The 121,896-nt window shown below is 41.1% G+C and overlaps 4 protein-coding genes and 1 pseudogene across 7 annotated transcripts; all 5 read right to left on the bottom strand.

Moving 5' to 3' along the window:
* Positions 1–3,570: 3,570 nt before the first annotated feature.
* LOC146563199 (actin, cytoplasmic) lies at positions 3,571–8,632 on the bottom strand. Its single transcript, XM_085295655.1, has 9 exons — positions 8,487–8,632; positions 6,401–6,525; positions 6,200–6,328; positions 5,548–5,658; positions 5,292–5,376; positions 4,925–5,086; positions 4,625–4,816; positions 4,328–4,509; positions 3,571–4,043 (listed from the first exon to the last, which is right to left on the bottom strand). The coding sequence occupies exons 2-9, from the start codon at positions 6,521–6,523 to the stop codon at positions 3,900–3,902; spliced, it is 1,128 nt and encodes a 375-aa protein (XP_085151781.1). The 5' UTR covers positions 6,524–6,525; positions 8,487–8,632; the 3' UTR covers positions 3,571–3,899.
* Positions 8,633–17,787: 9,155 nt separating this feature from the next.
* On the bottom strand, positions 17,788–23,808 carry LOC146563200 (uncharacterized; annotated as a pseudogene). Its single transcript, XR_014894726.1, has 3 exons — positions 22,406–23,808; positions 19,480–22,315; positions 17,788–19,347 (listed from the first exon to the last, which is right to left on the bottom strand). The product of XR_014894726.1 is annotated as an uncharacterized LOC146563200 (transcript).
* Positions 23,809–33,519: 9,711 nt separating this feature from the next.
* Positions 33,520–84,370, bottom strand: LOC146563201 (uncharacterized). Its single transcript, XM_085295826.1, has 14 exons — positions 84,190–84,370; positions 79,175–79,247; positions 75,148–75,204; positions 73,957–74,541; positions 73,817–73,873; positions 72,860–73,012; positions 69,350–70,519; positions 64,207–65,883; positions 43,733–43,786; positions 42,050–42,109; positions 37,672–37,722; positions 36,850–37,488; positions 36,693–36,755; positions 33,520–36,233 (listed from the first exon to the last, which is right to left on the bottom strand). Exons 2-14 carry the CDS (start codon positions 79,191–79,193, stop codon positions 33,520–33,522), a joined length of 7,299 nt encoding a protein of 2,432 aa, XP_085151952.1. The 5' UTR covers positions 79,194–79,247; positions 84,190–84,370.
* On the bottom strand, positions 48,131–58,958 carry LOC146563202 (GTPase IMAP family member 5-like). Of its 3 annotated transcripts, XM_085295659.1 has the most exons (9): positions 58,731–58,958; positions 57,461–57,568; positions 56,847–57,001; positions 55,434–55,538; positions 53,874–53,928; positions 53,744–53,800; positions 52,957–53,004; positions 48,993–49,040; positions 48,131–48,849 (listed from the first exon to the last, which is right to left on the bottom strand). In XM_085295659.1, exons 4-9 carry the CDS (start codon positions 55,500–55,502, stop codon positions 48,299–48,301), a joined length of 828 nt encoding a protein of 275 aa, XP_085151785.1. In that variant the 5' UTR covers positions 55,503–55,538; positions 56,847–57,001; positions 57,461–57,568; positions 58,731–58,958; the 3' UTR covers positions 48,131–48,298. The 3 variants fall into 3 exon arrangements, with proteins under 3 accessions (XP_085151785.1, XP_085151784.1, XP_085151786.1); XM_085295658.1 differs by lacking the exon at positions 57,461–57,568; XM_085295660.1 differs by lacking the exon at positions 58,731–58,958 and having other exon boundaries at positions 57,461–57,692.
* A 15,923-nt stretch (positions 84,371–100,293) lies between the features above and the next one.
* LOC146563203 (uncharacterized) lies at positions 100,294–121,367 on the bottom strand. The gene is made up of 5 exons (XM_085295627.1): positions 121,238–121,367; positions 117,117–117,152; positions 113,917–114,546; positions 107,111–108,301; positions 100,294–103,653 (listed from the first exon to the last, which is right to left on the bottom strand). Exons 2-5 carry the CDS (start codon positions 117,133–117,135, stop codon positions 102,059–102,061), a joined length of 3,435 nt encoding a protein of 1,144 aa, XP_085151753.1. The 5' UTR covers positions 117,136–117,152; positions 121,238–121,367; the 3' UTR covers positions 100,294–102,058.
* Between the last annotated feature and the right edge of the window lie 529 nt (positions 121,368–121,896).

Genomic DNA, 121,896 nt, shown 5'->3' on the forward strand with positions numbered 1-121,896 from the left:
TTCTGTGCTAACTTTTAACATTTTTGTTACCATTTCAGTGTCGGAGACGAGGGCTGTTCTGCTGGGGAGCAGCTGGTCTGAGTGGGAAACTTCTTACTGGGAGAGACAAATTTAACAGAGTGGACGAAAAGTGGACTCAAAGCAAAGAAACAGTTCTCATCAACACAGATCTGCTTCATTCCAGCATCTCTGAAGACAAACTAAAAGGGCTCTCATGTGTTCCTGCTGGTCATACAGCCTGAGGACTTGACACAGCAACACAAACTGAGGCTCTCTGTAATTCTGAACATCTTCAGTGATTATTCTTTTGACCATTCACTGGTCCTGACATCAACACCCAGAGCTGATGGAGAGACCTTTACAGGTCTTGATCAGATTTCAGTCTCGGAGACAGAAATTCTTCAAGTTCAGGAGTTGCAGACAAAAATGGATCCAAGTGTAGAGCGTAATGATGGGAGGCATGTGATCCGTCATCCAAGCAGAGCTGGAGCTCCTGTTAACTTTGTGCTCTATGGTTACGTTTACAGGAATATTCACATTGGTTGCAAGTTTTTTTTATTTTAATACATTTGCAGGAATTTCAAGCTGTTTTTCACGTTGTCATTATGGATCATTGTGCTGAATTTTGAGAAGAAAAATGATTTTAATAAATTGTGGAATAAAGCTGTAACATGACAAAATGTGGAAGAAGTGAAGTGCTGTTAAAACCTTCAGCATGCTGTGTAGTTAGTAAATAATATAAATGTTTCATTTGGAAATCGAGTCAGTGCCAATAACTACACCACCTTCACTGTGACACGCAGGTTTCTCACTGGAAATACAGCACACACAGAGCTGTTACATACAAGACACTGTCCACAAAACATGTCCAACACCAGCTTCATCTTTTCTGAACATAAGTCAGGATATTGTCTTTTTGAATTAATGGAACTAAAACAACATTTCACCGTTATATGTATACAGTTATAATTTACTGGAAATCACTAAGTAAACCTGGACAACCTGTCAAATAACAATCAAACCTCTTCTCAAACATAATCAGTGTGGAGAACATCTGCTCTCATCACTGGTTTTGTTTTTCCATCTCATAGATTAGAAAAGCTTCATGAAGCAGAGATTAATTTAATGCTGTAATAGAAAGACATGAAAACATACAAGAGAATAAAGGAAGCAATCATAGTAAAAGTAAGTAAATGTCATGAACCGAAGCAAAAGTTTATTTATATCGCACTCTTCACAGACAGACAGGTGAAGAAACATCGAGACGCTTGGGATAAAGAAAGAACGGAGATCTGGGAGCGAATGCATGAGGAGGATAAACTGAACCAGGAGGAGGTGAAAGCAAGTAACAGAAAGCTGCAGTAGGATGAAACACTGCATCTATTCATGGATTATTCTGCTGCTGTCATTGCTTTTATTTTTATGTAACACACTGATGCAAAGACCACAGAAAAAACACACGTGAAGTATTAAAACATGCATGTGTGTTTGCAGAAAAAGGAAACAAGTGTGTATTTAGGAGGTGAAGAACAAAAATCTGAATCAAAAGGTGACGAGTCAGTAACAGCTTGGATGCAGGTGCATCACCAGGAAGGTGACCTACCCACTGAATGTAAGCTTTTAACTGTCCAAAGTTACTTTACTTACGTCTGTGGTGAAACGTCATCGTTTTATTGTTGTGATTTTCTTTTCTAATTTTAGACAAATGTCCTCCTGACATGTGTGCGTTCGTCTGAGGCCTTTTTAACTTCTCTCATCTGTGAGATTAGCTGAAACACAAACACTGAAACAACAAAGCTGCTACTGATTCCTAAGCCTGTTCCCATGTCGGCAGATCGCAATATTGACATTATTTTGAAATGTACATGTTCATTTGTGTAAGTTACTCAGATGAGGTGGAAAGTTGAGCCTTGGGGAACAGATTTAAACTCTTTTAATGATGGAGCAAAAAAAAAATTACCCTGAAAATCTGCTCAAATTAAAAACAGTCGTGCTTTTAAATGTGATGAGATTGTTTGTTAGTGATGAATGTTTCATACATTTTTTTACATTTTTAGTGTGATGGTTGATCCTTTGTTTGCTCGTGTTTTTTATTTCTTTATCTTTGTTGCAGTTTGAGTGAGTGTGTAGTTCATGTTGAAAACTAACTTCTGGCTTAGCTGCAGATGAAACGTCTACACAGAGCTGAAACATTTTGCAGCAACGTGTTCACTCTCTGTGTGAGAGACGATTTAAACCTGTGTTCACAATAAAACATCAACTGTGTCCATTGTGAGTTATTCTGTAACCAGGAGACATACAAGGCAGTCATCGCCTTCAAAGGTGGTTCAGATGCTTTTAGCAATTTTTTTATTTATTTATTTTTTTTTTTAACTTGTGCTGAAGCTCAGGAAACACAAAGAAATGCCATAAAAAAATACAGCTCACAGTACAGAGCAGTGTTCCTGTTGTGGAGCTACCGCAAGTTTGCAGAATGCAGCAGTCGCAGTTATGTACAACATGTTTAATGTTAATTATACACTAAAATGTTTGTGCAAACAGAAGCCAACAGGTGTGTTAATATATTATTAATACAAGTAATAGTCACACCCAAGATTTGCTGCCCCCTGCTGGCAAGACCTTTGTTGGTAATAATGTTAATCGACATGCGCATAAGAGAGGAAGTCACCCTACTGCCTCTCAAATATATTAAGTTCAAACATTAATATATTCGTTCCTGCAGACACAATGTTTGTCGCTCTGTACGTTCCTCAAGAGTTCCAATCACCTCTGCTCCGTTTGTATCCTACCACAATATTTTTAGTGGCTCTTATATAGCCACCACATATTGGCCCATTTTATTCACACACACACACACGAAGAAAAAAAGATAAAATGAAGGTCAAACAGGGAAAACAAGTGTCAGAATGAAGCTTATTTATATTCCTTTCCGGTACATTTGACTAAAGACCGTCATCAGGTAAAACTGTCAGCTCAGCCACAGCAGTGAGCTTCAGGTGTGCAGGTCAGGCCGGAGATGGCATTGTATCCTGGGTGAACGTCAGCTGAGCTGAGAGGACAGATCCTTCTGAAATTCTTAATGTTCAACAAATTCTGTATTCAGCAATTAAGCGGGTGACGGTGGGATGACCAACATTATGCACTCACTTGATCAGCAAATCCACAAAGTGGTGAAATGTAGTGAAACTGACAAACTGTAGCACAACACCTCAGTGTTTGCAGGTTTAACAAGACCAAATGTAAACTTACAGAAACTATTTTATAAATCAAATTTTCAAAACCATTTCCTGCATTTGCTCCAGAAGAGAAACTACAGAAATGTGCTTTTAGAGGGTTTGGGTGAGTTTAAGAATTGCAGGTACCAATACTCTACCAGATGATGGCAGCCACTAGTCATTGTTTAAAGTTAGCACAAAGCTAAACTGCATTTAGCGAGAACGGACCATTAACTTTGCTTTCTCTATGCTAATCAGCATAAAATGTGGGATTAGACCAGAGTTCAATGTTTGCATTCAACAAATGCAAACATTGGTGCGGGGCTTATAGCAATAAACTCAAACCACTCAGTGATTAAGTAAATAAATGATATTTTATTGAAAGATTTACCTGAACAGTTTGTAGTTTTATGACAGGTTATTTGACCAGAGAGATGCAGTGGAACTTGATGTCTAACAGTTTGCAACAGCTCAAACCAACTTTCCTCAAACTGGACTAGAATTGCTAAGTGTGTTTTAAATGCTGTTTAAGTGAAACTTGTACTGTAACACTAAAACCCGAGTCCTCATATTCACAGCATCTTCAGGCGTGTCCATGCGAGACAAACCAGACGCACGTCTAGCTGGGACAGTGGAAGTACGGCGAATCCTGCAAGGGCGGAGGGGGAGGAGCATGGAAGCATTTTAGAAGCACTTGCGGTGAACAATGGCGGGGCCGGACTCATCGTACTCCTGCTTGCTGATCCACATCTGCTGGAAAGTCGAGAGAGAGGCCAGGATGGAGCCGCCGATCCAGACGGAGTACTTCCTTTCGGGGGGAGCGATAATCTGGAGACGAGAACAGATTAGACACGAGGCAGGTAAGTACCTGTAGGCCAGTCTAGAGATGCACAGCAGCAGGTAGTTAAGTTTGAAAAAGTGTACACTAGAGGGCAGCAAAACTAGCTTCAGATAGATTTATGTAGTGGTGCCAAATGCCAGAGGAGGAGGAGGGTGTAAGTGGCACCGTTAAAGTGCAACACAGCCTCCCGTCATGCATGGGCAGAAGTTGATGACAGATTTAAAGTGCAACACTGCACAAGTTTACAGCTCAAGAGATCCAAGTAACAAACCTTAATTTTCATGGTGGGCGGGGCCAGGGCAGTGATCTCTTTCTGCATGCGGTCGGCGATGCCGGGGTACATGGTGGTGCCACCGGACAGCACAGTGTTGGCGTACAGGTCCTTACGGATGTCCACGTCACACTTCATGATGCTGTTGTAGGTCGTCTCGTGGATACCAGCCGACTCCATACCTGAATGAAGTTTTAGTGCAGAAGTGAGAGACCTGATGCACCAAGGCTTCAGCACCTTTCAGGAAAATTCAGACTTCAACAGGCGTCTCTGGAGGGTCATTGATGATTTACAAACCAAGGAACGAAGGCTGGAAGAGCGCCTCGGGACAGCGGAACCGCTCATTGCCGATGGTGATGACTTGTCCATCAGGAAGCTCGTAGCTCTTTTCCAGGGAGGAAGAGGAAGCTGCTGTCTGCATCTCCTGCTCAAAGTCCAGAGCCACGTAACAGAGCTTCTCCTTGATGTCACGCACGATTTCACGCTCGGCTGGAGGTCAGAGTTGACAGTTAAATGGACACTTCATGGTTTGTAACTGCAGTAGCTGCAGATTATGGCTTTACATCAGCATGCTTGAAGGTAAAACTGCACACATACCAGTGGTGGTGAAGCTGTAGCCTCGCTCTGTCAGGATCTTCATCAGGTAGTCTGTCAGATCTCTGCCGGCCAGATCCAGACGGAGGATGGCGTGAGGCAGAGCGTAGCCCTCGTAGATGGGCACAGTGTGGCTGACACCGTCACCAGAGTCCATCACAATACCTGCAGGACAGAACACTCGGGTCACTCTGGAACCACTGAGCTTTGTGCTTCCTCTAATGGTCACTAGCTGCTGCTCTGAGCAGGGCCAGAGAATACTCAGAGCCTGCTGCTGTAACCCCCAACTGAAGAAACGAGCCCCAAGCTAAACTAAGTTTATCTGAAGCAGGACTCTGCACAGCAAGATCCTGAAATGCTGGAGACCCACCTGTGGTACGGCCAGAAGCATACAGCGACAGCACGGCCTGGATGGCCACGTACATGGCAGGAGTGTTGAAGGTCTCGAACATGATCTGCACCAGAGAAAGACTTTAATGTACAAGTGCTATAATTACACCATTAGCCTGGAAATTAACTTCTTTTTCTACAAGTGCAAAATGCATCTAGGCTAGAAAACCTTCACAGGTACAGGATCAACAGGTTCAGCGTATCAGCGCTTTAATCAGAGATGGTCCTTCACACACCTGCGTCATCTTCTCCCTGTTGGCTTTGGGGTTGAGAGGAGCCTCAGTCAGCAGCACTGGATGCTCCTCAGGAGCAACACGGAGCTCGTTGTAGAAGGTGTGATGCCAGATCTGCACGACAGAGGCAGCTCGCAAGTTAAGTACAAGTGCGATTAAATCAGAAGGTATTCAGCCTGAACTCTGATTCTTCTCAGGTGATGAATTCAAAGTTGAAAAGTTGGCATCTTTCAGCAGCAAGACAAGAGCAAACCAAACAAATAACCCCCCCCCCCCAAAAAAAAAATAAAATAAAATAAAACCAGTTTAGCTTTTTGTGGTTTTCTATTGAAACTGGTCAGATTTCATTCAGGGGTTTAACCTCCTAAGACCCAAACTCTTCCACAACAGGCATTTTTAATTTCTCTTTGATATTTGAACATATTGGGGCCCCGATGAATGTGAAAATTAAGAATTGTTGTTTCTACGAAAAATGAGCCACATGAGGAAACATTTTGACAGAACAGTAGCAGTATAATGTCCTCATAACTGGATATCAGGCCGAAATTGAGTATTTTCATCTTAATAACCCAAAATGTCCACATATGGACGCCAGGTCCTAAGAGGTTAAAGACAACCTGTAGTGAGAGATGTCAGCTTTGATGAAGTCCTTCACCTTCTCCATGTCGTCCCAGTTTGTGACGATGCCGTGCTCGATGGGGTACTTCAGGGTCAGGATGCCTCTCTTGCTCTGAGCCTCGTCTCCCACGTAGCTGTCCTTCTGTCCCATTCCCACCATCACACCCTGCAGACACAGTTACACGCGTCAGGCTCATGCGCAGGGTTGCAGTCAAATTCCTGAGAGTGATGTTCGTACCTGGTGCCTCGGGCGACCGACGATAGAGGGGAAGACAGCACGGGGGGCGTCGTCTCCAGCGAAACCCGCTTTGCACATACCGGAGCCATTATCAACAACGAGGGCAGAGATTTCTTCATCCATGTCTGAAAGAACACAGTCATTCACATAATCAGAGGGTAAAACTCTTAAAGTAAATACTTTAACAATTCTGTTCTGCAGTGTTAGTCAGTGACTGGCTGCTCCCGTATGGGATCAGAACGATGCCACCTTATCCCACAGTCCAGCCAATGATGCGATTCACTCGTATATACGCAGCTAATCCACGTGGCTGACAGGCTCTGACAGCGTCCTTATGTGCCGGTGTTTTAGCAAAGAGGCTGATGTGGAGTGAAGCCACGTTAATGACAACGTGTACAACCACTGGAGATGTGAGCAGGACAGACGGAACAACTGACAGAGAAAGTGAGGACTTTATAGCAGCTTTTATAAAAGTTTGATAAAAATATCTGCAATGTTTGGTTTTCTTCCTGAATACTGTCATCGTTTATATTTACTGCAGGAAGAAACTGTAAAAAACAGTGTTTTATAAGGAAAACACTCTCCGCCTGTGAGCAAACCCCTGCCCCCAGCCTTATGGGGACCAATCAAAAAAATTATATGGGAACATGGCATTCATTGTTGTGGCACAAAATTTGTGTTGTATCAGATTTGATGCAGAACAGCTGATTGTTCTGTAAATAGTTTGAAATGTTTATTTAAAAAAAAAAAAACCCTTGGCTGCATTTTTAGGCAAACAGCTGCAAAAAACTTTGTTGATTGCAAAATTCAGTTACTTTTTTGAAGAACTAAATAATTAATTGCCCAACATTGGTCATTATTTACTGCATTTCAGTTACAGGACTCTACTTATGACTCATTGTCATAATTATGAGTCAGAGCAAAAAAAAAAAAAATACAAAGTTAGTCATTTTTACTTCCAATAGTGTTAACATACTGCACAGGTCCTGAACAAGATTTTTTAAAATTTTCATTGTAAGTGGGCTAAAGCAGTTAATTAAAAGTAGTCTAACATAAATGCTGTAATTTGATTACTTTAACCATGTAACTTGGATGATTCGATGCTGGCGTGACCACAGTGCACACGTCTGCTGTCGCTCACAGTGACCCAGGGACGCTCAGGGAGTTTGTGTGTTCGCTCAGACACGTGAAACATTAGAGGGAACATTGATGGTGGGTGGGGCTTCTGACTAAACTGAGTTGTTTTGTCACATTTTTCAGTCGAGAACATTTCAACAAGTTCAGACAGAACAAACTCTTCTGCTCTGCAAACCCAGATTCTCATCTGGCTCAGTCCATTAGGAACACGGTTTGTAGTTTCTATGCACGTGTCCAGGTCACACTAACAGTCACGGATCTTTTTAAGTTGGCTGAACAGAAAACTACAGCAGGAGGTCTGATTATGTAAGAGTTAGAAACAGGAAGCACAGAGGAGCAGCCCTTCCCTCAGGTCATCACTCATTCACTGAAGATGGATTTTGACACAGTTTTTAAACTTGAATAAATCTCATGCAGTCATGAACATTAAAGAAATCATCACATTTTTCACTTTAAGTTTCAGAAAAACATGACCTGCACATTTTACAAAACAGTGAGATGTTAGCCGACTTTGGCATTTTTTCCCTTTAACATCAGTTTGTTGTATATTTTCCTCCAGTTTTACTTAAAGATCTCAGCATCAATTCAGCTCTTATCGTGCAGGCTGGTTTAAACCAGCATCCTCCGGCCTCACAGAGGCTTTCCTCCGGCCTCACAGAGGGTCTCCTCCGGCCTCACAGAGGGTCTCCTCCGGCCTCACAGAGGGTTTCCTCCGGCCTCACAGAGGGTTTCCTCCGGCCCCTGTGAGCTCAGTCAGATCAGAGTTAGCGGTTTGAGAACCGGTTTGTTCTTTAGCGCCTCTCTAATGAAACCGCAGCTCAGAGTAACATCGTGTTTCAGCTGCGACAGCTTTAACTTTAAATCTGAGCTCTTTAATTAAACCGAGCTTCAGCCTCATTGTTCCACTTTGACCTCCGAACTACATGAGAAACTGTACTCTGAGTGTTACCTGTGCAGGTGAGTCAGGCGCGTCTGTGGTGAAGTCTCGCGGAAGCTTCTCTGGCCCAGCTGTGCGGTTACTGCAGCAACATTAGCGCGAGCGCACCGGCTTTATCCGCGCTCGCGGGACAGCTGGCGTTTCCCATAAAAGGTAACGTTCTGACAGCCGCGCTCTAATTGGTCCAGGTGACCAGGACCTCGCAGGTGCTCTCAGCTGGCGCGCTGATTGGCTGTAGGAGGCATCCGTCAAAGGGGAGGGGCCAGCACCAGAGACGGAATCCTGATTTCTCCTCCGCCACAAAAATCCTGCAAAGGTTTTAATCTAATATGGAGTCCGCCTGAGAACGAGGACGCTGATTGGCCAGGAGCACCGGAAGTAAGCTCTGGATTAAATGTAGTTTATTCTCTGCGCTGATGAATATTAAAGAAAGCCCCAGTAAACCAAAAATAGCTGAGTATACATCACACAAATCACCCAGGAGGTCAAACAGGAGGAAATAATAATACAAAAAAAACTTTATTTATTTATTCAAGTTCAAATGTTTGGTCACATGATTGCAATCAGGAACCACTGACTTGGAAAACTGTGACTGGAGTGAAGCGAGAGCACGAGGGGTGAAAGCAAACATCCCTTCATCATTCTCCTCTCTGAGACAGAAACGTGAAAGGAAACGTTTTAGTAGTTGTAGCTGCTCATGAAACAAAACTCCAGGAAGCTCTTGAGGAACTCGGTGTGACTTTGTGGCTCTGCAGAGCTGCTATCAGCCTGATGATCCACAGGTCTGTGCAGGTACAGATAAACGCTCACCTGAGGCAGAATAAGCGTTGGCGTCCTGTTCCTGCCTCTGTGAGCCGGACTGACACAGAGAGAAACAGGCTGAAACACTCAGGTCATGGTCTGAACGCAGTTTTCCTCTTCTAACACACAGAAGGTCTTTCCAAACTCAAGGTTAGTATTTTAACATTCATGGGAAAAACAGAGTTTCACAAGCCTGTGAGCTGAGTCAGATCACTGTGGGTGAGGAATTAATCTGACTCTAACGATCAGTGGCTGTTCTGGGATGTCGGCTGTGCAGCATCTGAGGTTTATAAGCTGTGAACAAATATTTAGTGACCTGAGCTTCATGAAATCACTGAGGTTCCCTCAGAGACAGAACACCTGCACAAACATCTGTAATCAGATATTTGAAATCTACATTGGATGATACAATTAAGCTGTTTCCAGCTCAGTGTTTTCTGCTGCACTCTGGACTCTATCAGATGACTCCAGGACATGCAGATTTTTATCACACAGCAGTTGGTGTCACTCCATACTGGCTATGAATCCCTGCGGCGGCACGTTTCTGTAATCGTGCTTCTCTGATGTTGTTTTGTGCGGATAAAAGCCGTTCATGCTGAAAGTCCATCCTACCATGGAGCGACCGGCCCTGCAGACTACAAGAATAACTTACTGCAGTAAGCAAACATAACAGCAAATTAAAAACCACAACAATCTGTATTTCTTCTCATTTGTTATTGACTATGTAAAAAAAATATTACATATTCATAATGTAAATAAACTCCTGAGGGTGTCCTGCTCCTACCTGACCCACCTCAGCGGCTCCTCCACCCTGTCTCTAAGGAAGAGACGGACACGGGACACAAGAAGCTCATTTCTGTTGTTTGTATCCATGATTCCACAGTGGCTCTGCAGCTCCAGACCTTCTCCACCTGAGACCACGGCCTCGATTAAGAGCAGCTGATTATTTTCTGCCTTTGATGCATGTGTACAGTCATCATGTGAGAGAGGATGAGTGGAGAGAGAATTTCATACGGATGCAGATTTCTAAAAGTTTCTGATCTGGTGTAAAAGAAAGTGAGTTTTGGTTTTGCGTTAGTTTCAGTCTGCAGCTCCGCTGGATGAGGCGGCTGTGAGTTTACAAGAACAAAGTCACGCTCGCTGTCATCTACGTCCTCTTCTGCTGCGCTTTCTTTCCCTTTGTAAATATAATGAAACTGTGCAGTGTGTTTTTTAAAAGTTATCACAGATCGAACACTTGAAAATGTTTGACTGAACATCAAAAATTTGTCGAGTTATTTTGACTAATTTTGGTGGAAAAAAATCAAATCATAAGATCAACAAATGTATTTTGTGCACAGTTTAAGGAATAGTCGTCTAAGATATGTATATTTTCATTCACACACTCTAACATTATAAATGTATTCAGCATATGAAACAAACAGAAACCTGCTGAAGCAGAAATGCTAAAAGCTGCAGTTCCTCTAACGTCCACCAGGGGCTCCAGCACAGAGTCAGTCCCCGTAGACTCCCGTGTTTAAACTTTACAGTAGAAATAAACATGTTTACATCCTGATACAAAAAATGTTTTGGTCTCTGTACCTAATGTCCCCCATCATACATCATACAACTGTATGGGAGGTTTTTATTATTATTATTAACTCATTTGTTTAAATTACCTAGCTTAAAGTTGGGGGCGTGGCCTCTTTGACTGACAGGTAGGTCTGGACTTTGCTTCTTATGTTTGTGGCTTTTGGAGAATTTGAATCCAGTTTTATGACAAATGATACGATTTCTGTGCCGTTAGCTGCTGTTAACTGTTAAATGTGCCTCGAGGTGACTGTTGCTGTGATGTGCTGTCTAAATAAAACTGAACTGAAATGCTTTGCATTATAAAAAGTTGTTTAGTAAACAAAGTATTCACTGTTTTCTCTCTCAGCCACAGCATGACATTTTTACATGGAAAACAAGCTGATTGGTTTCTGTTGTTACCAAATCTAAAGATTTATTTGCTCGATTTATGATCACAGAATAAAATGTGCAAAACTGAAATCTTTGTACGTTTGTCTTTTTCAGATCATCTCAGTCAGAAACAGAAATCCAAACTTCACTAGGATTGTGTGACGTGATGGACTATAAAATCCCACTAACTCAGCTGCTGGGCTCGTTCAGGTTTATCATGCTGAGTCCTTTTCTGTTTGAATGTGCGCACATTCATAGACCATCACAGTGCAGTGAAGCAGTTTTAGAGCAGCTGATGCGGCTGAGTCAGATCACTGGTTCAAAAATCAATCAAACAAGCATGGATGTGCATCTTTCCTGCACTGAACAGAGTTGATTATCACACACAGTCATACAGCTTTCAGATGAATTTGTCCTTATCTGCAGCTTCCAGTTTCACAGCAGCACAATGAGTCAAACTGTGAAGGTGGATCTGTGACTGATGCACCGCAGCAGAATCACACTGAGTCAAAGTCAGGCCTTATCTGTGTTCACAGCCTCACATGCTCTCATTTTTTAACTAGACAAACTTTCTTTGTTCTGATATGACACGCTGTCAGTTTCCTGGTACAGAGGTGAAACGTCTCTGCAGCTGCATCACAGACGCTGAACTGTCAGCTGTTGTTAGTTGGTTGTAAATTCAGATCTCAGATGATTTTTCACAGAAAGGTGAAGTTTTTGTGGTTTCAGTGTTGTCGTCATGCCTCTGAGACACGTTTTAATGTTCAGCCTTCATCCTCTTCCTCTCAGTCCTCTGACTCAGTGACATGTCCATTAGAACGACACACTGCACCTGTGCTCTCGTGGTGCACACGGGTCAACATCTCCACTGAAGTCAGTTTATTACTGTTTTTTTGCCTCTGTTATTTTTTTACATTTGATTTCAATCTTGATTTGTTTCTGGTTTCCTCGTGTCGTACTCATTTTCACAGTTCAGTAAAACTGCTGTTGTGTTGTGTTCATCATTTATTGTCTTTCACTGTGTGAGGAAGCACCCGCCTGTGCTCCTATCCCCTTTTAATGCAGTCAAAACAAAGGATGAACCTTCCTGCTTCACAGTTGCTGCACATTTGTATGTTTTAGCTGCGCAGACGTGTTCCTGCTTCTGTGACGCGCCCTGAACCTGCACAGACGTGTTTGTGCGTTCAACCACAAAATACAACAATTAAAAGGCTTCATGTATTTATTTATGTACGTGAGAAACTCTGAGACTCTTCTTGTTTTACATTTCAGGATGTGATTTACAGGATTCCTGGGTGATACCTGAGAGTCTGTCCTCCCCCCAACCCACCCCATCTGTCACTCAGTCTGTCCTTGTACGGACTTCACTACAGCTGCATCCTCCAGCTGACACACCTACTGCAGAGAGGAGGGAGGACGTTTTACAACATGTGGCGTTTCATACTTTCACAGATTTATCTGAACGCTGCAGAAACTTTATTTAAACACATGCAGGACTCACAGCAGAGATTCAGAACCTGAGGTTCAAATATTGAAATATTTAGAGATGGAAGCAGATTTCAAAGCTTTATTGATCATTGAACACAGTTGTACACATCTGTTAACTCTGAGGTTTGCTGCTTCCTTATATGGACGTACCTGACAGCAGAGCAGCCCGACTCTGCTGTCAGGTACGTCACTGTGCAGCAACACGGGACAGAGTCTAAGTTTCACTGAGAAAATCAATGTGAAGCTGACAGCCTGTGAAGCTGAGAGATCATCTGTGGTGAAAATCAAAAATACCTGTTTTTGTTGTTTCACACACAAACTGCCCAGAAATGTTCACACACATCATTCTGACTGTAGCTAGTTTGTAGAGTCAGTCACACTTAAATGAACACATCTTTTTATCACCGTGGATGTTACACCATAACCAGATCATCCAATGTCAAGAGACTGCACGAGATTTGGGGAGACCTAAAAGGAAGTGAACCACGTTGCATTAAAATAAGGGGAAACGTTGAGTTCTTCCTCCCTGTTACTGTTCGGATCGTGTCGCCTGGCTGCAGAGCACCGACCTGTCTGCAGAGAGGCGGCGCACCGGTCTGCCTTGGCACGCTGATTTAGATCTCCTGTTTGTCGCCCTGCAGTCAGGCAGAGCCGACATTGTCCACATTCTCCGGCTGGTTCGGGCCTGTTCAGGGAGACGGAGGCGTGTCGGCCCGTCTGTGAAACCAGGCAGGCTCCTCCCTCTCAAACTGATTAACATGGAACCACACAGAGACCAAAAAAGGCCTGAAAGCTGCAGCAGAAACTTCCTGGACTGGTCGGAAAACGCAGTCTCCCTGAGAGTCATGCGTGTTCTTCATGAAGCCAAACTGCTTTTCATGAAACTCGACATGCAGAGACTTGAAGATCGTTCCACACAGTGTCTGTGTGTCTGTCAGAGATGCAGCTCCGTCCTGTGCATCGAAGAATTAGCCGTCAGGAAACGAAGACTTGCTGACTGACACAGATTATTACTTCAGTGCTCTGCAGGCTGATTGCAGTTAAGTCTCAAGTGTTGACAAGAGTGCATCTATAAAGATTGTTAGTGAATAAGTACAGAAGATCGTTATATTCTCATTGTTTGATGTTTTTAATATTGGGAAATAGTACAATTGCACAGTTTTCTGCAGACTGAGAAGATATTTTTGCACCAGCCATCAAAACATATTCTCATGATTTATATTCAAATAAAGCAAATAGGAAATCAGAGACTTTGACTGTAAACCTATTGTTTGTTTATTTTCTGTTGCGCTTTTTGTTTTTTTATTGTTCTTCATTTTGTCATTGTTCCATTATGTTTTTGATTCTATTGTTAAGTGTCCTTGGATGTCTTGAAAGGGTCTTTTAAATAACATTTATTGTCATTATTATTATTATTATTATTATTATTATTATTATTATTATCACAGTCATGAGAAAACTGCAAACACTGTGTGAAAATTAATTAAATGATTAATGAATATTTGTGAATAACAGTGGGAGTTCTGTGATGTTCTGTAGGATTGGGATTGCACTTGTAGAACAAACTTCTCAAAGGCTACAGTGTCACATCGCTGAATGTCAAGCAAATCCATAACACTGGTAATCCTGTTCTGGTGTGGCTGACTGAATTTCTCATTTAGTACCTCTAAGGTGTTAAAATATTAAGTAGCTTATTTAGGGTACGACTCAGCAACAAGTCTAGCCTCGTCCACTTTGAAATGGTCAACCAAGATCTAGTATTTGAACAGTTGAGCTGTGTCTGGAGGTAGTAGTTTGGTCAAGCCTATCTTTAGCTTTAGCTAACTCAATAGTATCCAATGAGTAAAGTAGGGCATGCTTGGCCTTTGACCTCTATAAGCTGCCTCTGCAACTGTAATAGGGTTATAGTAGGGTTCTGACACTGGTGATGACTCTTTCCACCTAGTCCCTCATAGTGGTAAAGTGTCAGTATAGGGGATACTGCAACTGCTCTTGCTCTTGACGAAGGCGGTCGCACTTTTCTCCTCCTCTCCCTTAGCTTCCCTGCTTAGCCTCTTGTGTCCTTGTCTAGTCTCGTGGTTTTTGTATTACTTTTCCCTGAACACTCTCTCACAGTCTGTTCTCTAAAACCTAAAAGAGAATTATGGATTTGATCAACTGGTCCCTAAATGCAATCGACACCTCTTTCTCAACGAGAAGTCTGGGCTCGGGTGAGCCTGAGTGCTGAAGATATCTACCTATTCGGAACCATGGTAACAGGGTTCTGGCTGATCGGAGCTGGCTTGGCCCTGACTTATCGCAGAATTAAGAAAGCGGAACCGGCTGTTCAAACCCCCACAAGGCTGCCCGCTGGGATTGAAACGGTGGGAGAGGAGTGAGTTTCTCAAAATGGGCTCATTGAGTCAGCACGGATAAGATCTTGGAGAGGCTACGGCTGCTGTGAATACTCAGAATAAGATCTCTGACTGCAGACTGGATACATCTCGGGGCGGCACACTGCCGTGAGTTCTCAGAATCGGCTCCTTGAGCACAAGAAATGACAACATCACAGAACGCAAGTATGGCGAAGCTCGCGGCTCTCCAACGGGAGATTGAGAGACCAGTGTTGGACTGTAGAACTGCTTTGAAATTCATATGAGCTGTTCGCACTAAAGTAAAAACCACCATCACTTCATGCGGATACCCTCTCTACACGCACACATACATATACACTGATATGCACACACTCATCCCCCCCGCCATTGCGTGCAATAGGTCGGCAGCCTTATGAAATTTCCCCTTGTGGGACTAATAAAGGTATATCAAATCAAATCAACTCTGTTCAGCTGGTTCTACCTTTTGAGGATTAAACTGCAACTGCTGTCTGTCATTAACGTGCTCCAAACTGCTGATGCTGCACTATTAAATCTCCACCATATTGTGGAGCTGAATTCTTTGCTGTTGAGATCAGTGGGGTTTGGTGACCAGTGGCTTGGTCCTTTATGACCTGAAGGTCAGCCATCATCTTCTCTAATATGCTCAGGACAGGCTTGGTGACCATAGAATTGTTAGTTTCTTTTTCAATTCCCGTCCATGGAGGAGGATCAGGCCAATTGTCATCACTGTCCTGTTTCTCCTCAGCAGGAGAAGGCGGTGGTGCATACATGCTCTGGTCTGCATGATGAATCAGAGGTAAACATCCTTATCCAGCTTGAAGGACCAAGTTTTGTAGGTGAGGCTTAAGAACTGTGGTTTACACTGGTGGCTGGTTGACGCTTGCCCCTGAGTGTTGGTCAAGACACACGAATAGAGACTTGCTGTCCCTCAGTGGTCATTTATTGCAGGACTGTAAGCAGATAGGTGTAGGTGTATGTGGTCCTATAAATCAACCAAAGAACTTTACAATGGTGTCAGTTCACTGATTAAGGTATCTGTAATTTCCCTACGAGCAATACAGCAAAGTGGAGCAAATATACATACATATAACAATATTTGTCACATAGATACACCACAGAAAAGCTTGTATATAAAGAAGTAACCTAAAGCACTCATCTTAGGACAAGCTTATTAATAACAGGTCATTTGGTGCCACCTAGTGGCATTAACTGAACATGGACTCTATATGGCGCTAATGTAGCAAGTAAATTATTTCACAAATAACCAACTGCTCACAAACATTACTCGGTGTGTTTCGCTAGCTATTGGGAACTGACAAAGTGTATGGTGAATCATGCTATCATGCAACAATAGTAACTTATGCCTAAACTATGAACTAATTGCCAATGAGGTTATGGACAAAGTCAAACAAGCTAAGTGGTAGCTAATTAACATGTTGTTGTGCATAAGTCAGTAATAACAGCTCATTCAGAGTAACAATGATACCTATATATTAGTACACATGAAACATCAGTAACCACTTGAGAGTCAGAGAATGCACAACGCCATGGACTGCAGTGCTTTGCTTGGTAGCCACAATCCAACTACCTGACCCATGCTGGCGGTGAGGCATGTTATTTTGCTTCCTAGTCCAGTTGCTGGCGTATCACAGGGCATCTTTTAAAGTCCCAAATGCAACAAAAATACTAAATATCTCCAAGCCTTTCTAACATGCTGGCTGCTGAAAGTACGTGAAACATCATCTCTCTGGTGCGGAGTCTGAGTTGGTGTGTGAGGTTGAGACATCAAAAAAAGAAAAGAAAAAAAAAAAAAAGGAAAAAGGATGGATATAAATATATGTAATATTTTTAGTTGTAAAAGTACAAATTACTTATTGCTTATATAACCTCTTAACACACAATGACCCACCCCCAGCTCACTAGCAGGAAGGTTAGCAACATAACATTAACAGCAAGATGGAAATACCTGCAAGCAAATATGTCTGAATAGACTTATTCAGTAAGCATTATTGTCTGCCACTTAAAAATTTAAATAAGCAGTAGGAATGCCTTCTCTGATACGCCAGTGCTGAATAACCAGAGTTAAAATAATGAGAAATGCTCCTAAACTTAAGTGTCTCTTTAAATAAAGTCTGCTGTGTGTGTGCTTCATATAATGAAAAGGCTCTTTACAAGTAAGCACTGCTCAATGCCTGCAGAAACTAGCACACAGAAATTGCATGTGTCCCAGAATAAGTTAGGAGTGCACACGGAAACAGAGTAATGGTACAACAAATATAGAAAAAACTAACAATCACTGACAAATGATGAGAAAAGCAGTTCAGCTGCTCTTTAAAGCAAGTGGTTGCTCGCAAATGGAATTTAACTGTAACTGTAACTTGTAACAAAGATGCAGTTCCAAACAGGCACATTACCAGACAAAGGTTTAGGTTTGGAAAGAACCAGCAGACTGGGAGCTGTGATGCCAAGTCAAAAAAAAGGCTAATATTCAATCATTTGTATGCTGTAAGGAAACAGGGTGAAAAACTCAGTGTCAGTCTGAAAGAGAGAGAGGGGAATATTGCATAAAATTCACTCTAAGATGTAAAACCCAACAACTCATCCAAGCCTTTGATATATCAGTGATACCTGTTTTACCTTATGCCTGTTCTGCACTGTGATTGGTTGGTTGTGTCCTGTGAAAAAAACCAGCGGACATCTAAGGGCTCAAACCATTTATTGAGGTCCGTGGTTACAGGAAGCAGGATGTATGATCTCAACATGTCCAGCAGGCGGAGCTGCAACATCAAAATGCGTATTGTGTTGTTTTCCTATCATCTAATGGCTTGTGTCATTATTAAGTTTTCCTTATTGGTATTGTTGTGTGACATTATACAAGGTTTTAAACTGAAACGAGACTTAACTAAATTTGAAGCATTTTTGTATTTACAGTTTTTTTCAATCGCTAACAAGCGCCTACCCATACTTCAGATACTTTTTCTAAACTCTTAACAAAGACTCACACCTACAAAAACACAATTGGCCAAATGGATAATTTCCTTCTCAAAAATACATTTTGTTAAATATATACTAACTCTTCATTTCAAAATAGAACACATCTTTCTCTGCACACACTAACTGTACAAAAACACTATAAATCTGACTCAAAATGAAATTAGTCTGTCAAAGAATAACACTTGTTTTCACTCCACAAGGTACATGCAGTCAATCAAAGTACACCAGGTTTCAAAATACTGGCTATTATTGACATTACAAAAACTGCATAGACTTTTATGTTTCAGTTTTACAGGTATTTGCATGCGAAACATGCAATCCACCATATTGACACCAGAAATGTCTTGGTTGGTAACTGTATGTCCACATGTACAGTAATGTTCACATTCAAAAGCATTCCAGTAAAAAGCAAACAAGTTTTTGTTTCTTTACTGTTTACCACAGGAGGTACAGTAGAAACACAGTATGATAGGACAGAGAAAGTTTTACAGTATTGCTTACAGTGAACAAAATATCCATGAAACACACAAGAGCATTCTGAACAAAAAAACAACAGCAAAAAGCCAAGATAAAAAGGGGGGGAGGGGGAGGGGGGCTAAAAAAAGGCAAAAAATTTGCATCTAATCTCTGCGATCTTCAGGGTTAGGCCACATGTTTTCATCAACATCACATCTGATGTTATCCAAGTCGATACACCTGGGATAAAACCGCCTGGTATGTCGGATCCACCCTTGGCAATCGTCAACTGTGATGTCCCTGGAGCCAGCATCCATGGCTTCGAGGAGGGACATCTGGTCATGTGGCTGATGGTCATAAACCTTCCACCTCCATGCAGAAAAGAACTCCTCTATGGGGTTGAGGAAAGGTGAATAGGGTGGAAGGAAGAGACTTACCAGTCTTGGGTGGACTTCAAACCATGTTGTTATTGCTTGCGAGTGATGGAAAGCCACATTGTCCCAGGTAATTACAAAGGTCCTCATGTTTTCACCCTCCTGACCCTGCTCTGGAACCAGGCGCTGGTGGAGATCATTGAGAAAGGCAAGCAAGCGCTCTGTATTATAGGGTCCAACCTGACATCTGTGAAGGAGTAATCCTGCATTTGCAATTGCTGCACACATGGTAATGTTTGCCCCTCTCTGTCCTGGCACATCAACTGTGGCCCTTTTTCCAATTACATTCCGTCCACGTCGACGCCTTTTGGCCAGATTGAATCCTGCCTCATCGATGTATATGAATTCATGAGGGGCCTGGTTGGCCTCCAATTCCATAACTCTCTGAAACAAAGTTTATGTAAGTCATGTTATTACTGTATACCATACTGTACTGTAACCTAGTATTGTGTAGGTTACCTACTTGCAAAGTGCAAAGCTTATAGAACTGGACATTGGATTGAATATACACTATACCTGGACATATTGTCGTCGTAGCTCCTTGACCCTTTCACTGTTCCTCTCAAAGGGAACAGTGTAGAGCTGCTTCATCCGCACTCTGTGTTTGGACAATGTCCGCGTAATGGTTGTGAGGCTGATTCTATCGATATTGTCAAATATCTCATGGTCCGCCACAATTCTAGTTTGAATTTCACGCAGTTTTATTGCATTATTTGCAGTAACCATTTCTACAATGGCAAGCTCCTGATCATTACTGAGGAGCTTTCCTCTTCCCCCAGAGGGTGGAAGACGTTGCATTCTTTAGAAAGACAAAAAATTCAACATATGCATTACTGTATGACCATATTGACATGTCAAGTGAGAATAGGAACAATCCATGTAAAATGCAATACTTACCTGTTGGTTTGTTGAAAGATGCGTTTAATGGAGGCAACCGTTGACCGCCTCAAATTGGGCTGCACTCTTTCACCAGCCTCTCTTAGTGAAAGACCATGGTTGATTACATGGTCAATGATAGTGGCACGAATTTCATCACTGACTACTGTTCTTGCAGCCCTTGGAATGCCACCACCACGCATTCTTACACCTCTACCTTGCCCTCTCCTTGGGCCTGCTCTTCTCCCTGGGCCCCTTGCTCTTACTCTTCCTCGACCAGACATTACAGTGTTTGTCTTTTTTTTTGTTTCCAAAAACATCACTCCTCAAGGTCTTGCCTTATGAACCCCACTGAGTCTAAGCCAGAATGGAAGAAGCTGTGGTTGGCCCAATTTACCCAACATAAATAAGCTGTGTCTCAATTATTCAGTTGTTTGTTTATTATCAGCTGAGATATATTTTTGATATTGATATTGTTTTTGTACTGATATCATTGCAGAAGCAGAGGCTTTTATACTGTATCTAAGGTTTGGAATATTGTTTTTGCTATTGTGGGATGTTGTGTGTTAACATTCGTAGATACTACAAAAACAGTCCATAATTTTGTTGGGAGGTATAGCTTGTCTGTTAAGAAAATGTAAGCATTGTGGAAATGTGTTCACTGACTGCATATTGGGTGAACACGACATGAAATGTGTGAATGGTATGGCCACAACAGACCGATGCTGTGCTAATTGTGTTTAGAGTTTTGCAAATGTGACAACTGTTTGGACAAACGCTTGTTAGCGACTGAAAAAAACTGTAATACAATATCAGCATTTTCACTTTTTTTGCTGTGCGACTTTATAAAGGTCTTTAAGTTCTCTTGGTTTATCAAAGTAAGTCTACAAAATACAATTTGTTAAATATTTGTTTCTAAAAAGAGTTACAGTTTTGTCTGATTGCTTAAGCCCTTTTTTTGCAACTATTGGCTAATTTTGCAAAACTCTTCACACAAATAAGAAAACCTGTCACCCAATCATCAAAACATTGTAGTTCTCTTGCAAAAGCAAACACAGCTAGATTAACTCTTCACACCTTCGTAAAAATGGTGTTTCCGTATCAAACAGTACACACAAGCCATCATCTACTAAGCACACAATGTATAATATATGTATAATGTATTTCCAAGTATAGGATTCTTTGCAATCGCCATAATGACTATATGGGTTACGTGGTCTGCAGTGAACATGCTTCCTCTCCCCCCTCCTCGTCTTCCTCTTGCTCCTCCTCGTCTTCCTCTTGCTCCTCCTTGTCCTTGTCGTCCTCTTCATCCTACTTCTTCACCTCCACGTCCTCTTCCTCGGCCTCCTCTACTTCTCACTCTTTCTGCTCCCTCCATTGTACTCCGCACACACAGCTTACCTGTATTATAGTGCTTAGGCTGATTGCAAAGTGAACTAATTATCTAAGAAAGTTTTCACATGTGAAAGTGTGCCAGACAGTTGGCAAATTAGTGTTAATGATAGCCATACATGTGTATGCTTTTGCTAGGAGTGTGTTGGAAATTTGGAAATTGAGTGTTGTGCAGTGAATTGTGCCTACAGTTTTGCAAAGTGTGTGTTACAAAATTGCAAACTGAGTGCAAAGCAGTTTTTGTGCTTTTAGTTTTGCAAACTCAGTGAGTGGTTTTGCTATAAGTCTGAATAGTTTTAGAGATTGTGCTACAGGAATCACAGTTAGGGTTTAAGCATTCAGAAAAAACTGTAAGCAGGATTAACATCAGCAAAACTGTAATCTAGCTGTGTTTGCTTTTGCAAGAGAACTACAATGTTTTGATGATTGGGTGACAGGTTTTCTTATTTGTGTGAAGAGTTTTGCAAAATTAGCCAATAGTTGCAAAAAAAGGGCTTAAGCAATCAGAAAAAACTGTAATCGCAGATGTCACACTTACTTTAATTTTTTCATCACTTTTCACCGCATCCACCACGACCAGCATGCAGTATTTCGCTGTTTCAGAATCTGTGAAAGGCCTTTTCTTCTTCGCCAAGAAGCAAACACGAAGGGAAGCTGCTGCCGCTCTCTCTTGGGCTGTACAGGACCCTCACCATGGTAGTACAACTCCGGTTGTAAGATTATTAAACTCGGTAAAATGAATAAGTATTTGTCAGTCCAGGCAGGGTTAAACCGACAGTTTTCATTGTCAATTTTGCGCTTTTGGAGTGAGAAAGACATGCTGTTGTCGCATCATATATTACGATGATTGTTTAATATGTTTACATCACGGTGCATTGTGGGTTAAATATTGCTAGGCTACTAGGAGTGTTGCATTCACAGTCTACACTACGCTGTAGGAATTTTTACATTTTTAAAAATTAATTAATGAATTAATTTTTTGCGTTTTCTCTGTGTTTCTGCCAGGACCACAGGCAGGGCCACTCGCAGGTTGCTTCTGGGCCACATCTGGCCCGCGGGCCACCATTTGAATAGGCTTGGCCTATGAGAAAAAAGTACATCAGACACTTCACATAAGAGCATGATAAATAAAACAAAAATTTATTTTAGGGTAAGGCTATAAATAGATTACCTTAACAATGATATCAGGGAGGGATGCTGTCAGCTTAAGCTCGTCCTGCAGTGCCAGCGTCCTGGACATTAGAATCTCCAGAGTTGGAAGAAGGATTCCAAAATAGCAGTTCTCTTCTCCTTGCAATATGTCTAGTGCAATAGTGAGTGGCTTCAACACGATACAATACTCCTTTAGGAACAGATACTCCCGATCAGTGAAGCATTTGATTCCAAACTGAGTGCAGACAGTATTTAATTCAGCGAGGGGAATGTCAGTGATCCTGGACAGAGCGTCGTGAAATGAATTCCATCGTGTTGAAACAGGTACTGTGAGTTTTTTCTTGAAAAAATGATCTACCACTTCTGAAGCAACAGAAGAACGGTTTGCTTTTGTCCACATTGCAGAACACTTTGAAGTTGGACTTCTGTAGATAAATTTTGCCTCATTTGCTTGAAGCCATTTCTCAACATCATGAAAAATTAAGTTCAGTGTGTGTGATGCACACCTTAAGTGTGGAGGGAGAGAAAACTGTCCTTCAGATTCTGTGGAGAGGGTCTGCTCAACAGCTCAACATCAGTAAATGTCACCTCTTCATCTTCTTCCGATTCCTCATCAGAGTCTGATTTTTGGAATATTCTAAAAGCTTTGATAAAATTGGACCCGCTGTCTGTCATGGTGGCTGTCACTTTAGAGTTCAGTCCATAAGCTGAATGTACTTGCTTGATTTCATTGCCGATGACATCATATGTGTGTCTCCCTCGAACTCTTTTACATGCTAGCGCTGCATGTCCTCGTACAAAAGTAGAAGGATCAATCCAGTGTGCCGTCGTTCCGAGAAAACTTTTGTTATGGCTGGTCCAAATGTCAGCAGTCGTGGAAATATATTCCAAACTCTCGAATGTCTCTTTAAGCTCCATTTCCATGTCAGCATAACACTTATCTAAGTAAGTAGAAAACGTTTTTCGATCGGGCAGTGCTGCTTTTTTGCCACACACAGGTATTTTGTTTAATACGCACCTAAAAGACGGAGACTCTACAGTACGCAGCGGTAGCATCTCTTCCACAACGTAGCCTGCAATCATTTTCTTAAGCTCACCTTCAGACACTTTCTGTGTTGCTGAAGTGAAATCAAGTTTCGTCTGCCTAGCAGGAGTTGCCGCGGTGTTATCCATGGATGATGAAGATGGCTCACTCAGAAGGCTTTGTCTGTGCTGCCGTGTCAGGTGCTTCAGCAGATTACTCGTGCTATTGACAGCGGCCGATAATTTTTTCTCCCCAGGACATAGCTTACATATTACCGTAATGTTCTTGTCTGCTTGTTTTAGAAAAGTGAAGTGACGGGAATATTTCCATTTCATAAAACAGGCCCTCGCTTCAGCCGAGTCCGACATCTTCCGCTGTAGAATACGACTATGCGGCAAACTGGCGCGAAATGACGCACAGCTGCACTACAGCGACGTTAAAGCGGCAGAGTTTATTTTTACCTTTAGAAGATAAATTATTGAAATTAAATAATGATTTTCAGCGAGTTTAGTTATTTTACAATGTAACGCAAGTACATTGTAAGTAACTGTATTTAAAATACCTAAAAATGAACAGTAATTAGTTACTCTACTTTTTCAGTGGAAAAGTAATTTAAATACAGTAACGCATTACTTAGTAACGCGTTACACCCAACACTGATTGTATGTAATGTCAGTAGACTGAGTAAAACCTGAGGTATCGTAAAAAGCACTATAATACAGGTAAGCTGTGTGTGCGGAGTACAATGGAGGGAGCAGGAAGAGTGAGAAGTAGAGGAGGCCGAGGAAGAGGACGTGGAGGTGAAGAAGTAGGATGAAGAGGACGACAAGGACAAGGAGGAGCAAGAGGAAGACGAGGACGGGGCAGAGGAAGCATGTTCACTGCAGACCAAGTAACCCATATAGTCATTATGGCGATTGCAAATAATCCTATACTTGGAAATAAACACTTGTGTTTGTTTTGATGTGTTTGAATAAACAGCAGTACTTGAAGTTTGGATCCCTCTATGCTTATGGATCTATGACAGAAGTATGAGCTCACACTGACATAGCCTACCTTGTGCACAGAGGAAGCAAACGCCAGATGTGTTTTATATTCATACCATCAGTGTGCAGTTGGCGCATTGTGTGCTTAGTAGATGATGGCTTGTGTGTACTGTTTGATACGGAAACACCATTTTTACGAAGGTGTGGAGAGTTAATCTAGCTGTGTTTGCTTTTGCAAGAGAACTACAATGTTTTGATGATTGGGTGACAGGTTTTCTTATTTGTGTGAAGAGTTTTGCAAAATTAGCCAATAGTTACAAAAAAAGGGCTTAAGCAATCAGAAAAAACTGTAAATCCAAGGTGCTGTGGTAGAGGCCCCTAGAAGAAGGGGAAGTTTTGTTTTTCCATTTTACCACAAAGATTTCAACATATTCTGTGGGCACATCAAAGTCAGCAGCTTCAAGTAGAGAAACTGTGGTTACATGTAATTTGTACCACTTGGTTCTGATCACAATACATCTTTATAAATACTTTAGACTTTGGAACAGTGAAATTATTGATCATATCAAACTGATTCATTAGTAGGTCATTAGCAAGACTCTGTAGAACTTGTCTGCATGCTGAGGTGGGAACCCCTAACCCTACTCAAGTAAATTTAAATAAATGTGAGAGTTTGGAAAAAAGTACTTCCAAAAGTACTTTTATTGCACCATATTCACTCACGAGCTGCTGTAACATGAATCAAATGGTTGAACTGCCACCTCAGCATGCAGTCAAGTTCTATAGAGTCTTGCTAATGACCTACTGATGTTATTCAGGTGTGCTGCAGCAGGGACTAGAGATGGCACGATACCACTTTTTTATGTCCGATACCGATATCATAAATTTGGATATCTGCCGATACCGATATGAATCCGATATAGTGTTTTTTAATCAACAAAACTGTTTTTTAAAATATCTTGCTGCATTTTGCAAGTCTGCAAGTTCATACTCAAGTTTAAAACAACAACTACACTAAAGCTATTCTGTTATACCTGTATACAAAAAAATATTTCATAGTTCAGCAATACTGATCAATCTAATAAACTTAGACCTGCACCATCCTCCCTATTCTGGTATTTTAAAGAGTACTTAGCGTAAATATTAAGCAACCTAACTAATAGGGTTCCAACTCCCAGCAACAACAAAAATAAATAAATAAAAAATAGGGAACCACCCCTCACGCGCCACCTCATGATGCTTAATCGACGTAATCAACCTTAATTTGATGCAGTGTGAAAAAAAATGCACAGAAATCAATTATTTTTCAAGAAATATTAAATAGATTCAACATCTTTCTTCAACAAAATTGCAGACTGCACAGATGGTACCTTCCCAAAGGAAAAAGTACTATAGCTTACTAGGGTATATATATTAGACTTAATAGTCACTATATACAGTAATGGACTTCTATTCATTTTACATCAAATTAAAACTTTGGGTGTCAGATAATTATTTATAAAAAGCTCGACATTTTAAATGAGAATAAGAAAGAAAAGTATGTCTTTGTGCCCCCTTTTCCCTGTTCATGCCCTATCGGCCCCCCTGGCTAAACTTTGCTAGATCCGCCCCTGCACAGTTACAGCCGTCAGCTACGTAGAAAAAGATCCTGGTGTAGAAAGTAATATTAAATAAATTCTAACAACAGCTTATCAAGCTTAAACGTGCTGCTGTTGTTCAGCCGCTGGTTTCCTCTTTCTGGTGCAAAGTGGGCCAAAAACAAACAAGAGAGACGATCAGCTGATCATTGATCAGTTTCACATTGAAGTAGCAGCCGGAGAGCGAGAGGCAGTCGTTTGTTAAGCTTAACGCAGGAATGCTTTACAAACATTCAGAGATGGACTTACACACTTGCTTTACTTCTCTCGGGATAACTTTGTCGGAGATGAAATGCCGAGTTGCTAGCGAAGCTCCACATGCTATCCAGACCACCGACAGGTCCCGCATGCCACAGCCGCTCTATCACGTGATGCATACTGCTCCGACGTGCTAACGTTCTGAGGTGAGTTACGGCGTGTTGCAAGTTTTGTGAGGTGCTTTCGTGATATTTAATGGATCGGATTACATTTTTTATTTTTCTCCGATATCCGATCCAGTAATTTAGGTCAGTATCGGACCGATACGTAATATCGGATCGGTCCATCTCTAGCAGGGACACATGGAAAAGTTTAGGACACCGCCCATCGAGGACTGGAGTTTGACCCCATGCACTAGAGGATTGAAGGGTTGAAGCTTTCAGAATAATATAACATAATCATAGTTTAAATATGTAGCACAATAATCACAATAAAACTTTCCCTTATAAACCTACAAATCCGTTTCTTTTGTGTTAGACTTTGTGGTTTTGTCCTTACAACTGAGCAATATTTTCTGTTATATATTATGAAAATATTTGAAACACCGCTGATAGCACAAACACAGAATTATGTAAGCAAACAAAATCATCAAAAACTTAACATTAAAGAAGGGATCATGACTGTCATGTCATTCTGACAAAGTCATTTTTCTTTCAATGCATTTTCGGTTGAGTCTGCCTACCTGACATTGGGCGACCGTGGCTCAGGGGGTTGGGAAGCGCATCTGTAACCGGAAGGTCGCCGGTTTGATCCCTGGGCTCTCTGTCTTACACCTCTTTCCGGGATGCGTACAAAGCCCTCCCCCGCGCCCCATTCGGCCAATCAGATCACTGCTCCATCCTGCTCCTGCCCGCCTACAGGCAGAAGCTGAAACAGGAAGCTCCAACCCGGAGGGCGGTGCACTGTTGGACGGACCAATCGGAGTCTGCGCTGCGGGACTGTTTTGATCACGCGGACTGGGAAATGTTTCACGTGGCCGCCAGAGACATTGATGAGTACACAGACTCAGTCTGTGGATTTATCAGGAAATGCGTGGAAGATGTCGTCCCATCCAGAACAGTTAAATCCTTCCCAAATCAAAAACCCTGGATTAACGGAGATGTTCGCGCGGCACTGGCGGCACGGAGCACCGCCTTTGCCTCCGCGAACACATCGGACTACAAACACGCACATTACCAACTCCGGAAGACGATCAAAGCAGCCAAACATGAGTACAGGGACAGGGTGGAGCAACAGTTTGACAACCCTCGGAGTATGTGGCAGGGACTAAACACGATCACAGACTTTAGAGGGAAAACCAGCACACCGCAGACCACGGCCTCTCTGTGTGAGGATCTAAACGTATTCTACGCTAGATTCGACACAGCGAACACCATGAGACCGGACAGTGTGCGCACCGCGGATGACGTCAGTGCGCACACTGTGTCTGAGGAGGATGTGCGGAAGTGCTTCAGGAAGGTGAACGCGCGCAAAGCTACTGGTCCGGACGGGATTCCCGGCCGCGTCCTCAAGTCATGCGCGGCTCAGCTGGCTGGAGTGTTCACGCACATCTTCAACCTTTCCCTCTCTCTGTCTGTAGTCCCAGCCTGCTTCAAAATGGCCACCATCGTCCCTGTACCCAAATCCTCCACCATCTCCTCATTGAACGACTGGCGACCTGTAGCCCTGACCCCCATCGTGAGCAAATGCTTCGAGAAGCTGGTCAGGGACTTCATCTGCTCTGCACTACCCGACTCACTGGACCCTCTACAGTCCGCATACCGCCACAACAGGTCCACTGATGATGCCATAGCCCTGACACTACACACTGCCCTGTCACACCTGGAGAAGAGAGACACGTATGTGAGGATGCTGTTTGTAGATTACAGCTCAGCATTCAATACCATCGTTCCCTCGAAGCTGGACAGGAAACTGCAGGATCTAGGACTGAGCAGCTCCCTCTGCAGCTGGATCCTTAGCTTCCTGTCTGACAGACGCCAGGTGGTCAGACTGGGCAGCATCACCTCATCCCCCATCACACTGAACACTGGTGCTCCACAGGGGTGTGTACTGAGCCCTCTCCTATACTCACTCTACACCTACGACTGCACAGCCACTAACAACTCCAACATCATTGTGAAGTTTGCAGACGACACTACAGTGGTGGGTCTTATCACCAACGGTGATGAGACGGCTTACAGGGAGGAGGTCAGCGCCCTGACCCACTGGTGTCAAGATAACCATCTCACCCTCAACGTCGCAAAGACAAAGGAGTTGATAGTGGACTTCCGGAGGTGCAGAGAAGTACACACCCCCATCACCATCAACGGCGCTGCTGTGGAGAGAGTGAGCAGCTTCCGGTTCCTTGGAGTACATCTGGCTGAGGATCTTACGTGGTCAGTACACACAAACAAAACAGTGAAGAAGGCGCAGCAGCGCCTCTTCTTTCTCAGGAGACTGAAAAGATTCGGCATGAGCCCCCGCATCCTCAGGACCTTCTATCACTGTGCCATTGAGAGCATCCTCACTGGATGCATCACCACCTGGTATGGCAACAGCACCGCCTACAACCGCAAAGCTCTCCAGCGAGTAGTGCGGTGCTCTGAACGGATAATTGGAGGTGAGCTTCCCTCCCTCCAAGACATCTACAGGAAGCGGTGCCTGAGGAAAGCGGGGAGGATCATCAAGGACTCCAGTCACCCCAGCCATAAACTGTTCAGACTGCTTCCATCAGGAAGGAGGTTCTGCAGCATCCGGTCCCGAACCAGCAGACTGAGAGACAGCTTCTTCCATCAGGCCATCAGACTGCTGAACACGTCATAGACACCTCAGCTTCACTACTGGAACTTCAACATTATGCACTCCACACTGTATATAAATGCCACTTGTTTTGCACATATTCAACTCTGTATATTTTATATATTTTATTATTATTATTATTTTTTATTTTTTTTTTTTTTTTTTTACTATTTAATTTGTAAAAATGTGTATACACACACACACACACACACACACACACGTAGGAAAATATTTAGTATACACATCCAGAAATGCATACACTATTATATATTGTACATATATTTATTAGTTTCAGGTTGGCCATTCTTGTATTTTGCTCGTTTGTGTTGTTGTGTTTGCACATCTCTGTTGCTTGTGGGGCTCGCACACAAGAATTTCACTCGCATGTGCTGTGCCAGTGTGCCTGCACATGTGATGTGACAATAAAAGTGATTTGATTTGATTTGATTTGTATTGTCTGTCTTGTTAAAGTTGGTTTATGTGGGTTTATAATGGAGCACTGTAACAAAAAAATAATTTACCCCAGGGATCAATAAAGTATTCTGATTTTGAAAATACAATTTGATATTTAAGGCAGTAAAAATTTTTTTTAATTTTTCCCCTTGATAAGGTGGCGGTTATGGCTGCTTGGAGAGGGGATCAGATTTAAGATCACACACTAGATAAGGGATAGTATTTTCCATTTTTGCCAGGTTTTTTGTAATTCTTAACAAAGATGTGATAAAAACATGTACCATATGTTACCAAGCTCTAAGTTCTAAGTTCATTGAACTCAGAGATGACTTGGAACCTCGAATTGAAAATAAAATTTTTGATTACAATTAACAACTAACAAGTTACTCACAACACTTTTAGTTTGCAACCTTGCATTGAATTGCTCGGCTCTTGGCATAATGTCACATTGAAATGAGCTGGCTGCACATTGTGTTTAGAAAGCTGTGCAACGTTTGTAAATCCTCATTAAAGTAACCACACCTATGAACGCTATTTGGGCATTGAGCTCACACAGTATTATGAGTAAATCTGACCCTTTTTGTTATAAGTGTTGTGTGTTACCTCTCTGGAGTGTGTTCCGTGGGTCAGCCTCGTGAATTGATCCTGACATCAGCCAGGCACCTGCCCAGCAGGGACATCATTCTCATCATGCTCTAGCCTTCATCCAATTTAAATGAAGTTTGGTCCAGAGAAGATGGCAGCATGTCTGTTGATCGGTTTGTAGCTTGAACCTATTCGCTGGAACGTTGAAGACAATATAATTACACAGCAAGCAAGACACGAGTAGGCAAAGTTCTTCATGTTTCTCGTGCACGGGAGAGAACCGGACAAACGCCGTTCCTTCGCTTGACCCCAGTCGCTCTCGTCCGCTCCCCCGTAACACTGCTCTTTTATTGAGGTTACATGAATATGCATAGGTTCATTAACATATGACGTCTACATACAAACAAAGAGTACCATGCCTGTGTGTGTGTGTGTGTGTGTGTGTGTGTGTGTGTGTGTGTGTGTGGGGTCAGAGTGTGGCCCCATAAACGACTTCCCTTAACCTGCTGGTCTGGAAAATCCAACAGTTCATCTATATGTAAAAAAGCACTTAGACTAAAACTGACACAGCTACGTTTATCCTACCGTAAAACAATAAAAGAAGGTACGACCTCTTCCCATGCTCCCAGGATGTAGGTGTTCATTCCTGGAATGCACACCAAGCCTTTGTAGCCTGCTAAAAATCACACATCCTATCACTACACAATTGATTATACACCTCTAAGCATATATGGTTAAATATTTCTAAGCATAAATGACAATCAACAATACAAAACCTAACATCTGTGTCATATTCTCTTATGACCTCTGCTTGGTGGAGCTTTAACCTGCATGTGTGGATGCAGGCAGTGATTTATAGACGTATTCCTGAGCCTCTGCACTGATCTCCATCCCAGAGTTGTGTTTGTAATGCAACGCTGCCTGATGGCCTGAAGATCAAAAACATCCAGTGTTTTCCACCTTATCACAGAGATTTCTCAAGATTTGCTTCCACAGACATGCTCTAGTTACTATTCGCCCCTCATCCGGCTCCTTACCCCCGCCTCCCCCTCCACTAGTCCTTTTAAAAATCGCAATGCTCAGTTTTCTGATCACACAATACTCACCCAGGACAGCTTCGGAGCCCCTGCCACTGCGACTCATGCATGGGTCGATGTTCCATTGTTAATTAACTTTTGCACCGTTTTTGTAGCAATGCACTACTTTTTGCAGTATAATAGTGTCTACTGATGCCTATGAGGGGTATTATTTTTCAGTTTTGGGTAACCAGCTTTGACTTTAAAGGACAATTCAAACTTCACAACAGGAACACTTTAATCTGTTTCATTCATTCCAAAGAGCTCTGATACTGTTCAGTATAAATCTTCCATTTAAATGTTTTTATTTTGTTTTGTTTTACCTGTATTCGCCTTTAAAATGCACTACTAGTGTGCAATTTGGGTTATTGCGTTGTGTATGTATATAAATGGTACTGAGGCAATAAAGGTCCCAGTTATTCACTTCCAAGCCAACTCCTTTTGTGAGTCTCCAAAACAAAACCTCCTCCTGAACCTAGTAAGATGTCTAGGGCCTCTATTTGAAGTGAGAGTGTACTGGTCCTGAGTAGAGGCGCTACACTTACTTTTCTTTTAAACCTCTGTCACCACTTTTGTACCATTTCAAGTTACTCATTGGACTTGAATGACTTGAACTGCAAGAAATAACTGGAGAAATGAGGGTGTTCTAAAACCTTTGAGAGGTAGTATATGTGCAGATGCTCTGTGTGTCATCTTGGATTGTGAAATGAAAATAAGAACAGCAGGTATTGGTGAAGGGGGGCTTTTATAGCCTGAGGCCACAGGGGGCGTGAAGGAGGAGTGGTCCCGCTCCTGAAATTCAGATGATATCTCCACTAAATAAATAAATAAATAAAATATTGGGGCCACTGACAAAAGGAGAAACTGGCATACACTAGCTTGGAAAGACAAACTCAGAGGACACATGATGAAGGAGATGTTGTTGAAGCCGTCATTCAAGCAGGAACACAACATACCTTGAAAGTAGGGTTCATTTGACTTTACGAGCTCTCAGACAAATATTACGGACTTATTACATTGAGAAAGATCTCACTCAGTTGTATCACTGCCTTACATGCTGTACAGGAGCCAAAACATACTCCAACAACTTGATCTTGAGCTAGTCTAGTTTCAAGTAGAGTCCCAAGCTAATCCAAAATTAGTTTTGTCATGAGACCTGGGGTAGAAAGAGAAAGTCCCCTCCTGGCTGCCTGTACATGAAAGCTAAGAGAGGTTAAAAGGTCTTATTATCAGCTAATAATAAAGCATTTTTATTCTTAATCAAAGATAAATTGAAATATAACGTCCTATCTCACATATTACATATTCTTTCTTCTCAAGAAAAAACCCCCACTTCATATAAACAAGCAAAGTGTCTCTGAAGTTTTTTGTATTCTTTAATGAATTGTTGTCTGCAAATATTCTAGGAAAACAGTAACAATGAAAACAGAATGAAGATTTCCATAGACTGAAAAGTGGGAGAATAGTCTGACAGACTTGAAGTACTAATGTTTGGTAAAGTGAGTAGATTTGCAAAAGCTATAACAGAGCAATGATGTACTGTACTCGAACATATAGAAAGACTTGGATGTAGAAATTGTACTTGGGGAAGAATATTCTGTTAAAAAAAAATTTCACTGCAAGAAAAACTTCTATTAAAGTAGGAGAGGGAAGCAAACCATAAAAACATGTACAATATAAAAAGTAAGCAAAGTTTAAAAAATACAAACATTGATTATATCAAGGTATTACATCAAATATTTTATAAGACACATTTGATGACGATGTTTGAACATTAATCATACATTACAGGATAGAAATAAATGCAAATTCCAGAAACAATCCTATTTTTGTGCTTTGAATTTTCCACTTTAAAAAAAAAATAGAAAAAATATTAAAGAAACACAATTCATCATTTAAAAAGGAAGCCAGTGAAAGTTGGAATATAGAATATCTACATATACAACATACAAATACAATTAAATGGTATAAATGTACATAGAAAATTCAGGTCTAGATATTTTCCCAGTGTGACATTTGATATGACATAAAGAACATATGGAGAATTTATTTCTGTTGTTATTTCAGTCCCCAAATGACAAGAAAATTGATTATGAAAGAGAGAGAGACAATTTAACTGCATGTTAAGTATCTTACATCAAAGAATTTACTCAACATCCTACATTCCAATGTCACACATACTAAAGATATGTATATTCTTATTAGTCTTGATAAACTATGCATAATCTAAATATTTATCCAGACTTGTCAAGAATATGGGGTCCTGTAAATCTCAACTTTGGAAAAAAGTTGGAAAATTTTTAAGAAAAAGGACTGAAGGTCTATCGTGTTCATAATCAGAGGATAATACATCTGCTTACATAATTCTTTTTGAGAGCTTTTGCTTCTTCCTCATACTTTTTCTTCAAGACCTCAATTTGTTCTTTGAGAGATTTTTCCTTGTGACTGGAGAGTTCACCCAACTGTTTGTAATCTTTACTGCGTCTGTCCTCTGTCTGCTGCATTTCTCTCTCATGTTGTTGTTTCAGTTCTTGTATTTCCTCCATGTGTTTTTCTACCAGAGCTGTAAAGTCTTTGGTGTATTTCTGTCTGAACTCATTGAACACTTCAGCCTGTTTTCTGGCTTCTTCTTCATATTTCTTCTTCATTTCTTCCAGTTTTTTCTTATATTTTTCCTCCAGTTCTTCCCGCTCCTTCTCCTCTTGCTCTCTTCTCATTCGATCCTCATCTTTTCTCTTCTTTTCATATTTTTCTCTTTCCTGGTCGTATTCTTCTTGCAGTTTTCTAAGTTTTTCTTGTTTCTGTTCATTTTCTTGATGTCGCTTGTCCCACCACTCACTCCTTTCCTTTTCCCACTTCTCTCGTTCTTTTCTCATCTCTTCTCTGCTTTGTTCCAGCTGTCGGTCAGTTATTTCCTTTTCCTTTGATTCTGCCTTTAATTTTTTCTCCAGATTTATACGCTTTTGTTCCAACTCTTGTTGTTGAAGCTCATCTTGCATTTTTCTTTGGTGGTCCTCTGCTTCTCGCCTTTCCTGTTCTCTTTTTCTCTGTTCACGTTCATCCTTTATGTTATCCTCCATTTCTTTAAGTTGTTTTTCTATCACTTTTCTCTCCTGTTCAGTTTCCGCTAATTGTTCTTCCATTCTTTTTTCCATTGCTTTTATTTGTTCCTCATGTTTTTGTTCAAGCTCTTCTTTCTGTCTCTTCATCTCCTCTTCCTTCTCTTTTAGGATCCTCTCCACTTCCTTCTTTATTGCCACCTCAGCCTCTTGGAACATCTCACTGGTGTAGCAGCTGCCTCCATTTCGGTGCACCATTAAATCAATTTTTTCCAGCAGCTCACTGACCTGAGCCCGATTGTTTGGATCTTTATTATTAAAGACATGATATCTGTCTCCACAATCGTGAATCAGTTTTTGTACAAATTCATCACAATCTTCTTCTAAGTAACTCTTAAATGTTTGATCGCCCAGGTCATCTTTCTTGGTAAATGTAACGATGATGAAATGTTGTGAATTTTTCCCAAAGTATTTCTTGATCAGTTCAACTGTATCTTTTTCCTCCTGTGTAAACCGACCAATCGACAGCACCAGTAAGATCACGTGAGGTCCAGGAGACAACATGGTGATGCATTTCACAAGCTCCTGTCCAACTTCATCATTGGACAGAGTCGTGTCAAATAGACCAGGGGTGTCGACCACAACAACAAGACGTCCATCGACCTCTCCTTCTGCTTTCTCACAGACCTTTGTTACAGACCTCCCGCTGGATTTAGATTTAAAATGTTTTTTACCCAGAATGGTGTTTCCAGTTGCGCTCTTCCCACTGCCAGTCTTTCCAATCAGAACCATCCTGAGACATTCATTGTTCTGATTTCTGTCATCAACAATCATGTCCTTTTTTTTTCTTAAATCCATCATTTCAGCTTTAAGTCTTGTGTTAATGTTTTTCTGTTCTACCACTCTCTTCATCTGCTCTAATATCAACATGTCTTTTGTGAAGGATTTGGCTCCTTTATTTCTCACCTTTTCCACAGCCTGGACCACTTCTGGGATCTGCTGTTTGTCACTAATGTTGAGAACAACAGATCTTCCTCCACAGCTCTCACAGAGCTGCTGGATGTCCTGGTTTCCATTTAGAAAGTTAACAAAAGCTGGATCTGTAGGATCTGAGTCCACAGTGAACAGAATCATGGTGAAGTCATTGACTCGAGAGCTGAATGCGTCCTGGATGATCTCTAACTCTCCCTTGTCTTCATCAGTGAGGGGAGCCACAGGTAGGACCAGGATGAAGGCATGGACACCCTCAGGATCACAGAGGGAGATACACCTGAGTGATTCCTCCATCACTGCCTCCTGAGGTTTTCCATACAAGGCAGGCAGCTCCACCAGGGAAACCCAACGTCCACACACCTCTCCCTGGTGTTTAACACACTCTGATGAGTTGGAGACTGAATGAAGCTCAGTCTGACCTAAAATGGCCTTGGCTGCTGACGTCTTCTCTGCTCCTCTCCTCCCAAACAGAACCAGGTTTAACGATGGTTTGATGCTGTGATCATATTGGTTTGTCATTTCCTGAATCTTCGCCATTAACGATCCATAGTTGTCTTCAAACATGTTGTAGTACCTTCCTCCACATTCTCTGAGGACTTCATTCACAGTGGAACTCATTTCATTCTCATGTGTGATGACGACCATCGAGTGTTTAAAGGCATTGTGACCAAACAGACTCAGGATGAACTTCAGAGTTTTTCTGTTCTCCTCAGTGAAATCAGAAGGTTTCACCAACAGCAGCAGAACATTTGGTCCAAGATGACAGAGACTCACACTCCTCTTCACTTCTCTTCTCATGTCCTCCTCAGACAGACTGAACATGTCTGGAGTTTTGACCACTGTCAGTAGTTTTCCTCTCCACTGTCCACAGGAGGCCACGCAGTGCCTGATGGGTGATTGTCTTTGGCAGTGAAATCCTTGGTACCCAATGATCAAGTTACCAAGTTTTGTCTTCTTATCTTCACTTTTGCCCAGCAGCACAATCCTGAACACAGACACTGTGATACAACAGACAGGACACAATAACACAAATTAATCTAAAATCACAACACTTGGCTTGTACGAGGAGATCTCTTCAGTCCTCGGTATGCTCAGAGAACCTTTAGTGTTACTCATCGATTGTCTTGGTCAAATGTGATGTGATGTGAGTCACACTTAAAGATTAAAATCCAAACACCAACACAGTTCGTCATTGTGTGTGAATGTGTTAAACATTTGAGCTTTTTGCACAACTGTTTGTTTAATGTCAAAGTTTAATGTTAAATTATTAAGTTAAGTTTAAACAACCTCAGCTCACCGAAGTTCTGCACAAGCCTACTTAAATATATTATTCATCCATTTTCTTCTTCTTATCCTTTTCAGCCGCACAGGGGCACTGGAGCCTATCCTAGCATAATTCAGACCAAAAAAGGACAAAAGAATGATAACAGGATGAGCCCTGACATCATTTTACTTACTGTTGGTCAAAGGTGTTTTTCCAGACACTTGAGGATTGATTAGTTTTGATTTATTGGGCAATCCTGTGAAAATAAGAAATTGTTATGCTGATTATTGAATCATAGATGTTGTATATTCTGTGTATTTCATTTTTGTCAGAAGAGTTTCTCATCTTACCTGCAGCTTTAACAGCATCAATGATAGGAGTCTTCGTCTCCTGTTTTGGGGGGGGTTGTTGATCTTTTGATAAATTCTGTTCTGTGTCCTCAAAAGCTTCATAGCTGACATGCTCTCCATTGTTGTCCTTTGTAATTTCCCCCAAATGTGTTAACAGCTCTGGAAGTTCAACGTTGATCCTCTTCAAGTATCTGCATTTACATTTTTTTATCATTTCATTTAATGCTGGACTTTTCATGAAGTCTTCAACAGAACCTGAGCTCTCCTCTCTGGGTGCTGAGATCAGTATCAGTGAATGATCAAATGATCGATCATTGTAACCTTGAAGGACTCTGCAGAGTCTCAGTTTGTGTTCTTCTGTAAAGTTTTCAGGCTGTACAAGCAGCAGGAACACATGAGGTCCAGGATCAGAGCATTTTGCACAGTCTTTTATAAACTCTGTCAGATCATGGTGGGAGGTGTCGAGAGGAGGCAGGTAGGGGGTGTTGATGACAGCAATTTTTTTGTCCTCCAGTGTACCACTAATTCTCACACACAATTTAGTTTTACTGGTGAACACAGTCTCTCCCAGTAACAGATTTCCTACTTCTTTTTTCTCAGTCCAGTTGCTCCCCAGCAGAACAACCCTCAGCTCAGACACTACGGGAAACACAGATTTAGAAAAGGCCGTGAAACACAGACATGGAGCATACTGAAGAGTGACTCCTTTTGTTTCAGTGAGGCTTAAATCCAGATGTTTCAGTTCTAACAGAGTGCACAAACATACTATTGTAAATTTACATATATTTTAAGTTCAGGCTGACACAGTTCAGTGTGACTCACTGTTTTGTGGTAGGACTTCAAAGCTGCTTCCTGTCTGGTGACGCAGATCTTCTGTGCAATGGATGGATTGAAATTATTTTTGGAACAGGACTAAAAACAATGTTAATAAAGCACATGATACAGTTCTTTAAGTAGTTTTTTAAAAAATGACAAAAATTGTCCAGCCAAACAAGTGTTGTGAATGTAAAAAAAAGATTGTAAAATGCCTGTAAAAAGGAAATAGATTGTATAGAAACTTTCCAAGATATCAAAATAAAAATTTGAAAATAGATATAAGAAATATGAAAATAATTTAACAATTATGAGAATACCAGGGATACCAGGATACCCACCCCAGCCCACCACCTCTAACGAGGGGAAACTCCAGCCCAAGCCTTGCGTTGAGGTGAGCCCGACTATATCTAGCCGGTACCTCTCAACCTCACGCACTAACTCAGGCTCCTTCCCTACCAGAGAGGTGACATTCCATGACCAATTGTCAGTCTTGGTAGCTGGGGATCAGTCTGCCAGGACCTCCGCTCCTGGCCACCGCCCAGCTCACAATGCACCTAACCTATGGTGCCTCTTGCGGGTGGTGGACCTGCAGGAAGATGGGCCCATGTCCCTTCGTCTGGGTGTGCCTGGCTGGGCCCCATGGACTAAGGCCCGGCCACCAGACGCTCGCCCTTGGCCACCCTCCCCAGGCCTGGCTCCAAAGCAGGGCCCCGGTAACCCTATCCCGGTCAGGGTGAACATATGTATATGCATACCCCTGACACATACGGGATCACTACAGGTTTTCCCTTAGGCAGCAGTTTTCCTTCTCTCCTGGATCGGCTGGAGCTTTCCTTAGGTGCCTTTGACAAAAGTCCAGCTGGGATAACCACATTTACTCAGGGACTTCTTGATGTGATGTTCTTCTGCCTCCCTGGCCGCTGTGTCTGTGGGGATGATGTTCACTCTGTGTTGTAGGATCCTGATGACACCCAGTTTGTACCCCAGAGGATGATGAGAGTCAAACCTTAAATACTGATCTGTATCCGTAGGTTTACTGTAACCTTTCTGGGATTTCCTTACCTAGATGATTAAGCATGTATCAAGACGTTTTAAGTTCAGGTTTTGTTCCTTTGCAGCTCTTTTGTTATGTATTATTATGTAAGATATAACCTTTCAGGCTGGAGTTTGCTTATTCATTGAAGTTCTACCTTTTAGGTTATCCTTACAGTTGAGTTTCTGTATTTCTTTGCTAACCGCCCAGTAGCACTCACCCCCATCATCACTAAGTGCTTAGAGCAGCTGGTCCTAGCACACTTCAAATCCTGTCTCCCCCCCACCCTGGACCCTCACCAATTCGCATACCGCCAGAACAGGAGCACAGAGGATGCAGTCTCCATTGCACTGCACTCTGTCCTCTCACACCTGGACAACAACAACACCTACGCCAGAATGCTGTTTATAGACTTCAGTTCAGCGTTCAATACAATCCACCCCTCACAACTCATCAGGAAACTGACAGACCTGGGCATCAGTTCCCTCATCTGCAAATGGTTACTGGACTTCCTGACCAACCGCCCCCAACATGTCCGGCTGGATAACCGCTGCTCATCTACAATCACAATGAACACCGGTGTACCACAAGGCTGTGTGATGAGCCCTTTCCTCTACTCCCTCTTCACTCACGACTGCAGACCTGCTGATGGTTCCAACACCATCATTAAGTTTGCAGATGACACCACGGTGATTGGCCTCATCGGTGACAACGATGAGGCCGCCTACAGGGAGGAGGTGGATCGTCTGGCTGAGTGGTGCGACAGAAACAACCTGCTGCTTAACACCGAGAAGACCAAGGAGCTCATCGTGGACTACAGGAGGAATGCTGACCCACATCCACCCATCCACATTAAGGGGACGGCTGTGGAGCGTGTGAGCAGCTTCAAGTTCCTGGGAGTCCACATCTCCGAGGATCTCACCTGGACGACCAACTGCTCCAAGCTGGTCAAGAAGGCTCACCAGCGCCTCTTCTTCTTGAGGACTCTGAGGAAGAACCACCTGTCCTCAGACATCCTGGTGAACTTCTATCGTTGCACCATCGAGAGCATCCTGACCAACTGTATAACAGTCTGGTACGGGAACTGCTCTGCCTCGGACCGGAAGGCGTTGCAGAGGGTCGTGAAAACTGCCCAGCGCATCGCCGGAGCACCACTTCCTGTCATAAAAGACATCTACAGGAAGCGGTGTCTGAAAAGGGCTGGGAAAATCATCAGAGACCCCAGTCACCCATCACATGGACTCTTCACCCTCCTGCCCTCTGGGAGGCGCCACAGGAGCCTCCGGACTAAGACCACCAGGTACCGGAACAGCTTCTTCCCCACAGCTGTCAGACTCCTGAACTCTGCCTCCTGACATCTGACCCACGTTAAACTCATGGACTGAACATACACACACCCACAATGGACAACTGTACCCTCAAACACAATAATAACATGGACTGAACCACCACTCACAACCACTAGCACTTTATATAGCCTCTGTAGAAACTATCTACACCCTCACTTATCTTAACTGCACTACTGTATAGCTCTGTGTAAATAATCATTCTGTACATTCAATAATCTTTAATCCTACAACTGTTTACAACTTGCATAGTTCCCATTTCTGTATAGCTGTATATCTCAGATTTCTGTAAAGTTATTTATTTCATATTCTGTATAGTTTTTCATATTTATATCCTGTTCATATCCTGTACATAGCTTGTACTCACTACAGCCTGTACATACTTATAGTTATAGAATATTCACAACATACTTCATACCGTGTACATTATAACATAATAGACCCATTTCTGTAATATACTCACATATCTATATTATTGCTAATATATATTGTAATATATCTATATCACTAAGCACTTCTGGATGGGTGCAAACTGCATTTCGTTGCCCTGTACCTGTGCATGTGCAATGACAATAAAGTTGAATTCTATTCTATTCTATTCTATTCTATTCTATTTAGTTTATAGGTTATTGACTGTGTTCTGCATTTTCAAATTTTGTTACTGTCTAGTGTTTTATAAGTTATTTTGCTTAATTGTATAGACTTGTTATTAGACTCTGATCTTTTGTGATCTTTTGTATATTCCATTTTGTGTAGACTCTTCATTTGTTGTAGATTTTAGTAGTCATTATGGTTTGATTTAGTTAGTTCTGTGTTGTATTACTTTGTGTTGAGAGATGAATCAAACAAATAGAAACAAATAGTTTTATATAAATAAATTAGTCAAGTTGAACATGACAAAATACATGGAATTTGGTAATGGTAAGATATCTAGAAATCTAGCACAGATACAAATATGCACCAGGTTGCACTTCAACAGGAAGAGGAAGTGAAATGAGTGCACTGAGAGCACCACCAATCAGAAAAATGAGGATGGAACTGAAAGAAAACCTCAAACTAGAAAGAAAAACCCACAAACAGACTTAATTTCAACACCGTATGCAGTTTTTATCCATTGATGGATAAACTAGATTAAAAAAAATCTATAAGCTATCATGTTACAAACAAGTTGTACTCTTCATTCTATAAAAAGATAAATTAACCCTTTTACGCATAGTGGTCACTACAGTGGACAGCTATTCAAAGGCTGATTTCTTGTATTTGTGTCAGTGTTGATGGTATATTTGCACATAAACCACTACAATGGACACTGATGTTCCATTGTAGTGTTCCAACACTCACTCACTGTGTGTTAATAGACCTCTCTGCATTGAATCATATCTGTTATTAACCTCTGTCTCTCTTCCACAGCATGTCTTTATCCTGTCTTCCTTCTCTCACCCCAACCAATCACAGCAGATGGCCCCGCCCCTCCCTGAGCCTGGTTCTGCTGGAGGTTTCTTCCTGTTAAAAGGGAGTTTTTCCTTCCCACTGTCGCCAAAGTGCTGCTCATAGGGGGTCATATGATTGTTGGGTTTTTCTCTGTATCTATGAAGCACCTTGAGGCGACTTTTTGTTGTGATTTGGCGCTATATAAATAAAATTGAATTGAATTGAATTGAATTGAATTGAATTGAATTGATGTGTCACTCTACACCCTGCCACCCACTGGTGAGCCAGTTTTGTCCACCTAAGTGGACATGTAAAAAACTCTTTGAAAAGTACATGTTTAAAAAACTGAAGTTCAAAAATGTCTTGCCTAAAGATGAATAAAAATACTTCAGAAAAATCTCTGGATTGAGGTTGTCATAATTCATGCATGAAAGGGATAAGTGGCGTATTATGATGCTGCAGATTATTTTCTTTCACAAAAACAGAAAGCTATTACAACAACACACACTTTTGTCTACAGAAAGGGAGATGCAGTCATTTTTTAGCATTAGTTATAAAATCTGATTGAACTCACCAGTTACTGTAGTTGCCATCAGGTCACACTGTGGGAAATATGAGTTATTAGACAAACAACCTAAAAAAGATAAAATCAGAGAAAATAATGCACCAGTTCATAATATAGGTAGCAAACCAGCTGGTACAGTAGAACAAAGAAAATAACAGAAGAAAAAATATTATCACTGTGCCTTCCTGATGATTTTATTTGATAATTCACTGTTCTAGGGAGCAGGCTACAACATGCTTCAGTTATTGTGCTTTTAGTGCATAGTGCTGAATGGAGAATTGGTCAACAGACAACTGTGTAAACATCTGCGAAAGACCTTTAATTATTGCAAAATAAATAAATAAATAAAATTAGTAAAAATAAAATGCACATCAAAACGTGCTCCATAATCTAAGTTATAGTCATTTTTATCCCATAGTTTCATTGATTAGTGTGCAATTAAGTCTTCCAATACTGATAATCGTACAATTTATAAATTAAAAACACAGCAGGTAGTTATTTGTGGAAGTTGCTGCAACTGCTGTCTTAAATATGGTAGCCAAGAAGAACACAGTTCTGCCTAATTCCGTTTCATTTATGCGACTAGAGACCAGCTGCATATCTATTACATCTGTAAGAATTTATATTAATTTGTGGGCAATAGAAGCAAATTTTCATTCACATCTGCACCTTCAGACTCAAGATATGAAGGAACATGTCTATATTTTATCACCTGAGAAGGAGCTCCTTCATGAAAGAACAGAAAATGCAAAGGAAAGAGATGCCACCAGCATCTTAATAAAACCTCATCCTCATCCTTCTGACCTGAAGGTTCATCTCCTGAACTGAAGTCAGGGCTCTACCACATGAAAACATGTGTAAACAGACTTGGTTGGATTTCTAACCTCAATCATATCTGGAAAAATAAACTCCTGCTGTCTGCTGAGGTCTGCAATCACAACAACACCACGCTTCCAAGGCACGGACCCTACAATAATATGGCCATTCAGGAGGGGCTCAGACAAGCCGCTGCTCCTTCACATTGGAGCCAGTTGAGGTGGTTCGGGCATCTGACAAGGATGCCTGCTGGGTAGTGATGTGTCTGTCGCGAACAAAACGGCTCTTTGACGTGAACGACGCGAGGAAAAAGCTGAAAATTTAAATAGTTAAAAGTTGAAATGTGAATAGTTGATTTTTGTATTATATGATTTTTTTTTTATTATATTTTATGTGGAGTGAATAAATAAAAGTATATTTATGGTGGCCCCTACAGACAAAGCAGTAAAAACTTCAAAACACGTACAAAACACAACAGAAGCGCTCCAGGATGCTAGGGGGCAGTGTTGAGCTTTAGTGGCTACACAAGCCAGCAAGTACCAACGACCGGATTTGGTGTGTGGTAGTAACAGGTAAATGAACCTTTTTTTAATTATTTGAATATATATGAGTGCTTGTGTATAAATACACAACAATACACACATGCTTTCATGCTTTCAATTGTGTAATTTAAGTGATCTAGTAGCTCTGCTTTGGAAGTTCAGTTAACGCTAGAAATGTGTTTGGAGTTTGTGTGTGCTTTGTCTGTAGGGGCCACCGTATATATTTATATATAGAAAATATATAAATATAACCACTTTTTTTACATTAGTAATTCCTTTTGTGCATAATTTTATATAATTGTTATTAATAAATTAATTAAAGCAACAAAGCAACCTGAAGAGCCGATTGGGAGCCGAAAGAGCCGGTTCTCTAAAAAGAGCCCAAAATCCCATCACTACTGGGCGCTTCCTGGGCGAGGTTTCCGGGGCAGACCCAGGACACGCTGGAGAGATTATATCTGGCCTCCTCCGGACAGGCGATCCAGCCCCAGATAAGCGGAAGAAAATGGATGGACAGTCTGTTACTGTTCTTATTATCTTGGAACAACTGTAACTACATAATTAGGGATTCTGATTCTTCTTCCTGGTTGTGTTTCACATTTGAAATCTAAAACGCTGCATTTACCATTTGCATGCATTCTGATCATTTTAAATTAAAAAAAAACTTTCTTAGTGTTGCAGAAAAGAAACCGGAGGGTCTCAGTTTAACACAAACTGACAATCAGAGGATCAAATTCCACATTAAACTGTACAAATCGCGTCGTTGTTCTCGGGCTTTTTTCTGTATTTCCGTTTCAAACACTCGTACTGTAACTCCGAAATGACAACACAGGCACGGCTTCTTCAAGACAGGCGCTTCGCTGCATTTATTGAACGCCGTGAAAACTACAAACATAAAACACAAAGGCTTTAAGCGCTTCAGTCTATCAAAAGTAACACTTGTGCTTTAACAACGAAAATTACCTCGTGGCCGCCTGCCACTTCGGAGGTCCTAGAAGAATAGCTTTACAGTCTTGCGCATTCTAAATTAAAACATAAAATAATTAGAACACCATATATTACAAATATTCACAATATTACAATACAGATAGCAAATACCTTATACAGCTGGTAGACTAACCCGGCCTTTGCAGATAGATCTATTAAACTTCTTTATATATAAGCCTATAAGTAACGATATATTTCTGTGACACTTACACATACTTTGACCGAGTTATTTGAAAATCACGCTGTGTGTGCAGTCTGAGTGATCAGCAAGCTGTTTCCAGGTCGTCAGACAAATTGCCGAGATATCATTATGTCGATATAAATCTGACTAACCTAACAGGAATAGATTAGTGATTGATGATCAGTCAGTAATATCAACACTGAAGCTTCGTCTGGTTTAATGAGCAGCTCAGCAGCAGATTATTACAAGATCTTAAAGTATTTCATTGTCGGTTGAGTTACTCACCGGTTTAACCGTTTTGCAGCAAAACGTCCATCCGAATGAAAACGAAAGTGTTTAAGATGTTCCACCCTAAAAAAGGTGGAGACTCCCCCCCCCCACCCCCCCACCCAAGACGTAGCCGTGTGAATGAGGAAGTTTCGATTTCACAACGAAACTTGTGTGACTTTTTTACTTAAATTTGTGATCTAATTAAATTTAAGTGTGATCACTGGTCGAGACTTCACAGTCTGATCCAGAGGCGGTCCTAGCCTGTTTGGCGCTCTGGGCGAACACTCCCTCTGATGCTCCAAAAACCACCACTGGTCTGACCTGGTGAGCAGCCCCCCGCACACTCAATCTCAGAGTGAATCTGTATCCATGTGGTGTTTACAGAGAATATTTACATTATGTTCACATTCAATAATAAAACATATACTGGAGTCAAATTTCTGCCTTTTCTATCTGCTGCTCTCTACAAAGGACATGAACTTTTATCAAAACCATTTTCTTACATCGTCTGTCTGTAATGGGCAGACAAATAATAATGAAAATATAAAATAATTAGTTGATCAATTTCCCATTAAATATTTGAGTCAAAACAAATTGAAAAGGCTGTACATGAAAACGTTTTCAATTTAGAATCAATATTAAAGAAGATGACTACTCTCTGAAAACATAACTGTCTTTATGCATGTTTATAATAATAATAATGATAATAATACATTTTATTTACATGCACCTTTGAAGACCCTCAAGGTCACATTAGTACAGCAAACTATAAACATAAGGTAAATGAAAAAACAAACAGAACAGGACAGAGGACGAGTGATGTGATCTCACAAAGAGTTAGATTGAAATGTAAACATTACCTTCAGATAACATCTATATTTAGTTGAGATGACATTTGTAACTAACATGTTCTAATAATTTATCAGATATTTATCACCGTGTCAATTTATTGTTGTGAGTTTTTTATTGGTTGTCAATTTGCATCTACCAGCACAAGAACTGATTTTGTGATGATTCATAAAATACCAACTTTGGATGATGGTAAATAAAACAATCAAGTCATAAAATCAGAAACATTTCTTCTCTCTTTTTTTTTTTTACAGAAATATGGAGAGGGTGTCCTCCTTTAAGTTCGTCGCCCCCACATATCTGAGAACCTATCCTGGACTACAAACACATCAGCCCCGGCGAAGAAAGCCCAGCAGCGCCTCCATTTCGTGAGGGTCCTGAGATGGAACAGGCTGCAGACTGACCTCCTAGTGTCCTTCTATCGAGGCACAGTCGAGAGCGTGCTGGTGCACGCCATCCCTGTGTGGTACGCTGGCTGCACAACCGCTGACAAGACGAGACTACAGAGGGTCATTAGAACTGCAGAGAAGGTGACCGGCTGTCCACTCCCCTCCCTGGACTCCATTGCCAGCTCTAGATGTCTCTCCAGAGCCAGGGCGATTATAAAAGACCACCTCCACCCTAACCTCCACCTCTTCAACATCCTGCCCTCTGGGAAAGGTTCAGATCCATCAGGTGCAAAAGCAACAGACTAAAGAACAGCTTGATCCCCTGGGCTGTCAGAACTGTTAATCCAAACTAAGAGTGTGAACAGACTTCTCCAACACATCCAACCTGACACTGCTGTTGATCATCTACAGTGTTGGGAAGGTTACTTTTAAAATGTATTCCATTACAGAATACATGCCCCAAAATGTATTCTGTAACGTATTCCATTACGTTACTCAATGACAGTAACGTATTCTGAATACTTTGGATTACTTAATATATTATCGTGCTTTTTACAACAACGTGAATGTACTGTTGCTGTGTGATTTATTACTATTACTGAAGGTCCGCGACTCCGAACTGTAGTAAAGGGACCTCTGACTAATACGGCGGGGTCCCTGTCGGCTCGTAGCCGAAAAATAGCTTTACTTTGTTGTGTGGGTCAACTTTTCTTGCGACAGACAGAGAGAGGCGTTGAAAGGCTGCTCCAACGGAACTTATTGTTTTCGGAGGAAAACACGAACACGGTGTACAGTCGAGTCTTAATAGCTTACTTACAACTGGGCTCGTCAGGCTCTCTTCTTGGCTGCATTGGTTATTATTATATTTACATGCTTCCAGCTCCCGTTTTTCCTCGATGACTGCTCGTACCTTTCCACTCCCCTTTTTCTCCCTCCTCGCGCGCACAGACCCATAACGTGTATGGCAGTCCATTCTCCCTGCAACACGGACTACACTGCCCATGATGCTACATTCTTTAGAGCTATGCTTGTAGCATTCTGCCTGTTAGCTTAGCACAACAACAACAACAACGAAAAGGCCTCTCTCACCCAGGAAACACACAGTCGCAGAGAGAGAGAGAGCGTCGCCCTGTAACCATGGCAACCGTAACGCTGCCGCCTGGAACAACAGAACGTAGCTGTCAAACAAAACCCAAACAGTCCTGACCCGCGACAATATGAAACAGGAAAGTACCGCAGTGTAATCCATTTATTTCAACAAAGTAACTGTATTCTGAATACCACCTTTTTAAACGGTAACTGTAACGGAATACAGTTACTCATATTTTGTATTTTAAATTCCCCCAAAGATCTTGACAACCATGAATTCACCTATCAGGAGAACAGATCTTTGAAGGATGAAGTCTTACCTGCACTTCACACACCCCAGTCCCTGCAGGAGCATCCAAACACATTTAAGGAAGCTTTTTGTTCATTTCAGCTGCATCTTTATCACTATGATCACTCACAAACTGGGACACAAACTTAGGACCCTGGGACTATCCAGTGCCCACAGACCATCACCCGTCAGAACCGGCACCAAAATCTCGTGAACCCTGGTCCTGAGGACAGCCCTGCAGGGATTTGGGATACAGTGAAGTTTGCTGATGACACCACTACAGTGGGACTGATCACCAGTGATGATAAAAATCCTCACTTCCCATAAATGGTGAAGAGGTGGAGACTATGAAGAACATCAAATATCTGGGTGTTCACATTACCAACAATCTCACATGGTCAGTGAACATATCACAGCTGGTGAGGAAGCACAGCAGCGACTGTTCTTCCTGAGGAAGCTGAAGCTGGCCCGACTGTGCTCTCAGCTCCAGGCGAAGCACAATAGCGAGCATCCTGTCAGTGAGTCACTGTGTGTGCTGACGCCTCAAACGGAAACAGAGACAACGCACGCTTCAGGGAAGAGAGACCGAACCAACAACACCCGGACAAACAGGCTAAAGAACAACAAACACACACATCCAGATAACCAAGAATTCTTATACATCTTTTATTTCTACTATTTTGGTGCCTTTAAAAAACAAAAAGCTACTTTTACCCCTTGCTGTTGGTTGACACTCACCAAACAAACTTTTGGTCTGGTTTTAAAAGGCATGCAGTCCTCTGTGACTTAAACAGTGCAGTTATACTCTGCATTTTGAGATCGGACGCTTCAGTAAACGTTTCCTAGCTATGCTTTATATCTCACACACTCTCCATTATTCTCCTTAAAAATCTGAACCAGGCGTGTGAAGAGCTCTCGAGGTTCGAGGTTTTTCCTCCACAAATATCTGTAGCTGCACATTTTGATCAAATCTTTTAAGGGACGATGGAGCCCGAGCTCTTCCATGAAACTCGAGCCCCTCTCTTTGGATGCTGACAGCAGAAGCAGCGAATGATCAAACACTCGTTTTTCGAAGAGTTTCAGGACTTTGCAGAGTCTCTGCTTGTGATCCTCTGTGAAGGTTTCAGGCTGCAGGACCAGAAGGAACACATGAGGTCCAGGAGCTGTGAGCCTCACACAGTTTTCTACATGTTCTCTCAGATCATCTTCAGAGATGTTTGGAAGCAGCAGATCTGGAGTGTTGATTAGGATGATTTCTTTGTCCCTCAGAAGTCCTCTGACCGGCTGATAGTCTGGCTCTTCCTCGGGGCTAAACACAGGAACCTCTAGTATGAAGTTCACCACAGCGGTCCTCTCAGACTGGCTGTTCCCCAGCAGAACGACCCTGATCTCAGACACTGCAAAGAAAACCGTAAAGAAAGCAATGAATACAACGAAGTGTAGAAGATTCAGGTAAAGATTTATTGTCTATTTGTCTGTGACTGTTGCAGCTGACTGCACTGATCGTTCTTATAGAAACTCAGACTTCAGTCTGACTCACTGTCTGGTGGCTGCAGATCGTCGCTGCTGTTCAGCAGCTGCAGATCATCTGTGAAAACACAAAGATCACCTCAGAGCGTCATCATCAGAAAACATGTTCGTCCTGGATGTGCTCACATTCACCGGGTAGACACACACACACACACACAACAGGAGTTATAAGGTTAATGGGCATCCAGTCACTTAGCTAGTTAGTACTTTGGGTTTAATATCGATGTGATGGTCTTGATGCATCTCAATCATCCAGGTAAGTAAATCTCCAAAAGTTGATTCTGTTCATCTGGACGTAGCGTTTTGTGGGAGAAACGTTTCGTCACTCATCCAAGTGACGTCTTCAGTCTCAGCTGACTGCAGGTTTCCCCAAATCTTATAAACAGGACCCGATCCTTGGGGTGGACCAATTTTTGGCGCAGCGTGTTTTGGGGTTTAAAAGCCACAGAGACAGCGCGATGGTACGCTCTGTGTTAACACAGAGCGAACACCATCCCCACAGACACAGCAGCCAGGGAGGCAGAAGAACATCAAGAAGGCCCTGAGTAAATGTGGTTATCACAGCTGGACTTTTGTCAAAGCTGGAAAGGCTCTTAAAGAAAGCTCCAGCCGATCCAGGAGAGAAGGACGACCGCTGCCCAAGCAAGACCTGTAGTGATCCCATACGTGTCAGGAGTATCAGAGCAGTTGAGATGCATTTTTTCTAAACACCGGGTCTCTGTGGCTTTTAAATCCCAAAACACGCTGCGCCAAAAATTGTTCCACCCCAAGGATCGGGTCCCCCGACACAAACACAGTAACATAGTGTACGCTGTTAAGTGCAGGAGGATTGGCAGGATTTATACATCGGGGAAACCAAACAACCTCTGGCTACAACACAGCAGAGCCACCTCGTCAGGCCAGGACTCTGCAGTCTATCTACAGTGGACACTCTTTCAATGATGAGGATGTAACATCCTGGACAGGGAGGAACGCTGGTTTGAGGGCGGAGTCAAGGAGTCCATTTACATGAAAAGGGAAAGACCATCTCTGAATTGAGGAGGGGCCTAAGGGTCCATCTGTCACCATCTTACATGCTGTGATTGCAGCCATTCCCCAACTCTCTGTGAATGGGACTCATGGACGGCTTTGATCAGTGGGTTTTGGTCAGTGGTTGTTGATCAATGGTCATGAGAATTTGCATAATTAAGATTAAGGAATTAACCTCCCAGCCCATTGTTCCTTCAGTGGGCTGGTTTCAGTCATTATGTAAATGTATTGTTTATAAGATTGAAACCTGCAGTCAGCTGAGACTGAAGACGTCAGCTGGATGATGATGAAACGTTTCTCCCACAAAACGCTACGTCCAGACGAACAGAATCAACTTTTGGAGATTGGTGTGGTGGATCATCAAATTAGTTTTGAAGTTGTACATCTCTGTTCCTTACTTTTCGTGTGATTCCTTTATTATTGTGTTATTTGTTGTTTTGACTGTGTTTGTGAATAGAACATGCAGGGGGAATATAGAGGGAGATTAGTAGTGAAAGTTTTGTCTGGGTTGATTGTGCGTTGATCTATTGGTAATGCCTCAGGGCTCCAGTAGGTGGGTTCGCGCGCCTCCTCCTTCACTCAATACAGATGAGTGAGAGTGGGAGCTGCGTGTCTGTGCCGTTCTTATGTTCTTATTTCACCTCTCCTCACTATTTCCCGTTTAAGGGCACAACATCGGCACATGCACCTATGACAAAATAAGCAGCTTCTCCCGTTCCATTTCAAACAGGACAGTGGTAACAACAGTAGGCTAAAACAATTTTAAGTTTTAGATTTTAAATAGGCTGTATACATTTCAATGGGAGCAACAGGACAGTGAAATGTCGCTGGTTTTACTACAGACTAGGACGGATTGTAGGGCAGCAAACATTGTCGGAAAACACGTTTTCAACACTGCAGGTTACCTGGTGTGATGTTTTTCAGCTAAATAGAAACATGGTCTGACTCCTACCAACTATATAAAGAGTAACTGAAGGTTAAATGCAGCTAATATGTCCTGTTTTAAGCCAGGCACTTCCACCTCCGCTCCGCTGCGTCTCAGCCACCATCGCTCTGGCAGAAAGGGCGATGGAGCCAGAGCAGGGGAGAGCTGGAACAAACCATTTTGTGGTGGGGGATATCTATACTTTTGTTGTTAAAATATTACGTCTCAACCAAGTGCTGTATGCTTTTTATATTTTAAATAATGTGTCATACAAACAGCAAATAATGTCAAAACAGGAAGAAATCTTTGGGGGTGCTTTGATTCTAAAAACGCCCCTGATTATCAGTCTGAGTCTGTGGTCTGGGAGAGAGTCTGTAACTCTCTGTCTGCAAAATACTGTATATAATGACCAATGCTGGTCAATTAATTATATAGTTACTTCTTCAAAAAAGTAACTGAGTTTTGCCTCAGTCTTTACCTAAAAATGCAGCCAAAGCGTTTTTAAATAAACATTTCAAACTATTTACAGAACAATCAGCTGTTCTGCATCAACTCTGATGCCACACAAATTATTTGTGCCGCTCCAAAAAATAATTTCTGTCCACTATGAGATGAAGGAGAACAACAGCCTGATACCTGCAGGCCTGACAGCAGCAGATGTGTCACTGCTGTAACACCTGTAACACTCAGCAGTCGCCTCATTGTTCTGACACACACAACAACACTATTGACTACACTACACACTAACTACACACTAACTACACACTAACTACACTCTAACTACACACTGACTACACACTAACTACACACTAACTACACCCTAACTACACACTAACTACACACTAACTACACACTAACTACACAAGATTTGTGCTAAACGTCTCAAATCTCTCACATCTCAAACACGCCGTCACTCCTAAAACTTCATCCCTTCCTATACAACTAAATGCCATGTTGCCATATCATTTTTTGATTGGTCCACATTGTACATGTTTCCACCAATAGCAAAGGCAAGAGGCACGGGGAGGGAGGGGGGGAGGGTGTGTTGTTTTCGCTCACAGGCGGAGAGTGCTTTGTAGTGATGGTAAATTCGATTCTTTTTACCAAATCGAGTTTTAATGAGTCACTCACCAAAGTGAATCGGGTGTCTTGAGTCATTTGAGTCACTGAGTCAGTTGACCAGAGAGTGCAAAAAATGTACATTTTCACTCAAACTTAAATTGTTTCTCTTTTCATGTATATCCTGCTGCTAGGATGAGTGATTGAAAAAGAAAAACAACTATTTTACAGAGCAAAAAAGAGCAAAAAAAATTCTAAAGGGAACATTTATTTTATTTATTTTTATTTTATTTTATTAGTATTTTCCTTAAATGTGTCAAATATATATTTTCTCATCTAAATGTCCACTGAGCTGTGAGCCAGGGGGCGGTAATGCGCCTTAACATCGGTTGCCAACCAAGAAGAAGAAGAAGAAGCTATTGTCTGTCCTGCTCACATCTCCAGTGGTTGTACACATTGTCATTAACGTGGCTTCACTCCACATCAGCCGCTTTGCTCGCTAAAACACCGGCACATAAGGACGCTGTCATAGCCTGTCAGCCACGTTGATTAGCTGCGTATATACGAGTGTGAATCACGTGATTGGCTGGAATATGAGATAAGGCGCCATCGTTCTAATCCCATACGGGAGCAGCCAGTCACTGACTCACACTGCAGAACAGAATTGTTAACGTTGTTTATTTTAATTTCAATTCAGGTTTGTTTGTTTTTTGTGCGTAATTGCGCACGCGTGCAGCTTAGAGGGAACGTTGTTTATAAGTATTTATTACAGAATATACAGCACATAAAATTTACTTTAATTTGACCCAAAACTAAAGTGATTTTTTCACTATGCAGAACTTTAGAGCTGAGTTCGTGTAAGTACAGTGTTTGGATTTGTGTTTGTAGTTCAGCAGATTCACTGTGCAGCTATGAATAAACTGCAACAATGAAAGAAAAAGAAAAATTCAGTTTTACTCACTGTGATGCGGCATCACTTCATATCTGTGGCTGCAGTGACGCTCGTCATCTGCAAACAGACAGAAATTCATTTACTTCATTTGTTCATGAATTCTGTGATTTGACGCTGCACCAAAGAGTAGAGATGATAACTCTGAGTGTTTAATGTAACACTGAGATATGAGCCACAGAAGGACAGACATGGTTTACTGACATGTTTTAATGTAAAGATCCTGGATAATATTACTGATGTCCCACAGAAACTTCTTACATAGAATTTCTCCCACATAAAACACAAAAATAAGCATAAACCAACATGTTTGATACTCATCGTTGCACTCAGCAGGAAAACAATATGTTCAGATTTCAGATAAGAAACATAAAGCTGACAAGCTTCAACCAGCCTGAACATAACAGCTAAAACACATGAAGGAAAAGAAAATGATGAATCATTCATTTTTGTTCTTGAATACTTTTCGGTTTCATTTCAACTTCAATTTGAAAAATAAACAAAAACCTGATTTATTTATTCTGTGATGATGAAGTCGTCTTAGCTGCTTCAGCACAGAATCATTGTGTGTTTGTCTCAGTCTCCCTGTTGCTGCGTTGCTTTAAAGTTTAAACTATATCAGATTGTCTTGTTGGAAATGCGTACGTGAGCCTCTGAGTGCTGAGGCTAACACTCTCTGTTTGCCTCCAGTATCATTTTTCCTTTATCATCATCATCCTGCAGGTTGAAACTCGTGTCGCAGAAAGACGACTCCACACTTTTTCTCACATGAACTTTCACTCAAATTAGTCAAACTCACTGTCAGGAAGCCTTTGATCATAGCTGCTGCTGTTTGGAGGTTCAGCATCACATGTGTCTGTGAAACAGACAGAAATATAACTGCAGTAATTTGTATTTAACATCTGTGACATGAAGCTTGATGGACTCACCAGATGTTTCAGCTGCACTGTCGCTCAGCGGGAGACATAACAGAGGAATTTCTGGCTGTTTAGAAAATACAGATCAAATTAATAAAACCAGCTGATGGTTATTAATTTAATTGAGACAAACATTACAGAGTAACAGAGTCACTGCAGGTAAAAGTAAAGAAATAAAGAGCTGGGCAGCTGGGTTTTAAAGATGTAATTTATTACATTTAATTACATGAATTATATTTTAATTAATTAATTATAAAAAAAAAACTCAGATTTATGCAAAAACTTTTGAATCAGTCACAAATTTGATGTTCTGCTTCGTTTTGCATAGAAGTATCTGTGAATCTATTTTTGTTTGACCTTGGAAAGTCAGAAGTTTATGGCTGAATTTTTAATGAGCTTTCTGTCTTAAATGTATCTCATTTCCATCTGGAGATATTTCCGTGGTCACACAGTTTCCACAGTTGAAACAGGTGCTGCAGAAACAGATGCCCTTTAAACCACCGCCATCTGGTGGTCAACAAGCAGTACTACAGAAATACGGAGCAATACTGCCACTGCTGATCTAAAAATAATTTTTAATTTTTAAAAGTGCAAACAAGTCGAACCAATAAATTTTACAATACCCAGAAAGCTCTGTGACAGAAGATTTTCACATCACTGAGTATAATTTTTAATGTTTTTTATTTCAATTTGTGAAAATTGCAGCATTTTTGAGATGACAGAGTTTAAAATGTTGTATAAGATGTTAACGTGTGTGTGTTTTTAAAAAAGAATCACAAGTAAATAAATGAAAGTTTATCTGAATTATTGATCTGATGTTCTTCTTTCCTCATCACAGGAGTGTTTCACACAGGTTATTTCTCCTGTAGCAAACACACAAGGTGCCGTAATATTAGGTCTGCAGATGAGTCATCCTGACCCTGACAGATTTCACTGAGTATGTCAATGCATGAAAAACACAGTCACTAAATGTTGATGTGCAGGAAAAAAAGACTTAAAAACATTTGTCTGATCTTCTCGATGGTTCTGTGATTTCTGCTGACTGTACACATTGTCCCAAACATGTGTTCTTTCCTGATGTTTCATCGTTAATTTAAAAAAAGAAAAAAAAAGTACAAATTTGTTTTAAACACTCTCACCATAAACAGATATTCTTTACAGTGATTTTATAAAAATGTGGAGAAAACAGATATAAACTTAGCTCAGCATCAAGTACAACTTCTACTGAAACAAGAAAGTAAAAAGATGATAAAAGATAAAAATGATATAACAAAAATAAATGTGGCATTAACATCCTATGAGCTTCTGTTTTGTCCTGCATCACATTCAGCATCACACTGTGGTGCAGGTGTAGTGGGCAGAGGGTGCAGCAGTTAATGCATGGCCCTGTTTCCTGCCTGGATTCTTCATCACTGGAGTGTTTTTTTCCTCATATGCTCACTTTCATCTTGGACTCTGGAGTTCTGATTCGCTGAGGCATTAACCACAAGGAAAGGTTTCCAAACAGGAAGTGCTTAAACATGAGCACGTCCAAACCAAGAGTCTGTTCCCGTACTGGGCGGCAGCACTCACCAGAGGTCGGTGTGTCATCACTGTTGTGTGTTTCTTCTGTGTGAGGCTCTCGCGTGTCTCCTGAAACATGACGTGTCGGTGTGTAGTTCAAGGACACGATCACACCTGAGCATTCAGCACACACGAGGATATTAATGTGTGGTTAGTACTTAAAGTTAGAAACACCACACCCAACACACACACACACACACACACACACACACACACACACACACACACACACACACACACACACACACACACACACACACACACACACACACACACACACACACAGGTTTTTAGGACTCCAAGTTTAAGCTCTTCACAGGTGTTTGTTCCACTTCCTGACTCACCTGTGCAAAGGTGACCTTACAGCAAACATTGTGAGTCGTTGTTCTTCAGCTGACATGAAAAGCATGACCTGCATGCTGGTTAAGTTACAGCCCTCAGTAATAACTCATGCTGAGGGAGGCAGGAAGTGGGTTTACTCAGCGCAACGTTATCGGTGCCGTTTTTTCTATTGTCTTACAAATAATAATGAAATGATGTTTCGTGTTTTCAGTAGTTAATGCTGAACAGACGTCCTCAGTTATAACTCCCAAATTTATCTCTAAACGTGGACACAGACTTTACCATGTACGGTGTTTCTTTAACCTGAACTTAAGCACAGAAGGAACAGCTTCACGCGCATCTTCTGCTTTAAATGATCTCCTCTAAATAATCAAATGATGTGCGTGGTTGGTGGTTTTAATGTTTTTTAATGTATTAATTGTTTGATTATGTTATTCATTTAGTCTGGATCTTAACCAGCTGTTGGTGTATGCATGTACTCAAAATTAATTCTGTTTCTGTTTCTAATATTCTGACCTCTCTTTGCATAAAAACCCAAAAAACAGCAAAATAAAAAACTCTAATGATGTCAGTAATAAACATTATATATACAGCAATGTTACATATTTCCAAAGCTACAAAAACTGAACATTATAAAGTTAACACTGTATTATTTACACCAAATAATAAAAGAAACATCAAATAACGAACAAAAAAACCTCATTTTTGAAGGTTTCCTGGGGAAGAGGGCAGCAGACACTGTGTGCACGAAGGAGCAACGCCAACATGGATGATAAGTTAGGAAAATAAATTATGGAAACATGGTGAGATTATTAAATATTAAATATTGATGAAGATTCTCCTAAAGTCGACGGCTTCATTTGCAAAAACAAATAAATCTAATCATTGATTAATTCATCACCACTTTTGCTGTTTATTCCAGCCAAGAATAAAGAAAGACTGTAAATTTATCTGGTGACCATTTGCAGGACTCGGACTCATTATGAACATTATAAAGTTCATAATGCAGAATTTGTGCCAGAGCAGGAATATTGAATCATGAGTTTGTAACACAGTGGTGCTGAGCGTTGGTTTACTCACCTGAGATTGTTGCTGCTCAATTTTCTTTCCAGGTTGAAGAAGGAGAGTCGAGTCAGAGTGAAGCCGAGTTACAGCAGAGACGATCAGAGGCGATGACAGGAGGAAGAAGTGCTGCAGTCGGTCTGCAGTCTGCTGGAAACAGCCGTCACTGTTTCCTGTAACCAATAATATGATCAGATTTTCCCGTGATGGTGGATTTGTTAGTAAGAACTTATTAAACTGAATCAAACATTAACCAAACAAGGAGGATGCTCACAGGGTTTCTGTGAAACTCCGTGTCTGTCAGTCTGTATTATACAAAGAATCCTGTTAAACATTTATATTATTTGCATTAAAAGCCGTGGCTGATAAATGTAACTAACTACCAGGTGGATCATTTTCTCAGAGGTTTACAGTTTCTCCTTGTGTAGGATTACATTTGCACATAAAGTCATGTAATATGTAAGTTAATTAAATCCCACACTCTTCTCAGTATATCTTATAAAAATAAACCTCTGAAGTTTACAGGAAAGCAAAGAGCTGAATCATAATGAGTGGAACAGAAGAGCATTATCAGAGCATCGAGCATTTGTTTTTGTATTCATCTGATTTTAATTAAAGTAGTTCAATCTTACTTTTTTTTCCAGTTTCTTTCTGAGTTAGGGCTGGACTGGGACAAAAAATTGGCCCGGGCATTTTGACGAGAGACCGGCCCCCCAGGTATTACAGGAAAACCATAAAGCCTTTGAATGAAAACAAACACTGTTGTGACAGTGATGTGCAGTCTTGTTGGTATATGTATGATTTCTATACATTTTACATCAGATGACCACTTTGGTTGTAAGATTCAGATAATTATTTAATAAAAGCTCGAAATTTTAAATGAGAATAAGAAAGAAAAGTATTTCTTTGTGCCCCCCTCTCCCTGTTAATGCCCTACCTGCCCCCCTGGCAAAACTTTCCTAGATCCACCCCTGCACAGTTACCAGCTGTCAGCTACATAAAAAAGGATCCTGGTGTTATTTGTCTCTCAGAAACAGTTCATAACTTCAACTCATTCATGTCACCTAAAAGGTAAACCTGTTTCTCCATCACAGCTCTGATGATCCAGTAAGGACATCTCCTGGTTTCATCTTCATGTTTCCCTCTCACCACATATCCAAACCGACATCATGACCAGCAGCTTTACAGCTGTGGCTCCAGCAAACATCAGCTGATACTAGAAAGTAATATTAAATCAATTCTAACAACAGCTGATCAAACGTGCTGCTGTTGTTTAGCGCGACATCCGATGGTTTCCTGTTTCTGGCACAAAGTGGGCGATAAACAAGAGAGAAAAGCCGATCAGCTGATCATTGATCAGTTTCATGATTGAAGTAGAAACAGGAGAGAGAGGGGGGAGGATGAGAGAATTGTTCTCTCATTCTCTCCCCCCCCCCTCTCCTTCTGTTTAACTTATTTCAGATATTCATCTTAAGAAACTGTTAGTATTAAATATTAGTATTAACTTTGATAAATGTAAATACCAAAGACATAATAGTAATGTGAAGAAAATTTGGTAACTAAGCTTGTTGATTTTGTTTGTTTGTTTTGTTTTGTTTTGTTTTAGAACCGCACTCATATGAATATGATGTGTAAACTCATTTATTCTTGTACCTCCACGCGGTAGCGGCCCAATTCTTCACCCCAGTGAAGAGGTGATCGTTTTCTCCTCGTTTTAATTCGAAAAAAATCAAAATTAGCTGTATGTAAGCGGCAATACATAAAAACTACGGGACCCGCGATACAAGCTGGTTTACGGTTATTTAAATACAGAAGAAACATGTCTATGCAGATGCCCAAAGCTTAACAACACGACCGCTATAACAATTTAACTTTTGTACAACCAGATTTTCATATACTTACATTTGAAAGTGTTTTCCTCTCCTGCTTCGACCACCATCGTTATCAGAAACAAATCTCGTCTATGACCCGCAATGAATCCTGGGATATAGTAGGACACGAAGGATACATCGGACCCATCCTTAAAATTCGGGGCAAAGTAGGACGCATATGTCGCCACATTTTGAGCACTCTTTGAATTCGGACAGCCTTCGTTGCGTCGCCGTGACGTAATTGCCTCCAAATATGGCATTGAAGCATCCTTCCCCTGAATTCGGACACAGCTAGTGAGTGATTCATTTATGCTACGATTCAGCACGGGAAGGGAGGGGGTGAGTAACTCAAATGTGGTGTTAGCATGTTAGCAGAGCGATGCTACTGTGAACTGAGGAACTGTTGTCTTGATGTGAGCTTCTACTCAGGGTTTTCTCTTTCAGTTCAGAGCAGAAATGTTTCTGTTAAGAAACTGGCTGTTGTTTTTTCCCTCACAATTTTAATTATAAGCTGGATATATTTCTACTAATGAAATTAGTTTGCTAACAGCAACAGGGATGAGTCAGTGAGTCAGTTGGGCTTGTGATGCATGATTCACGAGTCAGTAAAGTGATTCTCGAGTATTGAAAGATTCGTTCATGATTCGCACATCACTAGGCTCTGAATACTTTTTAGAATTGTTGAACCACATATCTGTACTGAGTATAACGAACCTAAGTACCTTCTTGATGATTAGTATCCTCTCGATCCAGTATTCTCTGGGTGAAATTCCCAGGGTGGCATTTTAAATTGTGAAGAATATTTATTCCATTCCCACCTCGTGCTGCCACACAAGGAAGAAACATTACTGACAACATATATGAGATTAATGGGGGAGGGTTGGAAAGTGGTTTGTGATGTGCAGCAGTTATTAGAAGGCAAAGGTTGCTTAACTTACACTAACTATATGAGACAATCCCAATTTCAAAAAACTTAAAACAATGAGTAGAATGTGAATAAAAACTCAATGCAATGATCTGCAAATATCACAGACCTATATTTTGTTATCAAATGTTTAAAGTTGGGATTTTACGATTTCAAGAAAATTTGACTAATATTGATGCAGCAAATGTCTAAAAGGGAAATTGGGATGAGTATCTGTGTCTGAAAGTATACATTTCCATTTGCTGCAAGTACACCTTGGGCAGTGTGTTACTGCTATTGCTCTTCTCTTTCAAACTTTTTCCAAACCAATGTTGTCTTGGCCAATACTTTTTTTTATTTTAAAAGTGTTGTTTACATATCAATAATAACTAATAACTTTCCTGTGCGATTATTCTGTCTGTATAGAAGAGGTCAGTTCCTTGCTCATTAATAAGCAAATTGTCATGACCACTGATCAGTGGTCTTTATTCAAGTATATTAATGAGTGTTGTTTGTTTGTTTATTTTGAGTTGTTTTTTTTCCTGTTGCCAGCAACAGTTATAGAAGATAATTGTAAAACACTTTATTGTCCTATTGGCATTAAGATGTGATCCTAAAAGCTAACCTTATATGAAGTTTGTATTTAGACCATTTTGTTTATTTAAATGCTGGGCAATCAAGAGTAGCGAGTTCACCTTGTAATGGGAAGGTTGCCGGTTCGAGCCCCGGCTCCGGCAGTCTCGGTCGTTGTGTCCTTGGGAAGGATACTTCACCTGTTGCCTACTGGTGGTGGTCAGAGGGCCCGGTGGCGCCAGTGTCCGGCAGCCTCGCCTCTGTCAGTGCGCCCCAGGGTGGCTGTGGCTACGATGTAGCTGCCATCACCAGTGTGTGAATGTGTGTGTGGATGCAGTGGCGGTCCTAGCCTGTTTGGCGCCCGGGTGAACACTCCCTCTGGCGCCCACCCACCCACATAAAACATATTAATCAGAATCAGTCAGAATCAGAATACTTTATTGATCCCTGGGGGAAATTATTTTTTGTTACAGTGCTCCATTTTAAACCAACATTAAGACAAGACAGACAATACGCTAACTAAGAATAGTACAATATATACATATATATACATACATACATACATAAGTCACTTATAAATAAATATTTGGAAAAGAAACATGTGTAGTTGTAGCAGCAAACAGTGTGTTAAGTGGATGCGTTGTACAGGGAGATGGCCACAGGCAGGAATGATTTCCTGTGTCGTTCAGTGGTGCATTATGGGTAATCTCAGTCTCTCACTGAACGAGCTCCTGTGACTGACCAACATGTCATGGAGTGGGTGGGAGGTGTTATCCAACATTGTCTTTATCTTGGACAGCATCCGCCTCTCCGACACCACCTTGAGGGAGTCCAGCTCCATCCCCACAACATTGCTGGCCTTACGGATCAGTTTATTAAGTCTGTTGGCATCTGCGACCCTCAGCCTGGATTGTACATTAACATAAAACTGTTGTCGGAACCACACTGAATTTCAGCAGAGAAACACACACACATATGAAGAGAGAGAGTATGCATTGTATGCAAACAGCTACCAGACAGCCATCATAATTCGTCACACAATGAGAACAGGACAAATTGACAAAGACTAATTAATATTAAAATCTGTAACATAATGTGTTGTTTGGAGTTTAGTCTGTTACTGTTGCTATTTTTACCATTTCTTCTTGGAGCAACTGTAACCCACATAATTTCCTCAGGGATTAATAAAGTATTCTGACTCTGATTGGTTCAGGATGACCTGCCATCATCCAATCACACGTCTGCTTACCTGCATCTGTTGCTCGTTTCTCTTCTTTTCTTTTTTTTCTAAACTGAGCACCTGATGGCTTTGAACTTTTCTTGTCCATCTTCCATTGGTTTTAATTTTGCACTCCAGTATGAACACAAATCCCCCAACTCAAGGGTCACCACAACATAACCTAACACACCTACACCTTAGTTCACAGATTCACTTTGTCTAGGGTTTATTTCTGGGATTTCACACAACCCAGGATTCAAATCATGAATACATGATGGGCTTGGATTTACATCATTATGAATGAAATGTGCTCTATTTGGAAGCAGCTGGCCCCTCCCCTTTCGACGGGTTGTGAGACTTTAAATCATCAAACTGTAAATTAGAAATTTTAAATTGTTATTGATCCTTTACTCCGAGTCCTGAAGTGTATATTTATTTTCTTACTCTTCTTATATTTATTGTTTGTTTACTCTCACTGCTGTAACTGCAGCCTCGTCGTCTCTCTACATGCTGGACTGTCTGCAGCGGAGATGACAATAAAGTTTACTTTGATTTCAGCAGCGAGCAGGCGCACCGAGGGCTCTCGCGCTCACTTTATAGAATTAAAATCAAGAAAAAAAAACATCAGTGCAAATTGTCTGTGAAGGTTCTCAGTCATCCAGGTCATCGTAGCCAAAGGAGCTTGCAAAGAAAAGCGTCTGGACTCAGTGCAAATTATACATCTGTATCATGATGTCTGGTGTTTTCGTGTTTGTTGGTTTGTTTTTATTTTGTTTTATTTTGTGAGTTGGTTATTAGATGCTGCTCCAGCCAGCAAGCAGCAGGCGCACCTCGCAAACGGAGGGCGCCCTTACTCCCAGCAAATGGGCGATAGAAAACTGATCGGTGCCTCTGCCATTCCCAATATGCGCTGGCTGATGTCGGGGCAGCATGAGTACAAGCAATTGTTTTTTTGGGGCTTTTTTTTTTTGGGCGGGGGGGTTGCCGATGCCCGTGATGCCGCCCCAGACAACCACCCGTGTCGCCTGTATCAAAAACCGCTACTGTGTGAATGACTGAATGTAGTGTAAAACGCTTTGGGGTCCATAGGGACTAAGTAAAGCGCAGCTACAGACCATTTATCACATTTAATCATTATTCTCAAATTCTTCAAATAACAACAAGTCTGCAACTGAAGGAATAAAAACTAAAACTGTCAGGAGTCATTTTGGACATTTGGTCTAAAATAGTCTGGAAGCGTCACAGTTTCACTGATTAACAAAATTAACTCGCTGATTTCAAATCTGAAAATTTCTTTTTTTTCTTTGCTTGACTAAAAGCAAGTCCTGCTTTTAGTCAAGATGTTCCAAATATTGAACAACTAGAATGACTGGAAAAAAGCAGTTATGAATTTCAGCACTTAAGAAATAAGTCTGATGTCTAGAAAAGTGAAACCAAAATATAAGAAAATGTGTTAATTTGTTTTTGTTGAAATCCATTAACTGACACTTGGTAAGTTCAAAAAGAAATTGAAGAAAACTGAATAAGCAGCATTTTTTGGAAGCATTGTGTAGGTTTTCCAGAATTTTCTTGGAAATCACACAGCAGAAAATTATGTTGAGCTTGTGGATAACATGCTGAAATCATTATCAGCTAAAGAGGATGAGAATGTCAAAGAATCAATCAAATCAATCAAAATTTATTTATATAGCACATTTTTAAGACCGAAGTACACCAAAGTGCTTTCCAGTAAAATCATGATACAGATAAAATCACAATATAAAATATAAAATAATTACATAATCTAAATGCAAAGCCAGATGTAAATGACCCTAATTCGCCTTGAATGCCAAGTTAAACAGATACGTTTTTAAACGTGATTTAAAAGACTGAGTGGAATCTGATGCGCGAATATGAAGAGGAAGAGTATTCCATAACCTGGGTGCAGCAACGGCAAAGGCACGGTCTCCTCTGGTCTTCAGCCGAGACCTAAGTTGCACTAAGAGCAGTTGGCCCGAAGACGCACTTTTTACATTCTCATAACTGACAGAGTAAAATTCATTCTTCTACTCTAGTTTTTCACATGACAGGTCTGAGAGCGCTTCACTCAGACTGCAGGCTTACTTGTTGATCCTAGAGGATTCCTAGATTAGGCTTCAAACTTTCCTTTTTGCCAAAGCATATAGTTAGGGCTGTACCAGGTGACCCTGAATCCTCCCTTAGTTATGCTGCAATAGGTGTAGGCTGCTGCGGGAGTCCCATGATGCAATGAGAATTTCTTCTTCTGTCATCTTTTTCTCTCACTATGGATTTAATTATCAGTTCTTATTAACGTATTATTATTACTACTATCATTATTATTATCATCATCATTACTACAACTACAAAATATCACTAATCTCTGGTTCTCTTCCACAAAATGTCTTTTGTCCCATCCGGTCGAGGCAGCTTGCCTCACAAACTTTGTTTAAATTTCCCTAAAACAAATTAAAAAAAGAAAAAGGTCATGTGACTGTTAATGTTAGTTCATATAGTTTCTCCAATAACTAAAAAAAAGTAACGTTTTTAAAAGACACTTAAAACTGTAACATTAAAGTGGTATACAATGAAAGACAAATGTTATATACAAAGCTTTCTTTTAATTAAAGTTATTTTTTTTAGTTACTCCAATAAACAAAAATTTCCAAATACACTGGAGAAAAAAGGATGTAAATACAACTACATGACTTACTGTTACTGAGTTACAGAGAGTTATAGATACTGGTGGGTGCTAACCAGCTGTAACACGGGTGAATAAAATATTTGTTGTTAACATTAGGATGGACGATCAACAGATTGTGCACTTCTTGATCTTCATGACATTTAGGTTATAAAAATCATCTATTTCTTTTTGTTGTTGTTCCTTCAGTTTTTTTATTTCTTCTTCTCTTGCCTTTTTATCATCTACAATTTTCTTTTTGTCATCCTTTTCTTCTTTTAGTTCTTCATCTTTTTTCTCCAAATCATCTCTGAGTGTGGTTTCTTTGTGTTTTGACAGTTCTTCTAAGAGCCTGTACTGTTCGCTGTGTTCTTTCTCTTTCTGCTGCATTTCTGTTTCTTTCTGTTGTACCTCTGTTTCATGCTGTTGCATTAAATCCTTCAGTTCTGTCGCATGTTTTAACATCAGAGCTTGAAGGTCTTTGGTGTATTTTTCTTTGAACTCATTGAACTCTTCAGCTTGTTTTCTTGCCTCCTCCTCATAACTCTTTTTCATGTCTTCCATTTTTTGCTCATAGTTATCCTCCAGTTCTTTTCGTTCCTTCTCTTCTTGTGCACTTCTCTTTCGGTCTTCTTCCTTTCGTTGATGGTCATATTTTCTTTTTTCCTCTTCATACTCTTCCTGGAGCTTTTTTAGTTTTTCTCGCTCCTCCTGACGTCTCTTGTCGTCTTCTTGGTGTCGCTTTTCCCACCATTTGTTTTTTTCCTTCTCCCAGGCCTCTCGTTTTTCTTCCATCTCTTTTCTACTCTGTTCCAGTTTTCTGTCAATTGTTTCCTTTTCCTCTGATTCTGACTTGATCTTTTTCTCCAAAGCTTCTCGTTCTTTTTCCCACTCCTGTTGTTGACGTTCTTCCTGCATTTTTCTTTTCTTTTCTTCATCATTTCTAATTTCTTGTTCTCTCTTCCTCTGCTTTCGCTCCTTTCGTATGTTTTCCTCCTTTTCATTAAGCTGTCTGACCCTGAGTTCTCTCTCTTGTTCAATTTCTGCTCTCTGTTCTTCCATTCTTTTTTTCATAGACTGAATTTTCTCCTCATATGTTTTTTCAAGCTCCTCCTTCTGTTTCTTCATCTCTTCTTCCTTCTCTTTCAGGATTCTCTTCATTTCTTTCTGTATTGCAGCTTCAGCCTCTTGCAGCATCTCATTGGTGAAGTAGCTGTCTCTGTTGTGCTTCACCATGGCGTCAATCTTTGTTATCAGGTCTCTGACTTGTTTTTTATTTTGTTTATCATAGTTATTAAACACATGGTATCTTCCTCCACAGTCAGAAATAATTTTTCTAAAGGAAGCATTAGATCCCTTTTCAATGTACTCTTCAATGGACGTTTCATCATTTTGCAGTGCATCTCCTCTTGTAAAAAGAACAATGGTGAACATTTCTGAATTCTTGCCAAAGACTTCCTTGATGAGCCTTAAAGTCTCTTTCTCCTCTTCTGTGAGTCGACCAATCTGTAACACCAACAGGAAGACATGTGGACCTGGAGCCAGAAGACTGATGCATTTTACCAACTCCTCTTGAACGTTCTCGTTTGACAGAGTTGTGTCAAACAGTCCAGGAGTGTCGACCACAGCAACAGGACGACCGTCCACCTCACCATGTGCTTTTTGACAACACTGTGTGACTGATGTGTGACTTGATGCAGCTTTAAATTCTTTTTTTCCTAGTATTGTGTTTCCTGAAGAGCTCTTTCCACTGCCAGTCTTCCCAATCAGCACAATCCTGAGAGACTGTATATTCTGCTCCTCAGGATCACCTGTAAAAGAAGCATGTAGAGAATTAAATAATGCCAAATTTACTTGATAACAATTACGCACTGTGAGAGAACACTATACAGGTGAGACTCAAAAAAATAGAATATTGTGCAAAAGTTCATTTATTTTATATCAGTTAATTACTGCCTCAATGCGGCGTGGCATGGATCAGCCTGTGGCACTGCTGAGGTGTTGTGGAAGATCAGGATACTTCAGTAGCAACCTTCAGCTCTTCTGCATTGTTCTGTCTCATGAGAGGACTCTTACAGAGGACTTTGGACCACTGAGCAAGAGACCAGTTCTTTTCTTTCCTTCAGCCCAGGTAACAAGCTTCTCACACTGTTTGTGCTTGACAAGAGGAATACGATGATTTGACGCCCGTGTCCAGGATCCACCTGTGTGTGGTGTCTCTTGATGCACTAACTCCAGCCTCAGTCCACTCTTTGTGAAGGTCCCCACACTTTTGAATGGCCTTTTCCCGATAATCCTCTCTAGGATGCAGTCATCCCTGCTGCTTGTGCATCTTTTTCTTCCACATAACTTTCTATTAATGTGCTTTGATACAGCACTTTGGGAACATCCAAACCCTTTTGCAATTAACTTTCGAGGCTTTCCCTCATGGAGGGTGTCTCTGATGGTTTTCCCCATGATCGTGATTCCTACTGAACCAGACTGAGAGACCATTTAAAGGCTCAGGAACCCTTTGCAGGTGTTTTGGATTAATTTGCTGATTATAGCAATTATAGATTATTTAAATATGAAAAGAAAGAAAGAAGCTAGTTTTGTGAGTTATAGAAGGTTAAGAAATGATGAAGCAATTAATAGGTTTAGACAAGATCTCATGGAAACGGACTGGAAGGAGGTTTATGTTAATGAGGTCAACATTGCATACGGAGTATTTCTAAATATATATTTGGCCTTGTATGATAAACATTGTCCATTGATATCATTTAAGCATAAGAAAAAGAATATAAATAGGAAACCTTGGATAACTAAGGGTCTTGCAAATGCGTGTAAAAAGAAAAATAATTTATATAGGGAGTATATAATATATAGAACTAAAAATGCGGAAATGAAATATAAACTATATAAAAATAAGTTGGTATTAATATTGAGGAAAGCTAAGAAAGATTACTATAATAAAGTTTTTCAGGAAAACAAAAATAATATTAAGGGCATTTGGAATATTTTTAAAGAGGTATTGGGTAATAAGAACACACCCAAAGTTCGGCCTAATTATTTTATTAATAATAATCAAGTTGTTAAAGATAAGACCGAAGTAGCAAATGAATTCAATTCTTTTTTTGTAAATGTTGGACCTACTTTAGCAAATCTAATCAGGAAAAATGATGATTCAGGAGATGAGGAAGCCTGGATAGGTGATAATAGAATGGTTAATTCCATATTCTTAGCCGATACTACCATAAAAGAAATAGTAGCAATCGTAAAAAATTGTAAAAATAAAAAATCTACTGATTGTGATGGTATAGATATGGTCATAATTAAAAAGACAATAGATTGTATAAGTACTCCTCTTTGTTATATTTTTAATCTTTCGCTACAGTCAGGAGTATTCCCTGACAGAATGAAAGTGGCAAAAGTAATACCATTATATAAATCAGGAGATAAGCATAGTTTTAACAATTATAGGCCAGTGTCTCTTTTATCACAGTTTTCAAAATTGCTAGAAAAACTCTTTGCACAAAGACTTGATAGTTTTATTGAAAAATATCAACTAATACATGAAAACCAATTTGGATTTCGTAAAAATAGGTCAACGGCATTAGCGTTGTTGACTTTTATTGAAGATATTTCATCTGCAACACATAATAATAAATACACAGCTGTGTGTATTTGTTGATTTAAAAAAAGCTTTTGATACGATACAACATTCTATTTTGATTTCTAAATTGTATAACTATGGAGTGAGAGGAGTAGCATTGAATTGGTTAATGAGTTATTTAGAGAATAGGTTGCAATATGTTTATTATTTTGGCAATACTTCTGAAAGACTGAAGATTGTATGTGGTGTTCCTCAAGGTTCTATTTTGGGACCTAAACTCTTTAATTTATATATTAATGATATTTGTGACGTATCTAAAAGGTTAAATTCGATTTTATTTGCAGATGACACAAATTTTTATTGCTCTGGAGAGAATTTGAAAGACTTGGTTGAAATTATGACTTCTGAGATGTTAAGAATAAAAAAATGGTTTGATGTAAATAAATTATCTTTGAATCTGACAAAAACGAAATATATGATATTTGGCAATCGTGTAAAGGAGGATAAAGTCATTATGTTTATAGAGGAAGAATTGATTGAAAGAGTTACTGAATTTCGTTTTTTGGGTGTAATAGTGGATGAGAATTTGACATGGAAATCTCATATTGAACATATTAGAAAGAAAATGGTCAAAAGTATTTATATTTTGGGTAGTATAAGAGATTTATTAAATTATAAAACAATGCGTATTTTATATTTTTCTTTGTTTTTTTCATATATCAATTATTGTGTTGAAGTTTGGGGGAATACATATGAGAATACCATAAAACCTTTAAACCTATTACAGAAGAAAGTTATACGAATAATTCATAATGTTAAATATAGAGAACATACAAACAAATTATTTATAGAATCAAAATTATTAAAATTAGGAGATTTAGTGAAATTACGGACATTATTAATTATGTTTAAGGCTAAAAATAATATTTTGCCTTTTAAGTTACAAAGAGTATTTTTGATGTGTTCAAGGGGAGAAGAGAATAGAAGGAAATTTTATTTTAAACATCAGTTAGCCAGGACTACACAAAGATTAATGAGCACAACGGTTAGGGGTATAAGACTGTGGAATTCACTTCATTATAATTTAAAGAATTGTATAAATTTACAATGTTTTAAAAAGTGTTATATGTTTAAAACGATAACTCAGTATGAAGAATGCGAATGAATGTGATGTTGGTTTGGGATTCGACCGGAGAGAAATGTCAATATTAGTTTGTTCCTGATTTTTGGTGCCCACCGGTGATATAAGTTCGATGGTAGATAGGGGGCAGGGTTTAATAAGAATATTTTCTTCTTCCTGCTCCTTTTCACACATGGTTGTTGTGTTTTGTTGACAGAAGATGTGGTTGTTTTGTTTGATTTGTAGTACCAAGTGTGAAATAAATAAAAATGAAATGAAATGAAAATAGTGTGACACTTTAAACCTAAAATATTGGACCTTTAACAATATTCTAATTTTCTGAGCTTTTGAATTTGGGCTTTTTCATAAGCTGAAAGCCATGATCAACAAAATTATAGCAAATAAAGGCTTGAAATATCTCGTGTTGCATGTAATGAGTCAATATATATTTGTTTCACCTTTTAAGTTAAATTACTGAAATAAATGAACTTTTCCACGATATTCTAATTTTTTGAGTTTCACCTGTATAGTAGTCAAACTTAAATGAAATCACAGATGTGCTTACCAGTTACTGTGAGCTTTGTCTCCATCACATGAAGCTGTTCCTGTAGAGTAGTTATTTTTTTCTGCTGACATGATGTCTCATCCATTTTGCCATATATCAATGTGTCTTTTGTGTAGCAGCAGTTTCTTTCCTTGTCTGTTCTATTTTTTTCCACAGTATCTAACAGCTGTGGGATCTGCTGTTTGTCCTTAATGTTGAGAACAACTGATCTTCCTCCAAATCTCTCACAGAGCTCCTGGATGTCCTTGTTTCGCTTTATAAAGTTAACAACAGCTGTATCTGTAGGATCTGAGTCCACAGTGAACAGAATCATGGTGAAGTCATTGACTCGGGAGCTGAATGCGTCCTGGATGGTCTCTAACTCTGCCTTGTCTTCATCAGTGAGGGGAGCCACAGGTAGGACCAGGATGAAGGCATGGACACCCTCAGGATCACAGAGGGAGATACACCTGAGTGATTCCTCCATCACTGCCTCCTGAGGTTTTCCATACAAGGCAGGCAGCTCCATCAGGGAAACCCAACGTCCACACACCTCTCCCTGATGTTTAACACACTCTGATGAGTTGGAGGCTGAATGAAGCTCAGTCTGACCTAAAATGGCCTTGGCTGCTGACGTCTTCCCTGCTCCTCTCCTCCCAAACAGAACCAGGTTTAAAGATGGTTTGATCAGGTGATTGTATTGATTTGTCATTTCCTGAATCTTCTCCATTAACGATCCATAGTTATCGTCAAACATGTTGTAGTGCCTTCCTCCACATTCTCTGAGGACTTCATTCACAGAGAAACTCATTTCATTCTCACGTGTGATGACGACCATCGAGTGTTTAAAGGCATTGTGACCAAACAGACTCAGGATGAACTTCAGAGTTTTTCTGTTCTCCTCAGTGAATTTTGATGGTTTCAGCAACAGCAGCAGAACGTTTGGTCCAGGATGACAGAGACTCACACTCTTCTTTACTTCTCTTCTCATGTCCTCCTCAGACAGACTGAACATGTCTGGAGTTTTCACCACTGTCAGTAGTTTTCCTCTCCACTCTCCACAGGAGGCCACGCAGTGCGTGATGGGTGATTGTTTTTGGCAGTGAAATCCTTGGTGCTCAATGATCAAGTTACCAAGTTTTGTCTTCTTATCTTCACTTTTGCCCAGCAGCACAATCCTGAACGCAGAGACTGATACAACAGAGAGAAATGCAATGTTACAAGCACATGGTTAAATTAAGTGTGATGTATTTGTACGTACACAACCACAAACACACGGTACAGAAAATATTGTCTACCCTTTCAATTTGTTCAGTTTTGGTACATTGCAGCCTGATGATTCAGTCGTTATAATAATGAGAAACTGATGACAAACAAAGGGAATTTTAGTCTTATCTTTTTGTGGCTTCTTATTTGGTCATTGCAGTATGTATAACCTTCTGTTCATATTACTAACCACACTGATTTTTTTGTATAATTTAACCTATATAGCTTGTGTAATTATTGTGTAATCTAAAATCAGGCAGAGAAGTATGGCGTTATTTTTGTGCCACTATTCTGAGCGCACGTAAAAAAACGTTTTCAGGTGCAAGTGTTGCATTTTGAGGAGAAATTTATTTTAAGCAAAGAAAAGCTGAATTTGAGTGAACAAAATTCATTGCTGCGTGCAAAAACTCTATTTCAGTGTTTGCTATTATCCACACACACACACACACACACACACACACACACACACACACACACACCAGCAGCCCCTCTCACTCAGTTTTTGCACTTGCTCTTGCTCGCAATGTGTTGCTCGCGATCTCAACATTTCTGTACACCGTTATATTTGTGCCACAAAACCCGCCAATCACAGACTTGGATGCAAAAAAAATCTGATTGGCTGTTTTGGTCTCCAATCAGCTCGAAATGACGAAATGCAACATCCCAGAATGCATTTCGTCCAAAACTCAAACAAGGCAGTGGCGGAGGAACACAGAGTGATGGAGTTTGAAATATTACTAAACATACACTGAATATACACAAATATAACGGTGTACAGAAATGTTGAGAGCGCGAGCAACACATTGCGAGCAAGAGCAAGTGCAAAAACTGAGCGAGAGGGGCTGCTGGTGTGTGTGTGTGTGTGTGTGTGTGTGTGTGTGTGTGTGTGTGTGTGGATAATAGCAATAGGTAGACTGTTCCACAGCCTTGGTGCCACAGACTGAAAGGCTCCGCCCCCTTTCGTCTTCAGTCGTGTTTGGGGAGCAACCAACAAACTCTGAGTCTGTGAGTGGAAACGGCGAGCAGCAGTGTATTTTGTGAGAAGCTTGGATAAATAATCTGGGGCCATTTAGTGCTCTGTACGTTAAAACAATAATTTTAAAACGAATTCTAAAATCTATTGGGAGCCAATGTAAAGAACATAAAATAGGAGTGATGTGAGCTCGCTTGCTGGAGCGAGTTAATAGTCTGGCTGCTGCGTTTTGTGTAGCTAGGAGGCGAGAAAGAGATAATTTATCCAAGCTGGTAAACAGGGAATTACAATAATCTAAACGCGATGGCACAAATGCATGGACAAGTTTTTCCAGTTCAGCTGAGGAGACCATATGTCGCAGTTTAGAAATATTCCTTAAATGAAAGAAACAGGAACGAGACAGAGATTTTACGTGTGAGTCAAGGCCCAAAGAAGAGTCAAATATTACTCCGAGATTTCGAATATTTGGCTCAGCAGAAGAACAGAAAGGGGCAAGAACCTGACTGATTTTAGAATATAGATCAGGAGGAGCTATGATCATGGTCTCTATATATAGCAGCTAGCCCAACTTCAGTAACCCTACAAACGTCACTGCTGTTTAGCTTTCTGTCTTCATTTATGTTGGAAGTGATAGAAGAGCTGTACGTTTGAATTATTTCATTAATCTCTCAGTCAGAACATGCTACATCATGTTTAGGTGGAAGCTAGCGAGCTAACTTCCTGCTAACTTCTAACTCTGTTAAATGTAATAAATCCTGTTTTCATGGATGCTAAACTTCATTGTTACACCTGGTAAAGCAGCAACACTGATCATTTGATTAAAGATGAAAGAATTTAGACAGTTTAACTCTCAGTCATGCTGCAGTGTTGTTTGACTGAGTAAATTTAATTTTACAAATAATGAACAAATATAAAGCATGCTTATGTTGCTGCCAGTAAGTGTGCATCACTCAGTAAAACACAGCTGTACATATCTGGCTGCAGAGCTCCACTCACTGTGGGTTCAGGCTCCACTGTTATAGTTCATTCAGATAATATTACAGGTTCTCTGAGCAGACCATCTGTGTAGTGGACAGGACAGGTGGATATGGCTGTCTTTGGTAAGTAGCTCATCTGTCTGAACTAGTGTCTGATAAACAGTTCAGGTTGTTGTCATCATTTAGTGCAAATCTATTTATAGCTGCTGCGTGCTTACAGAAATGGGAAAAGTATTGAACACACATCATTTAACACTGAATTCAGTGTTAAATGATGATGACAGCTTGTTTTAAAAAAAAAAAAAAAAATTGTACCTGTTGATTCCGGGTCTTTCTGTAGCAAGGGGTCACTGGCTCCTGGACAACTCCTCATATAATTCTTTTCCCTCTGTCTGAAATCTTGTGCGGATGTTGATGATGATTTTCTTTCCACTTGCAGATAATTGCCGAAATAGTGCTTGGTGGAACCTTCAGAAGTTTAGAAAATCTTCTGTAACCAGTGCCATCAGTATGTTTTGCAAGAATACAGTTTTGGTCTTGACAGAGCTCATTGGTTTTACCCATTATGAGGTGTTTCTTGTGTGACACCTTGGTGATGACACACCTTTTTACAGGTCAGCATTTGGTCAGATAATATTAATTTGCACAAGTGGCCGGAGGGTTTCTAATTACTGATAGATTTCAGCTGTTGTCATGACTTCCACTGCCCTCTTGCACCTCCCTGTCTTGCACCTTTCCTTTGTGTCATTTCATAATATTACATATACATTAATTTATAGATATCTATGTTTTGATTTCTTTGCGTGTGTGAATTGGCAACACGTTCTCATCCCAACATGTAACATACCAATGCTATGTGACCAATCATCTGTATATTATGCATTTGGAGGCATGAGAGCCAGCTGGAATTAATCTATACATGTAAATGTGTTTCATGTCCTGATCATGAATCACTCTGAAAAACACTATGTGATAGGGTTAAGGTTATGGTTGGGGCTGGAATGGATGGCTGGAGCCTCGGCTCTAAGCGTGTCTTACCGCCACAAGTGGAATTCTATTAGATTCAATTGACAGTCCGGAGCGTCTCAGGCCATGAAAAATTGTCGCTATGTTATGTGTTGGGAATGACAATGCTCTTGAATTTAATGGGTTCCTGCCAATTCGGTGTACATAGCACCTTTAGGAATGTATTTACTAAGAAATGTGGTGACATGTTCAATGCTTATGTTACCTGCTGTATATGTATATATCATCTCAGTTGCATTTACTTACTCTGATGAGAAGAGATTGTCCCGGAGAGATGGAATCTTGAAGCCAGTCCATGAGTCCCTGCGAAATTAATTTACAGCTCATTATTTCAGTTCAATAAAAGGTGATCTTGAGTGAAGTTTTTTTTTTCTTTATCCACTTACAAGTTTTTTTAAGTTTTCCTGGCAAAGTCTGTGTTGTTTCTTCAAATGGTTCATGGATAACATGCTCTCCATTGTGCTCCTTTACAATTTGACCCAAACGTGTTAATAGCTCTCTACTCCCAAGGTTGCTCTGCCATAAGTATCTATACCTACATTTCTTGATCAGGCTTTTTATTGGTTCAGTTTGTATACAACTGTCCGACCAGGTTGAGCTTTCCTCTTTTGGTGTTGATATGACTATCAATGAATGATCAAATGATCGTTCGCTGTAGTTTTCAAGGACTTTGCAGAGTATCTGTTTTTGTTCTTCATTGAAGTCTTCAGGTTGTAGAACTAACAGGAACACATGAGGTCCAGGATCTGAGTTTTTTGCACAGTTTTGTACAAATGCTGTCAGTTGGTCCATTTTGGGAAAGTCCAGATCTGTAGTGTTGATAACAGCAATTTTCTTGCCTTCCACTGTTCCACTCATTCTGAGATGGTAATAGTTAGATTGACTGAACACATCCTCGCACAGTATTAAGTCTCCCAGTGACTCTCTGTCACGCCATCTGCCCCCCAGCAGGATAACCCTCAGCTCAGACACTGAAATGGCAAAATAAAACACATGTCAATTGATATGCTGTACATGTAATTGAGGAAAGTGACCACAGATTAAATATTATTGATTATTAAACATTAGATAATGCTTAAATAATGCACAATCTGGGTGTTGGACTGAGATTTTTAGCTTTGTATTTTTCTTACTACAAAAGACAATCCACCCCCAGACCCAGGAGATGGTTCCCTTTACTCTAGGGTGGAAACAAGCAGACCGCCCCTGGTCCTGCAGCAGCAGGGAAGCCCAACAAACAGATGGCCAGCTCCTCCTCCTGGCCCCCAGTCCCAGATGGTGAACAGAGACCAGCGGTGTGAAGACCCCATACCTAACTCTGCTCGCTCATATGTGGTGTTGCTGCGTGCTGTTCTAAAGTGCATTTAAAACTTGGGAGGGGCATAGTACCAACGACTCTCTGCCAGACAGCAGCTGTGTCAGCACGGCCCCTCCCGAGAACTTCAATGTCTACATGTACTTATATTGAGACGTGGGCCCCGGTACCAGAGGTGAGGCTGAGTAAACCGAAAATATAAAAATAAAATACATAACAAAGTTCTCTTGCTGCATAACTACAGTATGTTCAACATTCTTACTGTGTGGTGGCAGGAATTCATAGCTCCAACTGCGCGTCAGTGGCTGCACATCTGTGCCTGAAAAAAATACAGACACCATTTTAGTCACATTATCCTGTATTTTTCCAGCCTTATTGAGATTAACATGTCTTTTTCAGGAGAACAGGGCCCTATTTCAGGAAGCCGGTTTAGAAAACTCAGAGTGAAAAACGATACTCAGGGTTGAGTAACCCCGAACCGTCCAACTCGGAATATTCGGTTTCAGAAAGGCTGATAACAATTAGTTCAATCAACGCGGAGTTGCTTTAACCCCAAGTTAAGCGCGCGCACGAGGATACATAAAGCCCTGATTAGTGGAGCACAGATTAAGCGAGTCACCATGGAGACGGAGGGAAAGAAGGCGCGGTCAATGTATTTTACAGCGCTTGAGGCCGAAATTCTGATGGCAGCATATGCCGATAACATGCAAATTTTGCAGAAAAAAAAAGTAACACAGCCTCAGCTGCCAAAGAAAGGGAGCATGCATGGCAAAACATAGCCGACAGAGTCAATGCGTGAGTGTTAATTTAAACATTGATCTAGGGATTTCCACCCATTTAACACGTTATTTATTATATTTTATTTTTTATTTTGTGATGTGATGTGAGCGCAGGTGCAACCCAACAGGCCCCAAATGTTCCTGGCAGCAAGTAAAAATGAAATATAAAAATATAGTCCAAACAGGTAAGGTGTAATTGTATTATGAGCCATAGTGCTTGGTCTGTTTGTCCCATGTAAATCAATTGCAGTTAGAGGCTACATTAATTTCCCCTCTGTAAGCACTTATTGAAATTATCTGAGCACATTACAAGTACATATTTGCTTACTCTGTATGCTCAAATGTGACCCGTTATAGCCAACAGAAAAAAAAGCGGAGGCCCGAAAAACAGGTGGGGGCCCTCTACCACCACCACTCACAGAGGCTGAGCAGTTGGCTTCCACATTTGTGATAATGTTGGCAGCATCACATATGATCTTCACAGTGCAGAGAACACAAATTAGCATCCATTACTATAATGAAATAATTTGTTAGTTTGAAATGCTACAGGGAACTATGTACCTGTACATTAATGCTGTGGAAAGACTTCCTGTTCACATAGTCTCCTTCATTTACTGAAGGAGCAATGATTGGAATGTGAGTGCCATCTGTACAGCCAATCACGCCTGGGAACCGTGAAAATAAATGTAAAATTTAAGTAGTAGTCCAAGTATCACCACATCATGAATTAAGTTTTGGTCATCCTGATACCTGCAATTTTGTGGCATCCCTCTTTGATGAATCTTGTGGGTCTATGACCGGGGAACACCACAGACGAGTACAGGAGACGTTTCAGTGCAACTGTAACAACCTGACTGCCCGACAGACGGTAGCCTTGGAAACGTGCTCAGCGTCACCAATATTATACAGAAAGCTCCCGTTTGCAAAAAACCGAAGTGCAATACAAATAATATGTACAGAACTGAGAGGATGTCCGCGATGTGTCACATGCGTAATATATGGCCTGAGGATGTTATTCAAATAAATTATAGATTGTGCTGAGAAACGGTAACGTTCACACAGGAAATCATCAGGAAATGATAAAACGCGCTCTGATCACTCTCTCCCGGCGGAGAGCTCTGCGGAGAATTTGGGCTTCAACATCTACTGGCTCTTCAAGGAAGGGACACGCCATGTCCGACACTTCCTACGGTCAGGTTTCTGACAAAGAGGCGGAGAAAGTCAGGGTTAGTTGAAGTAAACCTGCTAGGGGGCAGGTTAGCTTCACGGAGTGTGTCGTCATAGTGACTCACTCAGAATTAATCTAAACTCGCTTTGTGAAACCGAAAACCCAGAGTTTTCGTTAACTCAGGGTATACTTACTCAGAGTTTGCACTAAACCGGCTTCCTGAAATAGGGCCCTGTAGACATGCAAGTAAACACAAACATCCAAATCATGTGCAATAACAGATGACTGCAAGAGTGGCAGAGCAGTCACACAGACCAAAAGAGTTATTCTCTTGTTCCTTTAAAACGCACATTTTCCTGTTATAACCAGTTCTGATAATTTCAGCTCCTTCTGCAGGTCTTTAGTACTCTTTGGGGGGCTAACAGCTGAGGTGTGATTGGTTGATAATACTTTACTCATCCCGAGGGAAATTGGGTTAAGTCTGCCAGCCGTGCCAACGCCATCTGACCCTTCCGACCATACATACATTACACAAAAATCACATGGGGAAGACAGGTCAGAGAGGTATAACATGGAAAATGCACAACATGAGGAAAGATAAGGAGAAAAAAAGAACTCCCCCCAGACTGAGCTCCAACAGGGAGATCAGTCTGAGAACAGAAAAAAACCACCTCAGCACATGAATCATCACATCTCACAACACAGAAGACCTAACCTTCGAAGGCGTTTGGAGGGGTTAGTGCAGGTCTGTGTGAGTGTACATGCGTATGTGTGCGTGTGTGTGTTTCGTGTCAACCGAGAGAAAGTGTCCCGTCACCCGGTTAAGCAAAAGTCAACAATCTTCGATCAACGCGGATGGTCTTGAAGGAGGAACAAAGAGTTCTGACAACAATCCTGTTGCAAAATTAGCAATAGCTATAAACTCATGTGCCTTACATCAGTTTCATGTTTTGTACTTGAACTATGTTAAACTGCACTGTCCCTTTTAAATAAATACATTCAAATCATGAAGATTTTTGTTATTCCAATTCTCTCAATTCCCGTTGCTCTTCTCCAAGATCCATATTGCTTTCAAAACACAGTATGAGTACTCACAGCCCTGCCCATCGTCTATCATGTCAGCCTTGTGGGATTTTGAACAGCTGTAGCCGCTTCTTATACTTCGATAAGCAGGAAAGATAAGGGAGAGGAAGAAAAGTGCGACCGCCTCCGTCCTGGGCCTTCCTATGTTTTCTACTGGCTCCCAGGGGTGTTGTTGCGGCTTTTCAGTCCATATCAAGTATGTTTCATGACACGCATACGCACAGCAAAAATTTATGTTTGTCTTTTCTCTTTCTTACTTTATTTTATTACAGATGCAACAGTTGGAGACCAATTGTGCTCATCCTCTATTTTAAATCGCGTTTCCATCTCCTTTCTTATCTCTGTTGGTCAACTCTCACTTTGCTACACAGGGGATTGGGAAGCTCATCTGCAACCAGAAGGTCGCCGGTTCGATCCCCCTGCTCTCTCTGTCCTGGTCATTGTGTCCTTGGGCAAGACACTTCACCCTACCACCTACAAGACACTTCACCTACCACCTACTGGTGTTGGTCACAGGGGCCGATGACGCGATATGGCAGCCTCGCTTCTGTCAGTCTGCCCCAGGGCAGCTGTGGCTACAACTGTAGCTGCCGCCACCAGTGTGTGAATGTGAGAGTGAATGAATAGTGGTATTGTAAATCGCTTTGAGGGTCTCGAAAAGCGCTTTATAAATGCAATCCATTATTATTATTATTATTATTATCATCATAATTATTATTTTTATCATTATTATTTTTATTATCATTAATAATAATAATAATAATAATAATAATAATAATAATAATAATAAATACTCAATGTGAAAAATAAAAAACAAAAAACCCAACATAAACAAATGTGTTTGACACAACAGGGAACACAGATTACGATTCCGCTTCAAAAAGCTGAAATGAACAAAAACAGAAATGACACTTTAAAAAAGTCTTTGTTTATGATTGCATTTGCAGGCTAGTAAGTATTGCAAGTGTGATTTTATTTATGAATGCAGTGCATTACATTGCAAAGGACTTTACAAGCAACCTGTCCGCTATGTGTGTCTTCCTCCTGTTTTGTACATATTTCTGTAGTTTGTATATCATCTGTTATTTCCTCTTGCTGTCCTATTTAAATTTTTAATTCCATACACAGTTTGTGTGGAGCACAATTTGCAATTTGCGATGACAATAAAAGGCTATTCTAATCTATTCACCACCAGAATGAGCAAAAAAAACCAAAAACCAAAAAAAAGATCTAGATGATTACGGCCTCCTTTAACTCACCAGGTGTTGCAGCTTCCATAATATCAACTGTCACATCAGAGTAATTCAACTGAAGAACAGCTGCCTCTAACACCTAGATGAAGAATGCAGATTTAGGTGAGAGAAAAACATCATCAGTCAGGTTTATAGAAATTAAAATTTTTTGTCAAAGCAAAACAACACAAAAGTGAGTTACCGGTTGACAGATTATTTAAACACAGTTGCAAAGCTTCAGCTTGGATTACTGCAACTAAAATATTTCCAGCACACAGACACATACAAACAGTCTTACATTCATTCTAACATGCACTCATTAGATGAAAATTTACAGCCAAAAAGAATAGGAGAGAGATTACGAGAAAGCTAATTTTTAAAAATTACTTTTCTATAGTTTTTTTTTTTTAACAAACAAAGATTCAGCCAATCTGAGGAAGGCTGTTCCAGAGTTTAGCTGCTATAATCAAACGTGGGAAGCACCAAATGCTTTGTTGCTGTGCTTCAGTAGAATTTTCAGGTATTTGTACTCTACTCGAGTAGGTTTTTTTTTTCTGAAAACAAGTACAGAGTGTCCTGTGCAGTGTGCTCCGGGAGTTTGGGGTGTCTGGCCCACTGCTTACGGCCCAATCAATCCTTATAGTACAGTTGCAAGCGCTTGGTCCGCAAAGCCAGCAATAATTCGAACTTGTTCGCAATGGATGTCGGACTCTGCAGGGCTGGAATTTGTCACAGATTCTCTGTATAGTTCCTATGAACAGAATTTCTAAGCGTAGCCTCGAAGGCCTCCAATTTGGTGGTTTCAGAATCTCGTCTCTAGTCAGATGATGTGTTTCTGTTGGCTTCATCGGGTGAGGAGGAGGTGGAGGAGTTTAAGTATTTCAGGGTCTAGTTCACAAGTGATGGGAGGAGGGAGCGGGAGATCGATACACGGATTGGTGCTACAGCTACAGTGATGCAGATACTGCACTGCTCCATTGTGGTAAAAAGACAGCAAAGCTCTCGGTTTACCGGCTGATCTACGTCCCTACCCTCACCTGTGGTCATGAGCTGTGGTTAAAAATCAAAGAAAGATCGCGGACACAAGCAGCAGAAATGAGGTTTTGGGTCCAGTCTGCTCCATACAGCTCAGGCCGTAACAGAAACATAAAAACAAAAATATCTTCTATGATCTCATAAAACCAGAGACAGAAATAAAACAGGCTGCTGTCTTTCATTGTTTGTTCTACAACGCTTTCAAAATGTCGTCTTCTTTATGTTTTTATGGCATTTAGTATACATCATGAACATCTCCAAAAGTTGATTCTGTTCATCTGGACATTTTCAGTGGGAGAAACGTTTCGTCGCTCATCCAGGTGACGTCTTCAGTCTAAGCTGACTGCAGGTTTCAATCTTATAAACAAGACATTTGCATAATGACTGAAACCAGCCCACTGAAGGAACAATGGGCTGGGAGGTCAGTTCCTTAATCTTAATTATGCAAATTCTCATGACCATTGATCAAAAATCATGAACATTTTACTTTCATGACCCTGGCCTCACTGTGGCACAGGCAGTCAGTTTTCAGAATTCACCACTAGGTGGGGCTCTTTACTATAATTTTTCGGTACCAGTGACTTAAACACAGTTCACAGCAATGTTGGTAAAACCAGAAGATTAATGATAATAAAAACAACAACAACGAAGACGTGAAAGGAGGACCTGATTTATACAAACCTAAAGGGCAGTACAATAGTCAGGTTGTGATTAAAAACATGAGTAAAAAAAAAAAAGTAAAATATAAGAACTTTGTTGGGTCGGGGATGAGTTCCTGCCCCACGTGGAGGAGGTCAAGTATCTCGGGGTCTTGTTTGCGAGTGATGGGAGAAGGGAGCCGGAGATCGACAGACTGATTGGGGCTGCAGCTGCAGTAATGTGGACGCTGCACCGGTCCGTCGTGGTGAAGAGGGAGCTGAGCGTAAAAGCGAAGCTCTCTATTTACCGGTCGATCTACGTCCCTACCCCCACCTATGGCCACGAGCTGTGGGTAGTGACCGAAAGAACGAGATCGCGGATACAAGCGGCGGAAATGAGCTTCCTCCGAAGGGTGGCTGGTCTCTCCCTTAGAGACAGGGTGAGAAGTTCGGCCATCCGGGAGGGGCTCAGAGTAGAGCAGCTGCTGCTCCACATCGAAAGGAGCCAGCTGAGGTGGTTCGGGCATCTGACAAGGATGTCATCTTTCCCTCTTTCTTTCTCCCCTTCTTTCCCCCAGTCGAGTCTGTCCCGTATTCAGCAAGTGAAAATAAAATAAACAATAAAAGGTGAATCAAATGGACCATTATGGCAAAGCACTAATCATGGCAGCACAAGAACAAGCTCTGAGTACAAGAGCCATAGAGGCTGGGGTCTATCACACCAGGCAAGACCCCAGGTGCAGGCTGTGTAAAGATGCCCCAGAGACAATCCAGCACATAACAGCAGGGTGCAAGATGCTAGCAGGCAAGGCATACATGGAACGCCATAACCAGGTGGCCGGCATAGTGTACAGGAACATCTGTGCCAAGTATAACCTAGAAGTCCCGAGGTCAAAATGGGAGATGCCCCCAAGGGTGGTGGAGAATGACCGAGCTAAGATCCTGTGGGACTTCCAGATACAGACGGACAAAATGGTGGTGGCTAACCAACCGGACATAGTGGTGGTAGACAAACAGAAGAAGACGGCCGTAGTGATCGATGTAGCGGTTCCGAATGACAGCAATATCAGGAAGAAGGAACACGAGAAGCTGGAGAAATACCAAGGGCTCAGAGAAGAGCTCGAGAGGATGTGGAGGGTGAAGGTAATGGTGGTCCCCGTGGTAATCGGAGCACTAGGTGCGGTGACTCCCAAGCTAGGCGAGTGGCTCCAGCAGATCCCGGGAACAACATCGGAGATCTCTGTCCAGAAGAGCGCAGTCCTGGGAACAGCTAAGATACTGCGCAGGACCCTCAAGCTCCCAGGCCTCTGGTAGAGGACCCGAGCTTGAAGGATAAACCGCCCGCAGGGGCATGCTGGGTGTGTGTGATATATATATATATATATATATATAAATAAACCAATTTCAAAGTACATAGCTTTAAGGATTTTGTAAGTTATATTATTGCACAAAGTTGAGATAGTTTTGACATGCAAAGCAGGCATAGTGGATATACTGGACAAAGCACACTGAAGATGGAGCTGCCAGGCAAGAAAAGAAGAGGAAGACTACAAAGGAGCAGTGAGTGAAGGAGGACAAAGGGTTGGTGTGACAGAAGGAGGATTCTGGCAGCGGGATGAGATAGAGATGATCTGCTGTAAGTGAAGAGCTGTAAATAGATTCTATATGCACTTTAACTATATTATTCAAAAACAGTTTCTAACCTAATTTATCTTAATATAAACAATCAATGTTGAGCAGCGTTAACATATATACAGCTAACAGATATAACAGATCTGTACAGAATAATGCAGTAAAATTATGCCAAGACCATATTTATATACATTTGTGACAGTGCTAGAAGTTATCTGTATAATATAATTCATTATAAATCCATGCAAACTGACATTCCTTTAATCAATATTGGATAATATTACTTTAAAACATATAAAGCACTATTTTATATAAGATGTATTTACATTAGATTTTACATTTAATTCTGGTAAAATATCCCAATTTTCTACCATGTCATTACCTTAAACAAACAATTCTGTTATAACTGGTCTCCTTGCTGTAAAACATCTCAAGTATGCTACAATCTTGTCTTCTAGCTGTAACCATAGTTAATTTATTTATATTAATTTTTAACAAATATCTTACAAATAAAACTGAGTATGCTTTAAATGACGTTTTTCTCAAATTGGCGCAGCAGAAGGAAAGGACTGTAGTTCCACAAACATTCTCTCAAATAAAGTTTTGTCAGTTTTCGTCGGAATTTCTGTACAAATGAAGTCACTCTACTTTTTCAGAAAGAGCGTCTTAATTAACATGGACAGAGTAAGTATAGTTATCTACCTTCTGTTTGCTTTGAGTAACTGAGTGTTACAACTGCCTGCTGCTCCACCCCCACCCCCCCTTACTTTTGAAATGTCCTCTCTGCACTCTGCTAACGCCAAATCGGGTGTGGTCACCGACTACAAACAGGAACAGACGTTTTTGCATACAAATGAATAGGCCTAAATAAATCTCTGAAACAAAAGACCTAATAAATAATTTCTGAATTCTATAGCTATACGCAGCTAGGTAGATCTTTACTGAGTATCTCTTGTTGAAAGGGTAAATTTACCAGCAGCTTCGTGTTACGTAAGCTCTTCTTCCTGAATGTACCAAACCCGAATCTGAAATGGCGGAAATCAATCTTTTTACTCAAACTTTACAATTTCAGATCTGATCCTTCAAAATGCTGTCAGTGTCACAGTGTCACCTTAAATTTACTCAATTTAAACACGAAATGAACATTAGATCACACATTAAACCGCAGACATCGCGTCTGTTTGAGAAGTGATGTCCTTGTTTCCTTTTAAACACTTTTTGAAGTAAAAATACTTTTTAATTTCACCCATGTATCTGAAGTCGCGTCAGTTGTTACGTGATATGACAGTTTGTGCAGAGCAGAAGTGAGTTTCAGCTCAGTCAGAGTCGTTACTGTGACAAATAAGAAACTTTCGATTTAATCTGAGCAGACTCGAGCTGTACAATCAGTGATGGATTTTCAGTTAGTGAGGTCAATAAAGAAGCTTGTGTGGTTCAATGATCGGTTTATCAGCATGTTTCTCCCTTTGTTTTTATATTTTAATGTTATGTTGAGTTACTCACCTTGAGTGTTCGCCACTAACCTTCTCCGCAAGAAAAGTGAAAGTATTCAACAAGCTTAACGTTTGACAAGTACGAGCTTGCGCTGCAATCATGCTTTTCTGTTTTTTTACCGTAACTGGTAAAGCAGCAAATAAACACTGAACATTTCAACTGTGACATTTGTGAGGTTGATTTAAACCCGTCATTCTTGTTACTCTTGACCAATAAAATCTTAAAAACTGTCTAAAAGTTTACCTGCACGAGACGACCGCGAAAATGGCAAAACAAATTTACGTCACCACACCGATGCTGTTTACAGGACAAGTCGGCGATCTGGAGAATCTCGTCTTCGTTATCGTTCCTCGCTTTTTATTACTCCGATTTCAGCTTTTTCGCCCCACAACTACAGTATGCAATTTACTTTGTGTGCATTGAAATTGAGTCGAGTCAACTAGCGCCCCCTGTGGCTAAATGCCATAGCCAGATTATTCCTCATTCATCTCCAAGAATGAGGGGAGCCCAGCTGGTGCTCCGTATGTAAGGAGAACTATCCTGGATCCAGGTGCGGATCTAGAGAAATTTTCTTAGGGTGGGATGGAAATCAAGTGGGCTGTCAAAATGAAAGCCTTTTCTAAAAAATAAAGAAAAACACATATGCAGGTGTTACATATGGTTAAAATGATTCAAATGCAATAAGTATACACGTTCTATATATTCTGTAACTTCATTTTCCGTAGCCCACATAATTAAACATTTCAGTTACATTAAAGATGTGAATTTTGATGTTATATACTGCATGACCTGTATAATAAATAAACATGTAGTCCAATAAACATAAAATCCAGAAAGCTACACAACATGGAGTGGTTAATTTACAAACAAGTGTAATTTAAGTTTCACACTTTTTTGCCCCCAAAAACTCAAACGCTCACATGCTTACAGTGGGCCAAAAAGTATTTATTCAGCCACCAATTTTGCAAGTTCTCCCACTAACAAGATGAAGGAGGCCTGTAATTTTACCCATAGGTATACCTAAAAACAAAATCCAGAAAATCACATTGTTTGATTTTTAAACAATTTCTTTGCAAATTATGTTAGAAATTTTGGTCAATAACAAATGTTCATCTCAATACTTTGTTAAAAACCCTTTGGTGGCAATAACAGAAGTCAAACATTTTCTGAAAATCTTCACGAGGTTTGCACACACAGTAGCTGGTATTTTGGCCCATTCCTCCATGCAGATCTCCTCTAGAGCAGTGATGTTTCGGGGCTGTCACTGGGCAACACGGACTTTCAACTCCCGCCACAGATTTTCTATGGGGTTGAGGTCTGGAGACTGGCTAGGCCACTCCACGACCTTAAAATGCTTCTTACGGAGCCACTCCTTTGTTGCCCGGGCGGTGTGTTTTGGATCATTGTCATGTTGGAAGACCCAGCCTCGTTTCATCTTCAAAGTTCTCACTGATGGAAGGAGGTTTTGGCTCAAAATCTCACGATACATGGCCCCATTCATTCTGTCCTTAACACGGATCAGTCGTCCTGTCCCCTTGGCAGGAAAACAGCCCCATAGCATGATGTTTCCACCCCCATGCTTCACAGTAGGTATGGTGTTCTTGGGATGCAACTCAGTATTCTTCTTCCTCCAAACACGACGAGTTGAGTTTATACCAAAAAGTTCTACTTTGGTTTCATCTGACCACATGACATTCTCCCAATCCTCTGCTGTATCATCCATGTGCTCTCTGGCAAACTTCAGACGGGCCTGGACATGCACTGGCTTCAGCAGCGGAACACGTCTGGCACTGCGGGATTTGATTCCCTGCCGTTGTAGTGTGTTACTGATGGTGACCTTTGTTACTTTGGTCCCAGCTCTCTGCAGGTCATTCACCAGGTCCCCCCGTGTGGTTCTGGGATCTTTGCTCACCGTTCTCATGATCATTTTGACCCCACGGGATGAGATCTTGCGTGGAGCCCCAGATCGAGGGAGATTATCAGTGGTCTTGTATGTCTTCCATTTTCTGATGATTGCTCCCACAGTTGATTTTTTCACACCAAGCTGCTTGCCTATTGTAGATTCACTCTTCCCAGTCTGGTGCAGGTCTACAATACTTTTCCTGGTGTCCTTCCAAAGCTCTTTGGTCTTGGCCATGGCGGAGTTTGGAGTCTGACTGTTTGAGGCTGTGGACAGGTGTCTTTTATACAGATGATGAGTTCAAACAGGTGCCATTCATACAGGTAACGAGTGGGGGACAGAAAAGCTTCTTACAGAAGACGTTACAGGTCTGTGAGAGCCAGAGATTTTCCTTGTTTGAGGTGACCAAATACTTATTTTCCACCCTGATTTACGAATAAATTCTTTACAAATCCTACCATGTGAATTCATGGATTTTTTTTCACATTCTGTCTCTCACAGTTGAAGTGTACCTCTGGTGCAAATTACTGACCTCTGTCATCATTTTAAGTGGGGGAACTTGCACAATCGGTGGCTGACTAAATACTTTTTTGCTCCACTGTAACAACAACACCTCATCCATTCTTAGGCACTACAGAGCTTTGCATGAGAATAAGGGGAACACCGATTGTGCAGCAAGACCAGGTGAGCCATCAAATGCCATGATAATACAGCATGCAGTAATGTTACTAAATGATATAACAATATTATACAGCTGTAATAAGTTACGTGTGTGATATTTATATTTGTGCTTTGTCTTTATTGTCTTTCCTCAGGAGAACAATCTCAAATAGATGAAGACCTGGTTAGCATGGTGTTTGAGGACTCCCAGCCATTTAGCATTGTGGAGGACAAAGGATTCAAAAGATTTGTTAAATCATTAAATCCTAGCTATGTTCTCCCCACTAAAGGTTATAAAAGCAGTGAAAATTTAGTTTTTACAGAATAAAATGTGAACAGGCAGGACTGAGTGTGTAGCTGTCCATACCTCAACGTTACAAAAGCACAACTACTGTCCACACCCCAACCACACCTCACCTCACAGTAAATGATCATTTCCATTTTAAGCATTTCCAAATGATCATTTTCCATACTGCCACTATAAATATACACAGTATACTGCATCACTACAATATAGATGTTTTACACACTCCTTTTGTTGTTGACATTTACAGGCTGTGTGCAAAAGGCCACACTCTTCAAATTCATGCCAGCTAATATTTTTACGTCCAGTAGGTGTCCTGCTAGAGCAAATGAAGCTTCATGAAGCTTTGCGCTGGGGTGAACCAATTGGATGAAAAGCTTCAGTGCTTCATGAAGCTTCATCTGCCCATCACTAGTGATGGGACGTTCTGTATCGAGGCTTCGGAGCGTGTGTCGAGTAATGGAGGGGGCGTTTCCGCGAAGCGCGTATCGAGGCTTGCTTCATTTATGGGAGGAGCTGAAAATGATGACGTCCGAAGCCTCGCTGCCCGGCTGTACCACGTGACTGGTTCATGAAGTGGTTCGAACTTTGCCGCGAGATATGACAGCGATATAAACCCCTCAGACTTCATTCAAAAATGTGGGTGTTTGATGGAGAGTTGCGGTTAGTGAGAGTTTGGAGACCGTATGGAGGTTTATGAGAGTGAGGAAAGTCAGGAGAGAATGGAGCCAGCTAAGAAGAGGAGGATGTCCTCCCCTGTGTGGGAACATTTTGATCTTATTCCTCCCAACAAGGTATTTCTACAGAAGATGTATTTTCATGATACTGATGGTGCAATACAATTTATGTTGAGCTGTCTGTACTTTTGTACAAGGTGAAGTGTTTGCTATGTGCCAGGGAGCTGGGATATAACAGCAACACCTCATCCATGCTTAGGCACTACAGAGCTTTGCATGAGAATAAGGGGAACACCGATCGTGGAGCAAGACCAGGTGAGCCATCAAATGCAATGATAATATAGGATGCAGTAATGTTACTAAATGATATAACAATATTATACAACTGTTATAAGTTACGTGTGTGATATTTATATTTGTGCTTTGTTCTCCTGAGGAAAGACAATAAAGATAATCTCAAATAGATGAAGACCTGGTTAGCATGGTGATTGAGGACTCCCAGCCATTTAGCATTGTGGAGGACAAAGGATTCAAAAGATTTGTTAAATCATTAAATCCTAGCTATGTTCTCCCCACTAAAAAGGTCATAAAAGCGGTGAAAATTTAGTTTTTACAGAATAAAATGTGAACAGGCAGGCCTCAGTGTGTAGCTGTCCATACCTCAACGTTACAAAAGCACAACTACTGTCCACACCCCAACCACACCTCACCTCACAGTAAATGATCATTTCCATTTCAAGCATTTCCAAATAATCATTTCCCATACTGCCACTATAAATATACACAGTATACTGCCATCACTACAATATACATGTTTTACACACTCCTTTTGTTGTTGACATTTACAGGCTGTGTGCAAAATGCCACACTCTTCAAATTCATGCCAGCTATTATTTTTACGTCCAGTAGGTGTCCTGCTAGAGCAAATGAAGCTTCATGAAGCTTCGCGTTGGGGTGAACCAATTGGATGAAAAGCTTCAGTGCTTCATGGGGCTTCATCTGCCCATCACTACCCATCACTACCGCTCAGTTAAGAACTACTCACAAAGAGCCACGCACGGTGGGGCTAGTCACACACAGCAGGCCTTTTCCACACTTAGACCAGACTCACACACTGACCATCACAGAGGAAATCCACCAGAAGCCTCTCCCACATCCACACTGCTCTTCTCAAGCTTATATCACCTCTGAGGGTAATTGGTGGTAAACGAGGGCAGATGAGCAACAGGTGTGTCCTAAAAGGAGAAGGCAGGGGCAGAGAGAGACAGGGGAGGGGCAATAAAGAAGGAGGAGGAGAGGGAGAGGACAACACCACGCCCACAGCCTCACAGGATGTAACATCCCCCCCCCTTACATTCACACTATACAAAAGACAGAACAAACGCATCATTATGTGCTGCGCGAGAGGGCATCAGCCACCAGATTTTCAGTCCCTTTCTTGTGTTGGATAACCAGATCATAATCCTGCACCAGCAATGCCAAGCGCATTAGTCGCTGGTTGTGGTTGTACATGCGTTGGAGGAAAGTAAGGGGATTGTATACATATGTATCTGTATACACCGTTACTGGAAAGGAGCTAGAGCCCACATACACAGTGAAGTGCTGCAAGACTGGGTGACACATACCCTCTGCGTCGTCCTGCAACAGCAGTTCCGGTGGCACTGGCGTCGACTTCCAGTTTGAAAAGCTGAGAGAAGTTGGGGGCAGCCAGCACTGGGGCGCTGCAAAGGAGGGATTTTGCAGACTCAAATGCATGCTGGCATTCCCCTGACCACTCAAAAGGGATTTTGGGGCTACATAGCTTTGTCAAAGGGGCCACAACTACCGCAAAGTTCTTGCAAAAACAGCGATAGTATCCAGTCATGCCCAGGAACCACTTTAACTCCCGCCTAGTGGCTGGGGCCGGGTAGCTGAGGACAGCCTCGACTTTTGCCTCTACCGGGCGAACCTGCCCGAAACCCACCTGCTTTCCCAGGTAGGTGACTGCTGCTTTGGCAAACTCGCACTTAGCGAGATTTAGAGTTAACGAGGCTTTGGCCAACCGCTGGAACGCTCTTCCCACGTGTCTGTGTATATCGCTACATCATCCAAGTACACATTACACTGAGGCACATCCCCCAACACCAGCTGCATTAAACGCTGAAATGTGGCCGGAGCGTTTTTCATGCCAAACGCCATCACGGTGTATTGCATGAAATGGTCGGGTGTGACAAATGCAGAAATGTCGGAGACTCTGGGGGTCAAAGGCTCCTGCCAATACCCTTTAAGAAGGTCCAGTTTGGAAATGAATGTGGCAGGACCTATATTATTAATGCAATCCTCCATACGAGGAAGTGGAAAAGAATCAGAGACAGTCACTGCATTTACCTTCCGGTAGTCGTGCAGAAACGTGGGGTGCCATCAGACTTGGGCGTAAGCAAACATGGGGAGCTCCAAGGGCTGTGGCTCGGTTGTGCCAAACCATTCTCTACTAAATAACTGACTTCCTTCTTCATCACCTTGCGCTTTCCCATGGGGCAGCGGTACGCGTGCTGTTTGATTGGGGTTGCGTCACCAACATTGATATCATGTTCACAAACACTAGTATGTGAGGGCACATCACCAAAGAGAGAAGGGTAAGAGTGCAGTAGGCTAAGCACATCTTTGCATTGTGAAGGGGACAGATGAGAAAAGTGGGCCGTTACCTCGGCTAAGTAAGCTGAATTCGCCAACCGCCCACACTGTTGTCCCTCAGAAAGCATATGCAGATCGTCGTCAGCACTGGCCTCTACGCTCAGCACGGTGGCAGAGACAGAGCTGGAGGTTGCTGCGCTGGCAACAGTCTCATGGGTTTCCCTATCATGGTAGGGTTTTAACATGTGGCACAGGCGTGTTTTCCTCCTGCGTTCTGGAGTACTGAGGACATAATCTGTCTCAGACACCTTCCTCACTATAACATACGGTCCCGCAAAACGGGCCGAAAGAGCAGAACCAGGCACCAGTAGCAACACTAAAACTTTATCTCCATCCTGAAAATGTCTTTTCACAGTCTTTCTGTTGTTCCACTTCTTCATGCTTGCCTGGGAAGTACACAGGGCCTCTTTTGCTAATGAGGTAGCACGTTGCCAGCGATCCCTACACGTCTTCACAAAATCTGCCACGTTAGTTTTTGGAACACCCTCACTAAGGAACCTCTCTTTCAACATCTTTAGTGGGCCCCGCACCTCGCGGCCAAACACAAGGGTAGCTGGGCTGAACCCTAAGGACTCCTGCTTAACATTGCGTATCGCCAACAGTACAAAGGGGACACCACCATCCCAGCTTCTGCCTGTGTCATGGCAGTACTTTTTCAGCATGGCCTTAAGTGTGTGGTGCCAACGCTCAAGTGCACCCTGCGACTCTGGGTGATAAGCACTGGACACAGAATGAGAAATGCCAAGGGAGATTAAAGTCTGTTTAAATGCTCGGGATAAGAAGTTAGTTCCCTGGTCTGGTTGCACTGTTTTTGGGAGACCAAAGGTGGTAAAAAATTAGATTAGCGCCTTAGTAATGTTTGCAGTGGTGATCCTCCGCAGAGGAATTGCTTCGGGGAACTGCGTGGACAAGCACATTATGGTCAATAAAAACTGATTACCTGCCCGTGTTCTTGGCAACGGACCAACACAATCGACCAAAACATGCTCAAATGGCTCACCAACAGCAGGTATTGGACATAGTGGGGCGGGGGGCACAGTTTGGTTTGGTTTGCCCACCAGTTGACACGTGTGACAAGTATTACAATACCTTGCAACATCTGCCTTCATTGCCGGCCAGAAGAAGTGCTGCAGAACACGGTCATATGTTTTAGTTATCCCCAAATGTTATATATATGTTGTTTTATATATTTTATTTTATTATTTTTTACTATTTAATTTGTAAAAATGTGTATACACACACACACACACACACACACACACACACACACACACACACACACACACACACACGTAGAAAAACATTTAGTATACACATCCAGAAATGCATACACTATTATATATTGTACATATATTTATTAGTTTCAGGTTGGCCATTCTTGTATTTTGCTGTTGTGTTTTGCACACCTCTGTTGCTTGTGGGGCTCGCACACAAGAATTTCACTCGCATGTGCTGTGCCAGTGTGCCTGCACATGTGATGTGACAATAAAAGTGATTTGATTTGATTTGATTTGAAATGTCCTGACCATGAATGGTCATGGGCTAATTGTAGCACGTGCTGACACAAACTAGCCGGGACTACTATCTGTTGGACTACACTCCAGTCCTCCCCTGGCTTTGAGGTCCACCTGCGCATTAACAATCCATCACAAACAGAAAATCTGCAAAGATCTGCAAAGAGTGGTGCGCTCAGCCGAACGCATCATTCAATCACAGCTCCTTGACCTGCTGTCCATCTACACCAAGCAGTGTAAGTCCAAAGCTAGGAAGACTATGATGGACCTCTCCCATCCCAACAATGGACTCTTCTCACTGTTGAGGTCTGAGAAGCGCTTCCGCTCCCTTAAGGCCAAAACAGAGAGAATGAGGAGGAGCTTCTTCCCACAGGCTATTCGGGCCCTGAACCAGGTGTAGGACTGGACTCTCACACACGTCACCACACGCACCACCACACATTTCCTATAATCCTATAATTTATAATCTTTATAATCTCTTCTGCTATTTGCACATTCTTTACTGTAAATTCCTAAGTTAATTTGTAAATTCTGTAGTAAACTGTAAATTGTAAATATTGTAAAACTTTTCTTCTGTCATTTAATGGTCGGGCATTGTACAGCTACAAGCATTTCACCCCCATGTCATACTGTGTATGGTTGTGTGTGTGTGACAAATAAAATTTGAATTTGAATTTGAAAATGTCTGCTTCCTGTCTCCTGTCGGACCATCACTCTCATCTACGGCGGCAAAACATTTGGCTAACGACGGGTCCTCTTTCTGAGCTATAATAAGGGCCTCCCGTGGGAGGAGAGGGGGGGCTGCGGGTTCAGGAGCAGGCTACTTCTTGAGCCACTTCCTTGGCATCAGGACCCACCTCCTCCTCAGAGGGCATCACATCCTTTTCCAAAATAGAGCCGACCACTGACTCTGACATGTCAACCACTTCTCCCTACCGATGGGCGTGTGACCAGGTAAGAACACCTACAGGAAATACATCCGGGTGCTGCCGGCTTAAAACATCTGATAAAGGACTTGGGTCAGGAGTCTTTGTGACCTCTGGGGTAGGATAAACCTTCCCGCCTGCAATGTCATTGCCCATTATGAAATCCACGCCTTCAATTGGGAAGCAAGGACACACAGCTACAGGAAAAATACCACTTACTAGGTCACTCTGCACCCAGACTCGATGGAGGGGGGCGGGCACATAAGTCATTCCAACGCCTCTAACAATAACATCAGTGCCGCTGGCAGTCTTTTCATCAAAGGCAAGTGCACTGGCCAGTATGGGGGACTATGAGCCACCTGTGCCACGTAAAATGGTCACAGTACGCCCATCTTCAGGCTCACTTGAGAGTGACACCGCTCCTTTGAAAATGAAGGGTTTAAAACATTCACCAGGAGTCTCAGTGCTAAGGGGTCTGTTAATAGGGGAAGCGATTTTAATCAGCCCTATCCCTTTTGGCTTACGTGGTGTTGAAGCTGGCTGTCTTCGCTTTTAGGCCTTGCAGTCCGCTATTACAGTTTTTTCTGAATGCTTAAACCCTAACTGTGATTCCTGTAGCACAATCTCTAAAACTATTCAGACTTATAGCAAAACCACTCACTGAGTTTGCAAAACTAAAAGCACAAAAACTGCTTTGCACTCAGTTTGCAATTTCGTAACACACACTCTGCAAAACTGTAGGCACAATTCACTGCACAACACTCAATTTCCAAATTTCCAACACACTCCTAGCAAAAGTATACACATGTATGGCTATCATTAACACTAATTTGCCAACTGTCTGGCACACTTTCACATGTGAAAACTGTTTTAGATAATTAGTTCACTTTGCAGTCAGCCTAAGCACTATAATACAGGTAAGCTGTGTGTGCGGAGTACAATGGAGGGAGCAGAAAGAGTGAGAAGTAGAGGAGGCCGAGGAAGAGGACGTGGAGGTGAAGAAGTAGGATGAAGAGGACGACAAGGACAAGGAGGAGCAAGAGGAAGACGAGGAGGAGGGAGAGGAAGCATGTTCACTGCAGACCACGTAACCCATATAGTCATTATGGCGGTTGCAAATAATCCTATACTTGGAAATAAACACTTCTGTTTGTTTTGATGTGTTTGAATAAACACCAGGGCCCTATTTCAGGAAGCCGGTTTAGTGGAAAAACTGAGTAAGTATACCCTGAGTTAACGAAAACTCTGGGTTTTCGGTTTCACAAAGCGAGTTCAGCTGCAGCCTGAGTGAGTCACTATGACGACACACGCCGTGAAGCTAACCTGCCCCCTAGCAGGTTTACTACAACTAACCCTGACTGTCTCCGCCCCTTTGTCGGAAACCTGACAGTAGGAAGTGTCGGACATGGCGTGCCACTTCCTTGAAGAGCCAGTAGATGTTGAAGCCCAAATTCTCCGCAGAGCTCTCCGCCGGGAGAGAGTGATCAGAGCGCGTCTGGACATTTTATCATTTCCTGATGATTTCCTGTGCGAACGTTACCGTTTCTCAGCACAATCTATAATTTATTTGGATAACATCCTCAGGCCATATATTACGCATGTGACACATCGCGGACATGCTCTCAGTTCTGTACATATTATTTGTATTGCACTTCGGTTTTTTGCAAACGGGAGCTTTCTGTATAATATTGGTGACGCTGAGCACGTTTCCAAGGCTACCGTCTGTCGGGCAGTCAGGAATGTTACAGTTGCACTGAAACGTCTCCTGCACTCGTTTGTGGTGTTCCCCGGTCATAGACCCACAAGATTTATCAAAGAGGGATGCCACAAAATTGCAGGTATCAGGATGAACAAAACTTAATATATGATGTGGTGATACTTGGACTACTACTTAAATTGCACATTTATTTTCAGGGTTCCCAGGCGTGATTGGCTGTATAGATGGCACTCACATTCCAATCATTGCTCCTTTAGTAAATGAAGGAGACTATGTGAACAGGAAGTCTTTCCACAGCATTAATGTACAGGTACATAGTTCCCTGTAGCATGTCAAACTAACAAATTATTTCATTATAGTAATGGATGCTAATTTGTGTTCTCTGCACTGTGAAGATCATATGTGATGCTGCCAACATTATCACAAATGTGGAAGCCAAGTGGCCAGGCTCTGTTCATGACTCACAAATATTCCGTGAATGTACACTGAGCACAAAATTTGGACATGGTGAGTTGAGAATACTTTAAAATATATAAAGACCAATTGCTTCAGGGACATTTGAACTGAAGTGTATCCTTCTGTCTTAGGAGAGTTCACTGGCTACTTGCTTGGTGATAGGGGGTATCCATGTTTACCCTATTTGCTTACCCCTTACCCTGACCCTGAACCGGGCCCACAGCAGCGATATAATCTGGCTAATTGCAGGACAAGAGCCAGAATTGAAATGACTATCGGAATGCTTAAGGCCCGGTTCCAGTGCCTGCAAAGACTCAGGGTCACCCCAGAAAGGGCATGTGACATTATTGTGGCATGTGTGATTCTTCACAACATTGCCACAATTAGAGGAGAACACTGTCCTTCTGAACCAAACATCAGCAGTGATCCAAACCATGAACATCCTGACCCTCCCACGGACATACAAGATGGAAGCGCAGTCAGAGACACCATATGTCACAATCATTTCTTTTGACCCATCACCTCAACATGTTGAAAGAAGAATAAACAGATTTTTTGTTCAACTGGCTTTATTGGTCGCCTGTGTTTCCTGTACACAAAGTATTAAAAGATGTAAACCTCATAAAGTGTCTCTGTTGCTTCCTCCTCTGTAACAGCTGTCAATGTTTCTTCATTATTTTCCTGTAGTAAAGAAATAAACAACATTGCTGTTCTACTGTAAACTCATATAATCTGTGGAGTATTACTCACAACTGCATGTTGGTCTGGCTCAACAGGAGGCTGCACCAGATGCAGTACACCATCACCATCAACTGATAGAATATGAGGTTTATACAGGTCACTTATAACTTACAAGGGACCAAATGGCAATTAACAAACATACCAATCACCTTACACTTCATTATCATTATGCTCTCAAAGACAACCAAGACTGAGGGAAGGCAAAATCAGTAGGAAAATAACTTCACTACAAAATAATCCATTATGGTAAAGAGTTTATCAAATGAATGAGCAGCACTGCAAAGGTGACTGTGAAGAAAGGGTGTATGCACATCATGTATTATTTTGAATTTACCCCCTATGTAGGCACTTGTGTCTTGCGGGGTTATTGCCTCAGAGGATGTCCCCGCAGAGATGCCTTCGGCCACAGGGCGCCCACTGTTTTGGCTGAGGGCCAACTGCTCAGCCTCTGTGAGCGGTGGTGGTGGAGGACCCCCACCTGTTTTTCGGGCCTCCGCTTTTTTTCTGTTGGCTATAACGGGCCACATTTGAGCATACAGAGTAAGCAAATATGTACTTGTAATGTGCTCAGATAATTTCAATAAGTGCTTACAGAAAGAAAATTAATGTAGCCTCTAACTGCAATTGATTTACATGGGACAAACAGACCAAGCACTATGGCTCATAATACAATTACACCTTACCTGTTTGGACTATATTTTTATATTTCATTTTTACTTGCTGCCAGGCACGTTTGGGGCCTGTTGGGTTGCACCTGCGCTCACATCACGTCACAAAATAAAATGTATAAAATAACAAATAAAATAACATATGATAAAATAACGTGTTAAATGGGTGGAAATCCCTCGATCAATGTTTAAATTAACACTCACGCATTGACTCTGTCGGCTATGTTTTGCCATGCATGTGTAACACTTCCAGCTCTTCAAGAATCACAGACGCTCAGAAGGGTTGGCTTTTCACAGTTTACTTCTGCAGAAGACATAAAACACATTCAACAGGTGTCTTCTGGTGGTACCGGCAATTGTAGCTCCCTCACAGTGCAAGCGCGCGCTGTCTTAACAGACTTACAATTAACTTTTTAATAAAGAAAAGGTGAAAAATAATAATTTCTCCCATTTTACAGTCTGTCATACTGAGCTTGTATACAAAAGAAATCTTATGACTAATAAAATACATTCCACAATCGTATAAAACAAAATAACAGGATAAACATAAATACCACCGACTAAACATTTCCCTCTAGTGGACAAATTAACAATAGCGCATTACATCTTCACTTGCTTGTGCTTTACAGACAAAATGGCTGTTAACAAGCTCACATACCTGCAGAAGACATAAAACACATTCAACAGGTGTCTTCTGGTGGTACCGGCAATTGTAGCTCCTACAATGTAAAGCAACATCACAAAAAGCACAGAAAAACGGTAAATCCAAACACATTTCCTGCTATGCGCAGCAACCACTAGGGGGCTGACAAAGACTAACTGCCAAAGAGCATAAATACGGCAGAAACACTATTTAACAGCAACCCGCCTTTGTTTCAGTTACACAGAAACTTTCTAATATCAATATGAACCTATATACATCGACATATATAACTTATGTAACAACATTCACACCAGAAACCATAAAAATGCCAGAGCCTTTCATTACCGGACTTACCCTCACAGTGCAAGCGCGCGCTGTGAGGAGCGGAAGCCTTAGCAGCTTCTAAACGTTAGGGTGAGATCTGGTTTCTGGGTTTTCAAAATAAAATACAATTTAAAAAAAAATGATAAAATTCACACTTAAAATGATAATTAAGAACAGGTAAATGCATGTTTTTCATATGTATTATTAACTCTGTTACACATGCTCCCTTTCTTTTGCAGCTGAGGCTGTGTTACTTTTTTCCGCGGAATTTGCATGTTATCGGCATATGCTGCCATCAGAATTTCAGCCTCAAGCGCTGTGAAATACATTGACCGCGCCTTCTTTCCCTCCGTCTCCATGGTGACTCGCTTAATCTGTGCTCCGCTTATCAGGGCTTTATGTATCCTCGTCCGCGCGCTTCACTTGGGGTTAAAGCAACTCCGCGTTGACTGAACTAATTGTTATCAGCCTTTCTGAAACCGAATATTCCGAGTTGGACAGTTCGGGGTTACTCAACCGTGAGTGTCGTTTTTCACTCTGAGTTTTCTAAACCGGCTTCCTGAAACAGGGCCCTGTACTTGAAGTTTGGATCCCTCTATGCTTATGGATCTATGACAGGAGTATGAGCTCAAACTGACATGGCCTACCTTGTGCACAGGGAAAGCAAACGCCAGATGTGTTTTGTATTCATACCATCAGTGTGCAGTTGGCGCATTGTGTGCTTAGTAGATGATGGCTTGTGTGTACTGTTTGATACGGAAACACCATTTTTACGAAGGTGTGGAGAGTTAATATAGCTGTGTTTGCTTTTGCAAGAGAACTACAATGTTTTGATGATTGGGTGACAGGTTTTCTTATTTGTGTGAAGAGTTTTGCAAAATTAGCCAATAGTTGCAAAAAAAGGGCTTAAGCAATCAGAAAAAACTGTAAATCCAAGGTGCTGTGGTAGAGGCCCCTAGAAGAAGGGGAAGTTTTTTTTTCCATTTTACCACAAAGATTTCAACATATTCTGTGGGCCCATCAAAGTCAGCAGCTTCAAGTAGAGAAACTGTGGTTACATGTAATTTGTACCACTTGGTCCTGATCACAATACATCTTTATAAATACTTTAGACTTTGGAACAGTGAAATTATTGATCATATCAAACTGATTCATTAGTAGGTCATTAGCAAGACTCTGTAGAACTTGTCTGCATGCTGAGGTGGGAACGCCTAACCCTACTCAAGTAAATTTAAATAAATGTGAGTGTTTGGAAAAAAGTACTTCCAAAAGTACTTTTATTGCACCATGTTCATTCACTCACGAGCTGCTGTAACATGAATCAAATGGTTGAACTGCCACCTCAGCATGCAGTCAAGTTCTATAGAGTCTTGCTAATGACCTACTGATGTTATTCAGGTGTGCTGCAGCAGGGACACATGGAAAAGTTTAGGACACCGCCCATCGAGGACTGGAGTTTGACCCCATGCACTAGAGCATAGGTGTCAAACTCTGGCCCGCGGGCCAAATTTGGCCTGCAGCCTAATTTAATTTGGCCCGCAAAGCCATACCAAATTATTATTGGAGCTGGCCAACTGGTATTATACAGCTAATATATATATTGTTTAGTATTAAGCTTTGCTTGTTCCATATTCAGTTTTTCAGCAAAACTTGTTTGAGTCCATAAGAAAAGATTCATTCTTAAATCTGGAGGAAGATTTTTTTTCAATAAATATTAATGTTAGCCCGCGACTTTGTTCCAGTTTTGAATTTTGGCCCACTGTGTATTTGAGTTTGACACCCCTGCACTAGAGGATTGAAGGGTTGAAGCTTTCAGAATAATATAAAATAATCATAGTTTAAATATGTCCTGGGTGCTACACACTACAGTGTACGCTGTACACCTACTTACTGGTTGTGTCGCATCAGTCTGTGTCTCTGAGTTAACTTGTGTTTCTCCTACAGCTCCGGACCGCTAAAAATGGGCGTGCTCTTTGTGAGCTCGTTCCCGGCTCGTAACCAGCGCGTTCTGCCGTCAAGGGCGATCATTGGTTAATAGTGATCATGTGACTGATGCAAGCCAGATCCTTTTATTTAGCAAAACTGTGATTAATAGTTAAATATTATTGTTGAGGGGCACAGACAGGACTCCGCACGCACACACACATTAAAAAAATAAAAAAAAATTTTTTTTAAAAAGTTGCCTCAACAAAAGGGCACTTTGGGCACCCATCAGGAAAGGGGCGGGTGCTCAAGCCCCTCTAGTCCCCCCCTCTGCACGTGCCTGCTGCAGAGAGAAGTGCTGTGAGTCCTCAGAGTGAAGCGCTATATATACCCGTGGCCCAGCCCATCCTCACAGTCGGTGTAAAAGTGAAAATAAAAGTGTGCAGCAGAACGAACTGAAAGACATACCTGTGTACTTAATGTGTTTCTCATGTTTTCCTGATGAGCAACTCATGCAGCACATCATCCACACAGTGAACCTTTATTTTTGTTATGCATCGTTGTTAACTTAAAACATACAAAAACATCTTTTATCAATCACTATTTTTTTATTTCTAATGTGAATTTCTACTCACATTAATCCAACATTCCTTACTTTTAACTGCTGGACTGGTTTTTGCTTGGATCCAGGGAACACTCATGTTCATTCACCAGATGTGATATTTTGGGTGATTTTCATACTTAAAGAAATCTTCTCATGTTTCAGTAATGGGATTTATATCAATGGTTATTTGCTAGTCACTTGCTGTGAGTCTTTAGTTTATTGTGTTTGGTGATGTAAATGTTTGTATAGGTGGATGAAATACTGGTTTACTGTGGCCAAAGAACAGATATTGTTATAATGGTGACTGTGAACATTCATGGCCATGAGATTCACTCTGTGGTGCTTCAGTTGTCATGTTACTGAGGTTGTTCATGCCCTTTGTGACAGTGTATCAACATCTAGCTGATACAAAAAGCTGTTATTTTCTATATTTGAACATATTAATTAAAAAAAACAAACAGTCATTTGGTCTTTTTTCTACCCTTTATTATCTTTCATATTATACATAATGTATAAATATTTGGGACAATATTATACATTGAACCAAAAACCAAAGACAAAAACAATGTTTAAATGCAAAGAAAAGAATATTCACATAAGTAAATAAGTGTCTAAGATATTAAAAAGATCAATGATTGAACAAATGTAGGTAACATGAAAAACAAAAAACATGTTTTAACAGCTTTTGATTAAATTCTTAAAGTTCAAAATCAAACGAACAAATGGGGGAAAAGAAATTCGATGATGACTCAGTCAAGTGAATCATCAAACACCAAATGTAAAATTGAATTGTAACCCAACAATAGGCATATGTTTAAAATTTCAAATAAAAAAATGATTCCCTGTTTTCCATTCATCTTTTTGGCCATCTACAATGAACCAAAGAAAGGTTTGGTCTCTCTTTTGGTCAGGATACAGTGCATGAGGACCCAAGATGGAGGGTAACTAAAGACAAGCTCTTTATTGAGCTGATGAAGCTAAACATAAAACTAAGCAGTGCAAAGTAATTCAACTCACTGGTGAACAGAGACACTAGGGCACAATAAAGGTGCGCTCTGACAAAGAGACAAAGGAAGACACTTTAAATACACAGAGGAAAGAGAGGAAACACCTGGGAATGAAACAAGACCCAGGTGAGCAGAATCTAACTGATGAAACGGAGGGAAGCAAAGCACAATGCACACAGGACAAGGGGTTAACAACATAAAACATAAATACATTAAGAGGGACCACAGACAATAAACGTGACATGAACCTTTAAACTCGACAGACCAAAGGTAAACAAGCTGACTACACACAGAGACAAAACATGGAGCGAGTGGAAATGAAAGGGAACTAACACAACTTAATGAAGAACTAAGAAACTGAAATAACAAACCTCAAAACACATGGTCCAAAAACCCAGGATCATGCATATATTTTAACCTGACAGGTCTGAGACACGTGTTGAAAACGTCATCATACACTAATGTTTCATTCTGATTTTTATATATGATTGCATTTGCATCTCTTTACATAAAAAACAAATATAAGTTTAATAAGCCCTCATAAATCAGCTGCACAGATAGCTAAAACTATTGTTTCTCCCACTGTAACTTTCAGTTCTTCAGAGATTTCATCTGAATTTTTTTCTTCATAACGTTTCAATACTACATTCAGCTCTGCTCATAACTAAAGGGTATTAATTAACCTAATCACATTTGACATTAAAATAGTCAAATGTGAACATGATTTTTGCCATTTTATGTTGCTTAACCAAACCATGCGAGCTGTTATGTTCGAGTGTAGGGAAGTAAGACACGGTAAAACAATATAACCTTTAGGAGGTGTTATATTCCAGACACTTTGGAACTCAGATTCCAAAAAAGTGAGCAAAAACAAGATGTTTTGGTTCTTAGCAAGGTAGAGCTATTCAGGCATCACTAGCAGCATGATACTTGGTTTGTTGCTCTTAAAAAAACACGATCATGGATTGAGCCTTATCAGTACTCTGCATATGATTTATTCATCGAGTAACAAATACACAACAGCGGTAGTACAGATTACAAATCTACAGTTTTAATACAGTTTGCGTTTAATGCTGTCACATTGGATTCTTAACATAGGGTAGCTGAGTTAAAAAAAAAAGATCCAGTTCTACTTTCACTGTCCAAGTGGGAAATCTGAGTTGAGGGGGTGTTACAGATTCAAATTCTGACCAGGAACTTGGAAATTCCGACTTCCATCTCATTTCAGGAATGCACCATTAAGCTACTGTAAACTAACCTCCATCTATCCCTATCCTATCTGTTGCATGTTTATTCATTTTTATTCTCTATTAAAATAAATAGGAGGCAGAAACTCTGGACAGAGAAATATGAGTTGTAGCGTTGGAAAAGAACATCAGGACATAGTGCACTTATTTTTGTACTTCTCATTCAGATCATTTATCTCTTGTTCTTGTTTTTTGTTCAGTTCCTCCAGTTTTTGTTGATTGTCTTCCTTCTTCTTCAGTTCTTCTTTGAGTTTCTTTTCTGTGTCTCTTGAGCGTTGTTGTAGCTGATCAAACTGTGCGTTGTGTTCTTGGTTTTTCTGTTGCATTTCTGTTTCATGCTCTTGCATCAGTTTCTTTAGTTCTTCAGCATGTTTTTTCACCAAAGCTTCGACATCTTTGGTGTATTTTCTTCTGAAGTCATTGAACTCTTCAGCTTGTTTTCTGGCATTCTCTTCAGATTTCTTTTTCATGTCATCTATCTTTCTTTTGCAGCTTTCCTCTAAGTCTTTTCTCTCTTTTTCTTCACGTAGTCTTCTGATTCGGTCAGCTTCTTTTCTTTTTTCATATGTTTCTCTTTCCAGGTCAAATTCTTTTTGGATCTTTTCCATTCTTTCTAGCTCCTTAATGCGAGACTGTCGAGCTTCACGATATCGTTTCTCCCACCAGTCTTTTCTTTCCTTCTCCCAGTCCTCTTTTTGTTTTCTCATTTCCATTCTGTTCTCTATCAACTTTTTATCTATGGTTTCTTTTTCTTCAGATTCTGATTTTATTTTTTTCTCTAAAGCTTCAAGTTTTTGTTTCCACTCTTTTCTTTTAAGTTCTTCCTCTTTTTTCTTTATGCTGTCTTCCTCCTCTCTCTCCTCCTGTTCTTTCTTTCTCTGCTCGCGCTCTTTGTTGATGTGTTCTTCCTTTTCTTTAAGTTGTTGTTCTCTCAGTTTTCTCTCTTGTTCAATTTTCTCTTCCTGTTCAACCATTCTTCTTTTCATTGTTTCTTTTTCTTCCTCATGTTTTCTTTCAAGTTCTCTTATCTGTTTCTTCATCGCTTCTTCCTTCTCCTTTAGGATCCTCTGCATTTCCTTCTTTATCGCTGCTTCAGCCTCTTGCAACATCTCATTGGTGAAACAGTTTCCTCCATTGTCCTTCACCACGGTGTCAATCTTTGTTATCAGCTCACTGACTTGTGTGCGGCTTTTTTTCTCACGGTTATTGAACACATGGTATCTTCCTGCACAGTCAGCAATCAGCTTCTTAAAAGAGTCATCACTTTTGTTTTGGATGTACTCTTCAACAGACACCTCTTCATCCTCCAGTGAATCTCCTCCAGTTAAAAGAATGATGGTGAACTTTCCAGAACTTTTCCCAAAACCTTCCTTGATTAAATCGAGTGTTTGTTTATCCTCTGGTGTGAATCTGCCAGTTTTTAACACCAACAGGAAGACATGTGGTCCTGGAGCCAGAAGACTGACACATTTCATCATCTCCTCATGAACTTCTTCATGTGATAGAGTTGAGTCAAACAGACCAGGAGTGTCGACCACAGCAACAGGACGACCGTCCACTTCACCCTGTGCTTTCTGACACTGTTTGGTGACGGATGTTTGGCTCAATTCTGCTTTGAACTCCTTTCTTCCTAGGATGGTGTTTCCTGTAGAGCTCTTTCCATTGCCGGTCTTTCCTATCAGCACAATCCTGAGACTTTTGGTGCTCTGCTTCTCCTCATCACCTGTAACATTTCATAAAGGCTTGATTTATTTTCTTTTAAGAAATGCAAAAGTAAGAAGAGATCTGCATGTGAAAATAACTGAACAGTGACAAATATGCCATCATAAAAGATCTGAAATTAAAACATCCCTATGCATTGAACCCATATTAAAGCTTTTACTCTTGAGTAATTGGAATGTCATATTTGATTGTTTTCAGGAATCCTTTGTAAGCAATGACTAACTAATTTCTGAAACCCATCAACAGTTGATGGTGGCCTGTGGCTCAGTGACCTTTCAACTACTCAGTGGTAAGAACCCAATCTTAGCATGTCGAAACACCCGATGATAGCTGGACACCACCTGATGACATCTTCTTCTGCCAGGTCTCTCTTGGAAATTAGATTTTTAATCTCAATGAAATTTTTTACCTGGATAAATAAAGGACTAATAAAAATCTCGTACATGTAAATGCAAGTATGTGTACGTGTATATATTGGTTTGTTGTATATGTCTGAATAATAATAATAATAATAATAATAATAATAATAATAATAATAATAATAATAATAAAAGCTGCAGTTGCTTACAACACAACTTAACGTGGAAGCACTTTCGGGTGTATTTTATTATTTATTATCATTGGGCTCTTGGCGAAGGCGGCCGCACTTTTCTCTCTCTCCCTCTCCCTTATCTTTTCTGCTTGGATTCTGCTGCTCATGTACTTGTCTAGTCTGGTCTACTTTTCTACTTTTACCCTGGAAGACTCTCACGGTCTGTTCTCCTAAACCTAAAAGAGAAATTAGAAATTATGGATTTGATCAACTGGTTCCTGAATGCAATTGACACCCTCATCTCAACGAGAAGCCTGGGTTCGGGTGAGCCCGAGTGTCCTGGAGGGATGTTCCCTGCCGGATACACGATGGACGGGTGGAGGAACTGGAGGGTGCCTGGCGGGACTGTCGATCGAGGACATTGAAGACGTAACTTTTCTGAACCATGATAACGGGGTTCTTGCTGATCAGAGCAGACTGTGTTTAGACTCTTCGTCCCCATCCCACACACCCCCATCCTGTATTCCAAACACTTTCGAACGCTTATCTCCAAGGCCGAGGTCAAATGGCAGGTCTGGGTCCAGTGCTGAAGAATAGCTGCAGGGCAGGATGGCCATGTCTACATCGGTTCGCCTCTCACCCCCCTACCTACCCCCCATGCTTGCCATGTGCTTTTATGGTGTTGTGATGTGGAGACTTATGTGCTTTCTATACTGAGGAGTTATTTTTTGGTTTTCTGTTCTCACACTGACCTCCCACAAGGAGCCCAGTGTGAGTAGAGGTCTCCTTTTCCCCCCTCCTCCACTTGCCCTTTGTATTGTACACTTCATTGTTTTTCTGATTACAAACTGTCTCCGACCTGTCTTCCCATGTGATGTCTGTGCTAGTATGTGTGGTCGGTGGAGTCCAGTGATCTCTGCATTGGATCGGACTTGTTATAATTCTCTGTCTCTCTCCCGCTGCATGTCTTCAAACAACACAAAGCCCCAAGGGTCTTTCTGAGCGTCCTGCTCAAAACTGACATGCCCAAAATGAATAGAGTATTTCTCTGCAAATACAAACTCCGTGTAAACAATCTTGGTATCAAAATAAAGCCAACACTTGTGAGATTTTTTTTAAATTTTAATTTAATTAATTTAGGGTGCCATCCAAGTCTTCTCTGGTTGTCTTCACACAAGTATCCTCAGCCAGTTGATCCGAAAGACCAAGAAGAATATTCATCTGGCTTGACTTGACCAGTGCATTGTTGCTTTGGAACATTACCATATACCCTACAAAATCAGGGGATTGGTTTTTTGTAGAGGAGGGAGGAGTCTTTCCACATCTCAGTCTCACTCCGCTCAATTTATGACACCTTTCCATCACTAACAAACCTGTACAGGTGGGGAATGAGGGAGGACCCACAGTGCAGGTTATATGTGGGGAGACAGGAACAATGATGCATATTCTGGCAAGACTGCTCTCAGCCAGGGAAGATACAGATGAAGCCATGATGAGATCCTTAGAGTACTGCCCAACATTTTTGATAGCAGAGACAGAGAAGAAATCAAGTTCAAACAAGACCAATGCTTTTCCTATAGGAAGGGATGAAACCTCCATTCTCCAAGAAGACCAGGAAGCGTCTTCTGTGGTTATCATGGGAGATGAGGGTGGATGTGGGAAGGAAACTTCATTTTTCTTAGGTTGTGAAAACCTCCCTGAGACCTGACAGGGTTAACTGGTTATAGGAGGCTAAGAAGATCATCCTGCTAGAACAGACTGTCCATTGGAGGATGAATGGGCTGAAGATGCAGTGATGAAAACCAATAAACACCATGAAATAGTCCAAGACAGCAAAGACAGAAGGTGGCAGGCCTGGCTATTCCCAGTTGAAGTAAGATGCAGGGGTTTCCAGCACACACTCACAGCCCTTGGAGTAACAGCTTCCTGTTGCTCCAAGGCCTGTGAGTGTGTGCCACCAGTCCACTTTCCAGATAGGAAGGCAGCCGTCCTTAGGTAGGCCACTGAGAGAGCCTCTTGTTGGCTCTGAAGCAGGAGGGGGCAGGGTAGCTGGGGACTAAGAGAAGATGGGCAGTAACTGGCTATCACTGCGGACCCACCAAGCTGAGGGTGTTGTGGTTCAGGGTCAAAACACTCAATGATACTTGGACATGAACTGACGTACATCTCCTCCTGGTCGAAAGCTGTAGTCACTTACAAAGCAACGTAAGGTTGATGCACTTCAGGGTGTATTTTACAAGTCTATGATTTATTATAGTGTTCATTATTAAAATGCAAGGTGAGATCCACCATGACCATATACAGCAAATATGTCTTAACTTTAAAATGTCTGGGTTGCAGTTGCAGTGTGTTTTGTGTAATTGTCCATCTGTATTGTAAAGCACTGTCCCTGAAACTCTGCTGCATTTGAACATACAATATGTCCATGTACATTTCAGCTGATTCTAGAATCTCTCACATCAGCTCCTGTGACCCAGTGCCACTGGAAGTCACACATGTCCTTGCATCACATTGCCCTCCACTATGTTTTAGAGAGAATTTTTTTAAGATAAATATCACAAGGTGACATGATTTCAATTCCTCAGTTTGGGATGATTTTGTTTTTGCAATAAAAATACTGCCCGTTCCATTTTTCCAGATTTTCTGGGGTAAAAATAACAGCTTCCAAATTCCACAGTCAAGGATTTCTTAACGTTCAACTTTTTAACTGATGGAGAAATAAGAAATAGTCTACTCTGCATGTATCTACACAATGGATGGAGATTTAGCTCATACAATACTGTGGATTATCAACCCAAATTAAGCACTTCAGCAGCACCTTGATTACTTCCTCTCAGATCTATTACAGAGGTGCATCGATGTGTAATTTAACAAAGATTGTTATTCATGACATACAACACAGAATATAAATAATTAACAGACTTACAGGTGCTGTGCATCTTGTTTTTAAATTTTTCAAGTTCAGCTTTCTGCAAAGTGATGTTTCTCTCTTGTTGTAGAATCTTTTGTATTTGAGCATGTGCAAAGGCTACAGTTGTATAACTGCATTGTTTGTCCTTTCCCATTATCATTTTTTCCATGTTATCTAACATCTCTGGGATCTGCTGTTTGTCCTTAATGTTGAGAACAACAGATCTTCCTCCACAGCTCTCACAGAGCTCCTGGATGTCCTTGTCTTCCATTATAAAGTTACCAACAGCTGGATCTGTAAGATCTGAGTCCACAGTGAACAGAATCATGGTGAAGTCATTGACTCGAGAGCTGAATGTGTCCTGGATGGTCTCTAACTCTCCCTTGTCTTTATCAGTGAGGGGAGCCACAGGTAGGACCAGGATGAAAGCATGGACACCCTCAGGATCACAGAGGGAGATACACCTGAGTGATTCCTCCATCACTGCCTCCTGAGGTTTTCCATACAAGGCAGGCAGCTCCACCAGGGAAACCCAACGTCCACACACCTCTCCCTGATGTTTAACACACTCTGATGAGTTGGAGGCTGAATGAAGCTCAGTCTGACCTAAAATGGCCTTGGCTGCTGACGTCTTCCCTGCTGCTCTCCTCCCACACAGAACCAGGTTTAACGGTGGTTTGATGAGTTCTTTCTTTAACAGGAGTGGTTCATTGGATTCATTTACAATTTTCTGAATCTTCTCCATTAATGATTCACAATTATCTTCAAACATGTTGTAATGTTGTCCTCCACATTTTCTAACAAGGTCATTTAAAGAGGAACTCATTTCATCCTCATCTGTGATGATGACCATCAAGTGTTTATAGAAGTCTTCACCAAACAAACTCAGTATGGACTTCAGAGTGTTTGTGTCTTCGTTAGTGAACTCAGAAGGTTTCACCAACAGCAGTAGAACATTAGGTCCAGGAGGACAGAGACTCACACAGCTCTTCACTGTTTTTCTCATGTCCTCCACAGGCAGACTGAACAAGTCTGGAGTTTTCACCACTGTTAATGGCTTTCCTCTCCACTCTCTACAGCAGGCCACACAGTGCATTATTGGTGACTGTTTTTGGCAGTGAAAACCTTGGTACCCATTGATCAGGTTACCAAGTTTGATCTTCTTTTCCTCACATTTCCCCAACAGTGCAATCCTGTATGATGACGCTGTGAAAGAACAGAGAGAAGAACAATATCACAAACACAAGTTAACCTGAAATCCCAACCCTTGCCTCATGTTAGGAGATTTCTTCAGTCCTCTGGCTGCACGGATAGTTTCTAGTGTTTTTCAGCATTTGTCCATTGGTCATCTGTCCTATTCACGGTCATATTCACAGTTAAAGATTGAATATTAACCCAATCAGCAAATTGTGCCAATATACAACTGTATGCGAGAATACAGTTTTCTAAGTTCAAAGCAGTGAGTGTGAAGATTAATTACATTCAAGTACAATGTAAGTATGTGACGTGCTGCAGAAATATAACCGGGCTGGCTCCTGCTGCGCCAGACTTGAGCAGGTGTCTCTGTGCTCAGTCTCCATTTTCCGGAAAATGTAAAATTAAAGATCATTTTTTGAGTTAGACCACTTTGAGCTTGAGTCTTTCTTCGCCGCCAAAAGAATGCAAAGAACAGAGAGTGACTAGAGAGTGTGTCCAACTGTAGCGGGATCACACCCCCTGTCACGTCTGCCGGAGCAGACATAATGGAGTGAGGTGGATGCAGACCCAAAAGCAGGCACACGGAGATGAGGGTGGAGATTAACAAAAGATGAGCCTTTGGCCTGTTGGCTGCAATAACACCATGAACAAAAGGAGACAGGAGGAATAGAGAAAAACTAGGAAAACCTAAACTGGGAGAAGCTGAACCAAAGGACATGTGGGACATAGTAAGTAAGTAAGTAAGTAAGTAAGTAAGTAAAATTTTATTTATATAGCACATTTCTAGATAAAAGATCACAAAGTGCTTTATAAGGTATAAAACAAAAACAGTCAAAAGTTAACAAAATGCAATTTTAAAAAGATGTTTTTAGCTGTTTTTTAAAAGTAATCACTGAGTCTGCAGATCTTAAGTTCTGAGGAAGAGAATTCCACAGTCTGGCAGCCACAGTGGCAAAAGCTCTGTCTCCCTTGGTTTTCAGTCTTGTATACTGAATAACAAATAGGCCCTGATCACAAGACCTCAGGGACCTTACGTCTTACGTCTACTAGGGGCATAGGGCTGTAAAAGTTCAATGATGTAGGCTGGTGCTTGTTCTTGAAGAGCCTTAAATGTCAGAACCAGACTCTTAAAATGGACTCTGAATTCAACGGGGAGCCAGTGCAGCTGTATAAGCAGCGGTGTTACATGAGAGTATTTCGATGTTTTTGTCAGAAGCCTTGCTGCAGCATTTTGGACAATCTGCAGACGCTCCAGGGAGCTTTTGTTTAGACATGTAAACAGTGAATTACAGTAGTCCAATCGTGATGAAATGAATGCATGAATAACAATCTCCAGTTCAGTATGAGATACTATGGGGCTCAGTTTAGAAGTGTTTCTTAATAAATGATAGAAGCAGGACCGAACCAGAGATTTGACGTGAACATCCAGGGTAAGAGCAGATTCAAAGGTTACCCCGAGGTTCCTGATAGATGATTTCACAAATGTTGAAAGAGGACCAAGAGCATTCATTATGTTAGGTACATGTCTGTCTGGAGCACATACAAGGACTTCAGTCTTTTCTTCATTAAGTTGGAGGAAGCTGTCAGCCATCCAATCTTTGATGGTTTCTAAGCACACATTTAGAATCTGCAGCTTAGAAACATCTTCAGGTTTAAAAGATATATATAGCTGGATGTCGTCTGCGTAGCAGTGGTAGCAAATGTCCTCAAAGGGGCTCAAAATGTGCTGGAGAGGAAGTAGATATATTAAAAACAATAACGGCCCCAGCACAGAACCTTGTGGCACACCATAGGACAGGGACGTGGAAGATGACCTGTACTTAGAGACCGCCTCAGAAAAGTATCGTTCATAGAGATACGAGGAGAACCACTCTAAGGCAGACCCAGATACACCAACCCAGTATTTTAGCCTTTCAAGCAAAATATAATAGTCAACAGTGTCAAAGGCTGACGTGAGGTCCAAGATTAGGAGTACAGAACACTTTGCTGCATCGTTTTGCATCAGAATGTCTTTGGAAACTCTAAGAAGGGCTGTCTCAGTAGAATGAGCTCTACGACAGCCAGACTGAAATTTGTCAAAGATATTATGTTTGTCTAAGACTGCTGTAAGCTGCTTAGCCACAACCTTCTCTAGTATCTTAGCAATTAACGGTATTTTTGAGATTGGTCTGTAATTGCTAGTGAGAGATGGGTCCAGCGTAGGCTTTTTTAACTGGGGGTGTATAACAGCAGTTTTAAAATAAGCAGGGACTTTACCAGATCCCAGTGAGGTGTTAACTATGGTGAGCACACAGGGACCAATAGAGTGGAAGACATTTTTGAATAACGATGCGGGTAAAATGTCGAGTGAACAGGAGGATGCTTTTGTTGCATTAACTATTTTTTCCAGCTCTGATAGTAAGACGGGTAAAAAGCTTTCTAAAACAACAACTGACATAGGAACCGACAATGCAGATGCTGATGGGGACAATTTTTTCCTTACATTACTAATTTTTTCTAGAAAGAAAGAAAGAAATGTTTCACAGTCTTCATTAGAAGAAATAATGGCAGCAGGTGGAGCAGGAGTAATAATATCAGTAGTAGTGTCAAATAATACCTTAGGATTACCTCGGCTCTTTGCAACCAGATGAGAAAAATAAGCAGCTCTCGCATCTCTAATTGCATTGTTAAAAGAGGCTAAAAGATCCTTTAAGTAAAGGAGATGAACATTTAAATGAGTTTTCCTCCATAAGCGCTCAGCTTTATGACAATCACGTTTTATGGAGCAGATGTTGTCATTTAGCCAGGGTAAGGACTTGGAAACAGAAATGGGTCTCATTTTAACCGGACAGATTTCATCTAAAATCGAAAAACAATGGTTAATAAATAGATCTGTTAAGAAATCAAAGCCGTTTTGCGGGGATAGTGTTAAATTAAAAGCATCCAAGAAATTCTCCGCTGTGGAGGAATTTATAATCCATCCATCCATCCATTTGCTTCCGCTTATCCTTTTCAGGGTCGCTGGAGCCTATCCCAGCTGTCATAGGGCGAGAGGCGGGGTACAGCCTGGACAGGTCGCCAGTCTGTCGCAGGGCCGACACACAGGGACAGACAACCAGTCGCGCTCACATTCACTCGCACATTCACTCCTAGTGGCAATTTGGATTATCCAATTAACCTATCCCCACAAGCTGCATGTCTTTGGACGGTGGGAGGAAGCCGGAGTACCCGGAGAGAACCCACGCAAACACGGGGAGAACATGCAAACTCCACACAGAAAGACCCCGGCCTGATGGTGGAATTGAACTCAGGACCTTCTTGCTGTGCGGCAACAGTGCTAACCACCGTGCTGCCCTTCTCTTTATGGAATTTATGATGCGCGAGATAATTGTCCGGTTAACAGGAGACAAAGGCTCATGAAAAGACATGTTAAAAAGAATACAGTGATGATCAGAGATAAAAAATGTCCTCAGAACAAATAAAATCAATATTCAAACCCAAAGTAAAAACAATGTCCAGCGTGTGTCCTTTGTTATGTGTGGGGCCAGACACATGCTGGGTAAAATGAAAAGAATCCATAATGTTGATAAAACCTCTGGCAAAGAGGTCGGAGTCATCATCAACATGTATGTTAAAATAGGAGACAATACAAAAACCTCAAACCGGGAACAAGCAACCAGAGACTTGGGAACACCTGGTAAGTAACGCAGAGGAAATACAGAGGAATGACAAGCAGACGATCTGATCAGGAACAGAGGGAAAGACACACTATACACACACACAGATACACACAGAGGGTAATGAGGAAAACAGGAAACATGAGGGGAACACAGGTCGGACTAATCAGATGTGATGAGGCGGGGAGGAGAGCAAAACTGAAAACACTAATACAGGACACAGACTGTCAAAGTAAAACAGGAAATACATAAATATAGAGACAAGGATGACTAGTTAACAAAAAGTAGACACAGTAACAAAACCTAAAGACTAGAAATCACCAAAACACTAAAGAATAACTAACAGAACTAGAAATACAAAAACTAAACCATGAAAATCCACAAAATTGCAGAATGCAAATAATTACAGCACAAAACACTGGGTCACAAGACCCAGGACCATGAGACTCAGCCTACCCAGGAAAGTCTGTACCAGGGTGCTGGAAAGGAGAGTTCGTCTGTTAGTAGAACTGTGGATACAGAAAGAACAATGCGATTTTTGTCTTATTCACAGATCACTGGACCAGCTACTGGACCATTGCCATTTGATCCTTATACGATTATTGCAAGATGTTGGTCGGTATAGGCGGCAATAAGTTGAACTTATTTCCGGTGGGTGTTGGACTTCGCCAAGGCTCCCCTTTGTCACAGATTCTATTCATCTTTTTATGGACAAAATTTCTAGGAATAGCCAAGTGGCGGAAGGCTTCCACCTGGCGGTCTCAAAATGGTATCTCTGCTTTTCACAGATAATGTAGTTCTGTTGGTTTCATCAGTTGACGGTTTCCAGCTTGCACTGGAACAGTTCGCAGCCAAGTGTGAAGCAGCAGCACCTCCACATTTGAGGCCATGGTCCTCAGTGGGAAAGAGTGGAGTGCCCATTCCGGCCCAGGGACAAGTTCCTGCCCCAAGTGGAGTAATTTAAGTATCTCAGGGTTCATGAGTGAGGGGAGACAGGACCAAGAGATCAACAGACGGACTGGTGCTGTGGCTACAGTGATGTGGACACTGTACCGATTGTCACGGTGAAGAGAGAGATTAGCGTAAAACGTCGCTCTCAATTTACCAGTTGATCTACATTCCTCCCCTCACCTTTGGTCATTACATAATGACCGAATTACATAACGACAGAAAGAACAAGACTGTGGATCCCCATCCTTCACATTGAACGGAGCCAGCTGAGGTGGTTCAGGCAACTGACAACCACCTCATCCTGGGTGATGTGTTCCAGGCATGTCCCACTGGGAAGAGGCCCCGGGGCAGACCCAGGACACATTGGAGAGATTATATCTCTTGACTGGCCTGGGTATACCTGGGTGTTCCCCTGGACAAACTGGAGGAGGTGGCTGGGGAGAGGGAGGTCTGGGCTTCTCTGCTTAGACTGCTGCCTCTGCATCTTTTCCCCGGATAAGTGGAAGAAAATGGATGGATGGATGGATGGATGGAATTTCAAACAAAATCCACTGAAATGACGTTTAATTAAAGGGGAATTACACCATTGTATTATAAATTGTATTATAAATAAATTGTATTATAAATTTGTATTTATAATACAAATATGGGTTGTATTATAAATTGTTACCAAATACGTTAACTTTTTAAACTGTTTACTCATAATGCAAGTTTTATTACCAAGTTTAGTTAAAAAAAATGACATTACACAAAACAAAACATTTTAGTTGTTTAAAAGTAAAATTATTTTACTGAAGGTTTTAGCTGTAAAGAATTGTGGGGTGTTTGAGTTAATCACTGAGAAATTTAATACCAAATTTCAAATACATGATTAATCCCAGATAATTTTATTTGCTGTCAGAAAAAAAATTCAGAGAGAGATTAAAGGAGGGATTTGATTTGATTATTGTGAAAATATAAATATTTTTGCATGTATAAGCTGGTCAGAGCCTATACATACAAACCTTCTCCACTTACCCACATTATCGGTGATAGGAGTCTTTGTCTCCTTTTGTTTTGGGTTTTGCTCTCCTGCTATTGTTTGTGTTGTGTCCTCAAAAGCTTCATAGCTGACATGCTCTCCATTGTTGTCCTTCATAATTTCACCCAAATGTGTTAACAGCTTTGAATGTTCAATGTCGCTCCTCTTCAAGTATCTGAGGTTACATTTTTTGATCATTTCATTTAATGCTGGACTTTTCATGAAATCTTCTGAAGAACCTGAGCTCTCCTCTCTGGGTGCTGAGGTCAGTATCAGTGAATGATCAAATGATCGATCACTGTAACCTTGAAGGACTCTGCAGAGTCTCAGTTTGTGTTTTTCTGTAAAGTTTTCAGGCTGTACAAGCAGCAGGAACACATGAGGTCCAGGAGAAGAGTGTTTTGCAAAGTCTTTTATAAACTCTGTCAGATCATGGTGGGAGGTGTCGAGAGGAGGCAGGTAGGGGGTGTTGATGACAACTAATTTTTTGTCATCCAGTGTCCCACCAATTCTCACACAGCCTTTAGGTTTATTATTATTAAAGACATTATTTCTCAGTAACAGATTTCCCACTTCCTTTTTCTCACTCCAGCTGCTTCCCAGTAGAGCAACCCTCAGCTCAGACACTGTGGAAAAACAGAATAGAAAAGCAAAAAGAGACAAGCATCGATTCATTATATTTCATTTGTGTAAGCAGTATACACTAACATGAGACACAGACGTTCAAAGTAAAATAGGAAATACGCAGAGACAGCCTGGAGGGAGAAAGAGAACATGTAGGAGCTCATGACAGGATGAGGAAACACAGAACACAAGGAGAACATAACACCAGAACTAACATCACAATATAAACACAGACACACAGAGGGCAACTACACGAGGGGAACCTATTAAATACTCAGGGAACTAAACAGAGAATACAGGAAACCTAAACTAGAACCCTGAGCACTATGGAATAAACTAAGATTAACAAAGAGAACCTTAACCTCCTAGGACCTGCCGTCCACATACAGGGAGTGCAGAATTATTAGGCAAATGAGTATTTTGTCCACATCATCCTCTTCATGCATGTTGTCTTACTCCAAGCTGTATAGGCTCGAAAGCCTACTACCAATTAAGCATATTAGGTGATGTGCATCTCTGTAATGAGAAGGGGTGTGGTCTAATGACATCAACACCCTATATCAGGTGTGCATAATTATTAGGCAACGTCCTTTCCTTTGGCAAAATGGGTCAAAAGAAGGACTTGACAGGCTCAGAAAAGTCAAAAATAGTGAGATATCTTGCAGAGGGATGCAGCAGTCTCAAAATTGCAAAGCTTCTGAAGCGTGATCATCGAACAATCAAGCGTTTCATTCAAAATAGTCAACAGGGTCGCAAGAAGCGTGTGGAAAAACCAAGGCGCAAAATAACTGCCCATGAACTGAGAAAAGTCAAGCGTGCAGCTGCCAAGATGCCACTTGCCACCAGTTTGGCCATATTTCAGAGCTGCAACATCACTGGAGTGCCCAAAAGCACAAGGTGTGCAATACTCAGAGACATGGCCAAGGTAAGAAAGGCTGAAAGACGACCACCACTGAACAAGACACACAAGCTGAAACGTCAAGACTGGGCCAAGAAATATCTCAAGACTGGTTTTTCTAAGGTTTTATGGACTGATGAAATGAGAGTGAGTCTTGATGGGCCAGATGGATGGGCCCGTGGCTGGATTGGTAAAGGGCAGAGAGCTCCAGTCCGACTCAGACGCCAGCAAGGTGGAGGTGGAGTACTGGTTTGGGCTGGTATCATCAAAGATGAGCTTGTGGGGCCTTTTCGGGTTGAGGATGGAGTCAAGCTCAACTCCCAGTCCTACTGCCAGTTTCTGGAAGACACCTTCTTCAAGCAGTGGTACAGGAAGAAGTCTGCATCCTTCAAGAAAAACATGATTTTCATGCAGGACAATGCTCCATCACACGCGTCCAAGTACTCCACAGCGTGGCTGGCAAGAAAGGGTATAAAAGAAGAAAAACTAATGACATGGCCTCCTTGTTCACCTGATCTGAACCCCATTGAGAACCTGTGGTCCATCATCAAATGTGAGATTTACAAGGAGGGAGAACAGTACACCTCTCTGAACAGTGTCTGGGAGGCTGTGGTTGCTGCTGCACACAATGTTGATGGTGAACAGATCAAAACACTGACAGAATCCATGGATGGCAGGCTTTTGAGTGTCCTTGCAAAGAAAGGTGGCTATATTGGTCGCTGATTTGTTTTTGTTTTGTTTTTGAATGTCAGAAATGTATATTTGTGAATGTGGAGATGTTATATTGGTTTCACTGGTAAAAATAAATCATTGAAATGGGTATATATTTGTTTTTTGTTAAGTTGCCTAATAATTATGCACAGTAATAGTCACCTGCACACACAGATATCCCCCTAAAATAGCTAAAACTAAAAACAAACTAAAAACTACTTCCACAAACATTCAGCTTTGATATTAATGAGTTTTTTGGGTTCATTGAGAACATGGTTGTTGTTCAATAATAAAATTATTCCTCAAAAATACAACTTGCCTAATTGCCTAATTGTGCACTCCCTGTATGTGGACATCACATTTTGGGTTATTTAGACCAAAATACTCAATTTTGCTCTACATGGGCCTGATATCCACTTACGAGGACATTATATGCTACTGTTCCATTGAAATTTTAAACAAATATCCTCATATCCTCTTATTTTTCTTAAAAACAAAAATAAGGTAAAAAATATAATATGGTAATTCTTTGTTTTTACATTCATCGGGCCCCAATATGCCCAAATATCAAAGAGAAGTTAAAAATGCTGCTGTGGAAGAGTCCGGATCTTAGGAGGTTAAACATCAATCAAAATACAAAATCACAAAGATACAAGGAACTCAAAACGGTGGGTCGAGAGACCCAGGATCCTGAGAGTTTACCTGTTAAAATATTTTCAAGAACAACTTTAAAGCAGTTAGGGTTACGGCCAGTTTGTTGATGTTATCTCTGTGGTTTCTCTGTGTGGTTGATTTGATTGTGCAGAGAAGAGTAAAGCTGGTGTGTAGGTTATCCTTCTCTATTTGCTCTATCTTGTCACTAATGCTGAATATATTTTATTTAGTTGTTGATTTCTTCCTATAAGATTGTGTTTTATTATGTTGCAGAGTCTCAGTCTAGTTATAAATTCTTATTGGACTCACCAGGTGCTGCAGTCGCCATGATGGAGGAAAGAGTCACTAGAGAAACAAAAGTAATAAGATAGGATTAGAAAAAAACAAGATAGAAGTTCATAAAGTAATGCACTCTGCACAACCATTCCATTCAATTACATGATAAGCTCAAGTTTAAACATTATGTTGGAGCTGGTAACGTGGTGGAGTAATATTGTCTATATTAATTCATCTCCATAATGCTGTGGGAAATAAGCACTGGTTTGGGAGTAGTTTTGTGTAACACATTTGCTGTGACTGTTTTTGCAGCGGCTATGATGGAGTTGCATTCTGTATTTGATTGCACTGATACTCTGGTTTACTTATACAGTGGGGCAAAAAAGTATTTAGTCAGCCACCGATTGTGCAAGTTCCCCCACTTAAAATGATGACAGAGGTCAGTAATTTGCACCAGAGGTACACTTCAACTGTGAGAGACAGAATGTGAAAAAAAAATCCATGAATCCACATGGTAGGATTTGTAAAGAATTTATTGGTAAATCAGGGTGGAAAATAAGTATTTGGTCACCTCAAACAAGGAAAATCTCTGGCTCTCACAGACCTGTAACGTCTTCTGTAAGAAGCTTTTCTGTCCCCCACTCGTTACCTGTATGAATGGCACCTGTTTGAACTCATCATCTGTATAAAAGACACCTGTCCACAGCCTCAAACAGTCAGACTCCAAACTCCGCCATGGCCAAGACCAAAGAGCTTTCGAAGGACACCAGGAAAAGTATTGTAGACCTGCACCAGACTGGGAAGAGTGAATCTACAATAGGCAAGCAGCTTGGTGTGAAAAAATCAACTGTGGGAGCAATCATCAGAAAATGGAAGACATACAAGACCACTGATAATCTCCCTCCATCTGGGGCTCCACGCAAGATCTCATCCCGTGGGGTCAAAATGATCATGAGAACGGTGAGCAAAGATCCCAGAACCACACGGGGGGACCTGGTGAATGACCTGCAGAGAGCTGGGACCAAAGTAACAAAGGTCACCATCAGTAACACACTACAACGGCAGGGAATCAAATCCCGCAGTGCCAGACGTGTTCCGCTGCTGAAGCCAGTGCATGTCCAGGCCCGTCTGAAGTTTGCCAGAGAGCACATGGATGATACAGCAGAGGATTGGGAGAATGTCATGTGGTCAGATGAAACCAAAGTAGAACTTTTTGGTATAAACTCAACTCGTCGTGTTTGGAGGAAGAAGAATACTGAGTTGCATCCCAAGAACACCATACCTACTGTGAAGCATGGGGGTGGAAACATCATGCTATGGGGCTGTTTTTCTGCCAAGGGGACAGGACGACTGATCCGTGTTAAGGACAGAATGAATGGGGCCATGTATCGTGAGATTTTGAGCCAAAACCTCCTTCCATCAGTGAGAACTTTGAAGATGAAACGAGGCTGGGTCTTCCAACATGACAATGATCCAAAACACACAGCCCCAAAACATCACTGCTCTCGAGAAGATCTGCATGGAGGAATGGGCCAAAATACCAGCTACTGTGTGTGCAAACCTGGTAAAGACCTATAGTAAACGTTTGACCTCTGTTATTGCCAACAAAGGTTATGTTACAAAGTATTGAGTTGTATTTTTGTTATTGACCAAATACTTATTTTCCACCCTGATTTACCAATAAATTCTTTACAAATCCTACCATGTGGATTCATGGATTTTTTTTTCACATTCTGTCTCTCACAGTTGAAGTGTACCTCTGGTGCAAATTACTGACCTCTGTCATCATTTTAGGTGGGGGAACTTGCACAATCGGTGGCTGACTAAATACTTTTTTGCCCCACTGTAGATCACACTACAAACACTGCTCTGATATTATGCCTGTCTGTATAGGTATGTCACATGGCCATATTTAAGATGAGATATTTTTCCCTGTTGCAAGTGGGACACTGAACTGCTTATCCCTTCATTTTTTCAAATCATTGTACTAATAAACTATGCTTTAGAATTTTACTGGTTGTCATCTTTTGCCCACAGCTGAGACAGTTGGTCAGACCTAAAATCTGTGTGTGTGTGTTACAGTAAGTATTGAAATGTAAACAACTGGAAATGAAAGTTGAGCTTAAAGAGAAAACAGATTCTTTTATGACTGTGTTTGACCTCAGAGTGATCAGAGGTCCCTACAATAATACAGATTTAAACCAAGTGAGTTTGAAATATTTTAAACAAACAGTTGTGACAGTGGAAGAAAAATGTAGTTGATGGGTAGCATTGTTTTTTAAACCTGTTTTTGTGCAGCATGAACGAGCAGCTGATTTGCATGGAACAAAATGTCAGAGATCATTTCAGGATCAGAGGCTTAGAAAGCAGAGGGCGGCTTCAAAACAAGCTTTGAGACCTTTCAGTGCCCAACAGTCTGATACAGACATGCTCCTCTATAGAAGCTTGCTCAGAGGCTCAACAGTGACTGATGATGTTTTTCAGTTTTGGAAACACCTGCAAATTTCTATACAAACATATTTTCTCAATATTTAAGACTATATTATAATAGCTGTATATAAGACTAATGGAGCAACTGTTATCTATTAACAAGCTACATCAAGACTTTGCAAACGTCAGAGGTTAAAATAGGGGATTAGATGTGGAAATGAGTTCCAACTGATTAATTGTAATACAGAGAAAATGTTGATTTATTCTGTTACAAAGATGATCTCTTACTGACATTTAGGTTTAGGAGGGTTTAGGTGGGTTGGTGGCAGTTGGCTTTTTTTGGTCCCTTTTTTGGGAGGCGGGGGGCAGAGGCCACAGTGGTCAAGACCATTCACTACTGTATTATTTCAGGGTCTACCTTACAGAATAAAGTGCCTTGAGACAACTGCTGTTGTGCTTTGCTGCTGTATAAATTTGGACACGCCGGTCCACGGTGTCCATACCGCGCTTGCAGAAGTTGCAGTAAGCTGCAGTACCAGCAGGGGGAGATATTGTTATTTCAAGCCAACATGAAAGTTAAACAGACATTATCAACACATTTACATGTAAACACATATTAGCCGCCTAGCTTAATCGTTCCTGGTGATGATGGACTCTGGGATGTATTTCTTGGTTAATACAGACTTCTTGACTTTAAATGTCTAATCTCTGGTGGTAATACAGCCTCTGCATGTGTGATATCTGGTTGGTCTGAGTCTCACTGCAGAGGCTCTGTGTATTCAGACTGTAACTGTTTAAATCAAAGTTTTAGTGTTTAAAAAAATGCTCATCAGTATGTGGATGAACATACCCAAAACCATACAAAGTATATTAACAGTCTTTTAAACACTTTCAAACAGATGGGGAGCTGCAGTGATGCCTGCACAGAGATCCTGAGTGGATAAAGACGGGCAGAGCTTAGAAAGACACACAAACTCAGTGCGGCTTTAACACCACAGAAGAACAAGACGGACTAAACAGAATTTCACTGCATGCAACCTATGTACATATTTTTATTCCACTGGTAATTTTTATCGAACAAACACAATAAAAAATAACAAAAATGAGCTGAGGGGGCTTCCTCAACTTATCAGTTTGTGCTGAGCAGAGCGAGCTTTTTTTTTTACGTCATCTTACAATGTTAAAAACAACATATTGTACTTCCGTAAGTAGGAAACCTATAGAATCGGGTGTGTCCACTGACTACACACAGGAACTCTGATAAATAGACCTGAAATCAGAGATTTGATAATTTATGAACTATCAGGCATCAACAGTATAACTTGCAAAGACATGTTTGTTGATGCTTAACAACATACGGATGATATGCAACTTTTACTTATGTGCGTTTTTCTTCCTGGTAGTATTAAAGATTTAAAATCATGCATTTATTACACGATCTGATGATTTCAGCCTCAAAAATAAATGAAAAAATCTACAACGAAACCGGAAACGTCTCATTTTTCCAAACAAACTGATAATCAGAGAATCGAATTCCACATTAGAAATTACGTTTTAGTTTCGGGCTGTTTTCTGTATTTCCGCCTCAAATATTCTGATTAATTTTCTGGATGTGTTTGAAGTGAAGTTTTTACCTGAGCTGAGTCTGTGAGCAGTCTCAGGGATCAGGACAATGGTTCAGTCAAAGAAATTACCGAGAGAACAACAAATGTGATCAGACTCACCTAACGACGATCAGTGATCGATTATCAGTCAGTGACGTCAATACTGAAGCTTGGCGTGGTTTAATGATCAGCTGTTTAGTGTATCTGCAGTACTTCGGTTGAATTACCCACCACATTAACACTAAACAGTTTTCCTGAAAAATATCCACCCGAGTGAAAGTGAAAGTATTTAAAGAGATTTAAAGGTGTGTCCTAACTTTGCCATGGGCAGACGAGCCTTAAGGCTTAGTACACAAAGTAAGAGCTGATTCGTTTCCACTCGAGACTGAAACAATAATCTCACGCCACTCCTTACAATCAAAACTGATGACGTTGGATACTTCTTGCATTTATATATTTCTAACTAATAATAAATACATTGCTTGTTTAAATCGATTAAGTCACTGAACTTTCCAAAACGATTCCAAAAACGCTCTCTGTTGACCCTGTCACTGCTCACCGGTTGTGCCAGATGGTTTATTTTATATCTGCATTAGAAGCCTTTACAGAACAGCTCATTTATTCTATCTGGGTAACAGCTGAGCTGAACTGAAAGTCACGTGTTTCTCCAAGGAAGTAAAAATCATGGTATTAAAAAAGAAGAAGAAGAGAGAGGAAGTGAATGGAGAGAAGTCACCCAGTCAGCCATCAAATTTCTTTCAAAACAAAGGTCAACAGAC

Source organism: Mchenga conophoros, linkage group LG12, assembly GCF_057382185.1.
Source record: "Mchenga conophoros isolate Kocher_MC1m ecotype Shallow Benthic linkage group LG12, M_conophoros_male_GT1.1, whole genome shotgun sequence".
In the NCBI taxonomy this organism is placed as follows: Eukaryota; Metazoa; Chordata; class Actinopteri; order Cichliformes; family Cichlidae; genus Mchenga; species Mchenga conophoros.

What these genes read in the sequence shown, in the direction of transcription:
- LOC146563203 (XM_085295627.1), bottom strand. An exon ending in TCCTATCACCGATAATGTGG is followed by an intron (nt 108,302 to 113,916) that starts GTAAGTGGAGAA and finishes GTTCTTTCACAG; the next exon opens with CGTCATCATACAGGATTGCA. An exon ending in AAACAAGATGCACAGCACCT is followed by an intron (nt 103,654 to 107,110) that starts GTAAGTCTGTTA and finishes GAAATGTTACAG; the next exon opens with GTGATGAGGAGAAGCAGAGC.
- LOC146563199 (XM_085295655.1), bottom strand. Translation starts at nt 6,523, where the DNA reads ATGGATGAAGAAATCTCTGCCCTCGTTGTTGATAATGGCTCCGGTATG. An exon ending in TCGGTCGCCCGAGGCACCAG is followed by an intron (nt 6,329 to 6,400) that starts GTACGAACATCA and finishes CTGTGTCTGCAG; the next exon opens with GGTGTGATGGTGGGAATGGG. An exon ending in CTACAGCTTCACCACCACTG is followed by an intron (nt 4,817 to 4,924) that starts GTATGTGTGCAG and finishes TCTGACCTCCAG; the next exon opens with CCGAGCGTGAAATCGTGCGT.
- LOC146563202 (XM_085295658.1), bottom strand. Translation starts at nt 55,502, where the DNA reads ATGTTTCAGGAGACACGCGAGAGCCTCACACAGAAGAAACACACAACA. An exon ending in TGATGACACACCGACCTCTG is followed by an intron (nt 53,929 to 55,433) that starts GTGAGTGCTGCC and finishes TTTTCTAAACAG; the next exon opens with CCAGAAATTCCTCTGTTATG. An exon ending in TGAAGTGATGCCGCATCACA is followed by an intron (nt 49,041 to 52,956) that starts GTGAGTAAAACT and finishes GTGTTTTCACAG; the next exon opens with ATGATCTGCAGCTGCTGAAC.
- LOC146563201 (XM_085295826.1), bottom strand. An exon ending in AGGAAAACTTAAAAAAACTT is followed by an intron (nt 73,874 to 73,956) that starts GTAAGTGGATAA and finishes TTAATTTCGCAG; the next exon opens with GGACTCATGGACTGGCTTCA. An exon ending in GATGGCAACTACAGTAACTG is followed by an intron (nt 37,723 to 42,049) that starts GTGAGTTCAATC and finishes TCCATTGCACAG; the next exon opens with AAGATCTGCGTCACCAGACA.